Source organism: Vanellus vanellus, assembly GCF_965231255.1.
Source record: "Vanellus vanellus genome assembly, chromosome: 14".
Taxonomy (NCBI): Eukaryota; Metazoa; Chordata; class Aves; order Charadriiformes; family Charadriidae; genus Vanellus; species Vanellus vanellus.
Genome location: NC_138919.1, coordinates 3,138,478 through 3,243,702, shown reverse-complemented (window position 1 = coordinate 3,243,702; position 105,225 = coordinate 3,138,478). Strand labels below are relative to the sequence as shown.

The following is a 105,225-nucleotide window of genomic DNA, read 5'->3' as shown; positions in this document are numbered from 1 at the left end:
TGTGGTTACCTGGTTGCAAACTGGCTGCAAAAATGGGGCAGATTAGCTGGAAGCTGTGAAAATCTGATTTGAACGAATCAGCTGAGAAGGAAACTGTGTTTGCCCTTCTCTGGAAAGGGAAGGTAAATAAATAATATTATAATGACATGCTTTAACTTGTGGTCAGGCAGTTGGGACTAGGTGATGGTTGTAGATCCCTTCCAACTGAAATATCCTATGCCATCCTATCCCGTCTCACTTTGTAGAGCTTCAAAGACAAGGAAAAACCCTTAAAAACTTTTAATTTCAGGGTTGAAGTCATTATTGGCCCCTTGCAGTGTAGGACCGGGAGAAGCTGCCGGAGAGGTGTGAGACCAACCAGCGTCCTGTTTCCCGAGCGTTTGTGCTCAAAGGTGCACCGCTAATTTTAATTATCCCCTTCAGTCACCAGCTTTAGTTCCGCGCTGTGCTGGGCGCTGCCCACGTGGCCTCGGGGAAGGAGGGAGGGGTGTCTTCCCCTTCTGCGCCTGCGCGGCGTGCGCTGGTCACGTGCTTACAAGGCAGCCTATGGGGAGGTGTTTTGCTGCTCGGTGCTCCTGGGGAAAGGAAGTGCCCGCCGGTGTCCGCCGCGGCCGCCGGTCCCTCAGCCCTCCTCCGCCGCCCGGTATGCTCTGAGTTGCCCCGCCCGCCCGCGGCGCGCCCGCCGCCCCTCCGAGGTGAGCGGGGAAGCGCGGTGAGGGCCTCCGTCGTGGAGCGGGGGGACGGGGTTGCCATGGCGACCTGCGCCTGGGCCGGGCCCGGGCCTAGGCCCGTCCCGGGCGCAGGTCGCCATGGCAACCCCGTCCCCCCTGCTTCTAGGCCGCGCCGAGGAAGAACCGTGCGGGTCGGTGATCCGGACAGCCCTGTGGGATCGTCCTGAATGTGGCTTTTTTTTTTTTTTTTTTTTAATAGGATGTATCTTAGGGTTTTTAATTGCAGCTGTTCAAGCCCAGCCCTAAATGTTGTCTCCAAGATTTCCTGCCGGGCGCAGTGGTAGTTGGCTTTGCCAGAGGTGTGCCAGCTGCTGTGCCCCATTCCTCGGGCTGCGCAGCGGTGGGTAGCTATATGGTGAAAACTATCTAAATGGTGAAAATAGTATCTCCCTTTCGGAGACTTGCCGAAGCTGCCTGCTGAAAGCGCTGCTTCTTTCCGTGTCCTGTCAGAGTGACTAGGGCTCACCACCGGGATTGCTGTGTCCAGCCATGAACTATAGCGAGTGTCTTAGACATTTGCTTTTGATTATAGGCATCAAATTACTAACATCTCCCGTGGTAAGCTGTTTAAATCTTCGATTATGTTTACTATGTTGAGTTTGAACTCTGTTAGCCTGCTCTGTATCTGTTGTAGTTTATCCTGTCTTTGTTATGCTACAACACCTCCCAGTATCAGCTCGCCCGTGCTGGGTGACTGGTGAGCTCCTCTGAACCTTGGCCGCTCATGGCAGCTATTCTAACTTGGCTCTTGAGGACTGTGTGAATGTGGCCGAGTGTCTGGCCTTTTACTGATAGATAACAGAGTATTAAATATCTGTAAATACCCCAGACCAAAGGCTTTCCAGATGCATGTTTTTCCATCTCTGTTCTGATAATTCCCAGTATCCTATTTTGACTGATGCTGAGCAGCAAACTAATGTTCTTGGGGAACTCGCTGTGAGAGCCTGGATTTCTTTTTTTTCCTTTGCAATGATTAACACAGATTGGAAGTGTTTGCCTTTCTCCAATCTGTGTTCCTTTTTTACCTACCAATTTACAGACTTTATTTGTCACTTTATTAGTTTTTTGACGTTGTGAGAGCTTTCTACAACTGAACAGCTTTAGATTTTACTGTCCTGGAAATCTGTGCCCTACTCCAAAGGATCATCAATCTATTAATCTCTTCTCCCATCTAGTTTTTATGCATCTGCTGAACAGATTATAGCTGGAATCTCTTTTCACTATGGATTCATCCTAGATTTGCTTCCTTTCTTTTAATCTGCCATAGACTCTGCTTAGTCCAGCATAGTTTTCTCAAAAGCCTTTACAGGGAACGCTTCTGGTAGCTTTTTAGGAGTGCTAGTGCATGTTATTTTTTTTTAAATAAATCAGCTACCTTTATGAATAAGTCTAGCAGATTTCTCAGAAGTGAGGTTCTTTTTAAAAAAGAAAAAAAAAAAAAAAAGCTGTCGGCTCTCTCCCAACACCTTATAATTAGAGTGTTAACTCTTCACGTACAAGATAATATTGGAACAGCCTCACCCCATCAGAAGCAGTCGTACTGGGTACTGCGTGGTACCAGGCTTTTAAAGTAGATGGCTTTAATCTTGCAGGTTAAAAAAGTAGTTCTGTTATGTCATATAAACCAGTGCTTTAATCAATCTTTATATGCAAATACAGTAGTGTCTAAAGCATTGTTCTAATACGTTGGTTTGTTCTTTGAAGTAGCTGCTGCTGTTTCTCTTAGCTGGTTGCTAGATGTATTTAAAACAAGTTGACTTAACAGGCCTGAGCAATTGGTGAGTGGCTGTCCTGTGAATGCCCTCTTAAAACCTCTGGCATTCTTAATTTTCATTTCTTTATCTAAACCAGAGTGGTATCACTGTGTTTTGGTATCTGGGCTGGCCACAGGTGTCATGAAACATTGTGGGAACTGCCAGTGGAATTCAGAAAAATGGTCTCTTGTAGTTGGGAGCTCAAAGAGCCTTTAACATAGTGTGTGTATTTATTTTTTGTTAATGAAGTCTGGTACTTCTTTCATGTCTGTTGTTATTTCTTTCTCAGTAAGGATGATCATTATTTGCATGTGGGTGTGCTTTTTTTTTGTGGAGGTTGTTTTTTTTTGGGGGGGGGGGGGGATTATACATGTAGGTATTGGGGTAGTATAGTCTGATAAGCTGGTCAGTGAGTCAGTGCTGGTATCTTACGCCATCATCAGATGTGAACTGGTCCTGTGACCCAAGAAGCCATCCTGTCTCTTCCTGGTTGTTTTCTGCCTCTCTGCCCCCCTCCCCTGCCACTCCCAGCATAATTTATGGAGTGAGCAGGAGCAGGTGAAACTGTGGTTGCAAAGGCTGACTCTTGATGACAGTACTGTTGTAAATACCTGGGGAATTACAGGTACCAACCTGGGGGCTTCCTTGTGTGTGGTTTGCAGAGTTGATTCAGAAGTCGTCATGGCTCTGCCTTCCTGCTCATCGAGAGCTGCTGGGCTGGAAGCAGCCTTTAGTAATGGACAGGAATTCCCTGCAGTGACTTGATGGCAGCAGCTGCTGTTACTGGTTTGATCCTCTGATGTTAAGATGCTTTTAAAGATACAATTGGGCTAAGCTGTTCAGCAGAGAAAGTTCTGTCTTGCCCGAGCACCTCTTCTACAAACTTGAAAGTTAAATGCTATCTAAAATCATTACTAGAGTGGTATGACTCCTGTCTTCCTGTTTTTTTTTAACCAGTCACAGCGTGTCTGATGGCTTCAGTGCAGGGTGTTGCAAAAAGACTTGGAGCTTCATGTCTCACACTATGTCTCCCCACCCACACTTCCCTCCTCGCAGAAAGGTAGGAATGGGAGCTGCTCAGTTTTCCAGCGTTAGCTTTTAATTAAGTTTTTAATTTCTCCTTTTCAATTTATTACTGTGGATGTAAGAGCAGACGTCTGTGCCAGAATCCATTTTAAATGTTACAATCTTAAAGCAGTAGCAGTGGATTTTTTGAGTCCAACCTGAGTGGCTCACGCTGGAAAACTCCATTGAAAACGGAAAAGGAGCCATGTCGGCTCAAATTTTGAATTCAGGATCCTGGAGAGAAGTGAGTTTGGGGCGCTTGTCTGCCAACTACGCAAGGAATGTTCTTTTCAAGCTTTTTTGCTTTTTTTTTTTTTTTTTTTTTTTTTTGTTAAAAGCACCTTGTTTGCAATAGCCTCTAAAAAGTTACTCGTTAGTGTCTCCTATAAGGATGTAGGTGGAAGGACTGGGTTTTATCGACAGCCGCATGTTGCCGCTCGGTAATGAGGACAGCATCTAGGAAATGGAGGCAGGCTCGAATTCCCCTCTCCCCATGTTTGTACTACACTAGGCTGAATTTCTGACTGCTTTTTTTAAGTCACTACATACATTTTCTGCGTAGTTGTTTATTCGAGTTCGGAAATGGCAGCAGGCCTGCATGTATGATGAGTTGTTTGTGATGGTTTTTTGTTTTTTGGAGGAACAGCTGCCTATTGGAAACTTGCTGTGTTCAGCATTTGCAAGGTATTAGATCTCTTCTCTAGCAAACTTCTTGTACATGTGCCTCTATTGTGATCCTTTGGTTTTAACTCCCCGCAGTGCTGCTGTCACAAAGCAGATTTTCCCTTCCACGTCTTAACGAGAAAAGATTTAACAGCAAAACCCTCTTAGAGATTCTTGTTCGCCATTCCCTGGAGGAATTGCTGTATCTGGGGCAGCAGGAAGCTGTGCCTTTCGCAGTATGCTTTAGAGACACTTTATTCGGGTACCAGCTCCGGTGAAATCTACGGCTTCACTAATGTATCTAGAGCTATAGGGTAAAAGAGCAGCCCAGAAAGCAACTCACATGCAAAACATTAAGATTTCTGCTGCTGGAAGGCTGACAAGTCAAACTTCAAGTGTGCAGAGGATCCGGGATACAAGTATAAAAGGATTTCACTAACAGTAAGTGTTTTCATTTCAAACAAATAACTGCTACTTGCTGCACAGGTAGAACTGCATTTTACCTTCTCATTTCTTTCATATCTGTTTGGGGTCTGTTTCAAATCCTGATCCTTCATGGCAGGAGGCCAAAGCGATAATTACTGTGATTCTGTGGTTTGGCTTTCAGGCTTTTAGTCCTGTGGTGTGCACACCTCAATCTGGGCATAATGGAAAATGAAGTGCAGAGCTGGGGACAAGGTGCAAGCGTGTTTCTTAGTATTATGTTTTCAGAATTTCAGACCTGAGGAAAAATTGGCTGAGCAGCATAGGGCAAACCTTTGGGAGGAGGGCTGAATGCCAGGACGGGTTTTTTCCCAAGTTGTGTGCGACAGTGCTGCCTTCCTGGCTGTCCAGGTCCAATGTGCCCTGGCCAGGCTCTTGTAGATATTCTACACGAGGAGGGTGTAATATCAACTTTACTTGTCTGGTATATTTGGTGTTACGTGGGATTTTGATTTAGTAGGGTGATACTGCAATATACTGAAATCGCAGCATAAGCATAATACAGGAATTGCAGCATACAGTTGAATCCAAATACAAACTTGATGCCCGTTACTGGTCTCTATATGCTCACCGTCATGGTGGTTGGTGCCTGCAGTCATCAGGAAGGAATATGAGGACTGAAGCCAGCTCAGGCCCTTTGCTTTCTTCAAAGTTTACTTTATTAATTGCCCGTTTTTTATACCTTGGGCTGCGCTCAGCCATATGCTCCCCCCATGCTGGTCTGGCTAGCTCAGGAAGACATTATTCTTTGTTAATTGTCTTGGGGCACCTGACAATTCAGTGGTGCAGCTTTCTTTTCTAAACCCAAGGTTACCCTCCAGTCTCCCTGGTGTTGAGATAAGCTCAGCTTTCTTTACGATATGTTCTTCCCCAAGCTCACTGGTTTTTGCACTGCTCCACTACGTGGGTGTGCTGGTTGGGCACACTGCCCTGACGGATTTACTGGAGAAACTCCTGTAAAGAGAAAGATTTACTGGAGAAACTCGCTGACAAACTCCTTTCTCCAGTGATGTCCCGAGAGAAGCTCATTAGTGCTCAGGGTGTGCTTTGGAGGCAAATGGGATCTGCCTAGGAGGGCTGGACTAACAGCATATCTTCAGGATGTGGCAGCCTTGGAGATTGTGCAGGGGGACCTGGGTGAGGAGGGCAGTTTTGTGCACAGGAGGAAGCTGCTACTGAAGGAGTTTAAGTAATGAGGAGCTCAAAGTCTTAAGCTTGTGCATGTCCTTGAGTGAGCAGGGGTTTACAACAGACTCTAAGGCTCAATGCTTGTGCTTCTGGTGGAAATTGCAGAAAAACGTAATGCCTGGATCAGAAGGCATTATGGACTATTGTGAATTAACATAATTTAAAATCAGGGCCTGTTTCCAGCCATATTATTACGTTATCTTCAGACCAAGGCACTAAATCAGTCATTTTGTCCTAGATTTCCCATTAAGTGTCTCACTCGCTCCAAACACCTGCTTCTGCTAATGTAGAGAATGAAGTGATGGCAGTTTTGGGCAGCACTCCTATGGGATGTGATGAATGGTACCGGAACGAAGGTGAAACGATCACTGTTCTGCTCGTGGCTGTGAACTTCAAGCTCTGTCAGTTTGCATAACGTACCAGAAATGAGAAGAAACACATCTTCTGGGGTTTATTTGTTGCTTGTCCTAAATTAATTTGCATAGTATTCCTAGAAGGAGCAGGAGAATGAAATGGGATAAATAGAGTGTAAGATATATCACATTTGTTACAGTATGCTCATATTGCACACGTAGCAGAGGTGGTTGTGTGGTGCAGACAGCACGTTTAACACCCCATCTTTCCAGCTGTGCATTTGGGTGCAAAGTAACTAGTCTGAGCCCAGGCCGGGTGAAGAGATTTGCTCCTCACTGACGTTATGTGGGACTCTGGGCCTGAGCAACCTGATCTAAGTTGGATTAAACCCCAAAGGGTCCACCCAACCTAATTTTTTCTTATTCAGTGACCAGGCTTGAAGTAGTACCTCGGTGGTATCAAGCCAACAAGTATTTAAATATCTTTAAACATTTCCAGCGTAGGGCAACTAAGATGATTAAGGGAGTGGAGCATCTCCCTTATGAGGAAAGACTGAGGGAGCTGGGTCTCTTTAGTTTGGAGAAGAGGAGACTGAGGGGTGATCTTATTAGCGTTTATAAATATATAAAGGGGGAATGTCATGAGGATGGAGCCAGGCTCTTCTCAGTAGCGACCAGTGATAGGACAAGGGGTAATGGATTCAAGCTGGAACACAAGAGGTTCCACTTAAATTTGAGAAGAAACTTCTTCTCAGTGAGGGTGACAGAGCACTGGAACAGGCTGCCCAGGGAGGTTGTGGAGTCTCCTTCTCTGGAGACATTCAAAATTTGCCTGGACGCCTTCCTGTGCAACCTCATCTAGGTGTTCCTGCTCTGACAGGGGGATTGGACTAGATGATCTTTTGAGGTCCCTTCCAATCCCTAGCATACTGTGATACTGTGATTTGGCTCCTATTGCTTTGACAATGTTGCCCAAAGTCCTTGAAGCGCCTCTTTGAGATTCTTAGTAATGAATTAATGATGTTTTCAAGTCCAGTTGCAATTTCATTGTATTAAATAAAAGGAGCTTAGTAACAGGGGTGTCTGTGTGGAACATTCCCTGCGAGACCAGTAACCTAAAAACGCAGTAAGCTTAAAATGAAATGCAGAAGGGAAATCTTTACTGCTTTGCTGGAATTAGACCTTTGGCTGGTTCAGATTGAACGGTTTAATGTAAATTAAATCCCCAGTGCCAGATGGCGCAAGGTAGAGAGACATAGCTGTGAAAACTCCCGCTGGTGCTCTCGAAGTGATACTCCCCAGACAATAGCAGAGTTCGCGTCGGTTTTGAGTACCGTGTTGCTCAGTCACAGCTAATGTGTGCCTGTCCTGCATTTTGAGTAGCTCTTAAAATCCTGTCTGGGCTTTGTCTGATCCTATTTATTTACAAGTGAGAGAGAATGCCAGGTGTCATTAATATTTTTTCCTGGACATCTTGCCTTTTGGGGATCCGAGGACTGTCCACAAGGAAGTTGCAAACAAGGATTTGGTGGTGACACTGGAGCAGCGCCTGTGGTGAGGGTACCAGGTGAAAGGAAGTGAAGCTCAGGCTCGCTGTGTGTGCATGCAGATCTTCCAGGGAGTATCTGCTAGTCTGTGTTTGTGCCGAGCAGATGGTCTGCTCGTGTAAAGTAAAATACAGCTACTGTGCATATGTCCATCGCTGAAGTGCTGGGTAGAAACATGCTGCCGTAGGCAGAGGGACGTGACCTGACAACTGGAGGAAGGGCCAACTCGCCTGCCGCTTTTGCAGAGCGGACTTGTTTAACATTGCTGCAGTTCCTCAGACCTGGCCCATGCATGGTATGTACTTGATAGTTGTTTGGAGGAACTTAATCTTTTCCTTCTGTGGAACAACCTTTTTAGTAATCTAGCAGGAGTGTGCTTGAAGAAAGTGCTTTGAATTCCAGAAGGTGAAAATCTTCACCCCAAGTAAATAAAAGTCTGCACTGTTTCGTGAGGACATGCCTGCGATACTGGGGTGGTTGGCCGTGTACCTTTCGGGACGCTACCTCCTGAACTGTAGGATCGCTTTATAAAAATCCACTAGCCTGCCAGTGCTTGTTTTTCTTTATTCTGTCCTGCAGGTTTGCTTCTTTCTGTTCAGGATGAATTGATTTCAATCAGCAATTAAATTGGAAAGTAAAAGATTTTGATGGACTTCAGTCTGGCTTTGTTTCTGCAAGCAGAGAAGATTCCTTCACATTGGTTTTTGTGTGAACACTAAATATGAACCCAATACACCCCTTACTGGAAGTTATATATGTATGCGATTCTAGTTAGTATTCATTTAGCTTTAGTCTTAGATTACCTTGCTTTTATTCTGCCAGGAAATTCAGTGATATTTATTGCTAGATGGTAAAATTTTTATTTGGGATTTTCATGAGCTTATCTGGATGGAAGTTGAAATCCAAATAAAAATTTATAAAACCAGTGTCTTATGATTGCTCAAATCCAGCTCCTTTTTACAGGATGCATAAGGCAGAAACATCATTAAAACATATCTAATAGTGCTATACAAGGGAAATCTTAATTTGTTGAACCACTTGGCCAGGCTTTTGTAGGTGTGGAAGTCCTCAAGGGATTTTTCAAAAGCATTTGAGCAGCTGCCTGCCAAATTCTCGTAAGCATCAGGCTTTATCTTGCGTTTGAGCACACTGTTGGATTAAGAGTGCTGACTCTGTGCAAGTACCTCAGTTTCTCTAGAAATATGGTATTATGTAGGTTTTCCTCTTTTTTTTTTTTTTTTTTTTTTTTTTTTTTTCATGCAAGGGATCTAAGAGGGAGAGAAAATGTCCTGTGCTTGAGACAAGCCCGAGTTGAGGTTTCTTTGCTGTGTAGCATCTAGTTCAAGTAAAGAAGCTGTCCTTGCACCTTGTAGCTAACCTAAGCTCAAGACCCATTCTTGCACAGTAGGACCTGGAAGTGCTGGTAGTAGAAATATGTCCGTGCCTGTGCTCGGCTCACTGTGCGGAGTGAACGTTGATATTCATGGAGTCCCAACCATCGCTTGGACTGATGCTGGAAGCTAAAGCCTCCTCTGCCTTTTAGACAGAATTGTGAAATACTGTTCTTTAGCTTCTTAAAGCTAGAGCTTATCAATTCCAAAGATTTCTGACATTATTTTTAAATAGTAAGCTTAGGCCTAACAATGTGCTTTAATTTTAAATTACGTGTTAAGTTGGCTTATTTAGTAATGTACTTACTATTTCTTTTGTTCTATGTCCATTGCTGCTAAATATTTGTAATGAGTATTTGACAGGTTCCTCTGCAGCTACCCAATGCACATAAGGCCAAAACGTTTTGCTAGATTTGTTTCAATAGAGCAAGGCAGAAGACTAGTAGAAATGCTCAAAACCTTTATGCTTTTCCTGTAGATTTCTGAAATTAATTTGTTGTGTGCAGTTTTTAGGTAGGAAAGGGAATTAAATGCTCAGTTTCTAGTTCTACCTGCTGCTAATTTCGGTATTTTGGAAAGGGGTGTCCTCAGAGCTTTTCTCACATGTTTAACTGCACGATCCCTTCATAAGCATGAAATGTTGGCTCCTTTTATAATCGTCATAAGTGAGTGTTTCCCATTTTGACAAAATGGTGAGGTCACTGTGTGCTCTGGGTGGGGAGGCAGTGGATGCCGCTTCCCACACCACAGCTATCACATGAACAAAGACTGACACCCGAGGAAAAAAAAACTATTAAATAAGGTAACTTTACTTTGGGTTTTCAAAAATGGCTGTGGACCTCCTTCAGCTAACTGCGGGTGGCTGGAGCCTACGTTTTGCTTCACAGCAACCACCACTTGGTCTCAAAGGTCAGAACTTGGTGTTGTCAGTGCTGCAGTGGTAAGTGAAGCTGTGCTACCTCTAAACACCTAAAGGCCCTTTTAACTTCCATTGAGTCCTAGGGTTGTATTTAACACTGATGCTCGTTTTTTAATTATTTCTTTATGCTTCCAAACATATCTTTTGTCCTCTAAAACAAAGCTGACTCTAAAAGTGATCCCTCGTCACTGTGCTAGCTGAGGCTTTTGTTCAGGGCTCTGGCTCTGCTAATTGCAGCATGCCACAGGCTGTGCAGAGGGCCAGGACCTGGGTCTTGGGTGTTCGCCCAGATATCTGTGGAGAGCCAGAGGCTGTCACCTGGGTACGAAGAGAATTGACTTGCCTGGGATTTCTTCTCTCTTGGTCATAGCAGCCACTGACTACAGCTCCTCTGGCAGCAGCAACACCTGGCCAGGGAGGAAGGTCCACAGGTCAGCTCTTCTAAAACCTTGTGGCAGGACACAGTGCCAGGCGGGTGTCCTAAATAATCTTTTAAATATGCAGGAACATCAGATTAGGTCACATAAAGCAAAGCGGATGGAGCGAGTCCCTGCAAACACAACTGGTGCTGGGAAATGGCTATCTCAATTTGAGTGGAGGGGAATTATCCTGTTCAACAAAACAGTCATGGATTATTTTGTTTAAGGCTGGCTTCAGCTACAGGATAATGCGTAATGCTTGCCTAGCTCTTTGAGAATATAGTGTTAAATAAACATGAACTAATCCTCGCAAGAATGCATCCTGTGCTGGCTCTGCCTCTCCTGCAGCAGCTGCTGGCTAGGTCTGCTCCTAGGCCCCTGCCTTTCCTACTCATTAGCAAAAACACTGCTCTGTCATGGTTGTTTCATTTATCTCTAATTTATTAATGCTGAGATTATTGACTGAGAAGGGGTATTGCCTTACAGGAACATTGAAACTGCTCAAGAATAATAAAATGTATGAGCAAGAGCACTGCTGTTGCAAACCTGAGTGCTGCTTAATGCCCACTAACGAAGCGATGTAGCGCGGCTTGGATCTTCGCCATGGCCAAAGCAGCTCTGGCTGTACGTGCCTGCTTGCTCCTCCCTCCTCTGCTCCCCCCGCCCCCCCCCCCCCCCCCCCCCCCCGGAAAGCCTGTCTTATGCTACCCGAGCTTTTGCCAAGCAGTCCTGGCCTAGAAACAATTGTTTTGCCCTTGCTTCGTGATGTCGTGGTGGGTCACTGCTCTGAAATGGCTCAGCAGAGGGTCCAGCACGGTTGGGAGGAGCGCGTGGGTGGGAGGGTGGGACTGGGGCCCACACTGCTGTGCATCAGCTACCTCAACCAGCAGCGGTGTGGATCACATCAACCACAGCAAGCGAACGTGCCCTTCCTTCAGGTCTCTGCAGAGTAAAGCTGAGGCATGTTAAAAGGTCACCAGGGGCTGGTGGTGGAGAGTGTGCTCACTGCTGTGACAAGTACAGATGCGAAGTCTAGCCTTAGAGGGCTTGCGCCAGTTCTAGGAGTGTAAAATCAATGTTTAAAGCAGCAAGGAGTACTGGTTTTATGGGTTTTCTAGGTGCCTAAGTTGTTTTGAAACTAGCATGTGGACTGATTGTGAAAGCTGTAGGCGGCTCGGTAAATATGCAGCCGCAGTCCTAGAACAGGCTGTGAAATAGCTGTTATTCTTTTTAAGGACTTCTTTGGAGAAGAACAAGCGATCCATACCAATATACAGATCCCCTCAGATGCCCTTCTCAGGGAAATATGTAGGACAGTCACTCGGAGGGAAGATGTATCTGGGAACGATCCCTTGCTTGAGGAAACCCACCCCATTTCATCTTTTTCAAGACCTGTAGGAGAATGTCCTTGGACCTCTGCTGTATTAAAGCATTTTGCCATTCTTTCTGCCTCCATGAGAGAAGGGCCGGCAAAGGTTTCTCTAGATAGTAGTGGACCTTGGTTGTATCCTTTCTCCTGTTGATATATTGGCTGTTTGATGTGTTCCGGGTTACACACAATCCAGCGGTAGAGTTCCTCCTTTCTCCTTGAGAGATCTGAGCCGATGCAGTGTAGGGGCTTTATGCTACTGTCTGGGAGGCTGGAGGGGTGGGAGCTCACGCTGCTCCAGACTAGTGCAAAGGAGTCATACAAAGTGTGTTGCAGGGAGAGTGCTGAAGTCAAGGGTGAGCATTCTTCTTGTTAGCAGTGCTAATTCCCTCTCTTTCAGCGCTGATATTGAATTCCAAGGACCGTGGCATCTGGGGTTTCTCTGAATATCATCACGTTGTGCTAACTGGGAGTTGCTCTGTGTTCATCGAGGGGAACCGCAGAAAAAAAGCTGGCTTATATACCTTAAAAGAGAAATTTGGGGACAGAATGTGGATTTTATGGTTTAACCTGTTGTGTTTTTTTTTCTAAGGGGTACAGTGGAAAGGGGTGGTTCAAAATTTTTAGGAAAGCCATCGGCTCATAGTTGTGTGCTGTCAAAACACATCAAACTGGGATCGTTGCAGTGCCTGCTCCTTTAGTGCATCTTTGCCAGTTACAGAATGTATTACGGAAGTGATGTGAGTTTTGCGTTGAAACTGTGCAAATGGCATATCCAGTTCAGTGGGGTATGTGTTTAAATCTGTTCCTTCTCGAGTCTCTGACCTTCAAAGCAAGAGCACGGGAGAGCTGAGCGTCCCTTTCAACAGGAGGGGGTACACAAGTGCTGTTGTGTGCAGCTTTTCCTTATAACTCAGCATTTCAAAACCAAGATTTGAGCCTCTTAAAATTGGGAAAAGAAAGAAACTTAAAAAAACAACCCAGACAACTTTTTAAATGAAGGGTGTTTTTTTCTTTGCATCCTGGTCTGGTTCTTTGACTTGGAACTAGGAGGGCTGGAGTGAGAGAGACAAAGCTGTGGATGGAGAACTGCAGGTGGCCCGTGAAAGGGAACCGAGTCCCGCGGCTGCCTTGTTTGCTGTGTGTTCAGTGTCTCGCAGAGGCCTTTGTCCTGCCTAAAGCCTGTTCTCAAGATCTGTTTTTCATTCATGCGTCTGCACTACAAATGCTTTTACAGCCCCTTTAGTTATTGCTTGCTTCTTTCCCTCTGGTACCTTGTTAAAAAAGGCTGAAGACACTGGAGCCAGTGTCCTGTACATGGTTAGCAGGATTATAGTAGTGCTGTGGTGAAATAAAAGGGTTTATTTGGATTTCTGTATTTGAATGCTCTCTGCTGGACTGGAAAGCCAGCCCTCATGGAGTTGTAGCACGTAGGAATGCGAGGAAGTGAAACTAAATCTCATTTCACCAGCATGTTAAAAAAAAATCAACATTTTAAAGAATTTGAATCCTCTGCGAGATGACAGGATTGTGTAAGAGGAATTTATAAATGTTCGTCTGGCAGTGCTTCCTTTTTAAGCTGTGTGTTCAGTTTTGTTTTAACAAAATGTTGGTCCTGCATAGGCATTTGAAGAGCTCCATGCATCATAAGGTACACTTGGCACATTGTTGGCTTATTTAATACAGCATCCTGAGCTCTTTTTGGAAGTGGTTGGTGCCACATGATCCTTCACGCACAGCATCACTGGACTGTACTCGCAGGGAGCGGTGTGTGTATAGATACAGGGCTGGTGGGGTGGATCAAGCTGAGAAGTGAGCTGTGCTTATCCTGTGGACAACAGGGCTTCGAGTTGCTTCTCAGGTTAACGTTGCCATGTTTTGCTTCATCTCACTTGAAGACTCGTTCTGCTAGGAAGAACAACTTTATTGATACTGAGAACCTCCTGCTGCCTTTGCACAGACGCCTGACTGAAGCTGAGAGTCAGATTCTGTGCTTCATCATTCTTAATGTGTTTTCTTTTCTTGCAGGCGTGAATGACAGAGGAGGTGCCTCCGACTGCACTTACAGACGTAAACCTGCGTCTTCTCTGCCACGATGACATAGACACAGTGAAACAGCTCTGTGGTGACTGGTTCCCAATAGAGTACGTTACTGGTTTGGGGTGTGAGATGGCGGGGATCTAGAAACAAATGGTGTGAATCTGCACTGGTCCGGTGCAGAGCTTACACCAAAGGCTCTGCAGCCATCTGGACTGTTGCTTAGACAGCAGCAGATTCTGAATCTTTTATGCACTGTGGTGGTGTTCCTTTTAATGGCCTTTTGCTGCCTGTCCTGCAGGGTTCTAAAGTCATCAGAAAGTTCCTGTATGCAGATTTTGGTAGAAAAATGGGCTTTGTAATCAAGCGGGTGGATCAGCTTCTTGGGAAAGACTGTGTATGAGATGAGGAAAGGAACACACCTCCAGGAAAAAGGATAGCATCCCCATGCTCATGAAAAGAATGTTGTGTTCTGGAGCGTGTGCTCAGAAAGCACGCTCAGAGCTGAACCAAACTGACACAGAGCAACTGTTCCTAAGGGACTGTCCCTCTGAACATCCCAGGGAGAGACTGGACAGTGCTTCCTGTGTACTCAGGATCACTGTTGCTCCCAAAGCTCTGGCAAAGACCTGGCTTAAAGCTGATCTCAGTCTGTCCCAGGTCAGTTCCTGGTAAATGCTTGTGTCTGCACAAGCATAGGAATAAGGAGCTTTTCTGGGGGACAGTGATAGCTTTCTGGCTTAAAGCATCCAGGAAAACTGCAGCTGTAGACTTCAAGGATTTTTTTTTCTTTAGCTTTGTTGAGAAGGTTTATAGAGGATTTTAGCAGATTATAATTAAGATTTCATAAAATGTAACAAACCAGGAAAAGCATTCATAATATTTTGAATTTGTAGATTTCTTTTAAACACAAGGCATGCTGAACTCTCACTTTGAAATAAATTAGTGTATGATAGTTTCCCTTTAGTAGCTGCAGAAGGGGGAGGAGAGCTGGAGGCTGCTGATATGATTTTTTTTTTTTTTTTTGTAGTGATATGCAGTATTTTTTTCACATGTATATCAAATTAATGAGATCCTTACACTCTTAGATGAGGGCAGATGGATCTTGCATTTAAAAATAACTTGCTAAAGATGGAAGTGAGAGCTCTGGGCAATGAATGTAAAATGAAAATGTAGTTGTCTTAGCAAGGCAGGAGGCCATTATGTGAGCAGCCTGCATTGCTGCTTGGATGTAATTGAAAGAAACCATGCTACCAAATGGGGTACAGCAGCTGTTTGATGTTCATTGGTACCATACAACAGTTAAGATTGGAAAGGTGAATAACTTCTTAACCCAGATTTCATGGAATAAGCTAAATTAGTAGCATAGAAGGAGCTTCAGATTGACATATGGCTGAGCTACTTGTCTGTATGTCTTTGTGGAAGACAGCCCTCTCAGTAGTACAGCTTCCCTCCCTTAGTCTTGTGTAAAATACATTGGCCTGCAGTTCCAGTGACTGGCATTTAAAGATGCTGCTGCCTATTTCAGTTGAGCAGTATCTTGGCTCTGTGTCCCCAAACGTTCCTGTTTTTTCTTCCTTCCCAGGTACCCTGACTCATGGTACCGAGATATCACTTCCAACAAGAAGTTCTTTTCCCTCGCAGCCACATATAGAGGCTCCATCGTGGGAATGATAGTGGCAGAGATCAAGAGCAGGACAAAGGTGCATAAAGAGGTATGCTACTAAACTGTGCTTCAATATGAAATAGTCCACCTCTTGCCATGGTTAACTGCAATGGAGCTTGTTTGGGGTATTTTTCCCCCCCCTCCGTCCAGACACTTATAAGAGTGATCCTGAGTTAATTTAAGAAACCAAAAGCATGCCAATTTCCAGCTAATGGAGCATGGGTGGTGGAATGTGTCTAAACACATGGGCTGCTGAGCAGCCTGGTACCACAAAGTCTCTTCCTGCTGGGACTAAGCAGCTGTGGCCCAATGGGCATCTTTCTGCCTGATGTGCTGTGCAGAATCATCAGATCATGCAGCCATAATCCAAAAGTGGCTGTGTAGCAGGCCATTTAACTGCTGCCTGGCTGTTTTCAGTGTGCCTGGTCATCGCCGATGACTGAGGTATGCACAGCTGTGGGAGAACAAAGGGTGGAACTTCCTTAGCTGTACTGGACAAGTCATTCTTGTGACTTCCTGCAGAAGCTCCTTCATTTACACAGTCACTGTCTTGAACACAAAGCGGAGGTAAGCAATCTGCAGAAAGCTTGGGCTTCGGGGATACTGGAGCTTGGAGGCCAGGAGATACAACAAGTACAGCAGAGAGGTGAAGAAAAGATGTTCACTGAAGACAGTATGGGAAAAGACCACTGGGTTAGTGTAGGGAAAACAGCGTAGGCAAGTGGATTAGAGACTGGTGTCGTCAGCAGGATTTTGGGTTCTTTGATCATGGGCTGCTTTTCAGGACACCAGGCCTTCTGGCAACAGACGGCAAAAGTCTGTCTCAGAGGGGGAAAAGGGTTTTAGGGCAGGAGTTGGCGGGGCTCATTGACAGGGCTTTAAACTAGGTTCGAAGGGGGATGGGGATAGATCCAAGGTTGCTAGCAAAAAGCCTGAAAGTGGGGTGCTGGCACTAGACTTGGAAAAGACAGGGGGCATAACCAGGCTCCTTAGGAAGATGTCTGGGGATGGCAGAACTTCAGCTCCCTCCAGTAAAAAGGAGAAAGGACCAATAGCCCAGCTGAAGTGCTTATACACTAATGCACGTAGCATGGGCAACAAACAGGAGGAGCTGGAAGCCATTGTACACCAGGGTAATTACGATGTAGTTGCCATCACAGAAACATGGTGGGATGACTTGCATAGCTATAGTGCTGCCATGGATGGCTATAGACTCTTCAGGAAGGATAGGCAAGCGAGGAGAGGCGGGGGGGTGGCCCTGTATGTCAGGGAGTGTTATGAATGTCTTGAACTAAATGATGGTGATAATGGGATTGAGTGTTTATGGGTAAGGATCAGGGGGAGGGCTAACAAGGCAGATATTGCAGTAGGAGTCTGTTATAGACCGCCCAACCAGGATGAGGAGGCAGATGAAATATTCTATAAGCGGCTGGGAGAAGTCTCAAGATCGCGAGCTCTAGTCCTCATGGGAGACTTCAATTTGCTGGACATCTGCTGGGAATACAATACAGCAGGGAGGGAACAGTCTAGAAAGTCCCTGGAAGGTACTGGGGTTAACTTCTTAACACAACTAGTGAAAGAGCCAACTAGGGAAGGTGCCCTGCTGGATCTGTTGTTTGTAAACAGGGAAGGTCTTGTGGGGGATGTGATGGTCGGAGGCCGTCTTGGCAACAGTGACCACGAAATGATAGAGTTCTCAATTCTGGGAGAAGCAAGGAAGGGGGTCAGCAGAACTGCCACCTTGGACTTCCAGAAAGCGGACTTTGGGCTCTTCAGGAGCCTGGTTGACAAAGTCCCCTGGGAGGCAGTCCTCCAGGGCAAAGGAGCTCAGGAAGCCTGGATGTCTTTCAAGACGGAAGTCCTAAAGGCGCAGGAGCAGGCTGTCCCCGTGTGCCGGAAGACAAGCCGTCAGGGAAAAGGACCGGCCTGGCTAAGCAGGGAGCTAGTGTTGCAGCTTAGGGAAAAAAAGAGGATATACGGCCTTTGGAAGGAAGGGCAGGCCGCTCAGGAGGACTACAAAGAGGTAGTGAAGCAATGTAGGGAAAAAATCAGAAGGGCCAAAGCTCAGCTAGAACTAAACCTGGCTTCTGTTGTCAAGGACAACAAAAAAGTTTCTATAAATATATTAGCAATTAAAAGAGGACCAAGGATAATATCTGTCCTCTAGTAGATGGGGCCGGTAACGTAGTAACCAAGGATGAGGAAAAGGCTGAGGTACTTAATGCCGTCTTTGCCTCAGCCTTCAGCAGTAGGACCAGTTGTTCCTTGAGTTCCCCCATCCCTGAGCTAGAATACAGGGATGGGGAGCAGAATGAAGCCCCTGTAATCCAAAGGGAAATGGTGAGGGACCTGCTTCAGCACCTGGAGGTGCACAAATCTATGGGGCTGGATGGGATCCATCCAAGGGTACTGAAGGAGCTGGCGGAAGTGCTCACCAGGCCACTCTGCATCATTTATGAACAGTCCTGGATAACTGGGGACATCCCAGCTGACTGGAGGTTGGCAAATGTGACACCCATCCATAAGAAGGGCCGGAAGGAGGATCCAGGGAACTACAGGCCAGTCAGTCTGACATCGGTGCCTGGGAAGGTCATGGAGCAGATCATCCTCAGTGCCATCACATGGCACATGCAAGAGAACAGGGTGATCAGGCCCAGTCAGCATGGGTTTGTGAAAGGCAGGTCATGCCTGTCAAATCTGATCTCCTTCTATGACAAGGTGACCCACTTGGTGGACGAGGGAAAAGCTGTGGATGTTATCTACCTGGATTTTTGCAAGGCTTTTGACACCGTTTCCCATAGCATTCTCCTGGAGAACCCGGCTGCTCATGGCCTGGACAGGTGTACTCTTTGCTGGGTAAAAAACTGGCTGGATGGCCGTACCCAGAGAGTGGTGGTAAATGGAGTTAAATCCAGTTGGTGTCCAGTCACAAGTGGTGTCTCCCAGGGATCGGTGCTGAGGCCTGTTCTCTTTAATATCTTTATCAATGATCTGGATGAGGGGATCAAATGCACCCTCAGTAAGTTCGCAGACGGCACTAAACTAGGGGGGCGTGTTGATCTGCTTGAGGGTAGATTGGCTCTGCAGAGGGATCTGGACAGGCTGGACAGATGGGCTGAGGCCAATGGTATGAGGTTCAACAAGGCCAAGTGTCGGGTCCTGCACTTGGGTCACAACAACCCCATGCAGCGCTACAGACTGGGGGCGGAGTGGCTCGAAAGCTGCCTGGCAGAAAAGGACCTGGGGGTGTTGGTGGACAGCTGGCTGAGTATAAGCCAGCAGTGTGCCCAGGCAGCCAAGAAGGCCAACACCATCCTGGCCTGCATCAGGAATAGTGTGGTGAGCCGGACTAGGGAAGTAATCATCCCCCTGTACTCGGCACTGGTAAGGCCTCACCTCGAGTACTGTGTTCAGTTTTGGGCCCCTCACTACAAGAAGGACATTGAGGTGTTGGAATGTGTCCAGAGAAGGGCTACAAAGCTGGTGAAGGTTCTGGAGGACAAACCTTATGAGGAACGACTGAGGGATCTGGGGTTGTTTAGCCTGGAGAAGAGGAGGCTGAGGGGAGACCTTATCACCCTCTACAACTACCTGAAAGGAGGTTTTAGAGAGATGGGAGCTGACCTCTTCTCCCTGGTGACAAGTGATAGGACAAGAGGAAACAGGTTCAAGTTATGTCAGGGCAGGTTTAGATTGGATATTAGGAAGCATTTTTTCACTGAAAGGGTTATTAAACATTGGAATAGGCTGCCCAGAGAGGTGGTGGATTCACCATCCCTGGAGGTGTTTAAGAAAAGGGTAGATGAGGTGCTTAGGGACATGGTTTAGAAGTGGTGGTGTTTTTATCAGGGTAGGTTAACGGTTGGACTTGATGATCTTAAAGGTCCCTTCCAACCTCACTAATTCTATGATTAAAAAAATAAAAAAGCAGGGGCAATGCAGAGAGTAAGTAGCTTCTAAAAGGCTATCAGTGTTATGATTAAACAATAATCTTAACATTCATAGGAACTGGGAGCATTGGGTGGCATGGGTGTCTTCACTTTAGGTACCTGGCTTCACCTCAAAGCTAGTTAAAGCCAGAAACTGGATCTTGAGCAACTCTACCAAAAGGCTCTTGTTCCAGCCAAGCTGAAAGCCAGGGTCTTATTCAGACACCACTCCAGGCAATTGGGCCTGTAGAACGTGCTCCTTGTCCTCTACAGCAGTACAGAGATCTCCAGCTGACACAAAGCTCAGATGGAGCATGCAGGCAATAAAGTCTATTGCTGGATTGATCTAGACACTGATGTGTAACTCTGTCTAGAACTGGTACTTTAAATCCTTCCTGGTAAAAAATGCAAATATATTCTGTCCCTAAGCCCATAAATAATGTATATGGTAAGGAAACATCATGATTTGTGTTCTGCATCTGGGAAGATGATACGAAAGTAGGAATAACCCCTGAGGGATCATGCTTGGTTTTTTTCCTCCCCGCCTCCTTTTCAGAAGCTTCAGGTGAGACAGTTCAGTGAAGTTCCCTGCTATAGCCTTGTTTTTAGATGTTTCAGTATGGGATTCTTGCCTTCTACTGTGCCTCCCCAGGCATCCTACTAAATAACTTGTCATGTCTCTACTCAGGATGGAGACATCCTAGCTTCCAATTTTCCTGTGGACACTCAAGTTGCTTACATCCTAAGTCTGGGAGTGGTGAAAGAGTTCAGAAAACACGGAATAGGTAAGATGCTGCTAAGTTACAACTGTGCTGCTGTCGCTTGCCACATGTGGCTAGTGGGCATGACTGAAGGAGCTGCACCATTTCACTGCAATAACCTTTTGAGACAAGCTTGTACCAGCCGTTGGGAAGGTGATGCACTCACATCCCCTTCTTGGTGTTAATGCAAGTGTGCTGAGATGTTTCTAGTGGTGTAGGCACAACACAATGAGCAAATGTTTCTGAAGAGCGTGGGGCTTTGTCCATCTTGTTTCCAGGGGACAGCTGAGTACACCAAAAACTTGAACTCCTGCTGCTGAGACTGACTGAAAGTGCTAGGACTTCACCCTGAAGCAGGCTTTGAAGCCTGTCTGGTGCGGTTGAAAGGGCTTCTGATCCACCCTGGCTTCTGGTTTTCTTTCATGGGTATCAGAAACGTGGTCCCTGGGGCAGAAAATGTAGCTGCTTTTAACCTTTCAACTTCAACAGATAGAACAGAAGTTTAGAAAAAGACAAAGAGAACTGGGAAAGAGTGTAGCTTGGACCTGATTAAATCTGTCAAATGCATGTAGAAGTCAGCTCTCAATGCCTGCTACAACACACAGCATTTTTGCAGCCATTTGAAAATACTGCAGACAGAAGGGCTTATCTCTTTTTAGAGCAGGATGTATTTTGTCATCAAATAAAGTGCCCTTCTGGTACAATTTCAAGCATGATCTATATTTTTGATCTGCAAAAGGAAATAGGCCAGGTTTGGCAGCATGATCCAGTGTTGCACATCTGGAGTCTCTTCAGTGGATATAGGTGTAACTTACCGTCTTCAAGTCCCCCCTTCTCCCCCAGTCATGTTTAGAAAGGTACAGACTGATATGATACATAAAGAAATGATCAGAAGAGCCCTCAGTGGTAGCTCTCTATTTAAAACTTGCATTGAAATGCTACTGAAGGTAAATTGTCTGTACAAAGAAGAAAACACTAGCACAGAATAATACTCAGAGAAGGTGGTAAAAGGATCTTCTGTTCCTTAAAACTGTGGTGGTTTTGACTCTCCTTCCAGTTTTCAAATCCTAATATTCTTTTTCCAGCTCCACCTTGCTGGAATTTTCTCCTTTCAGAATCAGTGTTTCCTGTATCCATTACATCTAGACAGCGTGTTGCCATGCTCTCTCAAAACCTCTGTATTTGTACCTATAGCAAAACAACCTAAAGAAGCTGCTGCCTGCTGCTGCTTTTTCTGAGACCTTTCTCTTGAGAGATTTTCTACTTGTGTTTGAAGCTGAAGTCTTTCATGCAGGAGGCTTTTCACCCCAGGCATACTGTTAAACACTAAAGGGCTGATTTTTCTCTGGCAGACATTGAAAGGCTTTGGTTTCTAGTTCTCTGCTATTCTTAAACCAGAGAGCAGTTGGATTTCTGTGAAACAGAAGAGTGGAATATCTCATGACAAAACTAAACTGCTCTGCTGTTGATGTCTGTTGGTGTCTTTTTGTGCTTGGCTCATATAAATTCCCACTAAGTATCAACTGACTGCAAAGTTAGTGCTGCTGACTTCCGCTCTGAAATCCCGTGGGTCCTGCGCAAATTCTTACGTGCTCTGGGAATTGTGAAACAGCAGCATAAATCTTATCTGTGTGTTTGTATTAGCTAAGCTATTTCTTTAGCCTGTTGTTACCACACCTGATGGAAGAAGTTCCCCTGCAGGTTCTGCTGGGTCCTTCATGCTGTGTTGAGGTGGTTTGGATGAACCTTCAGATCTCGTCTCTTGGGGCTGGAGTATCCTCTATGCCCTTCTCTGGCTTCTCCTGCTGACTAGTGGCTGCAGAAAATCCAGGTTGAATGAGACTTGGCTCTCCTCCTTAGAAGGGATCTTAAAATCCTACCAGTTCTTAGATTTTAATTCAAGTTCAGCAGACACAATGGAGTAACCTGTTTGTGAAGTCCTGTTTTGACACTCTGCTGTTTTAAATGGCTTTAAAATAGATAAATATGATGGAACTGATACCATTGAAAATGACTCACTAACGTTCCCTAAGCTGAGAGCTGCTTGGCCTGGGATGGGCATTATTGGCAGATTCCCATGTCTGGCTCATCTTTGTGGTTATTGAATCAGAAGTCTGTGTCTTCATAATATCTGTTTTGTGAAGCCATGCTCATATGTGAGATGAAATTCATATTAAAACCATGTAATGTGGTCCTGTTAAATTCCTCAGGAGGGTCTGGGAGAACTGGGTGGGATCTGGGGTCTTCAAGCATGTACAGCAATTGCTGCTTAAACTCTGGATGCAGGAGATCTCAGCTGGCACCTACAGACCCTTCTGCTGTCCCTAAAAAGGCAGCTGCACTGTGTGATTCTGCTGTTCCTTCCTTCAACAGGTTCACTCTTGCTTGAAAGTTTAAAAGACCATATATCGACGACTGCCCAAGATCACTGCAAAGCCATCTACCTGCATGTCCTCACCACTAACAACACAGCAATAAACTTCTATGAAAACAGAGACTTTAAACAGCACCACTATCTTCCCTATTACTATTCCATCAGAGGGGTCCTCAAAGATGGCTTTACCTACGTCCTGTACATCAATGGCGGACATCCACCCTGGACAATCTTATATCCTTTACCTTCAGTCTGATTAGCAGTGGAACGCAATAAGCAGACACCACACTATGCTGTGGGTTAAAATTGGCAATCTAGCAAAGTGTGACTTGGCTAGACTGATGCCTGCTCAGATGCGAGTTTAATCTGAAGCTGGAAGGAAGGCAATGTTGGAGGAATTTGACAGTGACCCCAAGTCCCCCGGACTCCTCTGTGCCACAGTTCAGGGAGGTGGTGTAGGATGGTACATGGAATTTGAAGTTGGAGCGAGTTTGATGCCAGTGATGGCTAATGCTGGTGTTAAGCCAGAGTGCTGGGTGTGCTCTGGTTTGTGTGGTGCAGGATTTGTCCAGTAGCATGGCAGAAAAGCCCTTGGTCTTGTTTCCTGTGGCCTAGGATCCCCTGGGACCCTCACCTGGCCTGGATCTCAGCATGCTGCTCTCAAACTGACTTTGGGAGTTTATTTCAGGCTGTTGGATCATGGAGGAGAAACCTGATCTTTCCTGGGTGTAGCTACTCAGTCCCAACCTCTCCAGGCAGGTGGATGGATTGCCATCCCCACAGAAACTTGCTGTGGAGTGCAAAGGCAACTAGCGGCAGCTTAGAGGAGGGATTTCCGGCACAAGTTGGAGCCAGTGTTCCCAAATTGCCTTCTTTTATGGTGCAAAGCAGAGCTGCTTTTGATAGAAAGGAGCAGGCAATTAATACAAGGAGCAGATCTGTCTGTCTAACAGAGCAAAGCAGCTTTCACTGTCATGGGGTCTCTTCAGGGAGTGCTAGTCCACAGAGTATTTTAAGTTATTTCTTAAGTTACAGTTTAAATGTCGCTGTCCTTAACTGATGGCCACTGACTACCTACAGCACATTGGATCAACGTTAGCCAGTCTGAGCCCGTGTTCAATTCCCCAGAGGATATATCGACAAGCCCAGAGCCTTCTCTGCAGCCTTCTGCCCTGGTCTGGCATTTCTGCCAAGAGCGGCATTGAATATAGCCGGACGATGTGACTGCATCAGAAGATGTACAAAAAATAAAGGTAGGTACCTGGGGGGAATCTCCCTTCTCTGCCTGAGGCCGGCAGGGATGTAGTGGCGATGTCCCACGGCCGCTATCCTGGGGCAGCTGAGAGTGTCCTTGAGCGAGGGCCACCGAAGCTGCAGCTCTGCTGCTGGGTGAGCTGCCGTGTAAGGTGTCTGGGACATTGCTGTGCTTTGGTCTCCAGCTGGTGACCAAACCCCTGTTGGTTTCATTTGAAGGGAATTTGAACTCTGATCTTGTTTACTTGAGCTCAGAGTGTGACAGCAGATGGAACCTGCCCCTGCTGTCTCTCTCCTTTTCCCAGCTCTGTTAGACCACCTTGCAAAACACAGAGTGACTGAGTCCTCGCTCTTTCCCCAGCTCTGTGTCCCAGCACAGTAACTGACAGCCTGTTTGCTGCCAGTTGCATTGCAGGTCTCTGACAAAGTCTTCAGGACATTGGCTCCCCAGTATGCAAGAGGAAACACATAACGCCTGGTTTCCCAGAGACAGCTGTCCTCTTCTTTCCGTAGGATTGTTCTTCCTTTCATCTCCTGAACCATCCGACTCTGCACTGATTCCAGTGATGATGGCTCTTGGTCAGTGACCCAGCCTCTGGACGGGATTCCTTGTTCCACAGGTTGACCGAGATTTGGCAGACTTCACACTTGACGGGCTGCAGCCCTGACTTACCCCCGTGGCCTGGAGCCCGTGAGCGCTGCCTGGGCAGGCCTGGCTGTCGTGTGAGGCATCTGGCTGTGCCGTAGCTGAGGGCCCTTTGTGTCACCAGTCTGTGTGCATGTTGCACTGTCCCCACCACTTCCTTTGCCTCTGGTTTGCTCCTATTCCTATACGTGATGTAGAGGGGTTCAGGTGCTGCTTCCACACCGTGGCTACTGAAAGCAGCGTGAATGAGGTTAATTTATCTGCACTGACCAACCATGTAAATGAGCTGTAAGCGCCCTGGCAGGCCACTGCTGGCAGAGTGTACAGTTGTGCCCTTGTTGCAGGGGAAGGTGGTGGTGAGGATCATTTCTGGGTCCTGCCAAGTCAGCTGCTGGTGCTTCCTGCAGGTAAACTTCCAGGGAGGGTAACCCTTACATGAGAAACTACCCAGCCCCCCCCCCCCCCAGCCCTCTGGAGTGACTTAAAAGAAGCATTTAATTCAGGATGCGTCAAGTAGAAGGCAGGGAATGAAATTGCTATTTCATAGTGAAATATATATATTATACTGTATAGATCTTTCTGCCTCTGTCCAAGTTGGAACGTAGCAGGGGAGGAGAGCTGGGGGTGTAGAGCCACTGCTGCAGCTAGAGCCCTGCGGAGTCCGGCGCTGAGTGCTTCTCCTCCCCTGCATGCACCCTCCCGTGGCACTGGGGCTGGACTCTTGCAGGATCTTTAGAGATAAGCTCAGTGCACAGATCACAACAGCTTTTCCTTGTTGAAGAAAAGCTCTCCCAGCTGCTCACTGGTGTGCTTCAGGCCATGGTGTGGGCATCACCATGGGGCTGTGCTGGCAGACAGCCTCTCTGCGGCTGTCCAGGAGACTCCTGTCCTGGCTGTGGGACCCCTGTGGCTGTGCTAGCCTGGGGCTGTGTCTCAGCTCACTGGCAGCTGTCCAGCCTGTGTGGAGGGTCCTGATGTTCCCATGTGCCACAGCCAGGCCAGACACCCTTCCTGTGCCTCGGAGCAAGGTTGGGCGAACACTATGCTTTTAAGGTGTGAGTCTCTGCAGCCCACCCAGCCTGGGCACTTGTCAGAGGTGCAGGTATCCCTGTAAATCCCCCTTCCCTGGTCGTGGCTCTTCCCCTGCTCAGCAACATGTTCCTCATTCCCTTCTCATTTTGAAACTGAGACTTGAGCAAAGGAGGTCTAAGCTGCAGCTGGCGCATCACCTGTATGCGCAGGCAGTGGTGGCTCTGGCAGCAGGTGCGGGCAGGGCATGGGGGTGAGACATCATACAGGCCAGGCTTAGACTCGGAAAAGAAAGCGTGTTAAGATCTTGCAGCACAGATGACCATACAAAGTCATTTTGGTGTGTGTAAGCCCCTGAGGTGGGAGTTAGTTAATAGAAGGGTACAGGAGGCGCGCGTGCTGTGTGTGGTACCGTGCTCCTTCCTGAGAAGGGTGGCTGGGACTAGTTCCCCGCTCTGCCCACAGCTGCTGCGGGTCTGGCACTGTGGTGCTGCCGCTCAGCTCAGAGGTGGCTTTGGCACAGAAAGCCTCAGTGAGCACAGCTTCCCTCGTGGCCCTGCAGCCCGGACTGCAGGAAGCAGATTGCTGCAGCCCCAGGAGCCGGCACATTCTGTGTTTTGGAGCAGCAGGCTGTTCTGCTGGGAGATGCTTGTCCCTCTTTGGGGGTTTGAATAGGTCTAGCTCAAGGACTATTCAACACAGGGGGAAAATACAGTGTCTCCATGAGGACAGTGGAGCTCAGAGCTGTTGGAGAGTCCATCCTTGGAGACTGTCAAGCCCCAAGAAGCCAGGGCTGACCTTGGAGCAGGCCTTGTCCTGGGGCTGTTGGAGCAGAGCACTCCAGAGGCTCCTTCCAACCTATGCATCTCGGGTTCCCCTTCAGGTTAGAAGCGCAGGTGGCGTGGCACAGTCAGCTGTGCTGGGCACAGCAAGCAGGCTGAGTAAGGCATGAGGGCCGCAGTTTTGTGGCAGAGGACATGCGATGGGGCAGGGAGCTGCAGGTTGAGCTGGGGCTGCTGCTCACAGCTTTGGCTAAGGTACCTCTCAGGGTTTTAGCTGGGCCATGTGGTGGAAGAGGAGCTCTGCCACCCACAGCTGGGGCATGGAGATAGCGTAGTGGGTTTGCAGCCTGCTGTCCACCAGTTCCCCTCTGCAGGGCTGCGTGCTCCTGCCTGCAAGTGATGTGGTGGAGCAGCTTGCAGAGCGGGGCAGGTCTGTGCAGCCAACAGCTCAGCTGAGCTGCTCACGGCACCACAGCTTAGGAGGGCACAGGGGCTCCCCATGTGTCCCCCCTCCTGTGCTGTGGAACCGGCTGGCTCCTTTGGCCAGGCTCCGGCTGCCACCACTGCACCGCTGCAGCTTGGCTGCCTCCAGCCCCTCGCTGCTGTGCCCGCCACCAGCCTGCAGCTCTGCCCACAGGGAGCAGATGTTGCCTTGGCTTTGCCTGTCCCTGATGCTCCTCTTGCAGCCTGACTGCTGCAGAGGAACACAGCACCTTCCCAGGGGAGACCTGAAGCACTCCTCCAGCCTCATTTGTGTTACCACTTTTAGGTTTTGGGTTTGGGGTTTTTTTTTTTTCCCCCCCCTGCTTATCCACTTTTTACTTAAACACATCTATTGGTTTATATGAGTTTCTTTAGAAGCTCAAGTTCCTGGTTTTGCTCAGCACTTGCTTCCTCTGGACCAGAATGAATCTTCCTCTCCTGGCGGTCTGGGACTGATGTCTCTCTCCCCCCACCCCCTCTGTCCTGCCCGTTACACAACCCAATGCAACTCCAGCACTTGAGCACATCCCAAGGGGATCTGTGACTGGTCTGTGTGTCCTCCTGCCACCCCATCCTCTGAGGTGTCAGCCACGTCCCCACCTCACAGCCCGTTATTTATTGAAGAGCATTGTGCTGCCACCGTCAGCCTCTCTCTAAACATCTTCAATTAAACCTGAACTTTTTTCTGAGTCATTTGTCTCTCTGTGCAGGAACCTGCCTCTGATCAGCTGCTCAAGCACCTTCACCTGACCTTGCCCTCTGCTGCGATGCAGGGTGACAGCAGCCCCTCTGCTCCGGCTGGGAGCTGCTGCTGCTCCTGGCCAGGAATTAACTCCGAGCTGGCAGTGCAGAGACACAGCAGGGCCAGAGGCTGGAGCACGGGGAGCAGCTCTTCCAGCGCAGCGCCTGCTGTGTTGCAACAAGGCTGCTGGATGGGTGGAGGATTTTACTAAGGCTCAGCTGAAATGCTTCACACTGCAGAGACCGGGGCCTTGCACGGCATCAGTGCATCTGGGCTCCTTGCTGGATGCCCCATGGCTGGGACAAAGGCCCCTCCCATACACAGCCAGTGCCCGGGAGGTGCTCTGGTACCTGCAGTGGCACAGCCGGCTTCTCCCCAGGTCCCTGCCTTGGGTGCGTGAGCCATTTTGGAGTAACCCAGCAGCAAAAGCTTAACAAGGGTTTGTGGTGGGGCAGCACCCTGAGCCAGCCCCCAGCGTGCCAGCCCCCTCTGCCCCAGCTTCCCCTGACAGAGGGGCTGCCAGCAGCAGCTCTGGGCACTGCCCTGTGCCTCCAGCTTCTCGCCCCAGCACAGCCCAGCAAGGAGCATGAGACAGAGGGAACCGCCAGGCGCTGCACTACCCCAGCCCCTGCACCCCAAAGTGCTGGGTGGCTGCAGGCTCTGCGCCGGCAGTCAAGAACGATCCTGACTGCAAAGCATTCAGCAAAGCCATTTATTCCACTTTCCTGCTCCCACAGATCTCCAGGTATAAACCCACACGAGCAGTCCCCCGGTGCCCCAGAGGGAATTCATGGCACTTCACCCCGCTGCACTGGCACCCCAAGTGGGAGCCCGACCACACCGCTCCTGGCAGAGGGGAGCCCTTCCACTGACTCTGGCAGAGCTGCTTGGCCAGCAGCCCCGTCCCTCAGCTGTGTCCGCTGCACACACAGCCACATCCAAGTCAACACGGGGCATTTAAAAAATAAGACCTTTTGTTCCTTAAAAATGAACCGGGGACCTGACAACAGCAGTGTGTCCCTGAAATCAAAGAATAATTCTAAGGCGTCAGCGCCCTCACATAAGCACATGAACTCTCTGCAGGGGCTGTGCAGGTTGATCTGGGAAGCTCGCTAGAGTTTAATGGCCATAAAAATACATAGCTGTCCCCTGCTTCAAACAAACCCTCCCGGCTGGGCAGCGGAATCGCGTGGGCAGCAACTGCAGCCAGCAATGGGTCGGAAAGTTAGAAGAAAGTCTCTAGTCTCACCCACTTTTAATCAAGCGCAAACACGGCGGCATCACTCCATCGGCTCAGCTACTGGCTGCTCTGCCACAGCATTTGCCCCCAGCCCCGCCGGATGCTCCACCACCTCGGCACCTGGCACAACCGCCAGCTGCTCTGCCACGACCTGGCTCTCCAGCCCGGCCACCGGCTGCTCCGCTGCCTCGGCTGCTGCCTGCACAGCTGCCTGGTGCTCTGCCCTATCTGCTAATTCGTTGCCTGTTTTAGCAGGCACCGCCAGCTCATTCCCTGGCTTAGTGGCAGGCACGTTTCCTGTCGCTCCTGCTGCCTGGTCGATGGCCGGCTTCTTCGGCTTCTGTGTGGCAGCCACTGCCTCGGCCAGCTTCTCTTCGGGCACCATGTTCAAGATCTTCAGGGCAAAGAGCAGCTGGAATTTGGCGGTTCCAACAAAGGAGTTGCCCAGGAAGTTGGGCAGCCCGCCCATGCGGTCTTTCTGGGTGTAGAGGGGGACACGGACCATGCCCATCACCTGCAACAGCACAGAGCGCAGCTCAGCAGAGGCCACAGCAGCACCAGACCCCCCCCCCATACCACCCTCTGCCCCCCGCACCCTCACCCCAGCACCCCACCAGCCCACGGCCCAGGCCCGCCCTGCCCGATCCTGGCCCACCCTCCCGCACCGACCCCTGCCCTCGCCTGCCTGCGCCCAGCCCGGCTGAAGCCCCTGCGCTGCCCCCCCCCCCCCCCGCCCGCGAGCCCCACCAGGCCCCTGCTCTCCCTGCCCAGCCCAGCCCTAGCTCTGTTCCCCCTCCTGCCCTTTTGGGGGATCCCACTGCCCCAGGCCGCTACGGGGAGCCCCGCTTCCCCCTCCACACCCTGCCCTGCCTGGGGACACCACGGTTCACCCACACATCCCCCTCAGCCACAACCCAGGGCCAACTGCCTCCGTTCACGCAGCTGCCGAAACCTGCTGAGCGCCATGGGGGCGCACCGGGAGACCCTAGCTCTCGCGCTGTACCCTGGGGCGTCAGCCGGACTCTGCTACCCGGGAGGAACGCTGCCTCCCGCACTGCCTCCGTGCAAGCCGGGGAGAACTCGGGTTCAAGCAACACATCACCGCACCGAGGGTCGCGATTCCAGTCCAGGTTACTCAGCCCAGGGCGGGGGGAGATGCCCACCCTGCGAGACAGACCTCACCCGCGTCCTGAGGCTGAGCAGATAAATAGGGCTCTTCCCTACGCGAGTGGTCGCCAGGAAAGGCCGGAGCTCGAGCTTGCTACGCTCCGGAGCCCGAGACGCAACCCCAGCCAGCAACCAGACCTCCTAACGCCGGCGCTACACGGCGGTGCACAGCACTCGCCGACAGCAGCTCTACATGCGGTGCATTCCCCCGCTGGGCTGCGAGAGCCCAGCAGACCTAGGAGGGAAGCTTCGTCTTCCCTGGGGCTAACGCTCAGAGCTCTACACACCCCCTCCCTGGATGTCCCACCTCCAGCCCGTGGTCTCGGGAATGCACCGCGCTGATCTCGATGGTATGCAGCTCCTCCAGGGTCAGCTGCCTGGCGTAGAAGTGTGCCACCACACGATGTGGCCCCTCTGTCAGGTGCGAGCACAGATAGTCAGCTTCCGTCAGGCGCACACAGCCCAAACCCAAGCCCAGCACCCGATTCAGACCGTCCTCCAGGGACCAGTAACGGCGATCCACGAACCCCCCGGGAAAGCCCAGTAGTCCGTCAAATCGCATCTGCATCTGCAATAGAGGCGCATGGTGTTAATGGGGCACGGCGGAGCCCCCCGAGGCGGGGGGAAGGGGGCGAGGGAGGGGCTGGCGCCCCAGCCCGGCGCCGCGGAGGCCTCCGCGGAGGCGAAGGAACGCGGGGAAACCTCCTGGCCGCCGTCGGGGCGGCCCTACCAGCTCCGGCGCATCCAGGACCGTTCACCGACACCGAACAGCTCGCCGCGGCCCTGGGCCGGGGAGCCGAGGCGGAGCCGCCCCGGCCACACAACCGGGGGTCCCGATGGGGGGTTCCATCCCCCCCTCTCGGGCTCGGGCGCGCCGCCGCCGCTTCGGCCAAGCCTGATGCTACCGCCCTGCACGGGAACTACCGGACAGACAGAGCCGCCGCCCACCCGGGCCCGCCCGCCAGTAGCCCGCCTCCCCCGCAGCCCGAGGGCCCGCCCGTCCTCCCACCCCATCCCACCCCACCCCCGCTCCTGGCCCCGGCCCCGGCCCCGGCCCGCTGCCCCCGGCCTCCCGCCCGCTTCCTCCCTCACCAGCACGGCGTAGCGCAGCGGGATGCGGCCGAAGAGCATGCCCGGATTGGGCGCGTACAGCATGGCGTGGCACGAGTGGCTCCAGCCCGGGCCCAGCCGCATCGCCTCGTACCGCGTCAGCGGCTTCAGCTCGGGCACGCCCGGCACCCCCAGCGTCGGCAGCGGCGGCAGGGCCCCCGCGCCCGCCGGCAGCGCGCCCATGGCCGCCATCGCCCCCATGGCCGCCATCGCCTCGCCGCCCGCCCGCCCCGGGAGCCCGCTCGGCGCACGCGCGGCGGAGACGGCGGGGGGCGGGACAACCGGCCGCAAGAGCCAGTGGCGGCACGCCGCGCGCCACGGAGCCAATGGGCGCTCGGCCGCGCCTGCCCACCCCCTTCCCGCGCCCGCCCTCGGCTGGGCGGCCAATGGCGACTGCTGGCCAATGGGAGAGCGCGCTGCAGCCCGCGTCGCTCGCCATATTAGGCAACAGCTGCATGGGGCCACCAATGAGATCAAAACTTGGGCGGTGGGGGGGCGCGCCGAAGAGCACGCCGGGAAGGCGGCGGGCGAGCGCAGCAACACCGCCCCTCCGCCACCCAGGCCCCGCCCCTCCGCCACCCAGGCCCCGCCCCTCCGCCACCCAGGCCCCGCCCCTCCGCGGGGCGCAGCGCCCACGGGCCACCCAGTTCCCCCCACCCCATTCACGGACTCGCGTGGCTGCTCCACGGGTTTATTACTACAAACATAGACGGGGAGGAGAAGGGGAGGAGAGGGGAGGGGGGGAGGGCTCGCCCCGGGAGCCGCCGCAGAAGCAGAACAAGGCACACGGCATGGGCAGCGCCGGGATCCATGGGAAAAGGTAGGGGTGGCGTGGGGGTCAGCCGCCCGGGGCGGGCCGGGGCTGACCCCCACGCCACTACGCCCTCGGGGAGCCCTGCGGCAAGGCTATGTACAGGGGCAGTGACAGCAAAGGGCTGTGCTCGGTGTGTACAAAATATACAACGGTAGTGTCCTTCATCTGCTGCTTTTTAACCCCCAAACCCCACCCCACCCTCCCACACCCCACGTAAACACACTACGTTTTGGGGGGGAGGGGGGATGTCCGGCAGGCAGGGAGGTCCAGCCCCGCTCACAAGAGGTTCTGCTCGTCCTCCAGGTGAAGACGCGTCTGCTCGAAGAGAAGGGGCTGCGTGGGACTGCCGGTGCTGCGGCCGGGGAGCGTCTTGGTGAAGTCGGACGAGCCTGAGTGAGGAGAAAAGGGGGTTCAGCCCCAATAACGCCAACCCTGGGGGTCAGACTAAGAGGTGCCAGGCCTTGGGGACAGGGCAGCGTGGGCCAAGGAGACCAGCACCCCCGCCACTCCCTCCTACCCTGGACTGACCACAGGAGACAGGGTCGGAGCCCACAAGCTCCATCCCCTCTGCCCCTGCTAAGATGCAGGTTCAGCAAGCGCCAGGGGTGGGACATGAAGGGGACACGCCATCTGCCACCTGCCTGGGAGAAGCCAGACAGATGTTTTTAGTGCCCACCAGGCAGCAGAACCCTCACCCAGGAGCCCAGCAGAAGCCAAGTGGGAAGGACTGAGCCTTCTGCTGCCCTGGCCTGGGGTCCTGCCACTCGGGGACAGCAGGGACCCCCGCAGGGTGCAGGGATGCTGGTGCCAGGAATGGGAAGGGAGCCAGGACAGAGCCAGCAGTGCAGGCTGGATGGTTTGTTGCCCCCTCTCCTTCCCTACCCTGCTGGCCAGGATCAGACCCATCCCCGCTCTCTCCCAGCTTTCCCAGGAGGGGTCCTGCTGCCCCACACAACAGCAATGTGTAAGAAGAACGAGAAGACGTACCAGCTTACTCCTCTATACCAATAGAGCAGGAATCGGGACCCAGTGCTGCCCAAGACAGGAGGGAGGAAGGCAGACAGAGAGGGAAGGACACATTAGAGAGGTACTCAGAACAGACTGCAACTCTACGGAAGAAAACAGGCTGCAATGACAACAGTTGGGGGTGAGGACAGCACAGTGTCCCACGGCTGTGCTAGCCAGCAAAGCATGGCACCCCATAGCCCTCCCCGCCGTGACACCACCCCGCGGCAGAGGTGTGCCCGCTGCCCCCTGTGCTGGCTCAGTCTCCCAGAAGCTGGCCCAGATGGTTCCCCTCTCTCTGCTGAAAGCAGGAGTGCAGTTTGGAGGAAGGCACAGGAGGCCACTGTCACATAAACTGTGCCATCAAGCGGCCACAGACTAGAGAGGAGAAAGGAGGGGAAGGACAGAGACAAAAGGGTGAGGAAGAGAGAGAAGCGGGGGGCAAATTACCTCTGTGTTAGCCCCTCTCGCCCACAGCTCGCTCTGCCCACTGGGATGAAGCGGGAGCCTGTGCTCCAGGCAGGTGCATCCCCATCCCATCCCAAGGCTGCAGCACATCACCCTGGCTGGGGAGGCTCCCCACGGTCAGGCACGGTCTGCAACCCCTCCAGACTCCCCCGGTGCCTTGACCCAGAGCTGCGAGCACAGCAGGTTGGCTGACCACCTCCGACCCCAACGCTGTGGCCATTACCTGGCAGGTAGACGTCTACTGGAGGGTCACTCTCCGACTGTGTCAGGCTCCTGTGCTCACCACAGCTGCCGTCCTGCAGGACGTCTTCGACGGAGGGCGGGCGGCTACCTAGAACCAACCGAGAGCACAGCCCCTCAGTCCCCAGACCAGATCTGCAGGGGCATGTGGCCAGGATGGGTTGAGGTCTCCCACGTGAGGAAGCTCCCCGCATCCCCTCAGCCCCACAGAGGTCTTGGGAGAGCTGGTCAGACTGGCTCAGGTCACAGTGCCAAAGGGCCACCTCTTCATCTGCAGGCTCATGCCCCAAAATACACCCAGCACTCCCCTCTCACCCCGTCCTCACGCCCTCTGTGTGCTGACTGAGCACCAGAGACCCATCCCCAAAGACATGGGGCACATCCTGCATGCCCAGTGCTGTGGTCACGCTCTCACTAGGACAGCAGTTGTGCATGCAGCCATCTCCCCCTCAGTCGTGCGAGGAGACAGCCCATGACACAGAAAGCTCTACTTGTGTAGAGCTTACAGCAAGGAGCGATGCTTGGCAAATAAACCAGGGAGATCTGTTGATTTTGCTCCCCCACTTCCCAGAAGAGACCCTAGCACCTTTCTCTGGTGAAGTACAAGCAGCTCAGAGATGGACTTCGGGAGCTGGATGCTTCTGAACTCGTATGTTCGTTTCCCAACTGTCCCCTGTCCCACCACAGCAGATCTATTGGTCCCACACAAAGGCGAGGTCTGACCACCCCCACAGCCGAGTGCACACCTACCCTGCTGCAGGGATGAGGCCTCCTCGATCTCTTCCCCTGCCATGCTCTGTAAGGAGGAACAGTACAGGTTACTTCTGCAGGCTGGAGGCCTTTGCTGCACTTGTCTCCTGCTCTGACCTTCTCCAGAGAGCTGTGCTCGGGGCCAGGGACTTATTTCCCAGAAGGAACAAGGGGCCACCCACCAGCCCCGTAGCACCATGGGCGGGAGTGGAGGGGTCTTACAGGCAACGGTGTTGGAAGCCCAGCAAGGCCCAGCTGCCATCCCTACCCAAAACACTGCTGGGCTCACCCAGGAAGCTGGGGGAAGGTCAGCTCTGACATGGTTCCAGCCAAGTTGCTTTCCAACGCCCCAGCTCCCAGTTAGGGGCACAGGGAGCAGCTAAGTGCTTCCCGATGGAGCCCTATGACTAAATCAAGGCAGCCGAGACTGCTGGCTCCAGGCCACTCGTGCTAACAAGCTCATCTTTACCCTGTCACTGAGGAAGCGATGGCCCTTCACAAGGCATCTCCTGTGTCCCAGAAGAAGCCCCACTAGAAGAGCTCTGGCTCAAAGCAGCTCCCCAGCAGACTACACTTACTTCTGGAGAGCTGGTCTCTCTCAGGACCAGCTCACCCCCGCTCAGCGCTGGCTGCGAGTCCGAGTCCTCGGAGAGCTTCTCTTCATCCTCCTCGTGGATCGGGGACGAGGGAGACCGTAGTGTGCTGCGGCAAGAGAAACTCCATTTGCAAGGAGCTGTAGTGTTGTCAGCACCACAGACCCTGGTGGATTTGGTGGCAGCAGCTCAAGTTGTCACCACCCCTGCCCTGTCCCTCCACCAGCAGCATAAGCCAACACGCATGAGCAGGAGCTCAAACTATCGAGCTAAATTCACCAGGGCCCTCCAGTATCAGCTACACGGAGAGCAGCAGCAGCAGAGTTTCGGGGACAGAGCCAAGCGGTGCAGAGCTTCAGCACAGTAACACAACTTGGACAAATCTGCCTTTGCACAGAAAGCAAGAGGACCAGGTCCCACACTGCTCCTCACACCTTCAGGGGCTCCCGCCCCTGGGGGAAATTTAGAATGCAGCATAATGAGGAGTACCAGGAGCAAACCCCATCTGACCCCATCTGTACAGCCCTGCAAAGGACATGTGAAGGGCACCTGCAGTGGGCTGCCCACTCCACAGCATCCACACCTACATCCTCCATCACAAGGCCACTAGAGGAGGCTTCAGACAACAACTAAAGGATATCACTCAGCATTTTGTGCTCTGAAACTCAGGTCGCTTCTCTCCTGATTCTTTTGTTCCTGGGGAACTCCACGGAAAGCTGAAATCCAACAAGGTTTGGATGTCAAATGCAAATTGAGGGACTAACTGCATTGGAAAGGAGACATTTCCATTCGAAGTTTGGATGAAATCTCCCTGTTAAAAATCGTCTTTCTTTTGGTGACAAAGCCAGCCCTTAGGAGACATAAACTGGTCACCCCAGGCTGAACACAGGGGCAATGTCCCAATTCTCTCACTGGCCTCCTGAAATTCTGCGTTAGCAGTGATGGGACCAGCCAGAGCCCTCTCCTGGCTCCCAGTGAGTGTGGCCACAAGCCCTCAGGGCTTGCAAGAGGAGTGGGCCCCTCCATCCCGGTGCTGACCTATCTGGAGACTTGCTGCGCTTGCCCTTTTGGTGGCTGCTCTCCACGGCTCTGTCCATCCCAACAAGCGGTCGGCTTGCAGGCGGCATCCCATCCACCACACCGGAGTAGTTGATTTCGTCATACAGAGGAGCTGACGGGATGGAGGGGGAAACAGAGCGAAGGCCATTCAGCGCTTCCAGCAAGGAAATGGGCTCGTAGCCTGGAGGGATGTTGTCAGAGCTCTGTGGAGGAGAAAGAGTGGGCACATTAAGAAACCCTCACCAGGCTAGAAGCCCCAGAAGCCCCCCTAGAAAGGGGAGGCCCCGCTGCAACCCAGTCCTGCACCTCCCACACTGCTCTCCCAAGCAGCACATCCCTACAGCCACCTCTCCAGAGAGCCTCAGCCTCCTTCCCCTGCAACAGCCACACGCTCCCCCGTGGGCTGTAACACCAACACTCCAGGTGAGTTTCCAGAGCAATGCTTGAGAGACCGGGCATCTCAGCGAGCCGGAACATGGCTCAGCACCCCCCCCTGCCATATTAGGGAGCTCTTTCAAGAACCAGACAAGAACAGTGGGAAACCAGGTTCCTAACAAGGCTGCTATAAAATATGTTGGGTTTTTTTCTCATAAAAGTTCCTCCGATGGTTCAGAGACCCTTCCAGCTCAATAAGCGTCCCACTTGTGCTTCCAGCCCTGGTACAGGCAGCTGTTCCACAGCATCACCAGTGTCACTAAGAGAGAGTCGAAGGAGGGGAACACGTGTGCACCAGCTGAGAGCTGGTCCTTGGAGCCTACACCACTTCCGCCTCTCCTATGGTCTCGGTCCTCTCAGCTGCTAACGCTGACTCTCTGCACAGTCGCCTCTGCTAAAAGGTAGGAAAGGGACCACAGAACCACCAACCTCATAAGGCAGGAGGGCAAAACTGCTCCAATTCCTATTCTCTCTATAACTCACTAAGCTGCCAGTAAAAGGGACCCTCGCAAAGCCATTAAACCAAGACTGGTTTAACTCCAAAAATCCTCCTGATCGTAAAGATCCTGTGGACTCAGAAACAAACAGGGTTTATGCTACAACCCAGTAGGCAATACACAGCTCAGCCCAGCCCACCACAAAGAAGCAAGGCTGTGGCAGTTCAGGCTTACATTAAATTGAGCTGGTTCAGCCCTGTATCCTCAGGGAGGTGGTTCTATGTTGTACCCAAGATGGTGTGCTGCTGCTAAGCCTGGCCACGAACTCCTGGAGCTTCTCTGTGCCTGACCTCCCAATCACACAGCTGCAGATGAGCCTGTCCAGCAACCTGTTCCAACACAGCCATTAATTTGGTGTGAGTTGATTGCTGAACTGACTCACCTGTGGTCACAGAAGGAGCTAGATCTGAGGGGAAAGAAAGAACGAGTGGCACCTGGGGTCAAGCATCAACCCACATTCTCTAAGTACTGGTCTTGTGATGGTTATGAGCTTGCTGCACTGAAGACCACAGCTGGTGATTGCAAGATAATCAAGTCAGCTGAACAAGGAATCGGTTCACAGTTGCTGCCACCTGTAGGCGGTGGGGCCAAAAGCCATCTCCACAAAAACATTTCATTTCCAGACGGCAGCTCTGAGCTGCTATTTTGTGGACAGAAAAGTCAGGGAGACAAACCCCTCTGGCTTGTGTTTGGGACATTTTCTCCTGCCCGTGTAGACCAAGGCCTGAGGGTTCAAAGGTGGCACCTTTTGGTTCGCTGTCGTGAAAGTTCAGGTTCTGCTCACAGGTCAGAGGCTGGAGGAGGATTTCTCAGCCAATGGCTACAACACCTTGCTGCAAGTTACTGAGCTCTCAAACACTCTAAGAGACACCACTCCTTCCTGGGACTACTACACTACTACCACCACACCACCCATAGTGCCCACTGCTCCAGCAGGAGTACTGCCAGGCTCTGGTGGAGGCTTGCAGAGAGCCAGGGTCATGCCAAGTTTGCAACAGCCTCATTACCCGAACCCAGCCTCAGGTTTTCTCCAGACCTGACAAGCACAGCAAGCCACACTCCTCGTAAGGCCAAGCATCTGGGCCGGCTTGAGCAAAAGAAAACTGCAGCCTCCATGGTTCCAATGACAGCTGTAGCTGCATCTGACGGGAGTACACAAAGAGGGCACAAACAGACCCTTCCCAGCCTGGGGGACTCTCCCACCTTTCCCCTTCCCGGCTCCCGGTCCCCCATAATTGCCATTCATGCATGCTGTCCCCAGCACGGCATTCCAGTTACACACTCACACCAACTTGCAGAGCCCCCAACAAGACAAGCTCCATCCTTCCTGCTTCTGTAAAAGCCAAAGAGCCCATTGCAGCCAGTGTTCCTGAAGGCAAGATCTGGTGAACTGTACCTATTTGTCTGCCTCTACATCCCAGCACTGGGGTGGAAACCACAACCAGGTGTGCCCACGCCAAACTGCCAAGGGGATGAGACAAGTACAAGCTTTTGGGTGAGCCAAGGGGACAGCAGCTTGCCCCCAGTCCTACAAAGCTACAAAAATGTCTTGGCCAGGAACTATAAAGCAGCCAGGTTCGGGACCTGGGGACAGTCCCTGAGAGTCAACGTCAGGCCCTGTGGCAAGCTGCTTCCATTGCGCTTATTCCTCCGCACGCAAACCGGGGAGGTTAGTGATCGTCCGTGCAGGGTGTGAGCATCTTGCCGCTAACGTGGAGGCAGTACCTGGAGTGTGACAGCCTGTGCAATGACACAAGTCAAACCCAGCGTGTTAGCAAGCCCTCGCATGTGAGCACTTCCACGTGCTAGTGACACCACTTGCAAAGAACTGCCGTAGGAGCCAAACACAACCAAGTCCACTTACTGTTTCCCTTCTAGGTTTCCTGCTGGGCAGGGAGACAGTGGTCACTTTAAGGGGTTTAAAGGGACACTGTCAAGAGAAAACCATGTTTTAAAGAAGTTTTTTCTTGAGGTTAGTGACACGAAGAGACACATAGCATCTCCTCACCTCGCTCCAGGTGCCCGAACCTGCTTCCTCTACACACCACACTCTGCTTCACAACAACCCTTGGTGTCTCTCCCCTGACCTATTTCTTAGCCCCAGTTGAAGGCAGCAGGGCTCCAATGCTAAGAGGACAGACAGATAAACCCAGGCTTTTTCTGTGACAATATCCTTCTGTTCCCATGAACGTCTGTGATATGATCTAGATGCAGATCTCCCTCTCCTCACTATGATCTCATGTGTCTCGCCAGAGCCAGCTGTGCAACAAGCACTGCTCAGGGCTGCCCTCACTGCACTGAGGACGTGCGACTGGGCCCCCGAGGCCACGAGCACCATACTTTCCATCCCACGCTCCCTCAGCTGCCTGCTGAGACCCCGATCACTCAGGGAGGCTGGCACAAAGAGGCCTTTCTGCTACCATGCCGGGAACCTCGATGACAAGGGTGTTTCATCAGAGCGTGCCACGACGTAAGTCGCGTGCAAGTCAAACTGCAACCCCTCCCATTGTCCCAACTCCCACCCTGTCATCCCCAGAGTCTGCCACTTTTCTGCTGGGACAGGCCCTGAGAAACCTTCTCAGACTAAGGTCTCTGTGGATTTGTTTCCTCCAAAAGAGAAGGGGGGACTAATCCATGAGAGTAGAGATCCTGGCTGTCTAGTGGGGTTGACAAGAAAGGCTGCACTGCTCAGAAACACCTCATTCCAAGGCCTGAGTGCACCCCCTGAGGTCCCAGGGATGCCAGCCATCAGGCCGAGCAACTCGTGCATGTACAAGCTGCCCACTCAGGCTGAGACCAGCACCCAGGCTTTGTGCATGAGGTTGCGAGGTACTTACAGAGTGCTCGTCATGGTCAACACTCTGTGCCAACACAGGGCTGAACGACACTGGCGACAGAGCCCCTGGCTTCTTCCTCACAGCCCGGATCTGCAGCAGGGCACGGAAGGCTAGGAGAGAAGAGCAAGCAGGTGACTGCATGGCCAAACAGGACCACGTCGTGCTAGACACGTCCTGGAGCAACTCAGCTCGCCGCAGACATGGTGTCAGCATGGAGGAGCTCCCAGTGTGCATGGGGAGCAGGACCACGGAGCACACCAAAGCCAAGCGCTATGGTCTGGCTTCTAGTTGATCGGTCTATACTGGTGAGAGATCTGCTGGCCAAAAAAGTCTGGGTACATGTAGCCCTTGCAGAGAACAGGCTCTGCCTGCCCCAGTACAGTCATGTACAGATGTGCTTCAGGCCTGATACTGTACAACACAGTAAGAAAAACAAGAGCTCGGCCTCAGGAAGCACAATGCAAGCTACAGGATGGCGGGGGACCTCACGTAAAACCCTGGGGTCCAATTGGAGCTGGAAGCGTCACTCCTGCCATCGGCTGCTCACTCACTGGCCAGCACTATGGCGGTGAGAGGCTCTGCAACAGCTGCAAACCCAGCCAGAGGGTTAGTGGCTGAAGTCCCATATCCAGCACAGCGATCCCTTGGTCCTCCCACCACAACAGCTTTGATCTCCACTCCCTGCCCACAGTCCTATTTTCTATCTGCAGATCTTTAATATTGTAAGTTCCTCTGTGCCAAGGGCGCATACGAATGAGCCAGACATCTGTTCTGATGCAGCTGTAAGAACTTGCTCGTACATAAGGAAAAGTCCAGGCATTTCTTACTGCACCCAGATGCTTGTAAGATCAGCCTGGAGTCAGAGGACAGAGGCGCAAATCTAACCTCGCTGCCTCTGCACTCCCCAGAAGAAGATTCCCAGGAAGTCTGATATGGGGGCACTTTCCAAACAAATACAACCTACTCCTCTGCAGTGTGCAGATGAGATAATGCTGTTCCTGTGCTTTAAGTTGTGCTACTTAGAGTCAAAACTGTCTGGCACTTCCTCTGATAAGATCTTGCAGAAAATCAGATGTTACTGCATCTTTGCCAAGTTTGAACTGTTTAGACTTAATTTCTTAGGCCAAACATCTGTCTTAGGCTCTTTTTTCTTTTCCTGAGAAGTATCAATTAGAAACAATCAAATATCTCAGAGACCAAGCACAGGGTAAAACACACGAGCTGGCTATTCCAGCAAAAACACAGCCGTTTTCTCAAGGGACTCCTATGCCTGTGTGCTTTTTAGAAAAGACATGGAATTCAGCAAGTGCTGCCTGAGTGTCAGAATGGGTACTTCATTTTTTCCATCTTTTGGGAGCTGAGCAATGCAGGGGTAAGCAGATCCTCCTAACTCTCCTGTTAAAGCAAAGGACTCCAAATTGACTGTTATCTCATCTTTGCCTTCCTGGTGAAATTAAAGTAAGGTTGTCAGAGGGGGGAAAAAAAAAAAAAAAAGTCATGCAAAGTACTTGGACAGCCCTCTGATGGTGCTGCCTGCTGTATCGGCCAGATAATTTCAGGATAAAGCTTCTACATCGCCTCCTTTGGGGGATTTTCCATCTTCTTCACCAAAACACAAGAACTACCTACATGGCGCAGCTCAGAGTGCCTGCACCTTCAGATCCACCCCAGGGAGAGGGCAAGTGGCCAGGGAGGCACTGGACAAAGGGCCATTCTCCCACGCGCTCTCTTCCTTCCCTGTTTGAGGACGGTTATTTTAGGTGCCAGGAATCTCCAGATGCCAGTGAGAGCATGAGCACGTTTGATGCTCAGCCTTGGGGTGGGGTGTATAAAATACATGCTCCCTTCTCACAGCCTGTACTAACTTAACAGGAGCCCAGGGGAGAGAAAGATGCCCTTGTTTCCTGGGCACATACTCACGCAGCCTGCAGATGGGGCAGTTGTTGGCCTGGTAGCGCAGGGTGTCAGCACAGGAATTGCACAGACAGAGGTGCCTGCAGGGCAGAATGAGGGTGTCGCGGAGGTCCGACAGGCAAACCACACACTCATTGCTGTTGTCGCTGTTCTCGTCATCTGAAGGCTGCAATGAGGAGCAAGATGTTGGCATGTGAATTGTAAGGGCCGTGCCAAACCGCCAAGGGACTCTGAAGCCTGGGGAAATTTCCCACCCAAAAGTCAGTGAGAGAGCTGGCATCCTCTTTCAGCAGCTCTCAGCTGGGGTTTCTCAAGGAGAGCAAGCTCCAGCCCACGCAGCCCTGCTATGGACACTCCTTCCTCTCAGGGCTCTGCTCTGAGCTCACTAAAGTCCAGAGACCAGGGCACTGTGCTGTGCTCTGAATTCACAGCGTAGCTGTCCTTCCCCACAGGTAGGCTGTGTGCAGAGGGGAGCCCCTTGGGGGTAGGGATCCCCTTGGCTGAGAGGGACCAAGAACAAGCTCCTGCCTGCCAGCCTGGTGGCTCCTAGGGTCAGCAGGGAAGCTGGCTCTTTGGCAGTCACGCCTTTCTGCCCCACGTCTACAGAGAGAGAGCAGCCCCAAAAGGAGCTGCTTGCTGACTGTGGCAGGCAGCAGGTCAGGCTGCCCCAAGGCTGGACAGAAGGAGGCAGTCCAGCCATGTTTAGCCCAGTTTCCACAGGTCCTCTGAACAAGTGATGGAATGAGTGGTTCTCCTGTCACATCATCTTCGCCAGTCTCCTGTGCTGGCACAAGCTTTGATGCAGCTGCAGGAGAACCAGCCTGGGATGCTCACCTGCTTGCAGCTACCCTGGTAAAAAGGTCAGTGTGAACCCATTCACCATGAATGTGCATCACACTAGTCTTTCAGTCACTCAGAGTCCCGCAGATTGGATTACAGCGACTGAGCAAGCTGTTGCTGTGAGGAGAAACCTACTCTCCAACCACAAGAGCAATCTTCACTGACACCTGAGAACCCCACAGTCTCCCCGCTGATGCCACAGAAGTTATGCCAGAGCCCATCAAACCAATGACCCAGTGTGGTCCACCCTCCACCTTCGCCTGGTCCCACTTCACAAGGCCCCTTTGGTCACCAGGGCTACCACATGCTAGACCATGTGCAACTTTGGTATAAACAACAATATACAACCTTCGCTGCTGCCACATCCACACCCAGCCTGCTGACTACCCCAGCAAAAGGCTGCAAGCCTGTCTGCCCCGTTACATGCACTCCTCATCTATTTTGGGAGGTAGGGAGTTTGCTAAGTATACTAGGAAGACCAAAAATGGCCCCAGGCCACTTGTCTGATGGGCCACAAATGTTTGATTGCTAGATCAAAAGAATCATCATAAGACCCTGGAGGACCCAAACAGAAGCCTTCAATCCTCTTAAATAGATCCTGTGCAAGAAAAATCTTTGAAAAGATTTCTCCCTCCTGCCTCTTCAAGTGATACCTATTGGCACAGGCAGATAGAGATCACAGGATGCTTTGGGCAGGACACAGCATGGCTTGGAGAGGAAATCCGGCCTGTCTTGCGCTGTGGCTACTCCTCTGTTTGCTAATCATGCACTACGCACACAAGTGGCTTGATCCTGAGGCCAGCACTTGGTACACTCTGCAACCCAGGTGGCAGCAAAGAGCAACTCTACATAAGGCTAAAGCAAGAATAAAGCAATCATGTAATCTGCATGGGGCTGTGCAGCAAGCTGGGATTCAGCAGAAGCTCCTGCCTAAAGATAGGCAATGTTCCTGGTTAAGGCATTTGCATATACTTCGCTTAGTGATGCTGTGCTCCCTCCTGCCCGGGATGCGGGCTGCTCTCTGGAGACTGGCATGCCCTAGAGAGCTCAGTTCCCTGCAACGCTACAGGAACATGCAGGCCCCCCCTCCTGCTGCAGACAGGAGAACATGAAGGAGCCACAGGAGAAAAGCACAGGCACAACTGCCTTGACTGCAGAGAGCCGGCAACACTGGCCCACAGCTGCCTGTACAAGCCCTAAAAATCAGCGCTCTGCAACGCCCATGGGGCACTGATAGCCTTCTCTCCCAGCAATCCCAGCCCCAGGGAACATCTTGAAGAGTTTCATGCTATCTAAAATTATCTCAGCACAACTCCACTGACTGTTTGAGCCTTACAACAGTGAGGACCTGCCATCCCTGGGCTTCTTCCGTGCCTGCAGGAATGACACGGATTTGACAGTCAATCTGGGAAGCACCTCCACGTTGACCTGCCAAGCACCGTAGTTAAGCTCAAAAGCAGAAGGTACAGGCTGGGAACCCACAGCTCCGGGAGTAAGAGCTTTCTGAGCACCTTTACCTTGGTCTCTTGGTTGTTTTTGTTCTCGATGCCATAGATCTCCTGAAGCAGATAGCTCACCCGGTCAACCTAGGGAAGAAGACAACAGTTGGAGTGCCAGGTGCTCTGTCATTGCTGTTTTGTGATCACCTCCCTCCCTCCCTGTGTCAAAATGTCCATGTTACCCCCACAGCAGCCAGATCCCCTATAGCTACATGAAAAAGTTAACAGCAACGAATATCGCAAAGGACAGCTGAGAGAATTAATCTTTCCTTGCTCAAAAGTGGTGCCTGTCCTGTGTGGTCTGAGCAGAGAGCTCAGCTGGCCACTTCCATCACTATCAAAATCATCTACAAAACAAATAGTCTCCTTGTCTCAGAGATCAAGAGGGACTATACACCCATAGGTCAAAAAAGCCAGAGGCAATCAGCCTCCCACAGTCCTCTCCTATGAAGCACTGCTTAACCTTAACCAAGATGAACTTCCACCCATCTCTCAGGAAAAGTGCTGCAACAACAGCTTGTTACTGGCACATCAATGGCTGCACATCACTCCCTGTTCATCACCCAGGAGCATAAGGTCAAGCTACTGCAGACAGACAAACCATCTCCCTTAGGATGAGAAGCACTCGAGGGATAACATTAGTGCAGTGTCATTTATTACCATCTCCAGGCCCTTGGTGGCACCTCTAAATTGGGGTATGCGGTGGCAGAAAGTGCTCTAGGCACAGTGGAAGTTGCTCACAGCCCCAAACCTGGGATATACTCCTCAGAGCCATGCCTTTATGCAAACGCTGGCAGCTGCCTGCAAACTCCCCCGAGCAGCTGAATTAAAGCAGTGAGGTAAGAAAGGCTGAGGGTCTCAAGTCCTAGCGGGACAAGCCCCCTCTGCACTGTGGGGTGTTCTCCCCTCTTCCCTAGCTCAGCCAGCAAGTACAGCACGAGACTCTAGCCTCTGCAAGGATGCACAAAGATACCAGTGCCCTGAGATTTGCTGCTACACAGCAGCTTCCCCAGAGCAGGTTGTGTTCCTCCGCACAAAACCCCGCAACAGGTAAAACAGCGAAGGGGTTGCAAGGTATCAAACTGACGCATCTCATGAATAGGGGAAGGAAACGCTTTCCTGCCGCCTCCAGTACTGTCCAATTAATACCGTGAAGTGAAGCCAAGCGACGGTGAACCCAGCACTCCAACAGCTCATCAGTCCCAGGGGTTTTGCCATTTCCATGTGTAATTTGCCTCTCTCCTCTCCTTTTGTCAAGCCAGGTGCTCAGAGGAGCAATGGCTTCGCCGTGGGATTCCAGTGCTGCACAAGACATGACATGCCAAGATGGGGGCAGGAGCTAGCTATATCCAGCCCGTTTGCCAGTTCAGAAATGCTCTGAGCTGGGATGCAGCAGCTTTAACGAACTCATTCCAGAGTCACCCCGTGTAACTCGGCGTGCAGCTTACAGACAAGCCGTTCTAGGCCTGCATTTCAAGGCAATGATGTCAGCTGTTGGACTGCCGAGCAAAATCCTCTGCAGTGGCTCACAACTCACCCAGGAAGTTTGGGAACAATTATGTGGGAGATGTTCTTTTGTAACTTGACATTTCAAACAGAGGCTTGTTACAGCATCCCGACTCCTCAGAGGATCATGATGGGTGACAGCGAGCACAAAAGTGGTCAGCTCAAAGCACAGAAGAGGTCAGGAAGGGAAAGACCAGAGACTCTGCAGGAGTCTGCCTGCCTTTTGCTGCTTGACTCTAAAACCCGTGAGAAGCTCATGTCCCAGTAGGAAAAGGGTGAGCCATGCAACATGGCTATTATTAGAAAGATCTCTAGGTTTTAAAAGAGTAGGAGTAAATAAGGAGGAGTAGGTGATTGTACACAATACAGTCCTTCACCTTCATGCTTCTCCAACCCATTCCACACCACGTCATCCTTCCAATGGCTTCTGTTGCTATATACAGCCTAGCTGATGCACACAGGAGCCACCGGCCAAGTCCAGGTCATGTTTTTCTGCTGATCCATCTGTTTGTATTCATCCATGCTGAATTTCTTTAAACAGGTTGGTAGGTACACTATAACTGATCTCAGCTGAGAGAACAAAGCACTTCAGCTCATTAGCTGCTGCTTCCTGCTCCCAAAGAGCTTTAGAGATGGATGCACACAGAAGGTACCCGGGAATCCTGGCAAGGGCAAGGAGGGGAAAGCAAAAGAAAAGCAGTGATGGGGAAGAATGTACAATGTTATACAACTGGTTTACTTCAGATGTATACTCTATACCTCTACGCTCTTATGAGTGCAGATGCTATCCCAGTTTCAGTGGTACTGTGTGTTCTCCTAGCAAGAGCTTCCTTCTATTTTAAAAGCCATAGGAGAGAACATATAAGCATTACATTTTACAAACTGCCAATAAAAAAAAAAAAAGTACCCACAACCAAACACTGAGTGGGAAGGTTACATGCTCTGCCAGTAGACAGACAAGCACACACTGTTTCACTGCAGGAGTCAGCTAACCATACTGTGTTAGGGTGGGAACTTCCCTAGAGAATACTTCCAGCAAGAAAGCCCTCCATTTGGGGAATCCAGAGCATGAAATGGAGAATGGTACGCACATTGCGTTACTGTGCACAATAACCCAACACCAACTCAGAAAACTCACAGCCATGTAAGCACTGCTTAAAAAAAAAAATTTAAAAAATATTTTAAAATCCCCCCAAAAAACCACAAGCAAGATAAATGAGCAGCTTTTCATCAGCTCACAATGCTCTTCTCTGATCAGAAGAATATGTGAGAAGGAGGCACCACTGGCATCACACTGCTCTGCTCCCTTGATGCTCAGGCAGCCTCTTCCAGCACAGCGCACAAGCTCTCCCTTCAGAGGTATGGTTCTTCTGGATGTTCCCACTACAAACCTGCCTTCGCACGCTCAATGGGCTCTTCTCCGCAACAGTCTCTGTCTCTATTAAAAATACCTGTGCGACCCAGATGGATCAACTAGCCAGAAGATCATGCTGCAACATGGCCACGTTAAACACCAAGGAAGGGAAGGGAGCGCAGGTCAGTCTGGGACACACAGGGTTCAGAACAGACGTCAGGCTGGAGCGGGAAGTAACTCACCACTAGCACTGGGACAAAGCTCTGGCTAATATTGCTGCCACTAGGCACAAGCAAGTCTGAAGGACAGGCTCTGAGTCTCTGCACAGCACTGGTGAGGCAGATAGCAAAATTGCATTTGGTGATTCGCTATGTGATTAACTGCTACTATTTTAGTGGCTCTTTTCTGACCTGGGAACTGGAAGGAATAGCTTAGAGCAAAAAGTGTCTAATCAAGGCACTTAATGACCTTCTTGGGAGTAAAAGGCTTTTTAATTCAGATCAGAAAACACTAGCCATCAATTGCGAGCAGCTAAGTCAAACACATTTAAAGCAGAAACGCAGCACACATCTAAAGGTAAAGGGATCGACCACCAAAATCTCATCTCTTTCTCCAAGACATTTCAAGCTGATCCTTGCAGCAGGATTACTACCATATTTCCTTTCAGAAGCTGAAATTCTTGGCAATCTTAGCAGTTTGCAGTTGGTTAAATATTTCTCTCTATGCAAGACTGGACACAATTTCAGTCTTGATAAGGCACTACACATCTTCCGTGCATCACACCACACCGGGATGGGCTAAGAAAGGGCTACAGATCCCCAATGTTTCCCTGTTTGCCAGTGTCCCCTCTTCCCTTCCCCTCATAACGTGTGCAGTCCGGTACATAAACAGCAGCTTCAAAGCAAGACCATGTCTGTGACTGCTCAAGTACCAGGATACTCGTAGAGGAGAGGTGAGATGAGCCAGAAGGTCTCAGTCCATGGGACTGCTCCAAAGATACCTTGTGCACAAGAAGGAAGCTTGTGCAGGGAGAAGACAGCGTAAGATCACCCAATATCTTAACACACATATGTGGAAAGCTAAGAGTTTTCAGCCTCCAGGTAGGACACTGGGAGCATGCAAAGATATCCTTCCACACTGCAAAACACAGAACCTAAGGAGATCAGGCAGCATCAACAAACAGATACGCTTCACACTACTTAATGCATACAGCCCTTAAGCTCACTTATGCAAACCTAATTTACCTATACCTATACAGACACGGAGGCATCGGTATTGTGCTTTGCCAGTTTTGCATTCAAGCACCAAATGCCAGCAAAGCCAGAACATATAGGGAAGGCAGGACCTGTAGATACTGCCTGCCTCCCAGAGGTGCACAGAGACCCACACCATGGCTCTGCCAGTCCCACGCTGCCATATCTGTTCCCCCAACATTAAGGGTTGCCAGCAGCTCACTGCCTTTGCTTGGGATATCTGAGCTAACAAGGTGAGATCTCAGGCGCTCAGCGAACTAACACTGAAGCTTCCCACTGGGTACAGTCGGGCACCTGTGGGACACCAGCAAATGTCTTTAATCAAGCAGCAGACAGGAAACAAGTACTTACGATCTGCTTCTGTTTTAACGGCTTCACGGAAAAACTGCCATCAACGTGCTAGTAGGGAAAAAAAAAAAAAAGGAAATGCATTAAATAGGTGAAGTGTACAAATTAAGTGTAAAATAGCCTCATGATCAGAGTTGGTGTCTGCTAGCTAAGGGGAGGGTGGTATATGTATACCCGGGACTGCCTGAATGACAGTCATTCCCAGCAGTTAGTGGGACAGGGTATCGGAGTGCTCCTTGTCTGCTCCGGTGCAGAGCTAGCTGAACTTGGCTCGAGTTAAACCTGGCTGAATTGGGTCAGAGCATACACACTGGCACACTGGATGCTTTTAGGCTGCAAGCAATCCAACTGGGTGCAAACACTTCTTCAGCAAGTCCAGCAAGACTTGCCAGGGGATATTTGTTAACACCCTGAATAACATCCAGTCACAGAGCCACTCTTGAGGCCAGAGCCCCGAGAGAGCAGGGGGCTGGCGTGAGGCTGAGAACAAGGCTTGTCCACTGGATGGAGTCAGAAACAAGTCACACGTGCTCCGCATTGCCATCTTCAGCGCTGCGGTGACCAGTGACCGCCTCAGCCTTTCATTTGCTCAGTGGCAGCAGGCACAGCTGGAACAATTCTGTATATACCTGGTGTCAGAACTAGTGACAGGAATAGCATGCTATTTCTATTTTCTCCATCAACCACAAGGGTCAACTAAACTGAAAGAAACCAACTCTCCTTTCACAGTCTAGAGAGCAGGAAAGGAGGCTTAGGGGAAGCTCCAGCAGGTCCTGCTGCTATGAACAGTTGCAAGCGTGCATCTGTTTGCTGAAGGAGTTTCAGAAGGAAGGGACAACATTGCACCAAAAGACAAAACAGTCCTCTTTTCCAGGCAAACAGAGTGCCAAGTTTCTGCCTTTGGAAGAGCTGCAAGGCCAGACTACGCATAGCATCGAGATTACTATTCTGATCTTAAAGATACATATAAATAGTAAGTTACAAAGGCCTCCTGGTCTGTCTGTCCCCTGAGCATGCTGTAGTGATCAGTGGCACTGCTTATTAGCAAGGAACTCCTCCGGATTTATGGGCCTACACTTCAAAAGCTGCAATTATTCTAAGGATGGGGAATATATTTTAATCAAACAGGGAGGAGAAAGAACTCAACAAGCACTTTGCCCTGTGACTTTTTATTAAAAAAGAGATTTTGATCTTGTTTTAAGCATTCAGCGGAAGATCAGAAGTAAGAAGTGGCCCCACCAGACAGCATCTCCCTCTCACAGTACACACAGACTAGAAAAAGAATGGAAGCGCTTTCAATCCTTGAACTTAGACCTGGACACAGGACATAATCCAGCATTGATGAAATGGCCTGACCGGCTTTAGCTGGTACCCAGTTTTGCAGCATACGTCATTCAGCTCTCTGAACATTACGGGGCTTTTACCATCACCTTTGTGCATCCAGAGCTCTCAGAGGTTCTGCACAGAAGGTGGAATTTACATATGATCCTTGAAATACTTCTTACAAAGCTGAAGCAGTTCAAGCCACTTTCAAATCTCATGCCACAGAAATTTCCAAAGCTCCACTTCTGCCCTCATGCTAATACATTCCTAATACACATGTATTTTCCTACTTTCGGTAAGGTGTTATTACCAAGTGTGGGCCATGGGACCGTAGAATGGGAAGCTGGGACATATCCAGGTCCAAGCAAGAGCTCTACTCCCTGACCACAGAGGCTGGGCTTACTGCAACAGCACTATGTTTGGATACTTGGAAAACGGCAACTAGACACACTCCTTTGTAAGTAAAAATCATACTTGCATCTTCAGATCCAAAGCCTAACCTGAACCTAGCTACAACCAAAAAAGCTATGAAGGCAGTAGCCAGGGAAGCACAGGCGAGTCTCACAGACGAGGAAGGCAAACGTGTAGAATACTTCAAAATCAGGCTGTAACATGCAGGAAGCTGGTGGTCTCATCTATTTTTCTCTCCACAGAAATGGCTGAACAATCATTTTGCAAGGCTAAGGGGTCTCCACCTACAGTACTTTCCCACCAAGATGACAGACAGGCTCCAAACACTACAGCCTTCCCCAAGGACCCACTGCCCAACTGTCCTCTCCCAGGTGCTGCTGACCAATGACTGAGGGATTCCAGCGCATTTTCTTTTTCCAGATCAGCTGGAGGAGGAAACTAGAAGAATAACATCCCTGCCCTAGTCCCAGGGCTGCTGCAGCTGTCCATCTCATTTCTGATGGATCTCTAATTGCCAGGAGTAGAGCTACCTACAGAGCCAGAGGTCAGAGCAGCCTTTCTGACACGGGAAAACTCATCTTCTTCACATACTAAGTCCAACAAAAAAGCAACCTAGAACACTCAGAGCATCTTCCAGCCACAAGGCTTCCTTAGGACTGACTGCTTCCCATGCCCTCTGACTCAGCTTCTCACCATCCACATTATCCACCTAGGAGGAACAGAATAAGACCTGGCAGCTTGCTCGGGGATACATCAGAAATCGAGCAGATTGAGAAACAGAAGTGCCACATGCCATCCTGGAAGTAGGGAATTTCTAACAGCACAACATTGATGCTGCTCCCCTCTACATGCCCAGCTCTGCTCCAGCATCTCTTGCCTCACCTTAGCATGTCAGAACAAGTATCTTTTGCCCAGGATATATGTCTGCAGTACTACCACAACCAGACACACCATGGCGCAGTTATAGATCTTGCAACTGTTTTCAGGGTCCAGTTATCATGGGAAGTGACTTTGTTATCAAGGCTTGTGCCTTACCATGTAGGCAGCGGTCAGCTACATCAAACACGCCGCTGAAAAGTAGTGGAGCTCCAAGTCTTTATGCAGGGTGTATCATAATTCTTTAAAAGGGTTTGGTCCTACGTGTAAACTAAGGCCAAACAATGGTGCAACACGGTCTGGACACAGCAGATCCAGTTCTACAAAGAGATCACGAGGCCCTGGAAAACTGCACAGTAGCAGCCACGGTCAACACCTTCCACCCTCAAACATCACAGCCACAGAGGCAGGCCCTCTCTCCACACACAGGAAACACCAGCTACAATTAGCTGAGTGACCAGCTCAGGTACAAATGATAATTACGGGCTGCATAGGAGCTGCTGCAAGCAATTATTTGTACTACAATAACGCTTAAGAACCCCAGTCACGGGCCAGGACTCTATTGTGCTAAGTGTTGTATAAATACAAACTAATGACCCGTGGAAATGTTTACATACACAAGGACAGGGATAGAGGGGGAAAAAAAAAATAAATCATTCACCTTTTCAAATGCAGCCAGAAGGACATGGGCATGACCCGTCACCTCAACCACCACTGCAAAAAGAGAAAGAGCAGTCCTGGTTAAACCTTGAAAGCAGAACAAGTACAAAACTACCATGAGCTGAATTTTAGTCTATTATCAATTTCTAAACAGCCACCTGTTCTATTTCCATCTCCTCTTGCAATTTAAAACTGTTCTTATCTTATTGTCAGGTTGGTTCATCTCACACTCCTGCTGGGCTCTGTGGTGGGCCCTACACAGACATGTTTTCACTATCTTGGGTGCTCCAAACTATCCCACTTTGTTTTCAGAGGTTGGAAAGGGAAAGTAAAACAAAGAGCTCAGTGGGGTTCCACTCTCCCCTCAAATTCCTGGTTTTAATTACCTGAGTTTATCACAGAGATGAATAAATCCATCTGGTTTAACATCAGCCGGCAGCCCTTCCAGCTCTGGTACTTATCACTCTATTTCACTCTAATCCTACATGCTCATAAAACATTTATTTCTCATACCATTTTTGGACAGTGAAACATCTCTGTGCAGTTCTCTGATTTTTTTTTTTCCCCAATGACAAATGTAATGTCTCCCATCTTCCAAATGTGAGGCTTCCCTCTTAACTGAATAGCATTGAAAAGGGGCCGTCAGAGGTTTCTGTACTGCTTTCGTGGCGCTCTCAGCAATAAAAACACAGAATAGAGGAAGCTGAGGTACAATCCCAGTCTCTCTGGCTCAAGACTCTAAGGTTCTGCTTAGCCCCAACTGGTTGGACCCTATTGCTTAATTATGTTCAGACTCATCACATGGAAATGGGAGACAGAGGTCATGGAGGAGTCACCGAAGGAAGGGAGCGCACGTAACCACCTCGCCCTGCCTGGACCGATGAGTACCCGGGCTGCGCTCAGCACAAGCAGAAGAGCTGGCAGACACTACACTATCAGCTCTGAGCCAGGGAGTTAAAAGCTGAAGGACACAATTCCTCTGTTGTCTAAAAGGGAGAGGAGCTCAACAGCTTCCTTCGGGCCCCCAGAACAGCAGAGACAACAAGAGGAACCATTCACTGGATCTACCGCACAAAGATCATGTTTGGAAACAGCAGTATGTGGGAGAAGAGAGTCCATGCCTGCAGATTTGCTCATGGCAATTTGGGTGCAATCAAGAACATAATGGCATGCAGGAAAGAGGGCTAAAACTGGGAATTCATCTGCTTGCTCCCCCCACTGCCAGCCAAGAGCAAGTCTGTTCTAGCTCACTCTGTAAATGACGTTCAGTAAATGACCCCCTGCAGTTTGAATAGCCAAGGAAGAGATAACCGGCATCGCTTCCCTTCATATCCTCCCTGGCATTCAAGCAGCGTGCGTGGCTGGAGCTGTGCGACCTGTTCTGTGCGGCACCTTCCCTCCCCAAAGGGTTTCTGTACCTTTCCTTGACAGAAATCCCACCGGCAGGAATGGGAGAGGGCTAACATTGCAAGCTCACATTCCTCAAGGCACGCAAACATCTCCTGGCAGAATTCAGTCCAAACCAACATCTCGCTGACTGCTATTTTAATTCACCATTCAATTTTATTTAACACAAGCAGTTACAGGCCAGATGTAATGTTCCAGATGCTCCAAACACACAACACCAGCTCCTTCCAGTCCCATCAGTTAAAAAAGAACCAAAATACACAATTTCCTCAAATCTCGCAAAAGTGTCACATATTTCTGCACTGATATTCTTTCCAGGAGAGGATTTTAAAGCAATTGCCTTTCCAGGTTATTAAAATAGATGACAGTACACTATTGGCTAAAACTGGGCATGGTATGTGCATAAATGTATGCTTCCCATGCTGCCTCCTGTTCTATTTTTGGTCCTTCTAGGCATGCCCAACACTAGAAACTACAAATACCTTGCCAAAAACTCCATAAACAGAGGAAGGTTGTTTATATTTATGGTCAAGAAATATACATATATGTCAATTTTACTAACAGTGCTTGAAATCACTAAAAATAGATGCACTTTAAGAGTCGTTTACTTTATGTTGCATTGCACTTTGTTAGTCATGCTTTAAGTTGGTTCATCCGGTTCTATTTCACTCTGCTTGAAGGACTGTAAAACAATGCAATGAGTTTCTGGGCACTTTCACATCTACAACAAGAAAAACTGAGCAAGTGACTGCACTAAACAATGCAATCACAAATGGATTTTTTCCTTTCTAATTATTCTAAATGTTGCACAAAATGTTACAAAATGCAGAAGTGAAATGTTGATCCTACTGACCACAAGTGCCCCCAATTTTAGAGAAAATGTTACTTCCTTGTGCCCTTTTCATTGCTGGCGCTCAGAACGACTGCAAACACACGGAGCCCAAAAGCACATACCCGCTAGGCAAAATACTGGGGAAGGTGAGTAACACTCCAAACATTTACTGGATTTCCCTCTCCAGGTAATGTGCTTTCAAACTAGCCAACAATATTATTTCTCAAAGGTTATGATCTTTTATTGCAACCGTTCAGAAAAAGCAGAATTTTAAACTGCTGAATGAAGCTGTATTTGGTTGAACAGTGGCCAGAGCATTTTAAAGCCATTTCTTTTTCTCTGACAGTTCCTATGGCAAAGCCCACCCTACAGTTAGCTAGAGCTTTTATGAAAACAACTTATTCCACAAAGAGGGGGAAAAGACCAACTCTCTCCTTGCCTTACAAACTGCAAATGCACAACCCAAAGAGAAATGAAGTAATTTGCTCCAGTTTGTGCCTGGCATTGGTGGCGGAGCCAGGAGCTCTCCTAAACACTCTTCCAACACTAAATACCTGGCCATTTTTTCCTGTAAAAAATGGAGGCTCTTTTTAAAAGCATGGTTTTATGTAAGAACCCATGGTTAGTTGAGCCCTTTTAATACAGGGAAGTTAAGGTGAACTCCTGAAATATTTTTATTCTGGAAAGGCTCCCCAAGCCTTTGCAACAAGTAAAATGTTTCATCACTGCAGAAGGAGCCACCTAACCTCAAAGAGATCTAGAAGCCCAAGGGAGCACACCATCATGCTTACCATCGCCTTCATCCACCACCGCTCGGATGACCACAGGGAACACGCCACGATCCAAATCAAAGTTCAGCTGAGGGAAAGACATGAGACGAGGTTAGACAATTCACACCAGGCTTGCCTGAAGACAACGCTTGAGATAGCATTAACATCAGAGGAATAAAGGGCCCTTCTGACAGGCCCCCAGTTCCTGGTCTCAAAAGGACACGACAGAGCAGAAGGATTTAAAATTCAGGCACCAACTTTCAAAGGGAGTCAACCAGAATAATTACAACATATATACATTGATATGGCACTAAACACCAGCCGTGGCTAACAAAGCAAAGGATCTCTATTTGAATTTTAGACAGTATTTAATTCTCACTAATCCATATATCCTAAAAGTCTCTCAAGTGATTTGTAGCAGGATAAATCTCTCAAAACATAACTAGTGCCACAGGGTAGGGGGTACTACTTATAGCACAGCCATACGCATTATGCTCCCTACACCACAAAAGAAACCCTGACTCCCGGATGAAGCTCTTGAAGACAAAGAGAAAAAATCTGTACAACTTCAAGCTCACGCAACACTGAGGAAACAGCAGACTGATTTCCATCTCTTGGCATGCTATGGAATTCAGCTCCTTGACCTTCTCATTGGCGAGAGTGAAAATTTAAGATCTCACTTGAGTGCAAGGAAAACAGACTCAATTTCTTCCTTTGCTCTGTACTTCATTAAAGCACTTCAAAAGCTCCATGTCATCTTACAAACACAAGAAAAATGGAACTTTACAAACACTGTCCTATGCCAGGAACGGAAGTGGCTCAGAGACTGGTTTTCTGGTGTTTTTTGTAAATTACTGACTTGGGTATTTTTGTCTCATTTCTTGCCAAGAGATGTCATTTCACCATGGTGTTCCAGGTAGCTGTTTTCAGTTTTCCAGTGAAAACTGAGACCAAATTAGAAGCACGGCAGCACCGTTCAGGCAGTGCTTTGGGGCTTCCCTCACTTTCCCCACAGCCCCAACATCATTTGAAGCGTGATTTTCTCCAGCCGGTCCCTCAAAAGATAAACTATCAAGATAGTCATTGGCATTGGCAACAAACGGCAACCCAAAACAGCTAGACTGGAGGGAGGGTGATCCTCACCGTGAGCCTTAACATAGCTGAAAACGGTTTCTTCCTCAAATGCATTACAACCTAAATGTTCATCCTGAAATGAATGATGACTGTACACTGGGAGATGATACACCCTGGCAGCCACCAGCCAAGTGTGCCGTAGCCCATTAGCTACACGGCTGCACCTCTGCCAAGAGCTGCAGGCAGTGCTTCGGACTGCAACAGCTCACCCACCTTCCATGGGAGGTGCAGGGGGAAGAGGGAATAGCAAGTCTGCCACTCTTCTGTCCACAGCTGCGAGTTCCTCATGCAGGCTGCATGCCTTTGGGGCCACTCAGCTTCTGCAGCGCTTTCTAGAAGCAGCTCTTAGCTGTCCAACAAAGCTTTGCACCCACCCCGTTCAAAAGTGCATAGCTGATTCCAAGAGAAAGCATGTGCTGGAAGACCTCATGATTTGACCTAGCTGGTCTTCAAACCTGAGGGATATTGGTTTTCACCCTCTGTGTGATGGTTTTACGTTTTATTCCTCCTTTAAACTACCAGAATCTATTCTCTTTCCAAAACAGCAGAGTAACAGAGCGAACACAAAAATCTCATTTAACCTCTCAGTATTTGTTACAGAAGAGACTCACTGAGCCACTATTCTCCAGCTTGCATCTTTGAACCATTATGGCACGCCGCAGAGGGAAATTTCATCGAGGACAATTGATTAAAATTGCTGAAAAAAGCTTATGGTTTTGCTTTGCTTTGCTTCCTGCTCTGATTTATTACTGTATGACAACAGTTACTGTTCGTCCATTTGAAGGGAAAGTCACATCATAGAATTGTGGTTGCTTTGCGATATAAACTTTTGCGTTCTGAAACAAAAGGCCTCTTTAAGGGTCCATTTCACATTCACTTTTAGGGACCTGAAAACAACCGTCTCAATACAAGCCATAAACTATAACTTGTAAGCAAACCAGTATATTATGAAGACAAAGTAAACTTTTATAAGGCTTTCCCCATAATAGCCCGACATAACATTATTTTCTCTCCTGTTGGCCAGCCAAGAACTACATCATATGCGAGTATTACACTGAGCAAAAATATGAAGTAAATCTGGGTTTTTTGGACAACACCAATAACAAAGCCAGAAAGCAATGTGAAGCATGCAATTGTACACAGCTGAGTAATAACACTCTGCCAGTTGTCTCAGATAAAAGTGCTGTGTTTCAGTTACCGCTTACGAAGACTTAGCCATATGCATTTTACCGGACTTGAGAGGACAAGGACTGATATGTACACAGAGCAGAAATGGGAGAAGAAACTCTTCTGAATCACAGTTCTTGTTCCACATTTTCTCAACAACCAGAGCTCCCAGGAACACCAATGAAAGAGGAGACAGAGGATGCAGTAGAATCAAGCAAAGGGAATTAGAAGCTTACTTTTCCCCACCATCTCTCCCTTTAAACTGTCAAAGGAGCATGACTTTAGTACTTGAGTTAAAACCTTGCTGGCAGGAACAAAAGTGAAAATTAAGCTTCTGAATTCTTTAAGAAGAAAGGGATCTGAGCTCTCTCAGACGACAGAAGGGATTGAAAAGCAGCTCTTCCAGGCTTTTGTAGGCTGAACTTGTGAAATCATATATTGGCAGAGAAGCCAAGACATCAGGAGACCAGACTCTGCAGGCTCTTGGTAACTGCCATGGCATTTGTTAAGGCACGGGACTGATTATAGTTATAACTGTAACTTCAAGACAATAGCTATTCAATCTTCAAAATACATGAAAGATTACTTTTTTCCTTTGTTCTTTTTTGTTTCTTATTTCTTTTTTTTCTTTTTTTTTTTTAAGGTAGAATGGTTTGGGGGGAAGGGTGTTTGTTTGTTGTTGTTTTTTTAAATAGGTAGAATTATCTACCCAGGTTCACATATGCTATACTCTTATACAGGCTTGGGTCAGGAAATGAACACTGTATCAGTGTCGACCTGGGAGAAGGATCCACAGGAACAAATACATTAGCAGTAGCTCCAGACCGACTCCTCTGCATCAGAAATCTCTTATGGCAATTCAGCACAGAGCAGGGGAAAGACTAAGGCCTCCCTGTCCTGCGTCACATGCAGGGGAAGCCCTTGGGCCAAAGTTCAGAGGCTCAAGAAGAAGAGAGTTACTGCTTGGGTTGGAATTTTGCAAAGATACCAAAATTAATAGGACCCCACAGATCTTGCTATGTAGTAAAAGCCACAGAGCTTAATTAAAACCAATTGCTCGTCTGTTTGAGGTTATGGGTTAAAGTAAAAGGAGGAAGGCATTCCCTTATTCAGCATTAATGCACCGGTGTGAATCTGCCCCAGAAGGGCGAGTATCCCCCCACAACACCGTACTGCTGCAGTTAAGAATGCAGGATGTGGCCCTTAAATACAAGAACGGGACTCTTCTAGAGCAGTGGTGTCCAAACTATTTTGACTATTCATCCCATTAGAAAAAAAATTTGAGCACATACTCCCAATATATGCATATTTATTATTTATAAGATATATATACATATGTACTACTGAAGTTCTTCCTGCACTCCAATGAATTGTCTTGTATGCACCCCACTTTGGAGACCACTGTTCTAGAGGACCAGCCAAAAAGCCAAAACGAAAAAAAAAAAACCACAACAAAAAACCCCACCAAAACAGAGAGATCAAGACATGTTCATTCCCACAAGCTCTTTGGCTGGCAGGGAGAGGAAGGTTGAGGAGCAGCAGATTCCTCCAGGAACAGCTCCAGTGTCAATCTCTGTAGTCTCCCTCCTACACCAGACGTTGGGATGTCAGCTGATCAGCTATATCAAAAGTCACTTCTTGGGGTTTCTTCCCCATTTGCCGGATCTACCTGCCAAGTTCCTATACAGTGTTCATACCTGCTCCTCCCAAGGCCCCATTTATCTCGTACCCACAAAACATGCCATAGAAGCTGGGAGAGGGTGTCTTCCAGCCATAACTTCATGGCACTAAACGGAGTCCAGTGCTTCTGGGACAACAGGGTTGTGGAAAGAAGGGGACGCTGAGAAGACACTTACCTCATCATCCTTCCAGTCTGAGAAATCAATCTTGAAGGAAGGCAGGGAGAATTGCTGGCTTACCCCTCTCTTGTAATGAACCGTCTCTGACTGCAGAGAGGGATTCTTTGTGCTGTATCTGAAGAAAGGGGAGAAAAACAGAAAACTTGCTGTAACAAACGATTGCTCTCTGCTAGGCTCTCATTCATTCACGCCTGTCCGCCTTTCAGGAATCACAAGTGGCAGCTCTAAGAGGCAGAGCTGGCAGGGGCTGGCAGCCATTCAGTGGGGATACAAAAAGGGAAGGGAAAGGTCAAAGCAAGAAGGTGAGCACAGGGAAGGGAAAGCAGCGCAGTCAGGCAAGGTCTGATTGGATCCATACTGACCTGCCTGGAAACATTGGGTGTCAGAGGAGTACAGTAGGGTGCGGCAGCCTGGCAAAGGCTAACTCACTAAATCCAGGGCCTAGGCAACATGGGCTTTCAGCCCAGTACACATTCTTATTTTCTGCAGGAAACCCAAGAAGAACGAGCTATGATCTAACAGAGGCAACACACAACCCAACAACGGCACTGAAAGCTCTCCCGGGCCTCTACAGGACAGCTCTGCAGTGAGAAACACTGCTCGGCTTGCCATCATCCTGGTAAGCAAGAGCCATTCCAATTCAATCTACTCCTCATGTGCTCGCCCAGAGGTGTTGCAGGGCAACCACCACCACCAGAAAGACACCAACCAGTCCTCTGCGTTAGCCACCTAGAGAAGAGTCACAATTCTTCCACTTTCTTGAGGCCCAGCACTGAAACGCCAGCACTACCAGGCTGGGATGAACATCGCTGGAATGGGACCATAGCTATCATCCACCATCTTCTGCACCCAGAGCCCACCCAGTGCTGTCTGCCCCAAGAGAGATGTTTCACTGTCCACTGACAGACACCACAGATAGTGTGATTCACAGTGGGCTTTGGTGGCAAAACAGGATCAAGACGTTTTCACCCCTTCCTGGAGCATGATTTCTGAGCTGGATGTGCACAGCCTCTCCCTATGCCAATTCTGGCACAGGAGAACTGCAAAGCAAGGTGGGAACATCTGAAGCTGTTTTTTCCACCAAAGCCTTTGTTGTCAAGCTACCAACCGTGTGTTCAGGGCATGTTGAAAAACCAGAGAGAAAGTGAGAGAACGCTTGCCCAAGAGGCTTACACTGCAGAAACAACAACCTCCCCCGGCGCAGTGACGAGACAGGTCTAGCTCCAGCTCTACAAGAAAGACTTCAGCAGCTGGTCACCGTAATGAGATGTTCTCTCTTCTGCACACTAACCATCACTTTCTAAGCAGAGCTTCACACAGTGAGACTGCAAGAGCACTGGCCTCCAGCCACAGCACACTGAACTGCTACAAGCTCAAAGCCTTGTCGACTTCAGACTTGATTGCCACTGTTCTTGATCAACCAGACAGCTTGGGGACACGCTCCAGGGACAGGTATCATATTAGCACCAGGAACTCTAGGCTGAGTTTCTCCTTCACTCAACGTGGGATCCCCTGACAACCAGCTCCTCAGATTTTGCTGATTCTATTTCTCAAAGAATAACACGGGCAGTACTACTGCCAGCCCTGCGAAGGAGACACCACCAGAGGAGATTGAGGCATTTGATGTGGCCGATTCAGTACAGAGCCCTGTCAAGCTGAGCAGTTAACAGAGCGTGCACAGAGGCAAAGAAAAGAGAATCCTTGCTTGGCAAATAGGATTGTGTACTTTTGAGGACATTCAGCTGTTCTGAAACACAGTCGCAGCTTACAAATCACCAGGTACGTAAGCAAAGGTTGGAAAGCTCCAAGTTCCTTTGGCCTAACTACACTTTGTGGAGGAAGGCAGCACACCAGAAGGGGTTGGCAATACAAAGCTTTTCTACATCTGAGGTAATACCTTCTGGTTTTTGCAAGCACGGAGCGCAGAGTGCCGGGCAGCTCACTTCCAGAGGGGGTGAAGCAAAGACCATGGAGAAAAGCCCAAGGTGCAGAATCAACCAAGAACTGCAGAACTGAGCATCACATAAGAGATGTGAAGACTGGGCTGGAGGATGGTGATTAGAGAGGACAGGCCTGAAACTTAAAACTCAGCTTCAAGCGATGCTGTGGAAACTTTACACTCAAGAGCTACAGCTCTGGCAGCTACGTGCTGCCAGGGTGCAAGAGCCCACAGAGACAACGGGCTGCCCTCCAGGGCTCAGGCCAGCCAGCACTGTACCACAGAGCCTTAAAGCACGATGATTAGGATGCATTTTACAGCTGAAGGTGTAAGAACCTGGATACCAGAAGATAATGAATATTTATTAATTCCTCTCAAACCCAAGGAGGAAAAACCAGGCTCCCCACTGGCATGAACTGCTGCCTTTCTCTGGAAAGCTAGTGTAATTCCTGCACTTTTTGAGGATCCAGAAGGCTTATCAAGTGTCACTAGAGCCACTTTAAATTCTGGAAGGCCATGATGAAGGCCAGGTTCACCACATGCACTTCGCTCTCTCTGCCAAGGCAGGTGTCTTATGTTATTTACGACAATGCCTTACTCTCAAAGACCATTCTGTACTGCGCTGAAATTGTGCTGCTTTACTAGAAGGTCTCACTCCACCCTTTGCATTTAAAGCATGGTGTGGGAGAGATCAGAATGACAGGTCTTTTATGCGTGAATTACAGAGCGAGCAATTGAGTGAAGTTTTATTTACTGAGTTGTCAAGCACAATGAATAGAGCAAGCCTGTATCTAGCTCCTTTTGTGGTGCTCTCAAAGCTTCCCAGCGCTGCAGAGAGGCACAATTCTCCCTCTACAGCTGGGAAAGCAGGGGATGGAAGAGCGACTTATCTAAGGTGACAGCAAGTCAGGAACCTACTAGAAATAGAGTGCAGAGGAGAGAGTGGAGGTCAGAGGCTGCCTGGATGACATGCACCACAGCAGCGCTGCGAAAGGGGTGTAAACATGCTGATGGTGAGTGCTGGGAAGGCCGGAGGACCTGCACTTACAGCACCGGAAGCCCAAACCAGTCTACAACAGGAAAACAAGTAACGCTGTTCCAAGGAGGAGAAGACAGAACAATACATGCATAGACTTGCTGTTCTCACCGCCCCTGAGAAAAGAAATAAACCAGGTACACAGATTTTCTGAGCTGAAGAGCATGACAAAAATACCAAGGAGGCTTTCCCAAGTGAATCAAGTGACCTTTACGCCTTGGACTATCTGACTGCCTAGTGCCCAATGCCAAAAAGCATGTCAGACTTGGATCTGAATGCCCAGCCAACGCTGGAGACCTCCAGTCAGCAGCCAGTGCTGAGGCTACTGAGCACCAGCGGGCCAAGCCTGGTGAATTCCCTGGAAGCATTGGTGACCCCAAATCATCACAGAGATCGATCACCTTTCTAAGGTGATGCACAGGATCCACTACACAAGTACACACTCCTCGTGCTGCATTGGAGGACAACTTGGCAAGCTGTTACAAAGCAAGTATCCTGCGTATTAGAGTCTAAGTGGTGTCTACCCATCCCCAGCCCTTTTGGTTGGCATCTGCTGTATTCATAAGTCTTCTATTCCTTGCCTATAGTGCTGTGGGCTTACAGCAAATGATTGTGGAGAAAGTCTGTAGAGCTGTGGAGATGTGTTACAGGAAAAGAGAGCATGTATTAAGCATAAAGGATAGCCGAGAAGCAATGTGCTGCCCTCTCCCTGCATAAAGACTGAAATCTGAATGTTTGCGCTGCTTTTTCTTAGACTGCACCAGGCCAAGTCTCCATCCAGACAGGAGGTCTAACAAAACCGCCCACCTTGCGATCACTGACAGCTCAGGACAATGGAGAAGTGGGGTCTTTCCTGTTAAGTCAGGACCAAACAGAAATCCCCAGTCACACTTTTTTCAAACCTGTTTGTTTGCTCAGGTAGAATTCTCATTCTGAGAATGAGAATCACTGGCAATGTGGGGTACCACACTGCTGACTACAGCAGCAGCCCCCAGCTCTGTCCTCAGGATTCATGCAGCCCATCTCCTCCTGTATGCTCTCTGACACACCTTTACACCCACAAAGTGAAGCTCACACTCCGCACTGACTCCTCCTTCCCCCATGTCAAACCCTTCCACTCCCCAAAACCAGCGGTGTGTCAGAGAACTGGCAGATGAGAAGCCCTGTGACCACATCACAGCGATTTTTGAGAGAACAGGGAACAAACTAAAATTATTCCCTAGTTTCACTCCTCCACCATCAGCTGAGAAGCACTCGTTGCCTGCATGGAGAAACTCAGCCTGTGACTCACACAGGCTTCTCCCTGTACACAGTCCAGGCTTGCTACCAGGCACCTGTAAACCTTAACTACCTCCCAAGCCACCAGCGGGAGTCTTTCAGAATGTCTGGCTAAGCAGAGTTAAACTTCTGTTGCTACACGCTCAATGGAGATACAACACGAATTTGTGGGGGTGTTTCCCCCTCTCATTCAGCCCTGATCAGCACCCGGGGAAGTTCTCAGCAGGGCACCCGTCCCAACTCCTGCAGACTTCTTCACTGCTGTGTTCCTCACACTCAGCTCCGCGTGGTGCTGGGGCTGCCTCAGACAGTCCAAAGACGGTTCCTGTTACCACAAGCACGCTGGGACCCCTGACTGAGAAGCACCGAGCGAGGATGCTAGCCAGCTTGCCTCAGAGTTATGTAGAGCACTGTCCAGACCCCATTCCTCAGAGAAAAGCAGGATGCACGTAGCAATGCTGCCCCAAGGTACTGTTTTTCACTAGTAACGGCTGAGAGACAGCCTGCACTTTGAAGAGCCTGTAGACAAAATAAGAGTCCTCTTTCTTTAGTAACAGATACATGTTGCATGGCAATTTGCAGTGAACCGAGGACAAGGCAGAGTTACTGAAGGCAGAGTTACACGAGAGCTTTAGAGGGTACTCGGGAATCAATTCTTCCACTGCTGCAGGCTGCGAGTGCCCGGCAGGCTCCATGTCCACTTCCAGGTGATGAGGAGGGAGCCAGTCACGTTCTGCTGGTGTTCAAAGGGGCCAGGAGGTGACGTGGAGCAAGCACGCTGGCCCCCCCGCCCTCACCCCTTTCATTTTGGGCCAGGATCTCACAGATGAGCTTTTGGGGAAGAGGGAAGTTGAACAACTGTCTCAACGCCAAGCAATTTTTTTATTGATAAAAGAAACACTACCAAAATATAAGAAGGTCATAGCCTGACATAGTCAGTGTTAGGCAAGATCCAGCCCAGAGAGGCTCCCACCCAGAGCTTGGAGGTTAACTGGGTGCTAAACTGGTGCGCTGCAGCCCCTGCCAGTCTTCTCCTCCCCTCCTGCTTCCTCCCAAGACTGAGTTTCCACTCCTGGCGAGGAGGAAACAAACACCTTTCCAGGCAGCTGAAACCCTGCTGCCCATATCCCACTCCAGCACCTGCAGAGGTCTGCCTTTAGCTGCTGAACTTACTGGTGAGAGCACCACGCTCACAACTCTAACCAGGCTTCAAAGCTGGTGGCTTGCACAACAGCTACACAGAGCGGCACAAAGGCCAGAACTCTTATTAAAGACAGAGGGTTTGTCTGCTCGGTAAAATCTATAGAATTTAGCTCTCCAGTCTGTGAACTCTGCACTCTACAGCGTTCCCTTGGGGACTGGTGTCTGCCTGGATCAAAGCAGGCTTCGGCTGTAAAGGCTTGCGCCTTCGAAAAAACAGCACCCGCCTCTGATTTCTTCACACAGAAGAAATCTCTCTGCACAAAGAATTCATATTAATCACCATAGTCCACAGCCAAAAGCAGCAAGAGCACCTTTCAAAGGCCGTGAATAGACAGAGGCTATTAAATAACCAAAGGAATACCAGTGCCTCTGATTCTCCTACGCAAGCTTTAGTGAAAACAGCCATGCGCTGAGCTACCCATTTCAGTTGGATTTCATTTTGTGAACCAACTATTCAAACTTCTACATGCAGACAGAATATATAATCACTGCAGTGTCACGTCCACCGTCAGCTTAAAAGACTGCGGTAGGATGTTTGCGATGAGTGTAGCAGGCATTGCAAAACAAACAAGGAAATGAGATTTTTTTAAAAATAAATATCCAGTACACCCATTTGCGCATCAGCAACACAATCAGCACAGCCCTGAATAAGGGCGAGGATTGCAGACCTAGACTGACCTATTTTCATTGTGTTTTCTCTTTATAATGAGAAAACAGAGCTTGGCAACATTACTAGGATATGGAAGAGAAGCTTTTCTGTCCAAAGAGGAAGATCTTTTTCATTAGAATGGGCTGCAAGACTCAAACTTCTCATGTCATATTTATCATCAGCTCCTGATCTGCCTGGATTGCTCATGTCTTTAGAGCTGGCTGTTTTAAGTGCTTCCAGCTACAGGGCTGGTTCGACTTCTTCCCCTGAGGAAACAACCGCTGCTGTCATGTTTTAACTACACAATCCTTCCTGCTAGTCAGCAGGATACCTACAGCTGGAAAAGTCCCAGGGGCCCTCCCAGGAACAGGCTCATAGTGTGCACATCAAGGCTTTTGCCAGAAAAGGAAAGGACGCATTCGTAGAGCACACACAAAAAGAGACTATGAACGTCTCTGCGGCCTGCTCCAAAACACACACCTGTCTCCTAAACCAAAGACATCTAAGAGCACAAATACATAACCCGTTACTGCAGGAGAAGGCAGGCTATGAACTGGGAGTCCTTCAACTATTCTCCAGGAGCTGCTGAGAAGTACTGCCAGCCCTGCAACAGAAACACAATGCAGAGCACCCTCTCATTTATCTGGGAGGAAATCACACGCTTATGGGAAATCACTAGCGTGCAGGTGATGTACAGCTCACACACCTGCATGCTTGTGCCTCCTATATGCTAAGGCAGAGATTCTCATGCCAATTTACATAGGGCCCATCCTGGTCACCCTTCGCCTTTTAGCTGAGATGGCTGAATCCTTCCTTGCTGCATGTGCCGATCACCTCTACCGGAGCACAGAGCTGCCTCTCTGGCTGGCGAGTCTTAAAACCCAGCTAGCATCACAGATTCTGATAGCAAATTTCTCTTTGTAGGACATTTTTGAGGCTGACAGGTACTGCTGTGCCTCAGTGACACTGAGCAATACAAGGCTCATCCGCACAGGTGAGCAGTCAAGCTCTTACAATGGTTTCCCCAGGCAGGGTCTTCCCTGCTTTCTACCCAGCTGCTGGGAAACTGAAGCCAAAGGAAAGGACAAACTGAGAAATATCACTCTCTTCAAGCCAGCTAGATCACAGACCAACTCCCCAAGAGCACACCCACTGCTAACCAAAGATGAGAGCGGATCCTTGGGGAAGACGCTGTGCTAAAGCTCACTGCGGGGGCTGCCACAGGAAACAGAAGCACAGCAGAACAGTTTGCCGATTTCCAAAACCAAAGAAAATGGACACAACCAGAAAAATAAATAAAACTGAGGATACTGGGGGTCTTGAGCTGTTCAGAAGCAGGTTGCTGCTAATTCCATGCCATTAAAGAGACTCTGGACATAGGTGTCTGTTACCCTTGGGGTAATGCACCAGCTGGTCCTACGAGAACTGATGTGCTCTAAAGAGTCTTTAGACTCACCACAAAGTAACTGAGCAAAAGATAATCAGAAGGTGAGAGCAGCAGCCCCTTCTAGATCTAAACTAATCCCCATTTCATCCAAGAGGCCTCTACAGATATCTGCACTAGCATCAGAAAGTGCAGGGTACCTTCCCCTGGGGATGGGGCTGCAGAGGTGAAGACACCTCTACAATCACCAACAGCCATGCATTCACCTTCCCCAGACTTTACTGGTCAACTGCAGTCCCACATTGGTGACGACACAGCTCCCCATGAAACTCAAGAGTTCAACAGTTCAGGACAAGAGGCAGGCAGCAGTTGGGAGCTTCGCATTCCCAAGATCTTGGCTGGGAAACCATATAGCTGAGCATATCTCCCAGCACGATTACCTAGGAAAGTCTGCTGAACACTCCTTTGAGACAGGTTAGGACAGGCAGCACATACTGATAAAGCCACCAGCTTTTAAACAGAGCCCGAACAACTCCAGGAGGAAGCTTCTTGGCTTGCAGAGAGAAAGGCTTCCCTTTGGTCACGGAGACCAGCTAATCCTGAAGGCAGGGCCACAGCACGCAGAGCGTTGTGGCTCTCAGATGAGCAGAGGCTCTACAATAAGCAGTGCCTGTGCTCAGGGAGAGCCCCCTTCCTCCCCTCCCTCCTCTCACCCCAAATTGTACGAACATAACAACGTTCCTAGCAGGATTTTAACATGAGCAGGAGTGCTGATACTATCAGGATCAGTGGTTGTTTCAGCAGAGAAGCAAGAATAACTTGTTTAGCGCTTCTGAGGAGCCATGCTGCAGGCTGGGGACTAGGAGAAAATTTCTGCTTTTGACAAGGGTCCAGAAAGTTTCTCCCGTTTCAGGACTTAGCATCAATTTAGGAAAGTGGAAAAAAAAAAATGGTTTGTTTTAAAGAGCATCTTCCCAATCAAGTGCTGGACACAGCTATAAGAGTTTTGAATTTATATACAGTGCAGCTTTTGCATGCGCATATTCCTTGAATGTAGTTGTTAGCACCAAAAGAAACTTGAGAAAAAGGAAAACCTACCAGCCCAGGCAGGGGGAAGCTGCATTCCTATTAGTGCACTAAAAATGCACTCACTCCACTTAGAGCTCTAAGAATGCAGCCCAGATTTTTTTTTTTCCACTAGAATTTGAAAAGAATAAATCAAAGTAATTATAGCACTGCCCTTTCAGAATTGCTTTGCAAAGCTGAAATCAGAGCTTCAAAAGGTTTTTACTAGCAGCCAGCAAATCCAGAGAAGCAGAGATGCCTACTTCGGGCAGCTGCACTAGCCCCAAGACGTGCTTCATGAGCCACTTCCACATGGAAAAATAGCCTGGGTTGAATTAAAGCAGCTTATAAAGTCTATATTTGTATCTCACTTCCCCAGGCCCTTATAACCTACACATCTGCATGAAATCAGGATCATGCCTTCCAAAAGGGTCCCTGACTTCTGCTGCAGCCCCCCATGCTTATAACATTCATTGTCCAAGAACGCCAGAGCAGAGACGGACAGTTCCTCACTCCTATACTAGGGGGAAATTAAACTATCATTTATTAAATAAAAGGCCAGCAGTGGAAGCAAGAGCTTCTGAGTGCTTTGACTTTTGACGTAAAGGTTTAGCGCACTGGGGGCTGCTGCCACCCTAGCTACATTTCGTTAGCGAGGTAATGACTGCTGACTACTGATCCTGGTTTTGTGCAGAGGCAGGCAGGGTTCATGAACAAAGGCTCCTCCACCATCTGAACAGAGATCCCTCTCTCAGTGAACCATGGACAGGGTGGATTAAAAAATTCAATTAAAAAAAATTGTTTGAAGTTGACAGTCATGTTAACTTTCAGAAACTCTACCTAGAAATTGTTCGAATTAAATTTAAAAAGGAATTCGGTAGTTTGTGTTTGCTGCATAAGCTTTAAAAACAGAAAACAGTACTGGTGACAGTCACTGGCTTAGTGCATGGCACTAAATTTCAGTAAAACGTGTTCTTAAGTGAACCAGAAACTGTGTTTTCCTCCTCCAATCAACAGAGTTCTGAGGAGAGCTACTAGTTACAGAAGACTGAAAACACACTCTGTCCAGAAAGTTAGTTATATTTGGCAACTATAATACTACCATTAAGCAATTATTATTCAAGGCACAACTTGACAAGACAGTCTCTTAAGAGTCCAACACAGAGCAGTTTAATCAACACGAACGCTACATCACTGGTCTCGGTGCTTCAGTTGCACTTCCATCCCAACACAGCTTGGTTCAAGACACAAGTTAAAAAACCAAAAAGTATCTTTTTTTAGAATAACTTTTTTTTTTTTGCCATTTTGACATAACAAAATGCAAAACTGGGAGTCTGAAAAAAATAGATTTTAAGCCATATGTATATTCTTTACAAACTTAAGCTCTTTGTAAACTGTAGCACAAAGTTTGATACAAAGCTTACACTGAGCTGTAGATGCAGATGTTTCATTGTTACTGACCAGTGACAAACAAGTTCTCCTTCAAGGTAAACCAACAAATGAATATGCAAAACAAGATTAAAATCAAGACTTGCTGATTTAAGCCATGGCTGAAGTCTGGCAATGCAAATACATCCACCCTGGCCATAGAGACCCTTGGTTCTCCCCATTAGCCCATAGACGGTTTCCTTCTTAGGTCAAAAAACAAGAAACACTGCGGGGCAGCACAAGGAACACTGGCCACCTCTCCACGTTGTACCTGTATTAGGAAAAGAGGACTTCAATCTCCAAGGCTGCCATTCCAACACCTTCACTAGCACTAAATTCACAGGAAACCTAAGGACCTAAGAGACAGAACACGGAAACTTTATCAGGATTTCTAAGGCATGCTGCTGCATTCAGCTCTGCTCAGGAAATACTGGATCTAAATAGAAAGTGTTTTCAGGGTTTGTCAGGAGATACTTTTCAAGCACTTAAAAGGAGCCAATTTATTACCTCCCCAAAATAAAGGCAGCCATAGGCTTCAACAGAAGAAAAGAAGGGGCCTAAACAAAAATTCTGGATTGGGATATGCTCCAGTTTGGAGGAAGGCACATGTGGATGGGAGCATTGAGCTTGTCTCATTACTAAAAATACACTATTGATTGATCATCAGTGGGATGTTTATACTTTGCATAAAACACATAAGCCATTTTATGGTTTGTCATACATATTTCTCCCTGCTGAGACCTCTGCAGCTCCCTTCAATACAACGTGAGTTTACCCCCAGATCCAGAGCACCACTGCAGAAGCCGTCAGCACTATGTGCACAGAGCCGCTGATCAGCCAAAAGCCTCTACGAGACGAAGCCAAGAGCTTCTGCAGCCTGAATCTTTCTTTCCCCATAGAACAAAATGAATTCTTTGTCCCACGGCCATCAGAAGCCTGCCATAACGTGCCAGCAGCTCACATGTACCCAATTCACACCAGGGAGACCACGTTTCAGCCACCTTCGCTCTTAATATAGAGAGGAATTTTTTCGTAGTCTTCTGGGATAGTGTTGATTGGAATGGTTTAAACGTCGATTTAGATAAAAAAGTTTTGAAATCTGTAGGGATGCACTACAAGGATATGAGAAAGACTCCACAGATGACGTTTTGACCATTCTTTCTACAGCTAGCCAAAGGCTAATACGTGTACCTGGCAAGAAACACACAGACAGGGTTTCAGGCAATAAAACCTCCTGATAGCCATCTCACAACAGCCTGTGTTAAGGTGGTCATTTATCCCAAAAGAGGCTTTGGGTGGGCCTCAGTTTTACAGACTTGCTGTGTAAATGTCAGACTGAACTTTGCTTTGGTGGCCCAGATGCTCCCGTCACAGGGAACACAGAAATCCAGTGAGTTAGGCGATCTGGAAACAAACAGGTAGTATTTGAAGCAAGGGTGGTTGTTTTTTTTTTAATTTCATATAACATCTTGCCAACAAAGCATACAAGCTGTGAGTTCCTCGCCTTTGTTGCACACAGAATGGTTTCCCCACACCCAAAAAAAACAAATCAAAAAGGGAACAAGAGAGGATATTGGTTATGTGGGGGAGGGAAGTGAAAGTAATATTCAAAGCTATCAGAATATATAAAACAAAACAGAAAAAGAAGAGATTTCCCTTTCCACCATCTGTGGCAGCACTGCCCTTGGGGGTGATTAACGAGAGATGTTTGCCAGGCTCATCACCCGAGAGCTCCTGTGCCCCTCCATGTGCCCACAAGCCCAGGACTTACACTGCCATGCCACCAACGAACTCCTCCGTAGCCTGGCAGTAGATTGTGATGGCAACACGGGCATCCGCATCAAATGTGAACTCCAGGCTATACAGGACTTTCTGCTTCCCATTCTCCTCAGTAGGGCTGTCAACGTCATCTTTATACCTGAAAGACAATGCCGGAGGATTAGAACATGTATTTATGAGATATCATCAAGATCACTCTGGAAATCAGGACAAGAGTACTCCAGTCTAGGTATCCTGGGCAGTCAAGGCACCATGGGCTTCCACCTGGGGCTTCCCAGGACATTTCCATTCTTTCTTTCGAGGAAAGTTCTTCCAAGATTTGACTAAAGTTACTGAAGTGAATTATGTTAACGATGGTGTTGAGGGATCTAACCCAGCCTTACTGTTCCAGGACACAGACCAGGACAAGAAAGTGAACTCTTGAATGTCAGATCCTTAGGAGAAGAACCATTCTCCTTCCTTTTAAAATTTCACATTAAGCTCAGTATTTGGGCTAAAGAAATCCTACACTGGCCTGAGAAGTCTAAAGCTTAATTCTTTTAATTCTGCAAATGAAATGGTGCGCAACAGGCAAAAAAAAAGGTTTCTGTAACAAAAAGAACTCCTGAAGCTCAACAAAAGGTACCTCCAGTATGACACAGAAGATGATATTCAGATCAGAAAGCATCCAAACACAGGAACTTCAGATACCTTTAAATGTACAAATCAACTAAACCTTTGATACTGCTAATGACTGAAGCTTGCACACATTTATTGTATGAACAGAAATTAACATACTCAACTGCGTAACAGACGCACGATAACCAATGTAAGAAAGAGTTTAGAAGTTATTTCAGTTAAGATAAAGATGAGTCATAACTTGGCTATGGGCTACGGTACAGCTGGATCCCGCTGTATGATCACCACTGCCCAGTATTACTCCTTCTCCCTGCTGTTGGAAAAGGCAGGTAACAAATCCAGTGAAGAAGGTGGTATGAGGCAAGCTCCAGGGCAGCGAGCTATGGCCATAGACGAGCGGTGAGTTATAGCGTGCCAGGGGTGGCAAGGGAGACCAGCAAATCCTGGAACAAGCAGCCAACACAACAGACCACGAGAAGATCTCCCCTGCCTTGAAGTGCAAAGCAACAGACTGAACGGATGTGATTCTCCGGCAGGGCAGAAGCAGATTCTCATACGTAAATTCAAATCCCACAGTAATCCTACAACTGTAGGTACCACCGTTAGTTCATGCACTGGAATGGTGAATGCAGCAGGCTGCCTTTGAGAGGTGCACAACACTACTTGATTTGCTGCCCTATTCCAGCCTCGCTTGTCTGTCAGTATTACCTTAATTGCCACGGTCAAAGCCAAGCAGCTAAGCTATTCAGGAAAAGCTTGGCACCATCCCCGACTTCACAGTATCAGCCGGCCTCTCCCTTCATTAAACAGCCTCGATGAACATGCTGCACTGTTGAAAATACTCAGAAATAGGCTAGGCATACCTCCATAACTCAATCTAAAAATGTCAAGGGAATCTTTATTTACCAAATTTACTGCTGCCTAATTAAGAGGGCTCCAGCATGAATTTTACTTAACATCACACTGAACAAGAATGAAGTGTTCAACTTCAGTAATTTAATATAGAAGGTACAAAATAAGACTTAAGAGCAGTATAATCAAATACCTGACACACGTACTTGTACTAATGTAACCCTGGTGAGTCACTATAGCATACACTTGCATTCCTGTCTGAAGGACTTGGAGAGCTCCAAACAAGACTTTTGCCGGAGGTTCACCTAGGTCAGAACTGCAAATCAAGCTAGAATACACCCAACATGCTAATATAAAAAGGACAAATCCCAAGAACTGAGAGTCTGAACAACTTCAGCAGCCTGGATAAAATAGACAGTATAGAGCAAGATGGTATTTTCACACAAGCTAGCTGCATTCAAAGAATAAAATCATGGCACTTGAAGGCTGCAAACTAGAAACGCTCTAGCCAGCAGGGCAGGTTTGCCTAGAAAACACGAGGGTAGCATCAACATTTTGTGCTGGACTGACCCAAGAACACAAATGGCAACAATCCACCCACAAGTGTTGTGCGTGTCCAAGAAAACAGCAGCACAAGCTTCTGCAAATTATCTCATGCTTCGCTGCCCTCCGTTGATCTGAGGTCAGCAGCGAAGGATCCAGGATATGACACACTTGCCACTTCCTCCAGAAGAAGCACGGTATAGGAGAACTAGCACCCCTTCCAGACAGGCACTGGTGAAGGCTACTTTATAGACTTATACTCACTGCGTATAAAGGCAGGTATTAAAACAGAGATGCCCAACACACAGGTGAGCTACAGATCGACAACACAGATCTAGATACCTATAACAGTCCCAAGTAACAAGGTGGGGGAGGGCGGATCACACAAAAGCAACATGTCATCAGTAAAACCATTGGCTGTTTTGTCTTCTCAGTGAAGTCACACAAAGCATATGGGTTCGCAGATCACCCTCTTGCTCCCAGCTTCACCTCTGCACCTCCCTGCCAGCACTCAGAATGTGCTTCCATCCTTTCAAGGAGAAAAGGGGTTAAACCTAGGTTGGAATAGATCTGTTGCCCTAGGAAACCACTGAGGGGCCATTACCAACTACAGTGCCTAAGAGAAGGTTTCTGGAGGATGCATCTGCTGGGAAGAAGCACAGGCAGAGTGCTGTCTGCCTGGAACAGCATGACTCGAGCAGGGGGCAAGGTACACGTGCCTAAATGGTGACAGTCACAGCAAGGCTGTGTACACATCTTCCTGTTGCAACATGCCTGGTGCTGGAGATTAAGAAAATCATCTGCCACACATCAAGTTCAGGTGAGAAGGGACTGCATAAGCAACTATGCCGGATGGTAGCTGGACCAAGGAACAAGCAAGGACTGCTTTGGTGCATACTTTGAGAAGCAGAGACATCTCGTGTTCCACCCTAAGGTGCACGAACGGTGGGATGTAACTTCAAGTGAGTAACAGGACAAAGTCACATTTTGCATTCCTCCTTTCTTTGCAAGGGACATGGCAGACAAGGAGGTGGTTCAGGTAGTTCAAGAGCTCTTCTGTCTCCACCTGCACTTGAAGTTTACAGTGTACAGTGAAGTTTTAGTCAAGTCCTACAGACAGTGTTGATGTGAAGTGGCCACAGATACATGCACAAATTTAGAAAGCAGTGACTTTGCTAAGTGTGCCTTTCGGTCATGCACACAAGTTAATCACATAGTCTTCACAATCACGTGTACAGAGCAGAAGACACTGACCACCTTTGAGAACATATAGCTGATCCAATGTTATGATGAGAAAGGCAAAGCAGGATGACCAAGAGAGCAGAGGCCACTTGGTCTGACATCACTTCTGGATAAAACAATGGAAAATGCTGGAACTTTTTGTTTGTCTGTTAAAGAATTAAAAGATAAAAATATAATTAACAGCAGCCATGACAATTTTATAGAAATAGGTCGAGATGAACCCAATTCCATCCCTTGAGGAGATTAAAAAGTTTGACCAACAACTTAGTAGACATGCAGGATAAACGTTAAGTATTGCTTGACTTAGTATTGTGAGATATGCATTGCAACAGTGTTAGAGCAGGCACTAAACAAAATTAAGAACTAGCCAACATCTCTGTCAGCATTGATTTTAATGGGGGGAGATCATCATCAAACAGAGGTTTTCCTATTGGGGGTTCTGCACTATCCAGGGCTGCAGAGCAGGCAGTCCCAGCACCTCCACCATGGGATGAACCTCTCCAGGGATCAAGGTCAACCCCAGGGTGCTGTCTCCCCTTGGTCACTCTCTTCTCCTAATTTGGTCCCCATGCTTATCTTTATTTGGACAAAGGCCTCCCTCTCAGGCCCTTATCCAAAATGCTTGTCAGTCTCACTACTCTCCATGATATTACTGCCGCTTCCGACACTTTCCCACACCACTACAATTGCTGATTCCTTCAGCACTTTTGTTCCATGATGCTACCCAAAGTCCAATGCCCACACTGAAGCAGAGAGACTGTCCCAGGATGTAACTCTTCCATGAAACACACTGCCTCATGAGTTGATCTTCCTGGAAGTGCTTTCAAGATATGAGTAAACAGCCAGTACCAGCCTATCAGGTACTTCAGCTCTGAAATAAAGCTTCCAGTCCAGGGCCAGAAGAGGGACACAGGACAGACATGAGGCAGTCTTTTTCTGTTAGTGGTTAACAGCAAAGCTCATGCTACCCTCCTCTGAGGTTCAGAGAGTCTCGTCCTGCTAGAAATCAAGCACTCACACAAGGTGTCAAAGAGTCAGAACTTCCAACACCAATATACACAGGTTTATTGCTTCTCTCCAAAGCTGCTGCAAATATTCAGGATTTGGCAAAGCTCAGAATTTTGTCTGGTCATTGCCAGGGAGGAAGCCCAGAGTGGACAATTCCTCATATTCTTCCATAAAGCCCTACACTCCAAATTATGGATCAACACCCTCTTTCACAGGCGAACAATGAATTTTCAGTTAAACACAAGGAAAATGAAAATGCTTGTGAGGACTTTACCATCAGAACCTACTTTACACTCAGCTCAGCATCATTTTATTTTTGGTGGAGGAGATGGTAAATTAAACTTAACTAGTTCTGGAAAGAATGCGCAAGCCTCAACCACTAGTTGCGAATAAGCCAAGCTGGAGAGGGCACAAAGTGTCTTTACGTGCACAGAGGGAGAAAGAAAAAGCCTCTAGTCCAGAACAGTAGAAAAGCACAAGACAGAATGTGCCCTTGGGGCCTGGCAATTAAAATCTCATTTTGGGTTTACATCAGTACAAAATTAAATAGAGTAATGGTGGCGGTGTTGTCGTCAGCACTAACACAACAGCACAAGAGGCTGTGAGAGCTCACGAGGCAGAGAAAGAACCAATATTACCAGGAATTAGAGAGATGCAAACCTAGGCACTGTCAAGGTGCATGGACACTACACTTCAAATAGTGCAGAGCTGCAACTCTGCTTGGGGGGACAGACGTGCAACCACAGAAAGCAGAATGACAGAACTGCACGTACTAAACCCCACCAACTCCCCCACTGATAGCAAGCGCTGTGCCAGTGAGAAAGCCACTTCGCATTTGGCTTCCATGAGATGTTACACTGTTTACGTGGATGCCTGCAAGGAGAACAAAATACCCTTTCCACAGCAAGCGTGGGAGGAAAGCAAGACTTTTTCCTAGAAAAGTACTTCACCCTTTAGCTGAAAAAGCCAGACAGCATTCAGAGCAGCTTACCAATGGTTACTTTTTACAGAAGTTCTTCCCTCTTTTCCTGTTCAATCAGTTTTGAAACCACAGGTATTGCTCATTAAAAAAAAAAAAAACAACAACAACAACAAACCAAACCAAAACAACCTTCATTTTTCACATAAAAACAAACTGAGGGGTTTGTGTGGTTATGACTCAAATTACTCACATTACGCCATGCTCTCAGAATCACCTTGGCTGAGAGTTGAGCTGGGCCCCTGCCAGTACTCCAGCCCTGCGCCTGAAACGCAGAATTCAGAGCGACTCAAGGATCTTTGAGAAACACTCTGCCTGGACATCTGCCCAGTCACTCAGACCAAAACAAAGCACTGTACGCTGAGCCCTTGTACTTCAGCCATCTGTTTGAAAGAGGGCAGCCGCAGGTCGAAGTGTTAGCCATTGCGTTTAATCTAGCTAGTGCTGATTTAGATCTCAGTGTAGAGCAGTGAAAGGTTACAGGTCTCCATGATTATCCAGACCTCCTTCCCCTGTGCATGGGACATAAGCTATCTAAACGAATGCATAACACTCGGACCAAACTTCATCTTGGCAGCAGGAAGAACCTGAGGAATTTCACTCAAGACCAATCAGTCTTCCTGGCCTGTGACTTGCACCAGAATCAGCTACTTTCCGGCTTCTCCTTGCACAAGAATGCAGAAAGGAATCTGCCTGCAGGGTTTACTGACCTGACTGATATCTTCCGTTCATGCTAATGATTTCATGGTTTTGTTTACCACTCTAGTCTGTCCTGTAGAGACAGATACCTTGCTGGTCCTGTTTGGAAACACAGATTGCTCAAGTGTAGGGATAAAGAGCATATAAACCACCTGAAAGCTCTGATCACAAGGGAACACAGAGACCTCTGGACTTATCTAGCAACAAGGATCTGGAATTCAGCTATTTCTCCAAAACCTAATCAAACACAGTTTGTCTCTGGATGACAGATAGCTGGATTGAATAAAACGAAAGGTTCAGGCAATAACAGTACCTCACAAGTCGGAGAGAGTCTTTGCGGATATTCACCAAACTTCTCAGTGTCTTCACTGGCTCATGTGGAGCTGGAGTTACATAGGGAAACTGGAACAAAAAGGCAAATAATTCTCCTATTATTATACTATAAAAGGCAGCAGCATGTTACCTGGCATACAATTTGCCCAAACCAAGAAATGTCTACCTTTAAGGGTGCTCAGTAGAGCAGCTGCACAGAACAGTAATAGAGAATTCTATTTACAGATAAATCAAGCATGTTTCAGGGTGAAAACCCTGCATTGGCCCAGCAATAGCTCATATTGGGAGTACACAATTTAAGAAAGGGAATTTTCACAAGCTCTTTTTCTGCACCCTGAGTTCTCAGTCTGGAAAGCCTTGCTCTCACAAGCTTTTACTTCCACTAAGGAAACCACCTCCAGTTTGAGCAGAAGAAATGCAGCTCTTTCATGTGTGTTACAGCATACAAACAGTTACTTGACTGCTAATCAGCATGCCGAAGCCCTGGATTACTGGGGGAAAACTCTTTTTATTCTGAAACAATGGGGCAAATGTTCTGGAAAAGAAAGAGACAAGGATAGGGGGCCTCATTCTATTCTACAGTCAAGAGACCTTCTCACAGATTGTGCTTTAAATAAATAACGATAATGCTTCAGACTGTAATTCTCCTTACTGGTCACAGAATCTCCAGTGAGAAATGCAAAGGAAACTGCTTACTGTGGTGACCACAACCTGTACAGCTGCAGACCTGCCTGCTGGATCTCCCACCCGCTCGGCGAAGTCTGAAGCTGAAACATCCACTCACACAGCTGCCAAGTTTGATAGGTGGAGACACAGCCATGCTCCAAATCAGAGCAAAGGCAGGACACAAAGGTACAGAGCTCCAGGACAGGCTTTCAGGCAGAAGGTTACTCTGAATGCATCCAGCAACAGTGCCACCATGCAGCCTCATTAGAGCTGGGGTGCTTCAAACACACATCTACTAGGTGGCCTGCAGTGGTGTAGAGAGAGTGACTGACATGGAGCAGAAGTACCAGGGACCACCAATATACACATTTCCTTAGAAATGTAGAGTCTGCTAATCAGGCAGCCAAATGCTGCTGCAGCTGAACTTCAGGGCAGCTCCAGGACAAAACCCTGTCACCATTGTCCCCTCAGGCCACAGAAGTGTATTGGTGGGGCAACAGGCAGAGCCCGAGGGAAAATGTGCTGTTTCCTGACCAACAGGAGAACGCCACAGAAGGCACCAGAGAATTGACAGGGCAGCAGCAACTACTTCCCTTGCACCCTGACTGCTCGGTACTGTGGTTGGTAGCACTGCTCTACACAGAGGACTCAAGACCTCAGTTACTCCAAAGCGAGAACTCAGCCCACGTCCAGAAAGCAGTTTTGCTGCTCTGTGTTCAAGTGGTTCTTTCCTTGAAGATTAATCAGAGCTGCCAAAGGGCATTAACTTTACATAGGCAAACTATATACCACGACAGCCTCCCTCTCTTAAACCTATTTGGCAAACGTCCCACTGTGTTAATAGCATTCTCACCCACTCCCCTCTGAAGAAATGATGAAATTCAGTGCCGGGATGTCTGCAAGGAAACCCAGGCTGAGACACGCAGGCAATTTACTTTGCAAGGTTAGTCCCTACAGCCATAGGCACATGGGATATTAGCTAAAAGTCGCGTCTTCTACTTTTGTCGGAGCACTGTGTGGCTGCTAGTCACAGAGCAAAGGGGAAGTGGTCAGCTTTTAACCACTGTCCTGCACGGGCCCTGTATGCAGGCATGGTGTAGGGTATGGGATGAGCATCCCCATGCCTGCATAGCACTGCTACATCCAGAACAACTTCCATCTAAAGTCCCTCCTTCCTAATTCTGTTGCTCATCTGCACTTTCTGCTTGAACAAGGTCTTTCCAGATTCTCCCCTGTCTTACCCTGCAGAGTCCTGTTAACTAACTGTGGTACAGTTAGTTAACAGCCTGAAAACAACTCAGAAAGCAGAACGCGCTTGTCACCAGTTCAATTCAAACATCGAGTCATCTCCCCTCGGTTTCCCTCATCTGTAAAACAGGGGTGATACCGAACTGCCTGAGCACTACAAGCTTGAATTAGCTAATAGTCACAGCTTTTTTGAAGATGAAAACTATGACATCAGTTTTTCATATTCACATTTTGAAGCTGCAGAAACAACTAGGAAAATAGCTGGCAAAGCAACCAGCTCTTTTTCCTCTCCAGCACTCTGAAGACATCTCCAAACAGCTTCTACTCTGTAACCTTTTGGTTCTTTTTAAGCAGTTTTGAGATGAAAAAGAAATCCAAAACCTAACACTCACGTAAAATTCCTGTCTGTCCCTCACAACAGTGCTACTCCCTGTTCCCAACAAAAGAACCAGCCAATCACTCCAGAAGGTAGCTTTTCACAGTTTCATAAACCACATGAGCCCAGAAACATCTCCATGTTCTTCTAACTGGAAAAACTAGAGGAGAGACTTTCTGAGCAGCCCACCTAGGTTACAAGGCAAACAAAAATCACCAAATATCAAGATCTGCCTTAACACAGCCTTATGCCTAGTCAGGCCATTCGTTTATACAGAGAACATCACACATTGAACACTGGCTGAAATCCATCCAATGCACCCAGAAGCCCTATGAAGTTCAGGCTCTGAGAGTGGATCTGCTTCCCAGCCTTCCCCTCTCTGCAGCATGTTTTACACTTGCTCAGGCAGGCAATCAGAATTCATCCCAAAAGCTGTGCTCCTGAGTCCCTGTCCTTCCCCCATTACTTCTTCCTTCTGCCCTAAGTAAAAATAAGCCTAGAAGGTGCATACTACTTCTTCAAAAAACTCTGCTTGCATCTGAACAGCTATGGCAGCCAGCAAGCTGGGACATGGGGTGGGGGAACACTCTTGTCCCACAGACTGGAATGACACTCCCCAAGCAGCAAGGGTCTCTTAAGTCTGTGCTAGCCTCCTCTACAAGATCTAAACAGGATTTTCCAAACCAGGCAGAAAACAAATGGTTAAAATACACAGCATATAGGAACTTGCCTGAACAGGTCTATTCCCAAGGAAGTTTAGATCCATGTTCTCGCCAAAAAGGTAGCCCTCAGGGTGAGGGGTGTCAAACTTCTCGCCTCCCATAAAGAAGTGACTTGCAAAGTAGTTTCCTAGAAAAAAAAAAAAAAAAAAAAAAAACAACACACAAGGGAATGAAAAAAAACCCAACCCTCTAAATGACTGCTTAGCAGAGAACAGCTGGTCTGTGCAGTTTTTAATTCACAAGTATAAAAGAGCACTAGACATAGAAAATACTTGCTAGTTCACTCCTTCCCTGTACTACTGGTGGCCACTGCGGCAGTCCCACAAACACCATCCACCCGCTCAGAGAAGGATGAGGCTTCCTCCCACTGCAGAACCCTGGACAGCCAGAGGGGCTCCTGTTGGGCAAAGCCTGCCTTCCCTCCCCTCTTTCACTCCCATATCCCAGGGCAAGAACCACACAAAGCCTTTACTGTGAGTGCTAGAAACTGTATGCCTTGATGTGGAATTTAACTAATAACACTGACAGTTCTAAAAGCAGAAACATGGTTGCCTGGAAGACAGAAGCCCTGGGACTGACTAAGCTGAACTTCAGCTCTGAAAGCTTCACCACAGATTTGTTTCGTTCATCTTTAAGGTGGTGCACTACAGTGCAAATTTCAGGAGACAAAGCACATGCAAGATCACTGGGATTCTGGAGCCCTGAATAAACGGCAAAGTCAACCAAACTGATTCAGATGTACAAGAGCACCACAAATGTAGCTTCCTACTAGAAAGATCTCAGGAAAACACTTTCAAATATGAACTTCACAGAATTACAGTTTCAGAGAAATAAGTATCAGGAGAGAATTAAAATAAAAGGCTCCACCCAAGCCATTTCCCTTGAAGTTTCAGAGTGGGGTTTTTCATGCACATGATGAAAGGACTGAGCCAAACGTACATTCCCTTCCCTAGGTGCAATGCATAGACAGCATAAAATTTGTTTTAAAACGAGTCATTACAGAAGCAGTAACTAGTCATCTGAATGGTTATGGAGGCATTATGGAAAGATCTGCAGTCCCTCTTGCTAGGAGCAAGCATGAGTTACTCTGAAATGGAAGGCTTTTCATGAATGGCTCTTTTTTTCCATTAAGGCTTTTTTCCTTTATGCTTCAAGAAAGGCTCTTCTTACTCTGCACAGATGGTAGTGCTTTAATGACAACGGTAGTGCTCAGCTATTGCTGAGCTCAGCTTACAAGCATCCAGATGTTTATATTATAGAAACATGTCCTTCTTTCCAGATACAGCAATCAACTTCAGCACAGGTCCAGAATCTAACTAGAATCTATCCTACAGAATCAGCATAACAAAATGTAGGTGCTCCAAATGATAAGCAACCTTTTCCCTCCCCTCCCAGAAGCAATAAATTAAAAAGCTAATCTGCATATAATCTCCAAGCACAGCTAGCTTGACGTAGCCTCTCCACCTGAGATACACCGTGGTGGTTTATGCTTATACTAAGGTTCAGAAAAGCACGACAAACACTAGGGCTTAGGAACAGATTTCACATTTTATGTCGGTCAAGTAGGATTGTGTCTTGAAGCATTTTATCTGGTTAGCTGTGAAGACAATGCTTGCGCAGGATGTCTCAGTACCGCAGCAGCTGATTACCTGGGATCAGAGTCAGACAGCTCCCTGCTCACGCTGATTTGGTATGCCGTGAACGAGACATCCTGAGGCTCGACTCATCTCAGCAACCTTTATTCCAAAAATTCAGAGCAGAGCATTTTTGTGGAAGAAGTTCTGCATCCCATGCGCAGAGGACAAAGCCCCAGCAGGTGAGGACTGCTCACCACCACTGAAAGCCCATGCCTGCGGGGTGCCAGCTGGCCAGGACAGCATCACCTGGCAGCCTCTCCAGCACCTTGGGATGGAAAGGTCTCTCACACAACTGGAACAACAGAGACACATAACTAGCATGTTCAAGGCACCTGCCACACTGTCTTTGCTCCACTAAAAACTACTGTCTTCACAAATCTACAAAACAGTAGTTAGCAGCTAAAAAGATATTCTATTGCAAGCTTTCAGAAGCCAGTTGCTAGAACACCACATTAAGTTCAGAGCTGTCAAGTAAGAACAGTTATGCGTTATTCTGCTCAACCAGTCACTATCAAGTCAGTTTGCCTAAGCTGAAGACAAAACATTTTAAGAAAGCACTTTGTAAATATCACACCAAGGACTAAAAGGACAGAGAAACGTAAAGAAGGAAAAAAAATGTGGCGTCCTCTTTGCTAGTCACTGTAATGTCCCACACCTAGCACAAGACTGATAGGATTTTTAATGTTTCTGAAAGGCTTGTATACATTTTCTACGCATTAAAATCCTGCTGCAGCACCACCTCTGTGTTTTATTTCCAGTTTCAGACAGCTGTATGCTTCCAGCCAGACTACCATGCCTCTTGAACCCTGCTCCCACACGTCCCCCCAGTCTATAAACCAACCTCGACCACCTACCTTACGCAGGTATTGCAAGGCCAGCTTGACACAAAGCTCTGTAGCTATGGACACAAGGGGGATGCTAAGCACCATCCTCTTTGGCAGGGAAAAAAAAAAAAAGGCAAAAAATCTTTGGATTAAGCCTCCACAGAACTGCTACAAACAGAAATCCCCTCAGGAGAATGCAGTGACACACTTATGAGGAAAAAAAAAAAATCATACCATAAACAAGGAGGTGATATGAGAAAAATGCCAGAGGAAAGAAAAACTGTGACTTTACTTCCCCAGAGTAAATCTGCACAAAACATTGGACAGCATTCGATAAAAGAGAACACGAACAGGTGACATAGCTAAAGTAGATGAAGTACAAGCAGTGGTTCTAAGAGAAATTGTTGTGGAGGAAAACTTGACAGTGGCTGGAAAAACACCACAGGGACACCCAGAATGGCCAAGCCTGACTCATTGTTTGTCCCACACAAAACCGAATTGGAACCCAAGGCTTCTCCGAGGCATTAGATGACACCAAACTGTTTAACATGGTGGGGGTTTTATTATCATAAACGCACCAGCATTAAGCACCGGACTGCTCCAGTCATAACTACTTCTCTGTAACCCTAACCCTAAGCCAGCATCCTAATCCCATGACCATGCAAAACCAACACATGGATGTGATGCACAAGTGACAAGGGCTGCACTATACAATGTTCATTAACAGAAAGCAATCAGATGTCCATTTAGGCTTCTCATCGTTATTAGAGTTAACAGTGAAGTGACAGAAATGGAGTTCTTTCTATTTACTCAGCCAGACACTCACCACCACAGTATGCTGAGGGACGGACTGACAGCACAGCCCGAGCCTGAACCAGCACTGTGGCTGGATGAGGCCGTCTTGCCTTCCTCATCGCCCATCCTTGTTGGGCCAGCAAAAGCAGTCATGTATCAAACCGCAACATGGCTCTGAGCTGGGTTAAATATAATCCAGCAACAAACAAGCAGCAAAAGCAGCTGCTTTGGCCCATGTGTGCTCCAGTCTGGTGCTCGTGACTAGCTGGGGAGAAAGCAGGAAAGGAATGCTCCAGTCAATGGCAGGCGGTGGTGGCCATCACCAGCAGGGTTGGGCTGAAACCCCTACAGAACTACAACAGGAGTAACGGAGACAACCACTCTGCTGTGCTTTGCAGAGCAGGTGAGGAATGAAAGCTATATGTGAAATACAGAAACATATTTCTGTTTTGATATTGTCACAGTACACATGGCTTATGAACTGAGAACAAGGTGATGGACTGGGAACAACTCTGGGTACTCTTCTCCTATTTAGAATTGCTCTTTGGTTAAAGCATCATTCCCAAACAACAAAGCAGTTCAGCTTCAGAGAGGAGTAATCTGCCTCCTTTTTTCCCCTCCCCAAAATGTCCAGGGAATTCTCTTTCAAGAGCCTACTCCAGAGGAGAAAAGCTATCTCAAGGGCACGTGCTCCCTGCCCTGTTCCACACTGCAGATGAGCTCACTGGAACAAGAGCCGAGCTGACGAAGGAGCTGCGGAAAACACTGGTGCATTGCTCACTGGTTGCTAAAGCAATAGGGGCATCATGAGACTGCATGCAAGAACACGGATCGTTTTACTGCTTCAGGAACAGAAGCACAGCAAAGATCATGATTGATCCTTGTGATTACCCATTTTTAGCCTGTTTCATGCGGACACTAATTCTTCTGTACAAATCCGGCCCTTCTCCAGCCCCCTTCCAACTGGTCAGGCATCTGCAACGCCAGCACATTCTCCATAAAGCAAGAAAGATGGGTTAAAAGGTACCAGTGAAGAGGTATTAAAGAATGGAATCGGGTGTCATCTTACAGCATTTCAGCAGCCTCATCCTCCCAGATGCAGGAGGGGAAAACACAGATGATCCATATCCAGAGCCTTGGAGGAATAAGCAAGGCATTTTCAGAGGATTTTTAACTACAAAACTGCACACAGGTTGCATCAAAACTGTTAAAACAATCTGTGAATGCCTCATTAAAGACTCTGGCTTTTAAAGACCAAGGTGGATTCCACAACAACCTGCCCAGTCCTCCACAGAGCGCGTGACTGACCCTGCAATAACCACATCAAAAGTCAATAAATGAGAACTGAATATTCACCACTGTATTTGCAACCAGCTGTGACTCAACAAGGTGCCATCACTTGGTACGACCTGGTAAAGTATCTGCGTTCCTTGTCACAGACAGGCTGACATACTGCTTAAATTACAGTCAGAATACCTGTGTTTTGTCTTTATTTCCACACGCAACACGGCCTTCTTGTGAGGTGGTGTGTTTGCTCCAGAACACAAACCCTCATCCTTCAAACTGATGCCCACCATGGACAACAGCTGACCAGAGCCACAGCAGCTTGCCCAGACATCCACAGTAAGTCAAGACCTGCTTAAACCAGAGACTCGAAGGGAAAGAACATAAAAGATGATGGACAGCCCTTGGTGATGCACAAGAGTCCAGCAGATGGGTAACATCAGTTAACACTCCCTCACCACATCTTCCAGCCTTTCAGGGATAATCTCTGAGCAGCCAGGAGACTGCTTGTGTGTCAGGCATGACATGCGCGCTCCAGTGCACACATTCAAATATCTAACAGCTGATAGAAAACTGGCTTCTTCCAGGCAGGCAAGCAGTAGCGGTACAGGGCTCACGACGACAGTGTCAAGTTAGAAATAATTAGCAACCATTTAGCCCACGAACTTGTTGTACCACTTCCAGCTTGCTTCCTGAAATCAAATAAAACCATACACACTCACTTCCAGTCGTCTTCACTGTCAGGTTTTGTACCAGTCATAGCCAATCTTTCCAGCCCCAAGACAAACACATGTAGGACTGCAGGACCAGAAGGGACAGTGTTCTTCCAAACAGGCTCCACCTGAAGAAGAGAGAGGGGGTTGCCATCCTAACAGCCCTTACTGTTTAGTAAACTTCCTTGAATCTCCACCTGAGAAGTGTTCATGACCTCTTCTTCTGCCTAGAATGATCTTGAGCTTGAACAGCTCTTCTCCCTTCCTGAAGTCAAGAGGATCCTTCTTCAGGTTTATCTAACAAGGCAAAGAGAAAAGTCTAGCCTAAAGCCAGTATGCTTTCAGAGAGAGCACAAGGAAGCGCAACAGGAAATCAATTAACAAGCATCTAATTGTATCCAAAGCCTTTAAAGGCAATATCAGTATTTTTCTTTAATCAGCTGCTTGAAAGCATTAGCTGTTCAGTTTTACAAGGGAGGTACCATGCACAGAACGCTCTTTGGCAGCATGTAGGTCAACAGACCACTTCCAGAGAGCATGTGAACATACAAACCCAACATGTGTGAGGGGGCTACCTTGGCAAGCACATTGACTAAAGCCCAACACACCGTTAAATTCTAGTCAGGGTAATTACAACAGTACAGAAACAACAGGATGATGATTTGAAAGAAGCAGTTTAATGTTCATTACGTATGGTGGTTATAATTAATCCAGTCCATATCTAAAATGCTGTCTAAGTGTCAAAAGAAATCAGGTGCAACCTCTAGGCTGTACGAAAATTGCCAGCAGGGCCCACGATACCATAGCTACAGCTTAGCAGGCAGCTCACGGCCACCCAGTCTCCCACACTGAGAAAGCCCCCCAGCCACCCAAGTGACATGCAGAGTTCTGCTGTAACCTATCAATGACATTTGTCTTTCCTAGCAGCCCAATAAACTAGTCCTTATCCCCCTAAAAAAAAAAAAAAAAAAAAAAAAAAGTCAGGTTAGATTTTCTAAGAGAGCCAGAACAGCTGACGAATTTTTCCAGGAAGGTTTCCCCCTTCCATCTCCACACCACCATTCTTGCTGAAGGCCAACCTGCAACAAGACAAGGTGTAATGATGGCAGGACTTTGTGTGAAAAGATCTTCCACCCCCTCCAAACAAAATGGGGGCACCTAGCTCCCTCCATCACACAGCCCTGACGATGCCACAGCCAGCAAGTCATCAGACACCCACAGAATTCAAGTCTCTGAATGAAAAGGCTATGCTGCACCTGTACCCCAGAGCGAGGGAACCCAAACTGCTGCTCTGCAAATTCTTTAGCCTGCCTGGAAAAGCCCTAGCAAAATAGAAACTTAGAAAAATTTGTAAGCAAATGGATACTGTTGGAGAAAAGATCACCTGAATTTCCCTGATGACTTGTTTTGTGAGAAGAATAAATAAAACTCTTTAAACAAGTTAAACCAGGCCAATCTCAAAAGCCAGTCTAAGACAAGGTGAGTCATGGGATCATCCCAACTTCACACAAGTGGCACTGCTGACAACTCTTTAAGTTTTCAGAACATCTCCCTTTGGAAAACAAATACCCATGTGGGCCACGTCAATCCAACAGCTCCTGGGTGAGAAACACTGCCATTTTAAGGAGGTAAAAAGGTTGTCATGTGGGAATTTGACCATCCTATATTCCACCAGAACTGATTTTCCTTCCACACCCCCACCAATCTCTGCCATCGCTCCCTCTTTACCAGCAGGAGATGCCCCACTTGCCACAGACTGACGACTTGCTGCAGTCACATTTTCAGAGCGCAGAAGCGAAGCCTTGCTCACCCACCAGGACCAAAGGGCAGTGACTGCGCCGGGTGGCCGCGCACACTGACAGAGGGACAGGCAGACTACTTAAGCATTAGATTCAGAGCACACGGCGCTTCTGCATCCTTCCACTTCGGCCAAACAGGGCACCGTGACGGCCTCATACCACAGGCTTGGCCCAAGAAAGTACATCTACCGGCTCTCTCCACCGGGGAGGCCCCGAAGCCGGGCGAGCAGGGCCCCGAGCAGAGCCAGAGCGGCCCCGGGCCCCACTCGCCCCCAGCCGGTGACAGGCGCTCCCTCAGCTCCTTCCTCTGAGGACCCCGCGACCCCCCGCTACGCCTGCCCCCCCCCTCGGGGCGGCCTGAGGAGCCCCGGGCCAGGCGAAGGCCCGTCCCCCTCCCCCGTTCCCGGCGCTGAGGGGAGCGGCCCCGCGGCCCTCACCGGACTTGGGCGGATAGCGGTAGGCCGAGTTGGCCTGGATGTCGATGTCCTCCACGCCCGCGATGCGCCGACTGAGCAGGGAGCCCATAGCGGCGGCGGGCCGGGGGAGACAGAGCACAGCAACGCGGCGACGGCGGCAGCGACCGGCCCGCACCCGCACTCACGGCGGCGGCGGCGGCGGCGGCGACGGCGCGGGGGACGCCGGGAGAGCGAGTCCGCCTGCCCGCGACTACAGCTCCCGTCAGGCACCGCGGCGGCACCTACCAACTGCGGCGCGGGGGGGTGTGCGCACGCTCTGCCGGCAGTGGGCGCTGCCACCGGGGACCGGGGGGGGGGGGGAGGGAGCGACGGCAGCGGCGGGCGGGGGACATCGGGGGGGATCGGGGGGACACCCTGCACCGGGATGTACACGGGGAATATCCGGGGATACACCCTGGATGGGGAAGCCCTTGGGAGTTTGCACAGGGATGCCCGGGGGGATGCCCAGGGGCACTCTGCATAGGGAGGACGCCCAGGGACACGCTGCACAGGGATGCACAGGGACGTGTCCAGGGACACACTCTATACAGGGAGGATGCCCAGGGACACACTCTGCCCAGCGATGCCCAAGGATACACTCTTCCCAGGGATGCACCTCGTAGAAGGCGCAAAGGCAAAGCAGGCAGAAGGAATGACGCTGAGGGTGTCCGTCAGCCCAGGGAATGATTAACCTGCTGATGGTTGTTTTGCAAAAGGGCTTCATGCAACAACACCACAATCATCCCCACCAGCCTCCTTTCCCTCTAGCTGGGGGGGACCAGGATGTGGCACCGGTGCTGCATCCCCCCAGGCATGGCTGGTCCATGTGGGCCAACTGGGGTAGCCATGCACGTCCTGGGAAGTTTGGCATGGGAATTTGCTATCTGGACCAGGTCTCAGAGGTGGTACCTGCTCCTGGCTGAGGCTCGCCACCAGCAGGAGAGGAAGACCATCGGCCTCCCCAGCTGCTGGACTGTGTGGCGTGCACATGGGGAAACCTCTCCCAGGTTCCTCCACTCGCAGATGATCCACACAGATAAGTGAATGGTGTCTGAGGTTCAGACATGAAAGCGTGGAACGACTGAAGGCTGTCTTGCATGCATGACACAACAGCCAGGAGGATGCCATGGAGGAAGAGACTTCCACCCATGTCCGAACACTGAGCCCTGTCCCCTCTTGGCACTGAGGTCTTGCAAAGGCCCCCCCCAGGCTTGGCTTTTGAGGGAGGCACCTTCCTGCACACGCGCTACAGACAGGCCCACACTGCAAAGGAACTGGAGACCCAAATTCCCAGTGCTGGAGTTGGGGATCCCCAGGACACACGAAGGAGTGGAGGTGGCACATGCGATATGTCTTAAATTGACCTCGGGAAAAGGAGACCAGCACGGGAAGAGGGTTGGGGCGCAGGGAGACAGGACACGGCAGAGAGCCAAGCCTGCCAGCATGGGAGGATTTTGTGACAGTGAGCGGGCGGTGGGTGGAATTTACTGGCCATAAACACAAACTAAAACACGCCCAGCGGGAATAAGCAAACAAACCCTCGGGGAAACATGCTTCCGGCTAGTTATTACCCTCGCAGTTGTTGTGGCCACCCCGAGCACAGCCGCTCTGCACCAGTGGTGGGGCGGTACAGGGCACAGGCTGCAGGGGGAATGGGTGCTGGGGAAGGACAGAGCAGGACCAGATCTTGCTCTGCTGCATCCCATGGTGTGACAGGGCTGGGAAAGACAGGGAAAAGCCAGGGAACTAGCAACGGCTGGGTCCTGCCTGCAAATCATGAGAGCTGGGTACCACACACCTGGCAGAGGGGAGGCCTGGGCTCTGCCTGGGCAATAACCATGCCCGGAGCTGCCCACTGTGTCCCCCAGGATCCTGCTGGCACCGGAGCAACGGTGCCTCTTGTTCAACCAGCCCCTCTGTGAAAGAGTTTCTCATCACAGAAATGGCACAGAGAGGGAGGAATGGAGTCTGCTGACAGGCAAAGCAACGCTTGGCCCATGTGTGCTGCCCCAGAGAGGAATTTGCACAGGGACAGAAGATGAGGGTCCCTCTCCCTTTCCTCCTGCACCCTGAGCACAAAGAGCATCCTGCCCTTCCCCAGCCCGAGGGGGTGCCTGGAGATAACTGCCCCAAAGCTGTCCCCCGAGCTTTTTTCAGGACAACAAGCAGCCACGCTCCCTCTGCCCGGTGCTGCTCACTGGGAGCCTGGTGCTGTACGGGTTAAGCGGGGGAAGCCAAGGGGAGAGCTGGCATCCCAGCAAGCAGCAGGGCGCTGGCAATGCCGAGCACCAGGGCCGCCCGGGGAAGCGGCCGCGGCAGGAGGTTTTTGTTCGTGCAAAACCTCCACCAGTGGGAAGGTCCCTCCCGGGCCGTGCAGCTCTCCGGAGCTCGGAGGAAGCGGTTGGGCCCCTGGAGGGGTTATTGTCATCTGGGAGGGCAGGAGCCTTTGCGGGAGAATATGTCCCCCAGGGCCCTGCTCGGTGAGACGTATGTGACAGACAACTACAATAGCAGCGGCGTGCCAGGGACAGGCTCAGCCCTTCCGCTCCAAACCCCAGGGCCCAGAGTGAGCGGAGCTGAAGGGCAGCACCTCCAGCAGACGGCGGCTCCTTTACCCCCACCCTGCCCAGGGGATGTGGGGCGCTGGCACACACAAAGGCAGGATATTGCACCACTCGCCTCCTCCATCCCAGCAGCATGGGGGAAGGAGAGTGGGTGACTCGGGGAAGAAGCTGCTGCCAGCAACGGGGCAGGGAGCACCCCTGTGTGGGACGCAGCACCACTGCCATGTCCCGTGGGCTGGAGGAGCAACAGCCCCCCAGCCAGTGGCACCATGGTGGCTTCAAGTGGTGACAAGAGGTCCACAAACCCTGGTGGTGACACCAAGTACAGGTTTTGCACCTTCACCCTTCGCATCCAGGTTCCCGAGCCTGTATTTCCCCCCAGGGTGGTGCTGCCAGCCCTGGACCCTACACCATGCTGAGGATAGAAAGGGAGGAAGGCAGGAGGCCCTCCCTGACATCCCCCAAAGGAATGAAAACACTCCCACAAGGTATGAGGGAGCCTGAAACCCCAAGTGCCATCATTGTGTGGAGCGAGAGCAGCCAAGCTGGGGAGGACCAGGGTGAAAACAGGCCATGGCTCCTGCCCCCCAGGACCCTGCAGAGCCCCAGAGGTGGTGAGGAGGCCTCAGCTGCTGCGCTGCCTTCCAGCTCGGCCACCTTTCCTGCTGGGCGAAGGTGAGCCTGGACCCATTCTCCAGCATGACCTGGAGAGGAGCAGCAGGATAGAGGAGGGATCCCTTGGCTGTGAGCCTGTCTCCTTTGCTGGCTCCCAGGGCTCCCTACTGCTTGTTGGCACGCTCACCGTCACCACAAGTCGTGTCACTATGCCCCAGACCCAGCTGGCATCCACTATATCACTCCTCCCTGCAAAACGTGGATGAAAATGGAGTTCTGCAGCTGGGCACGTTTCACATGTTTCTCCAGCTACCACGACCTGCCCTTCAGGAGTCTCCTTGGTCGTCTCCGCCAGGGAGACAGCTATGAGCATGCCTGGGTAAACAAGGAAGTATGTTTGCCTGCAAACCTTCCACTCACCAGAGCAGCTCATCCAAAGTCCAGCTGCTCAGGGGTTTATTACCCAGTGAAGCAAGTTGCTTTGTCTCAGTTGTCCCCTCCCTGGTGCTGTCACTCGCTTTGTTTGTCTGGTGCTTGTACAACAACAAGGTTCGGGAGCCCTGGAGACTACGCGCAGAGTTACTCCTCACCAGAAGGAGTGGCGAGCCCATGAACTTTGCCTCCCTAAACACTGCCCTGCTCCAAAGGGCTCACAACCCTCCCCGAAAGCCCTGCTGGGCCGGGGGCCAACCCTTCCCCCTTCAAAAATCAGACTGCAAGGTTTCTAAAAATGTCCAGTTCTTTCTGATTAAAATAATCCTTCAGGACATTTGTTTTCCCAGCTATATTTACACCTTTCTGGCTACAGATCTCCTCTTCCCGCTTCCTTCTTGGGGTTGTCTCGACCTTGTAAAAAAGACCCGTCACCTCTTGATGTGTCCCACTGCCACCACCATACAGCTGTGCCCTCGCTCTGATTTGGGCAGTGATATACACCCAAGGAGGAGGAATCCCCTTGGCACTGGCATCCTCCAAGGCCTGGAGTACTCTGCATAGTTACTGAAGAAGACCCTTACAAGGTGGTCAGACTTGGACAATACTGGGGCAATTTGTGTCTGAGCAGCGGAGGCTGCAAACCCCTCAGGTCAAACGGGTGACCTGCTGGACCTTCAGCCATTAATCCTCACGGCTCAGAAATATTTGCAGCCGTCCGCGGAACGCCAGCCAGGGTCGGAGGTGTTAGCGAACAAACCACTCGTGGTGAGGCTGAGCCCCAGCACAAACTGCAGGAAAGAGCCCAGAATCGCTCAGGAAGGACGGAGAAGGCCACAGGAATCAGCGGTTCCCTTCTTCTCACCCCTTTTTTCCCTTGCTTTGTTACCCTGTAGCCAGTCCAACCCTCTGCTTATGGTTTCCTGGTCCTGCGTCACCACTGTGTCCCCCCACCCCGGGCACACCTGCCTGACTGCCAGCTTCCATCTGCTACAGCAATGCCCTGCTCCCCAAGGATCCTTTCATACTGCCTGGAGCCCACCAGCACCTTCCGGAACATTCCCCTGCTGCCATCTCTCCTTTTACACCTCAGCAGCCGTGTCAGCAGGACACAGGGACACACTTGGGCCCAGGGGGTGACTGGCACAGCCCTGCGGAGGTACACAGTTCACCCCCCCACCACCCTCTTTTATTAGCAGCTCCGGGGTCGCCGTCCTCCCCACAGGCACCGGGGCTGTGAGGAGGCCGGGGTGGCTCCGGCCTGAGGTGGCTGCGAGCCCGGGGACCCTGCCAGGCGCCCGGCAGGCCGGGCTGGGGGGGTGTGGGGGGCGGATGCACGGCAGAGCTTGTAGAAGACCTCTCCCCCCGCCGGTTAAAGATTACCGGCCGGCCGAAGGGCCGTTACCCGCCCCCGCCGCCCCGCGCCCGCCGCGGCCGCTCCCCGCACGTCAACAGGAAACCGCACGCGGCCGACTGTAAACACCGCCCGTGCCCCCCCTCCCACCTCCCCGCCCGCCCACGTGACCCGCCCCGCCCCAACCCCGCCCCGCCCCCGCCGCCCTCTGATTGGGGGCAGCGGCGTTGTTGACCATATACGGTCAGGTACTACCAAGCCGCCGCCGGCGGTTGGCCGGCTGGGCGCGTCACTCAAGTCGTGCCCGGCGCCCGGCGGCCGCTCCGCAAACAAAGCGGTGGCTATCGGCAGTTGTAGTCCGGCCAGCGCAGAGGTGGTGGGGCGGCGTGGAGGGCGAGAACTACACCTCCCAGCGGGCCCCGCGGGCCCCCGCTGCCCCGCCCCTCCCCGCCCCGCCCCTGGCGGCCGTCGGCGGGGCTCGCCGGGCGCCGTGAGTCAGTGCCCAGTAAACATTGGCGTGAGCCGCGCCGGCTCCGCCATGGTGGCGGCGCCGTGAGGGCGGGGGGGGGGGGGCGGACTGGGCGCGGTGGCGGCGGCGGGGGGTCGGGGCCATGGACGAGCTCAAGCACCAGGTGATGATCAACCAGTTCGTGCTGGCGGCCGGCTGCGCCGCCGACCAGGCCAAGCAGCTGCTGCAGGCGGCTCACTGGCAGTTCGAGGTGAGGCCGCCGCCCCGGTACCGGCCGCTCGGGGCGGGTTCACGCGTGGGGGGTGGGGGTTGGGGCAGCGCGGTGAGCGTGGGGCGCCCCCCTCATCCCCTTCCTTCCGCGTTCTCCTCCCCGCGTGGGCCGCGCTCTGTTCCCCCCCCCCCCCCCTCCTTCCCGTTTCCCCCCCTTCCGTGGGGGCCCCGGTGTGTTGGCGCGGGGTTAGCGTGGGCCCCACGCGGGATGCGGGTGGGGGGCAGCCCCGCCTCACCTCGCCTCGCTTCCCCTGGAGGATGGGTGCAGAGCCGAGGGCACACGGCCCGCCCGGGGCCCGCTTCCCCCCCCGCCCTAACCCTCCCGCGTGGCCGTGGGCTGGAAAACCCCGGCCTTTCCCACGTCCCCGCCTCGGAGAGCCCTGGTCTTCAGGCGGCCGTGGGAGAGGAGACTTTGTAGGTCAAAGCTTTTCTGGCTTCGGGCGCCTTTTCCCTTTCGCGGGCGGGCAGCGTGCTCCGTGACATCGGCAGGGGTTAATTGTCACGCGTGGGGCTGGGGTTGCGGGTGGGGAGCTCCCGGGGTGCTGTGCTCCTCCAGAGATCCCCGCAGCTAAAGCGCAGGCAGCGAAGCGGGGAGGTGTAGCGAGCAAAGCTCTTTCTAAATAGGATTTTTATTATTCCCCCCCCTCTTCCTTCTGCAGCCCCAGCAGCTCCCTAGTCTGGAGCTGATGGATTTGACGCTAATGGCACCTTTGTAATTGAAGTGTCTGTTTTGCGATGCAGGAGGAGGTCTGAGTCAGTGTGGAGAGCAGGAGGTTCGGCTTGTATTCATCCCTGAGCTAGGGCACCTCTCGTTCGGCGCGCAGCGCGGCCCGGCTGGCGGCGAGCCCCGCTGGCAAGCCTCCGAGACGTTATTCGGGGCTCGTTCCCTAACGTGATGGCTGTCGGGTGGATCGGGCACGGAGGCAGTCCATCGCCCGTGCAGCCACAGGATTCCCAGATCCCAAATCAGAGGCCAAGAGGTGTTCGAAGCCAAGCCATGCGTGGCTAGGGAGCGAGTGGGTGGGTGTGCGGGGGCCATGCCGAACACCAAGCCGGCGTTCCCCTCTGCTGTGCCTGTTTAATGCCACGGTCCGCTGACGGGAGTGCCGTCGGCGGTGGATGTGTTGCATGCGTAACGTGCTCTGGGTTTTGTTTACTAATACAGTTTGACAGTGGCCCTCTGGGACGGGCGGAATCCGCTTCCACCACCTCCGCGTGTGTCGCAAAAGAGCTGGGAGCGGATGACAAAAGTTTAACTTTTCTTTCAAAAGGCTTTTTGCAGAACTTTGCCACCGTTTGGCGAGTTGCACAAGTACAAACAGCCGTCTCCTGCCGGCTTGGCACTCACATGACTCAGAGGAAGCTCAGCTGTAAACAAACGCGCTGCGATGAGCAGTTACCATGTTCCCACTCACTTTTGGTGCAACGGTCAGATAATTCCCTTTGCAAAATGGCCGCTGGGCATGCCTTCTTCGGGGAGCTGCGCTGGGGAGGTGTCGTCCCCTGACCCCAGCGTGCTCTCACCTCTTGCCTGTGACATTCTGAGGCTTTTGTTATTCTAGTGCAGCACCCCTTTGTTGGCTGGCCCATGTCTGCAGCGAGTATAAATTGGTGGAGTTCAGGCAAGTTCAGTGATAATTTATGCTGCCTTCACTGGTAGTCTCCTTGGATTCAACGTGCTGCTCCAGGGGCGCGGTGTGAGTGGGAACAGCCCGCTTGCACCTTGAGGACTTTGCTCCTGCCTGTAAGACCACCGTGGGGAGAGGTGTTCTGCACAGTGGAGCCAAGTGCAGCCTGGTGGCAAGATGGCAGGAGCTGTATTCTTCCCAGCTCTGTGCCTCTGTCCTGGCCAGGGTACTCCTGGGGTGTTGGGGAGAGGGACGCTGCTGTGAAATGTGGATGGCTTCAGGCTGGTGGGATGCTGATGTTCCGGGGTTGCTGTGGGGTTTGTTGTGGCTGGTGGGAGAAGACGTGGTGGGGGCTGCAGAGAGGGTTTGTTGTGCATGGTGTCCTGCCGATCCTGGCAGATGCCGAGTTTGTCTGGGGGAAAGGAACCTGATCCCGGACAGCAAGCAGGGCAGGAGATCAGGAAATCATTGGGGATAAAGCTGCCTTTGATGCAGCACAAGCTGATGAGAGCCTGTACCATACTCAGGGGATGGACAAGGAAGCTGTTTATTTTGCGTCCCTTCTATCCCCGAGGAGCAGGCCGGCTTGTGAGCGGCATGTGGATCGCCTCTCCCACTTGCCGTGACTCCACTCATGTTTCACGGGGACCCGGGGCAGGCTTTCTCGCAGCACGCCTGGCGTAGTTTGCAGCTCTTGCAGCACTGTGAGCTCTGCCGTGCTTCCAGGGACAGCCGCGGTGGGTGCCAGCAGGAATGGCCCTGCCAGCCCAGCCCTCCAGCAGCTGGAGCAGTGCCATGGCTGAGCGGAGGGGGAGGCTTAGAGGCTGAAGAAAGTGACTTGGAGTGTCTCTGGGTGAGGGCTGGCACTTGGCTTTCAGGGGCTGCAGGTGCCGGGTTTTTGGGAGAAGCCAGGGAGGGCAGCAGGTACCTCCACCATGGCTGGAACCCAGCAGGTCACCAGGGAGACATTTCAGAGTTTGCGGGGTCTCATGTCAGGCTTCTTCCCAGGTAGAAGAGTATTAATTGGCTTTGTTATGTGCTGATTGCCCCTGGGGCTGCTTGGGAAGGATAAGAAGACATCAGCTTTAAAAAAAACCCACCCGTTCCTTCCTTTTTCCTGGTGCTAAGTGTCGTGCCTCTGTTCAGTGTAGTGAGGTTGTGTGGGGGGAACAAGAGGAGGAGCAGGTGTCTGGCTCTGCCCGCTACGTCCGTGGTTGGATTTCCACTTCCTCTTCTGATTTATTTATGTTTTATCCAGCCCCTTTCCCTTTCCTTTGTGGCTCAAGGGCAGGGTGTCCCCAGGGCTGCGCTAGCACCTTGGGCTGCCTGATCCCTCGTGCTGGCAGCAGCCGCAGCTCACACACGCAGCTGGGAGCGGGTGCAAGTGCAGCTTGGGCAGCGACGGGCAGGGGATCAAACAGCACCCGGGGTCCCGTCCGAGCAGCTGCAGAGGGCTGGGTGTCCCACTCCTCCAGGCTGAGTTTGTTCTGCTCAGCACCCAGGTCTCCTTGCATTCGCCTCCCCACCCGTCCCCTGCAACCGTCCTCCCTCTGACTTGGTCACCACAGGGTGCTTCTTGGCACCCTGGTGGGATGCCTGTGATCCACCTCCCGCGAAGCTCCTGTTTTTGCATCCTGGGGGAGGAGGATGAGCGTGGCCAGGCAGTGGGTGTGGGGCCGCCCTGCTCCCACTCGCACCCAGGGTGCTACGGGCGATGGGGCCTTTGGTCCAGGGTCAGGGCTGAGCTGCGGCTCGGGCTCCTTCTCAAGCAGAGGAGCCTTAATTGGCTCTGCTGTTGCACCGGTTGCCCCTGGCACTTGTGACGCTGGCTGGAGACCAGGCAGCATCAGCAGCTTTGGTTACATGCGTGTCCCTGGCACCCTGTGCCACCGAGGCCTCTTGCTCGCCTGGGCTGGGGCTGCTGTGGGTCCTTGGGAGGTGGCAGTTGTTCCCCGCAGCTGGAGGGGCACCAGCAGTGGGCATTGTGGACAGGGGGTTGCTTGGAGATGCAGATGGAGGGGAGGAGATGCAGCGCTTTAGGCAGAGGGGCCTGCAATGGTGGAGTGCTTCCTCCACCCAGGTCACGGCTCTTATCCTGGCACCAGCAGGGATCAGTGGGCAGCTCAGGGGGACAGCGGGGTGTTTCTCTGCCCCTGTCTGCTGATGGCACAGTCCCAGATTCGAGGTTGCTTAGAGAACAGGAGCACAGAGCAGATTTAATCAGCTTATAGTTATCTGGCTGTGCCTACACCTCTGCCTGTGCTTCCTGCTCACTGTTTCCCCCCTTTCTTATCATGATCCTTTCTGTCTGAGTGATAGCATGCCTGGGTTTTGACATTGGACCTCACCCAGGACGAAGGGTAGTGTGGTGACAGGGGTGTCGCTGCCTCTGAGGCGTCTGTGTCTCCATTGGCCTTTTCCTTGATTCATAGACATGTGCCAGCCTGTTCAGAGCTGCTCTCCGGTGCCGTAGCCCCTATTCCTGCTTTATGGCCATCACTGAAATCCAACGGGTCCTGCCTGCGGGTGCCAAGGGTTCTCAGGTCGCAGCCTGGCTGAGTGCAGGGTTTGGATACCGTGTTATTAAACACAGAGAAATGCAGCTATCATGCCAGCCCGGCTATTGCGTGTTCCCCCCGAGGTCCGGGAGCTGCCAGACTCTATAGCAGCAATTGCTTCCCCCACCCAGGTCTGAATTATTGTTTGCATTCATTGCTCCTGGCTGCCACCTGGTCTTGCCCATAGTTTACTTCCCTTTAGCCAGGAAACCGTAAACCTCACTGCAAGCGGCCGGCACCAGCTCTCCAGCAGTGCAAGTGCAGCCCCTTCACCTTTCCAGGGCCTTCCAGCCAGGGTGTTTTGGGGCAGAATAGTTTTCCATCACACCAGTGAGCTGAGCTGACTTGTTCATCCCATCCCTGGGTGTGACACGGGAGCATGTGGCTGTGGGCACCGGGATGAGGAGTGTGTATGGTGGTAGGACTGCAGCTGCTGCAGTTGCGCAGGGTTTGGTACAACTGCCTCTGCTTTTTCCAGGTTTTTCTGCTTTTCTTTTTGTTTTGTTTTGTTTAGCAGCTTGAGTAACCCCAATCACTGGCTTGCAGGAAGGGAGCAAAGTCTCGGCTGGTGTGGCAGCGCCCGGCTGCAGCCTTGTGCCTCGCACCCCGGCTTGTAGACCCACAGGCCGGGCTGCCCCTGGGGAGGGGATTGAATGGGGGCTTTTCCTCCAACCGGAACTCAATCCAAACCAATTCTCGAACATTTCTATCAAGCCTGATCTGCAACTGAATCAGAACATTGTTTTCTAGCCCGAACTCAGCTAAAGCCTGGCACGGAGCAGGAGTCAGCTTCACTTTTGCTGGTGCTGCATCAGCCCAGTCCCACGCGCCCCCAAAGCTGCCATTGCCTGCTCTCCTCCTGGACCTGGGCTGGGTGTCTGCCCTCCTGGCCAGCCCATGTCCCCGGCGTTCCCGCCCTGCAACCCCCGCTTTGTCCTGTCACATGCCTGTGGCATGTGACATATTTACCAGATTATTACTGGTTTGAACTGGAAGCTAACCAAAACTGTGTCAGTCATAACCGTACCCCGCCTGCGACAGAGTTGGAAATGCTCTGGTGTATGGGGTGGGCTACCTGTTGCAGCCCCGGCCCTGGGGATTTCCTGGCACGAATATGGTGACTGTGATCTCGTCCTGTTAAGGACACACATCTAACCAATTCCCGCTGGGCTTCCCCTGCTGGGTTTGGATTTGGTTTCCCTCCTTTTCCTGCATGCAGTGGTTGTGGAGCATCGCTGTGAGTTGTGAAATGCCTGCTGGGGTCTGTTCCAGCAGCGGCTGCTTCTCAGCAACGACCACAGCGATCCCAAATACGAGCGATGCCTTCCTGCCTTGGTGCAAGCAGATGTCCCTGCTTGGAGACGTGGGAGTAGCTGTGCGCAGTGCCTTCCCATGTGGGCAAGGGGGCTGCGGGCACAGTCGATCCCCCAGGGGCCTGTTTTGGATCATTTTTGGGGTCTTGCAAAGCCCTGCAGTTGTGTGCAGGGATGAGGTGGGTGCCCAGTTTGCGTGCTGGTGGTAACATCATCTTTGTTTTTTTTTTTTTTCTTTTCTTTGCAGACTGCTCTCAGTGCTTTTTTCCAAGAAACAAACATCCCTTACAGCCACCACCATCAGATGGTAAGTGCTTTCCCATGTCTCCAGCGATCGCCAGGGGCATAGCACCAGCTGGCGGGCGCTTCGGGCTGTTGCTGATGCCCAGCTCGCTGTTTCACAGTTCCAGGAGTGCGGGCAGAGAGGTCTGGCAGAGCTGCCTGCCAAGGAAGGTTTTCCTGGAGAGCAGCCGGGGGTGGCATAGCCGGTCCTACGCAGTGGGACAGCAGGTCCGGGAGCACCCTCGGAACCCTGCAGAGGGGTTGGGGCTGCTCCTCAGAGAGGGATGATCCGAGGGAGGATGCTTTGGGCATGGCAAATGGTCCAGACCAGCCCCAATGTGGCAGAGAGCGCCTGGGGGAGCCTGGAGCAAGCACTGGACTGTTGTAGGCTGTGTAAACACACGCAGAGGTACGTGCACGCTGCCCAGCTGCACACGCGACTCCTTGTGCACTTGCTGGGGCAACTGAGTGTGCAAACCTCTGCCCTGCTGGAGTGTGCCTCTAGTACAGCGTGCTGGTCTGGATGTGTGTAAACACACAAGGGCGCACGTGTGCGTGGGTGCTGCCTGCCTCCACTCTCTCCCAGCTGTCCCCAGACTTGGTCCCTTTAACTTTTGTGCTCTGGCAACCCGTAATCTGCCTGGGCAGATGTGTCTTAGGGATTTGCTGGCTGCCGTGGCCTCATTTGACTCTCCGGGACAATTGGGGATTTGGAGCGTGCAGTAACTGTGCAGAGCAAGTGCCCGGCAGGGTCTGAGCATGCTCAGTCTCCCGTGGGGTGGGAGCTGAGCCTGAGCCTTGCGCCCACTGAGCCAGAAAGCTGAGGGCACAGGGTGGCACCAGAAGGCTGTGGAGTAAAAGGGGTCCCCAACTTGGCCAGGCACAGCGGGGTCCCATCTGGGCACTGACCAGACCTCTCACCACAGCATTTGTCTTCAGAGTCTTAAATAACTGCTGCTTGCAGCCAGCATTGTCAGCAGAGCGCGGGTCTGGGAGCTCTGTGTGCTGCAGCGGTGGGAGCAGAGGGGTCTTGTGCTGGGCCCTGGTGGAAGGCAGAAGGTGGAGACCCCCCCTCCACGCCTGACCCCCACATCTCCTTCCTGCAGATGTGCACTCCCGCCAACACGCCGGCCACGCCGCCGAACTTCCCCGATGCCCTCACCATGTTCTCCCGCCTCAAGGCCTCCGAGAGCTTCAACAGCAGCAGCCCCGTGGCCTCCATGGCAACTTCTCCGCCACCCCCGGCCCCGCCGCTGCCCCAGCACGGGGCCTTCAACCCCGCTTGGCCCGCGGCTTCGCCCCCCGGTCAGCAGCAGAGCATGTGGACTCCAGCCCCCCCGGCGCAGCCCTCTGGCTGGCCAGCCGCCGTCTCCCAGCAGGCCACGGCAGAACAGAAGGCCAACGTGACCATGGAGGCAGAGAGATGAGGCCGCGGCGGAGAACAAACGCAGCGGGGACCCCTGCGTATAAATATATATATATTTTCTTTTCCCCCTCCCCAAAGAGGAGAGGAACTCTGCTGCCAGGGCGTCTGGCAGCTGCCGAGACATACAAGCAAATAACTGCCTTGCATGGGTTTGGTTTGAAGTAGTTTTTACTTGTCCTCGAGCTGAACGGAGCTCCCCAGAGACAGCGGGAGACTGCGTGGGATGCGGGACCGGTGCTGGCCTCTGCCTGGGACCCCGCCGCTGCCGGGCTCTCGGGGAGGGAGCCCCCCATCCTCTCTTGGGACACTGGAGTTTGCATGCGAGTGACATTTATGGAGGACGTCCCTTCTTCACAGTCCCCCGAGCCACCCCACCATGCAGAGTGGGTTGTGCCTGAGTGTTTTCCCCCCATCCCTCGGCCCCTCTCAACCAGGTGGGGGGCAAACACCCCAGGCAGCTTGTTTTTTGTAAGGGGGGGAGAGAGCAAGGACTGTTCCTGCTTGGCTGCAGCCTCCACCTCGCATGCGTCGTGCTCGCTGGTGAGAAGGGCTGGGGGGACACCGGCTCCCGGGGAGGCGCCTGCCCCCTCACCCAGCACCAGCGATGGGGAACAGGGGGTGGCAGGGGGTGACCCTCCCCTGCCCTCCTGGGATGGGGTTTGCCCCGGGGCCATTTGCATGACACAGTGTAACCCTAGAGACTGGGATCGTTTTTAACCCCTCTGTTCTTTTCTCCCGGCGGCTGGAAGTCTCTCCGGATGCGCCGCAGCCGCTTGCAATACACGCTCTTCTGCTTTGAACCCGGTGTCTTTGCTTTGTTTGCAGCAGCGGTGGGATGCGGGGAAGGCTGGCCTGGGCCAGAGGTGTTGCAGGATCCCCTCTCCAAGAAGCTCTGAGGGTGCTGTGCCTCCCAGCTGGCGCTGGCTGCCTCTCCGCTGTACGTGTGCTGCTCCAAACACTTGTCGCACCCGTGGGGTGACTGCCACCTGCCTCTGGCCGGTTGCATGCCAGGGCTCGGCCTCAGCAGAAGTCAGCTTGGCTCTGCCTGCTGCCCCACCACATCAGCTGTGGGTATGAGGACCCCCCCAGGAGCAGGGGCAGGCTGATGGCAGGGCTGCAGGGAGCCCTTGGGCTCCCTGTTTGACACCCACAGGTCCTGGGTGTCTCGCTGTGATCTGGCTCCTATCCCCTCTTCGCTGGATGACAGGGGCCAGTCCCCTGGAAGTTGCCATCCCTGCTGAGCCCTCTCCCGATGAGGCTGTGCCCCTGCATCCCTGCGCTCACCAGTCAATAATTAATTTCAATCTCTTATTTGTGTTGCTAAAATAAACATTGTAGGAGGGATGGTTTCACCCATGCTGCCTCTTGTACAGCCTCGGCAGAGGCTGGGAGCGAGGGCTGGAGCTGGTGCTGGCCCTCGTGAGCTTCCCTGCGTAGGGTTGTGCTGGAGCTACGTGGCTCAGTCCTGCCCCTCCGAGGTGGACTGGGTTGAGCTGGTGGCATCTGGAACAAGCTGGGACCATGGGCCTTGTGTCCTGACTGCAGTGGCTTGAGCAACATCAAGGCCAGCGTGGAGTCCTGCTGGGAGTGGGGATGATCTGCGAGGCAGGGGCTGCATGGCATGTAGCCCACCCAGGGAAGACACAGAGAAGGGATCTGTCCCTGACCTTAGAGGGAGGCACCTGCCTGTGAAATGCAGGTGAAGCTGAATGGAGACCTGGGTGGCAGGGAGGGCAACCTGCCTGTGACTGTCCCAGGAGCCATGGGATTGGAAGTTCCAGGGCCATACCACAGACCTGAATGTCTGGCTGGTCAGAGAGAGCTGACAGGGATGCGGCAGAGCCCAAAAGTGTCAGGCTGTGGTAGCCAAGTCCCCAGGGATGCCCCACGTGCCCCCACACGCCCAGGGTTCATGCAGGAGAGGCAAGAGAGGAGAGAGCATCTTTATGACCTGTGGTGTCACCTCACTGCAATGAGCAGCTGCTGGGGCAGTCTGGCCCCCACCCCACCAGTCCCCTGAGGCCAGGCAGCACAGTCCTGCTGCACCTGCCTCCTCCCTGGACCCCCCGTGCCATTTCATTGCCCCCTTGCCGGCTCAGGTGCCTGCTGTCCTGCTGCCACCCGTGGCAGCGTGCCACCAGCCCCCTGAGGACCAGTCTTCATCCGCATGGCAGCACCTGCAATGCAGAAGGACAAACAGCCTTGCATGGGGCACAATGCCCCCCGTGAGCGCTTGGCAGCAGGCTGAGCCTGCACGGTGGGGCCGGGGGGACAACCAGGGCAGGCACTCACATGAGTATGGGGATACGTAGTGGCTGCCGTACTTGGGGGCACGGCGCATCTCCATGGTGTGCTGGGAGCGGGGCTGGGGGGTTTTTGTTGCTTTGGGATGAGCAGGACGTGCTGTTTCAGGTGGCTGCACAGGCTGGCCGGAGCTAACACGGTGCGCTGGGGCTCCTCCCCTACCCGGGAAGTCCTTGCCCACAGTGATGGTCCTGTTGGCAGCCAGCGAGCTCAGCCTGCCTTTGTAGACAACCCCGTTGATGCCCAAAATATCAACTTCTCTCTAGAGGGGAGAGCAGCCGGTGCCATCAGAGGCACACCAAAGCTGTACCCATCCCACAGCACTCACCATCCCAGCCTGGGTGGGCTCAGTGGGTTTCCAGAGCACAGGGACACACAGGGATTGGGGGCTTACGTTCTTGCAGGTGAAGTCTGCAGGATCTCCGCAGGGGCAGATGGTGACGAGGGAACTGGAGGTGGACAATGGCCCGACAGGACTCTTGGGGCCCCCCTGGCTGGCCCTGCCATTCCCTTCACTCTCCCTGGGCAGGGAGCACCGTTACCCCTCCTGCCCAGGCAGAGGGACCCCAAAGGGAGAGAGGGAGACGTGGTGGCACCTGGCAAGCCTCACCTCCCCAGCAGCTGCCGTGCTAGGCAGTTGGAGCTGCCGACGCTGGCCGGCTGGTGCCGGAGGATCTGGCTGGCTTTTCGGACCGTTACCAGGTGCCTGCAGATGAGGGTGTGGAAGCGATGTCAGGCAGCGGTCTCTAATGGAAATGCCACATGGGGGTCTGTCCTGGAGGGGTGCACAGTACTCACGGCGTGGGGGCCACAGCCAGGGGTCTGTCACAGGAGATGCACTTCACTGGATCAGAGAGTTGCCTGCAACACAGGGGAGGCTGCTCAGTGCCCCACCAGCACCCCAGGGACCACGTGACGTGGTGGCATGGGTGGCTGGCACCTCATGGGCAGGGTGGGACAAATGGTCTGGGTGGGACAGACAGGGCAGGATGGGGCAGCACGGGAGGGGATGGGGCAGTACAAGAGAGGACAGAAGGGGACAAGGTGGGACAGAATGGGATGGGACCCAGCAGCCCCCACCTTTTGAATCCGGCGGCACGGTTGGCACCACAGCAGGGTCCCTGGCAGAGGCACTGCTGGGTGAGCCTCCACATCTGCTCCAGCTGTGCCTGCAGGGGAGCCAGTACCACACAGTCCAGCTGCAGGGAGGGCAGGGGGTCTCGTTGGGACACCAGCCCCATTTCAAGGGATGCTGTTGCCCCTGAGGGACATTAGGGACACGTGGGGAGACGTGGCCAGCCATGGTGCAAGGACTGTCATCTCTTGCCGTTGGTAGATTCAGGGCTCACCCTCCCCATGTACAGATGTACTCCCTGGTCTGGTGCATCCCTCCATCCCCACCACCTTACCCAGGTGACACTGCTACCTTGGAGTCCATCTCGCTGAGGAGCTTATCCAGGGCTTTCTGCCTGTCCTGGTCCAGCTGAGACATCCTCTGCAGCAGGTCCTGCATCATCTGACTCAGCTGGACCATGGCATGTTGCAGCTCCTCCTGGCTCGATTTGGTCTCCAGCACAGCCTTGTCTACTTTCTGAGGGGGACATGGTGTCAGCCGTCCCCTCCAGACCCCCAGCCTTGCCACTATCCCCACATGCCTTTGCTTGCTCACAACACCCAAGCCCTGCTCCAGCAGCGCCTTGCTCATGGCTAGGTGCTCCACCATCCTACGCAGGCTTCATGCCTGCCACGTGCCCCCAACCACCCACCTTCCCTTATGCCTCCCTTAGAGCTGCTCATCATTGTTCATCCCCAGCTCCATCAACGTGGCGTGGCCACGAAATCCTGGCATGCTGGGGATGTGGGGACGCGCCAAGTCTGGGCAAGCCTGTATCTAGCCTGGTTCAGATGCCAACCATGGCAGAAGCAGCTTCTGAGCTAAGCCCAGGGCTGTGCTCACCTGGGTGTCCTCGGTGTCTCCCCACAGTCGTTCCACAGCTTCCTGCAGCCTTGTGCACTGCTCCTGCAGCTGCCCCACCTGGTCCAGCAGCTCCCTGCCAAAATCCAGCCCCTGAGGATGACAAAGGTGGCCCTGGGTGAGAAACAGGGTGGCTGCAGGGCCCCAGCGAGGCAGGGAGGCTTATGGGTGGCCCCAGTAAGTGGCCAGTGAGGACATCCTGAGAGATGCCCCAATGTGTCCCTGGCAAGCAGGGTGTGAGGCTGCAGCCTCCAGACCCTTGGGCAGCCCCCCCAAGGCCTGGGCAGCTGGGCACCTTTGCTCCTCTATCCTGCAGGTGCCTCATCTCGCTTGGCACCTTCTCCAGTTGGGCAGCTGTGTCCTCCAGGGTCCTTGAGTCAGCTGAAAACAGATACCAAAGCTTTGCTCTAGGCAGTGCCAGCTCCTGCAGGCCCCCAGCATGGTGTCGTCCAAATCCAGGTGGCTTTATGGCTACAGAAACACCCCAGCCCTGCTGCCAGCCCCCATGCATGGCCAGCAACAGGGCAC

At 50.8% G+C, this 105,225-nt stretch overlaps 4 protein-coding genes across 7 annotated transcripts; 2 read left to right on the top strand and 2 right to left on the bottom strand.

Annotated features, from left to right (window-relative positions):
* Positions 1–584: 584 nt before the first annotated feature.
* NAA60 (N-alpha-acetyltransferase 60, NatF catalytic subunit) lies at positions 585–23,897 on the top strand. Its single transcript, XM_082490394.1, has 6 exons — positions 585–695; positions 13,911–14,026; positions 15,505–15,634; positions 20,203–20,299; positions 22,649–22,899; positions 23,730–23,897. The coding sequence occupies exons 2-6, from the start codon at positions 13,917–13,919 to the stop codon at positions 23,871–23,873; spliced, it is 732 nt and encodes a 243-aa protein (XP_082346520.1). The 5' UTR covers positions 585–695; positions 13,911–13,916; the 3' UTR covers positions 23,874–23,897.
* Positions 23,898–28,283: 4,386 nt separating this feature from the next.
* NUDT16L1 (nudix hydrolase 16 like 1) lies at positions 28,284–31,424 on the bottom strand. Its single transcript, XM_082490289.1, has 3 exons — positions 31,085–31,424; positions 30,300–30,560; positions 28,284–29,339 (listed from the first exon to the last, which is right to left on the bottom strand). The coding sequence occupies exons 1-3, from the start codon at positions 31,310–31,312 to the stop codon at positions 28,866–28,868; spliced, it is 963 nt and encodes a 320-aa protein (XP_082346415.1). The 5' UTR covers positions 31,313–31,424; the 3' UTR covers positions 28,284–28,865.
* Positions 29,277–87,669, bottom strand: MGRN1 (mahogunin ring finger 1). 4 transcript variants are annotated; one of them, XR_014269681.1, is made up of 18 exons: positions 87,490–87,669; positions 80,009–80,127; positions 76,969–77,057; positions 70,707–70,853; positions 58,951–59,068; positions 54,815–54,881; positions 51,786–51,838; positions 48,518–48,565; positions 44,072–44,140; positions 41,721–41,880; positions 39,801–39,910; positions 38,828–38,893; positions 36,011–36,234; positions 34,958–35,081; positions 34,380–34,425; positions 33,613–33,720; positions 32,143–32,305; positions 29,277–29,339 (listed from the first exon to the last, which is right to left on the bottom strand). XR_014269681.1 is itself a non-coding variant. In XM_082490288.1 (18 exons), exons 1-17 carry the CDS (start codon positions 87,575–87,577, stop codon positions 32,908–32,910), a joined length of 1,677 nt encoding a protein of 558 aa, XP_082346414.1. In that variant the 5' UTR covers positions 87,578–87,669; the 3' UTR covers positions 32,177–32,305; positions 32,904–32,907. The 4 variants fall into 4 exon arrangements, 3 of the variants coding, with proteins under 3 accessions (XP_082346412.1, XP_082346413.1, XP_082346414.1); XM_082490288.1 differs by lacking the exon at positions 29,277–29,339 and adding an exon at positions 32,904–32,948 and having other exon boundaries at positions 32,177–32,305; XM_082490286.1 differs by lacking the exon at positions 29,277–29,339 and having other exon boundaries at positions 31,975–32,305.
* Positions 87,670–93,052: 5,383 nt separating this feature from the next.
* Positions 93,053–101,218, top strand: UBALD1 (UBA like domain containing 1). Its single transcript, XM_082490644.1, has 3 exons — positions 93,053–93,191; positions 98,958–99,017; positions 100,099–101,218. The coding sequence occupies exons 1-3, from the start codon at positions 93,084–93,086 to the stop codon at positions 100,417–100,419; spliced, it is 489 nt and encodes a 162-aa protein (XP_082346770.1). The 5' UTR covers positions 93,053–93,083; the 3' UTR covers positions 100,420–101,218.
* The last annotated feature ends 4,007 nt before the right edge of the window (positions 101,219–105,225 follow it).

Excerpts from the sequence above, each read along its gene's own strand:
- NAA60 (XM_082490394.1), top strand. The coding sequence starts at position 13,917 with ATGACAGAGGAGGTGCCTCCGACTGCACTTACAGACGTAAACCTGCGT. Across the intron at positions 15,635-20,202 it reads GGACAAAGGTGCATAAAGAG|GATGGAGACATCCTAGCTTC; the intron begins GTATGCTACTAA and ends GTCTCTACTCAG. Across the intron at positions 20,300-22,648 it reads GTTCAGAAAACACGGAATAG|GTTCACTCTTGCTTGAAAGT; the intron begins GTAAGATGCTGC and ends TTCCTTCAACAG.
- MGRN1 (XM_082490286.1), bottom strand. The coding sequence starts at position 87,577 with ATGGGCTCCCTGCTCAGTCGGCGCATCGCGGGCGTGGAGGACATCGAC. Across the intron at positions 39,911-41,720 it reads CTGCCCCATCTGCAGGCTGC|CCTTCCGTGCCCTGCTGCAG; the intron begins GTGAGTATGTGC and ends CTTCTCTCCTAG. Across the intron at positions 33,721-34,379 it reads GGCCTCATCCCTGCAGCAGG|GTAGCCGCCCGCCCTCCGTC; the intron begins GTAGGTGTGCAC and ends GGTTGGTTCTAG.
- NUDT16L1 (XM_082490289.1), bottom strand. The coding sequence starts at position 31,312 with ATGGCGGCCATGGGGGCGATGGCGGCCATGGGCGCGCTGCCGGCGGGC. Across the intron at positions 30,561-31,084 it reads CGCTGCGCTACGCCGTGCTG|ATGCAGATGCGATTTGACGG; the intron begins GTGAGGGAGGAA and ends CCTCTATTGCAG. Across the intron at positions 29,340-30,299 it reads CCCGAGACCACGGGCTGGAG|GTGATGGGCATGGTCCGTGT; the intron begins GTGGGACATCCA and ends GTGCTGTTGCAG.
- UBALD1 (XM_082490644.1), top strand. The coding sequence starts at position 93,084 with ATGGACGAGCTCAAGCACCAGGTGATGATCAACCAGTTCGTGCTGGCG. Across the intron at positions 93,192-98,957 it reads CGGCTCACTGGCAGTTCGAG|ACTGCTCTCAGTGCTTTTTT; the intron begins GTGAGGCCGCCG and ends TTTTCTTTGCAG. Across the intron at positions 99,018-100,098 it reads ACAGCCACCACCATCAGATG|ATGTGCACTCCCGCCAACAC; the intron begins GTAAGTGCTTTC and ends TCCTTCCTGCAG.